The following is a 112,996-nucleotide window of genomic DNA, read 5'->3' on the forward strand; positions in this document are numbered from 1 at the left end:
GTCCGCGACAGTTCGTACGCCCTGTTTGAGGGCTTGAAGCGTGCTTTTAACCCTCTCCTTGGCTAGCGGGTCCTCAAAATAGTGCTTCATCTCAGTGATGAAGGCGTGGAAGTCAGAGAGGGTGGGGGAATTGGATTCGTACATTTGGACGTACCAGTCTGCCGCCCTGTCTTGTAACTTGATCGCCACGGCTGCGATCTTGTCCGCTTCGGAGTCAAAGGAGTGTCCGTGCCGCCCCATGAACTCTCTGGCGTTTGTGATGAAAAACGACAGCTTCGCGGGGTTCCCGTCGAAGAAAATGGGGAAGTCCTTTGGGGCCCTGGTGTTTGGTGGATCCCCTCTCCTCGCTTCCCATCCCATGGCTTCTTCCACCGGGGACGCTTGCTGGTTAGCATTTGGCCTATGGGGGTGCCAAGACCCGCTCGGGGTTTGAATAGGGGTGTGTACCTGCACGGGAATGTTCCTGTGAGGCATGGAGGACATCAGCGACTGCAGCATGGTCCCGAGGTCCTTTAGTTGGGCCTCCATGGCCGTGAGTCTGGCTTGCGTTTCTCGGTCCGAGGTCTGCGCCGCAGCTGTGATCGGACCGGTCGGCGTCTCCGCATAGTTGGGCCACCGGTGGGGTTCAGGCGTTTCCGTCCGCTGGTCAGCTCCCTCGACTTGGGAGCGAATCGGCTGGTCCGTCTCTCCGTCCTCCACCGCGTTTGTTGCAGTTGGGCTGAAGCTCCACGCCTGTGGCTGGGGTGCGATGTGGGGCGGGGAGGTCTCCGCGGGTCTCGGGAGGTATGTTGCTCCCTCCCGTGGTCGGGTCGCCTCCGCCTCCCTCCGGGGGTGGGGCTGAGGCTCAGGATGGGCCGGGAGGGTGTCCGTGGCTCCTGGGGTCCGCGTTGCCTCTGGCCTCTGTCGGTCCTCCTCCGCTTCTCGCCGTGCGGCTCGCCCATCCTGGCTGCGATGCATCGGCTCCATCACTCTCCGCTCGTGTTCTTCTCGCCGTCTGTTCCTCCCGCGGCTCGTTTTTGTCCGGTGGGGCTTGGCGAGGCTGAGTTTATGACTCTCAGCTTTATGTCATGCGCTGCCTACTACTGAGTAAAACACAGACACTGATTCAGGGAAGAGCAGGTTCAGGTTTATTTCAGCATAGTGCATAGCTAGAAAAAGCTGAGAGTGAAGGGAGCGCGCCGGTGCGGGGTTTAAATAGCCCGCGCCGGTCAGCGCCCCCCCCACCTTGGGTTGTGTCATCCCCCCAAGTCCTGTATGCTTCATTGCCGGTAGGTGAGGGGTCGCGGGGCCCCTGCTGGTGCCCCGGGCTTCGCTCATAATCGGTTTCTTCCTCCGGCCGGTGATTGCTGTCAGCTGGGCGATATCCGTTGCGTTCCTGCTGACAGCTTCAGGTGTGCCTCGTGATCTGCCCTGTCTTTGTCGTTCTTTCTTCCCCCTTTGTGTTCTAATGGCTGGTTCTTCCGGCCGGGGTCGTTCCCTTCTCCTCGGGGTCTGTGTCTGTTGTTGTGCGTGCTTTGCTTATCTTTAAATCCCTTCCTCTAGTTTCCGAGGTATTGTCATGTGTGCCGTTGTGCTGATGCATTCAGCTCAACGGTGCTCATGACATCAAGTCAGTGTCAATGAGCCAGGACAACCTAATTCACTAAGTATGTAAGACAAAAGGAGACTATAGCAAAAAGTTCCAAAACTTGCAGGGGAACCAAAGTCTGTATTTTCAAAAACTGTCAGGAATGCTAACAGCCACAGTGGAAAAAGCGTCAGTTGGGATTGCTATTCATGACAAGGAAAAGGTGTTATTAAGAGCATAGAAAGCCATCATTGCATCAAAACATTATTCATTTAGCTCAGATGGTTTAAAGTAAATCAGTAATACAGTATGATCAGTCCATTTTTTAAAAAAACCTTGCTTTTCCTGTTGGTCTTCTCATGCCAGTATTAAATCTAAGCTTTACATCGTGTTAACTATACCCACTGTTTTTCTTTTGTCCTTTATTTTTTGTTTGTTATGTGCTTGAATACATAGAAAACATTCTTTTGCCTAGCACAAAATGACCAACGTTTTAGTTGGCTTTCTGCTCCTGAGTTCCTCCTTTTTAATCTCCCCTTTGGTCAAACTCGATCGGTCCTGTGGCTCCCCATATTGACCTTCATATATAAATATGTGCTTTTAATTTTCTTAATGTTCCTGCTTCCCTGCAGTCTTCTAATGAAGCAAAAGAAATTTCTCTACAATTTCAAGAACTTGCGATGGGCTAAAGGCCGTCATGAAACTTACCTTTGTTATGTGGTAAAACAGCGGAATAGTGCCACATCCTGCTCCTTGGATTTTGGATATCTGCGCAATAAGGTAAAGGGACACACATTCAGCTCCCATTGGGTCCTCTCTAGTAGGGGCCTACAAACAGTGAAAGCAAGGGAAGAGGCTGCTTTGGACTCTACAGGGCCAGGTAGCTCTGGTTCTTGCACATTTTATTACAGTATATTGTTTTGCTTATTCAGACTAGCCTTCCTGTGAACCAATGAAAATCTCTATTAGGGCTGTGTAAAAAGAAAAGCAATGCTTCACAAAGCACACCAGGATGATCCCTCCTTTAAATGTTAAAGCAGCTGGTTTCAGGGCTGTCCCCAGCTATTTACGCATATCTATGCACATGCGCAGACCACATCTCTTGGACTACCAGCAAAGCATACCGACACAGATGGTTGAGGAAAGCTTTCAAAAGCCTTCTGGTGGTGCAACTGTTCTAACACCTTTTGAGGAGTATGCCAACACGCTTTATGAAGCCCTTATTTTAAATGCTTTAGACAGCACTTGTATTTATATCTACATTTATCTTATCATTAATCCATGATTTTGCCAATTCATGCCACTTCCAGATTAGATCAATTGCAACATAATACTGACAGTGTAGCTGTGATTTTTGCATAAACCCCCTACCCTCCTTCAGTTATTTTGGAACATTGGAGAGAATGATTACTTCCTGTGCCAACATTGCCCAGTCTTCAGCAAAGAGTGATGCTAGTTCTAGAACCATTCTGCTTTCTCCCCGAGTGTTTCCAGGTGGCACTTTTATTTGTGTAATTGGTTCCACTAATCAGTCAGAGTATTCCTTCCTCAATCCACTTTGGAATGACAGAGAACAGATTTCATACCGTCCTGTCATGAATTCCTTTATTTGAAGAGTGCTACCTCATGTTCCCTTATTTTTCAAAAATCTCAGATAGATTTCAATGATTTATTTCAATAGCAAAGCTTGCAAACAAGCCTAAAATCAAACCAAATTATCCATTCAGTCGTATCCAACCCTTGGCGATTCCGTAAGCCTAAAATAGAGGAAGGCAAAAATTTGAAGCAGTTCTGTTACATAGAACTTGTAATGATGGCAGAGACCTGAAGATGGCAGAAGCAGATAAGGTTGTGAAAGAAACAGAATTTGATTTCAGTAGTGTTGTCCTTCCAAAAATCTAAACATCTCTCAGTGGGTTTTGATATCTTTTCAGGTTCTGCTCATCCCATTCCTAATTGTCAAGGTGCTTAGGGTACAATGTCCATTATATTGATTCTGGCTTGTGATTGGCCAATCTTTTTGACCTCTTTGACCTCTAGGACCCTGGTTCCACTTCCTAGGTGCCTCCCCTTTTTTATCAGTCCAACTCATTATTGCCGGCCCCTCTGCTAGGATCTGAAAAACAGTTGTGTTCTACCCTAAGTCTCAAACTTGCATAATTGCAAGTCATTCATGCAAACCTAAATGAATGAACAAGTTATGTAACTAAGGCCTACAGAGTTTTATGCACTAGCAAGTGTCTGAACTTCAGTCTTATCAAAAATTTTCATCTTTGTTTTTTAATGGAATGCCATAATGAATACGAAGTGTTCAATAGCCCCACTAAGCAATGTGGAATAATTGCATAACAATATGGCTCTTGTTAACTACTGAGAGTCTGGGATAGCAGCAAACAAAGTAGTAATTGATGGCAAACTGAACAGTGGGCTCACTGTATTATGATACAGTTGCAAAAAGGGGGAATGCAGTTTTAGGCTCCGTCAACAGGAGTATACCTGTAATTTCTAAACCAGAGGAAGGAATCCTTCTCTATTCTGCTTGGGTCAGATTTCACCTCAAGTACTACATCGTTCTGGGTACTCCACTTTAAAGATTCAGAGAAATTAAAACATGCTTGGTGAAGAGCAACATGGATGATTTTCAAGTCATATGAAGAAAAATTGATGGAGTTGTGTAGGTTTAGCCTTGAGAAAACTAGACAGGTGGCAGGGGAGGGAGATATGACACATTCTTCAAATACCTTAAAGAATATCGTATAGGAAAAGGTCAAGGCCTGTTATCTCCCCTTGCAAAGTGCAGAGTAATGGATTTAAATTACAGGAAGCCAGATTTAGAGTGAATGTTAGAAAAAACATCCCCCAGTAAAAGCCATAGGGCCAATTATTCCAAGAATGGTGGTTCCTCTTCATAGGATATGTTCAAGCAGAGGCCATAGCCATTTCTCTGAGATGTTTTAATTTGGATTCAAATTAAAGTGAAAATAGATTTATTTATGAGATTAACAGGCCACTCCAATTGCAAATAACTCTGAGAAGCTTGAACTTGGTGCCCTAAATAGCACCTTCCAATTCTGGGATTCTACAATCCTATCTTGAGATGCTTTTTCCATTTTCTTTTCTTGTCATATAATCCTACTTAATGTTGCTTTGAATTATTAAAAATCCAAGATAGATCTTTGGCTACGCTCAGTTTTAGTTTTCCTTAAAATTACCTTGAATATCTGACCTCATTCATAGCATCTAAAGTAATTGTTTTTTTCCTGCTACCAGAAACCTGTTGAGCTAAAAAATGAAATTGTTGCCTTTTAATTGGTAGTACTAGGAACTGTATCTGGAAGCACCCTCAATGCCAGCATAACCAGTGTAATGGGACTTGATGCATGGTGTATAGAAGCAAAATACTGTAGATAACTTAAAGAAATTCTGGATCTTAAATCATAAGGCATGTAGAAATCTTATCTGAACCACCCTGCTGATTAACTTATCACCCAGTAGTGCACCTTCATCACCCATTATTTCATTTTCTCCACCAATTATCTACAGTAAATATCTTCCCAATATTGCCATCTAAGGATCAGCCAATACAATGTATAGTCTTAATGACAAAACATTACCTGGAGTGTGTTAAATTAGATCCTGTTGTTTTCACTCAGAAATTTTATACACTTAACTGTAACATATATACTGGTATTCTTTGTTTGGCTGTATTTCCATGTATGAAGGGGGGTGGATATAGGAAGGAGTCATTCAGACATGTAACTTTTCACTAACAACTTGACATGGTGTCATCTAAGAAAATTTGATACTCCTAATCATACAATTCTTAATACTTATAGACTGAGCAACTCAGTCCTGATGTGGGGAACTTCCAGATCTGTCTCACATACATACACTTGCTTCTTATAACTCACACTATAGGCTCTGACTTTCATCGTATGTTGGTCATATCCCAGTTTTTCTGTGCCATTGCTGTTTAGGCAGGTTGCCATGTTGAAGTTCTCTTCCTGCGTTACATTTCCACTTGGGATCTGGATCCAAGGCACTGCTATCGTATCACTTGGTTCACCTCCTGGAGCCCATGTTATGACTGTGCCCGGCATGTGGCTGACTTTTTGTGTGCATATCCTAATCTAACACTGCGCATTTTTGCTGCCCGCTTGTACTTCTGCGAGGAACGCAATGCTGAGCCTGAAGGGTTGCGACGTCTACACCGTGCAGGAGTTCAGATTGCCATCATGACCTTCAAAGGTGAGACATGGAAGAATGGTAGGTTTTAGAATAAGAAATAATTGGGATTGCAAAATATAGCCAACACTGTAAAGGAAGAGTCAGCGTTATGGCATCTCTGACAATCCCTTACAGAGTCTATGGAACTGTAAAATTAAGAACTAAAATAATTGAAAACTGTTGCAGTCTTGAAATATTCTGTCTTGTAAAAATTTTATCTTTTTGACTGAAATCTCATGAGATTTCAAAAGCAAGGATAAAATCGCAAGAGATTTCAGAAGTGAAACTGCTATAATACCACAAGATTTTGGCAAAGTTGTAAGCTGTCAATGTCATGATCGCCATTGCGATGTTTGTGACATCGCAACGGCTCGCATGACAATACAAGATTATGGGTCCCTGGCTGATAAGGCAAGGGTAATAGAGAAACACAAAAAGCAGTAATAGGTCTAAGGAAACAATGTAACGACCGAGGGCAGCAGCCCAGGAAGCAACAATAAAAGGAAACTGACATGAAATTAAATAACAACCGAACAGGCGAGGTTTGGAAGGGCGCGCCCGGGCTTTCAAGGAATTAGAAGCCTGATCGCCCGGCAATGGATCATCACCGCACAGGAAGGCGATCGAGGCGATGCCCGGGGCGCAGGGGGCTGGACGACCTCTCACCTGGACGAACTGTTGGGACTCGTGGGGCGCACCTGGGGTAAGGTGGGGTGGAGCGCTGACCGGCGCGGGCTATTTAAATCCCATTCCGGCGCGTTCCCCTCACTCTCAGCTTTCTAAGGGCATGCATTCTATTCCCAAATAAAACCAGAACCTAAAGTCTACTCTAGCGTCTGTGTTTTCATTGGGTCTCAGGCAGAGCCTGACAGTCAATCATTTTTACATTTATTTATTTTCCCATTTATTTTGTAGTGTCCATATCACTATTTAAACTTATATGATGTTTCTCAATATCTGCTAAAGCATCTGGGATCTCGTTTAATTTCTGATACACAGTTACACTACCCTCCCTGCCCCAAGGAGAACTGGTGCCCTATGAGTACCATTAATGCTGCCCCCCAAGGACATATTGAATATAACACCGTATCCATTTATAGCACAAACATGTTCCATACATCATTGTGTTGTAACTGCAGTAGAAATAGGTAGGGCTTGAAAGGTTAGGTGTATTTTATCATGTGTGTTAACAAAATGAGCACATGCTAGCCACATGCCACAGTACAGCATTGCTGGTACGCAGGAAGAAATGGGAAATCACACAGTCCGGATTCATTGCTTTAAAAAGTCTGATCATTGAATGCATTCTTGAAACAAAATTGGCTTTTAAAATAAGGGTTGGATGGTGCACTGGCCACAAGTCATAATAAATTGCGGTGCTTCTAAGGAGATATGGGAGTTATACATCTATTTTAGATTACAGTACATCTGGTAGTTGCATGAGAACCCAGGCAGCTGTGTGGGAAGGTAAATTTAAAAATATAGATGTTCACACCTGCAAAGTTGCATAAGTGAGCCTCTGTGAAGAAAAGAAAAAAGAACCACATATCTCCTGTGCAAAACAGCAGAGGTTCATTGAATGACATGTTGTGTCATTCCAAAAAGACGTGAAGGGGGTCCTGGAAAAAACCACAATGTCATTTTAAATTTTAAATTAAATGAAACCTAAATGGTTAGGTTTAATCATTAATCATTATATAATTAACAAGATTGGCCATAAACTTACCCCTCTGTCACATCAAAAATTACAGTTGAGTGGCAAATTGTGGTAGGACTTTGAAGGCTTTGCAGAATATGTTTGGTACCTCTGCTTTAGAGTTTCAAAATCACTTTCACCAGTGATGCCACTAGTTTACAACACACATAACTTCGTAGAGTATGGAAACCACAATTACTCCCACCCAAAGTAATAAAACTAGTCTAAGAAAAGAAAAGGATATTGAGGGGGAAATAGTATTGAGAATCATGTGCTGCATTAGTAACCCAGATATTACCATAATTAGATTAAAGGCTACTGGTTATTAGGCAAAGAAAGGTAATACCATATAATGAAAGTTAGGGGATGTTTGCGCCATGACCTTGAAGCAACATAAAACTGATTATATTGGTCAGATAGATATAAGGGCTGTCCAAATCCTTCAAACCATCAGCAGGTGCAGTAGTGGGAACAGCTTCTAAAGGAGTCGAGTGAGCCAGGGAAAAGACGGAGCTGCTTTATTTCAGAATAGATGTTTGTGATAGGCTCCCATGAATTCTCAAAGCACCTCTTTCAAAAGATTTGCATGGCCCTAGGAGATATTTCCTGCCAAATCAAACGGAATTTGAATCTTTCATGACTCTCTTTTATCAGACTATTTTTATTGCTGGAACACCTTTGTGGAAAACCGCAAAAAGACCTTCAAAGCCTGGGAAGGGCTTCATGAAAATTCTGTGCGTCTTGCCAGACACCTCCGTCGTATCCTTTTGGTGAGCATTTACTCTTCTCACTGAGCTTCCTTCTCCTTCTTTGCTGCTCTTCTCTCTTGCCATTCCCTGCTTCTTCTCAGCATAACCAGAATCACTGCCCTCTATTTGCTGTTATGTGCCTTAATTTCCCGTTCATACTCTTTCCCCCCATTCCCAGCTTTTCCTACATTTTCTTGCTGTTTTCTGCATTGCTGTTCTTCTCTGCCATCTTGTCTCATATCCTCCAAACAACTGCTATTATTTCTCTTTGGTTCACAGCCACTTTATGAAGTTGAAGACCTGCGAGATGCCTTCCGAATCCTTGGACTTTAAACTCCTGCTTGGAGAGAAATGGAGGTGGAAAGATGCCAGCATGATTTGGGATAGTCTTCAAAATTCAACTTTTTGTCCCAGTTCTTCTTTCTCTCCTATCATAAGTATCAAATTCTGAGAAAAGCGTGTCTAAGGAAAAAAGAGAAAGGTGTTTTGAGCTTTCTTCATCTGCATACTGGGACTGGGCCTTCTTGTACTCTGTTCTCCATGGGAAGAAGCCAGAGTTGGAGCTGTCCAAGGCATGTGGCCATATTTATTATTGCTATCAGAAAGGTCAGCCAGACAAATGGACAATTTAGGGAGATAGCCATTTGTACTAAAGAAAAGGATCTTACAAAATCTCCTAGAATTAGTAACAGACATGGAGTTCAAATATTAAACTTGATTTAAATTGCCAAGGTATTTAGCATCCACAGAAAACTCTGGGTTTATATGGAAGGTGACATTTGAAACCTGATGCCTTATACTAAGCAGTACACAGAAACACTGACACATCTCACTATATTTGTTTCTAGTAGAGGCCCACTGTAAATCTGGAGGGCACTGCTGATTTGGCAGTGCATTCTTCATTGTGCATTCTTCATTGTGTCATGATTTTAAGCCAGATCACTCTTGGAAGAAAGTATTTTCAAGTATTTTCAGAAATACTGTATATCACAAAGGTCTTATACCTTGGATAAGGTATATTAAATGTGTATGCTATTAAGGTATAGATTTTCTATGCCATTTTTTGACCATACTAAAAAATAGCAACATTTTCTTTCATGTCTTATAACCTGTTATAAAATTGATTAAACAAAGTAATTCAAAATCTCTTAACTAAATAAAGACTCACGACAACAAGGAAGTTATTAATCGGCTCGAGAAAATTACCCTTATTGATAAAGAATAATCATTTTTAGAATGTTGCCTTCAAGTATATGCAAATTTATTCAGTACAGAGACCACAGGGGCCTCTCCTTCCACAAGCAGAGAGAGAAAGGTTTATTCATGACATTTTCTTTTGATGGTGGCATAAAACTTCACTGTTATAACTGCTATCAGCTGTGCTCTGCAAATGCTAGGCAAGGGGGGAAGCATTTCAGTGTTATATTGGAGCAATTTGAGATGCTTCTGTAAAAATTGAGAATACTATGTACAAATATGTGTAATGTAAAAAAAAACATATTACAATAAGAATATTTAACAGTCAAGCTGTAGTAAATAAGGAATAAGAACATGAGTTTCCCCATATTCAAATAAAGGAAAAAAAATCAAACAAAATGATTTTCTTATATGAAATTCTCTTTAGAACATATACAATAATTTAATCACCATTGCTATATCCCAAATTTTAAAATACTCAGATAGGATTAAATCCAATAAAAAGCTAAACACGTACAAAGTTTATTGAATTTTTAGGAAATGAAGGAGTCACTATGGAGTTGACAGCTGATTATTAGTCAGTGTAAAATAAATATTCAGTATCTAACTGCCAATATCACTAAAATATGATAGATTTAATTGATCAACTATGTTGTGTTATATTAATGAATGGTTTTTAAATAATTTTATTATAAATTAATTTCTATTAGAACTACTTCTGTTCCAAACGTCATCCATTTTCTCCACAGATCTTTCTCCCATAATGCGAAATAAATTCTCTATTTGTATTCTATTCTGTAGTCTTCTATAATTTTGTAATCATTAAGTGAATTGCATGAATCAAATCTTTACTACGTGGATGCAAAATCTGTTTCCTTCAATTGAAGTAGTGCATAGGTTGGCTCATACTTTTTCAGCAATGCATTAATACCGTGCCCAGACTGAAAATCAGAAAACCCAGGTTTGCAGGAATACACTGATTTATCTTCTCAGAAGTTTCTTTTTAAAAAAACTTTATAAAATCTTTTTGTTCTCATTTAGTCAGAAGCCACAAAATCTTTGTTATCAATTTGTTCATTATAACAAGAGATCAGTGGAGATTCATCTGTATATTTTATCCAAAAATTCCTTTCATATATAAGGATTAATGTCTTTTCTCTATTATGACCACCTATAAGTTTATAAGGGACATTGCATTCATTTTTTTGAAAATGCAACTTTTCATATAATAAAAGGGATATATTTTAGGCTAATGACAGCCTGGATAATTTTGATAACCACACCAAATTTTGTGAAAACCAGATGAGTTTGGGCTAAAATATGGATAATACTTATATCCCAACCCCACACCTTGCACACCAGTCTCATTGGTGACCAATTATAGGAAAAGGAAAGATCAATTTTAACTTGAACCAAAAATTAAAAAATTGTCCCAGCCAGGTACAGTTCTAAAAATCAGAAAAAGGCTGAAAATAGTGAAATAGTGAAAATCTTTTATAGCTCAAACACATAATACGAAGTTCTGATTTTTTATATTGACTAAATTCAGCATAGAATGTTACAATAGTAGCTTAACTATGCCTTTACAGAAAAATGGTGGCTGAAAATCTTACCTTCAGTATTTATGCTCAAACACTTCTGCCTTCTCCTTCATTGGACTCAAGTTAGCTGTTGTAAATATCCAGGGCCTTCCTTGACCAAGCCTTCCTTGACCACTTTTTTTTTCTCAGCAACTTACCAATGATCTCTGCACCCAACACTGCTTACCTTTTCCAATACTTCCCAGTCAACCACAGCTGTATTTGCCTGTTAGTGGACTGAGGATTCTTTTGGCCATATTAAAAGATCCACTTCTGTATTCATTGCCATTGCACAATCTCAACCTATTGGCTACTATGGATGTAGTCAGTTAGTGTAGAGATTTCTTTTCTTGACTTCTTAACATTCACTCTTTGACACTATTTATCATGCCTCGAATTGGACAGACATTTTTCAGGCTGTCAGCATCTCCAGTTCCTGCTCCTTGCTTCTATAGTCCTTCTCTCTTTTGGTAATGGAGTAGGATACTATGCCAGGTTCCATGCAGTCTAGCGTGGATGCTTTTACTTAGATGCTTTCTATTCTTCTCTTCCTTTTCCTCCTTTCTTTTTATTTATTTAATAAAATAGAACAAAGAGGAAAAATAAAACAATAGCAAAAGAAAAGAGAGAAGGAAAAAGAAAGCAATAATACAATATAAAATTACATGTATAAAGTGTTTATACATATGTATATAAAATTTTACACAACTTTTAATAAAGGATGATCTTTATCTATTAAATACTGTATGTCATTATAATCATCCATAGATAATTTACATCTGTAAGCAACTTGCTCATAAATTGCCAATATCTTCATGTCTTCACTCTACTGAATAAATGGGGTTGTGCATTTTTCTTTCCAATGTTTAAGGCTTATCTAAATATAATTTCCTAATACAGATTAAAGATAAGCATCAGTCTCCAGAAAAATTCTTTGCCGATTCAATTCAAAATGGACTCATAACAAGGTCTGCATAGGGCCTCTTTACATTTCTTAACAATCTAGATCATTTTTCTGATATAAATATGACTTGTAAAGCTTCAATCCACCTTGTCAACGGTGATTGCATTCAGATGGAGGACAAAAGAGTAGTTTGTTTAAATTGTAGAAGCTATAAAACAAAACCAGTTGAGGTTTGCATTCCAGAAGCTTAGAAAATAATGTTATGAGCATGGCAATAGCTACAATGTATGGATGCAGCATCCTTTTAAAAAGAAATTGATTCATTTACAAAGACTGCTCATAAAGGTTTTATTAAAGGAAGTTATGGATACAATATATGACAGAACATACAGTACATTGTAAAAGACAATTTAGCAGTATGAATATTAAGTTTTGCCATTCTGTTAAAGCAAATGCAGCTACTGAAAACTACTTATCATCCACAGAAAACGAATGAAAGAAATGTCTAGAGTTAAACAATAGAGATCTTTGTGGGTCCTTTCCTGTAACAAAAATAAACACCAGTCTTCAGAAATTCTTTTCTGAACTGCTCTATTATTTTTCTCTCTCTGTACACATATGCTGCTACATAAAGCTAACTTACATATGTTATAAAATATCAGGGGTCTAACCTGAGTGCCCTTACTGTTTACTTCAAGATGTAGGGGTGACTGCAGTCAGGGACCAAACTCAAATGATTTGGGATTTTACAAACAGCTGATAACAGACCATAGGCACAAAATGTAAGAGAAATTGATTTACTTACAGAGTTTCAAGAATCAATTCCTATTTACTCTTCCATTCACTTGATCCCTCAACTATGGTTACATCTGTGGAGAAGACGCTACATGGAACAGGTCAGAAATCCTCCAGCAAGACTTGTAATTCTATCTTGCTTTTATAGCCTGCACAGACTCCCAAACTTTGCCCTGAGTAATTTCTCCCTTCATTGGAAGAATTTACTGTTAAACAATTTGTCTTTAAGTGCATAATTCCTTTTTCAATGGAACATGGTATTACTTCCACTTACTTCCATTTACTCTCCTTCCCATTTCTTACCATCTTAACATGATTGATCTTTTATTGATGTAAATTGGCATATGCCTCCCCACAATCATAAATGGTATCTCAGGTCATTTATAACACATACTTGGTGTGAGGTTGGATCAGGGTTGCATCTTGACATCTTTTAAAAACTGGGAAATGGCAGGTGCCTCACCAGTTTCAGCAAGATATCAAACTATAACAAAAGGGGGAAGATGTCAAAATCCCAAAATCAAATATGCAGTCAAGGACTGGGGTCAAGAAAACAGAAAGAAAGGGAAAAACAAGATGCCAGGATGGGGGACTCAAGAGTTTTGCAAGGTACTACAACAGAGATACCAGTAGGTGGTGCTCAAAAACTCAAAATGTTTCTACACATAGAGTATGAGAACTTAACAGAGAGATATAGAGATCCTAGTTCAGGAAGACAAATCTGATGTGATGGTCATCATTGAAATTTGTGAGACGATATTCATGATTAGCATAAAGCACTGGAAGTTTAAAATTTATTCAGAAGAAACAGACCCAAGAGCAAGGATGGGGATATTGCATTGTATGCCAAGAAAAAAATAAATGAACAAGGGGGAATACTGAGACATTCGACTGAATTTGAAAACCTTAGAACATTTGTTGGGCTGTGTTTATAGACTATTGGTGAAAAAGGACTCAGAATGTGAACAGGTCAAAGCTGTATGATTAAATGGATGCACAATTTGAATTCAGCAATAGAAATGCAACAGTGCAAATTTCAATGGAAGAACATTAAATCCACTCTGAACATTATACTCAGAGGTATAAAATGTTTTATTGTTGGTATAATCCTGTACTTTTTATTGCTACAAGAGAAAATTCATTTTCAAAAAATTGCTGGAAATGTAATGAACAGATCAAATCATTCTTTTATATTGGTGGCAATGCAGTAAGCCTCAACAATTCTGAAAAATGATTCACATTAAAAATAAACCAATCTTAAAAAGTTGAATTCGCATTTCAACCTATGGTATTCCTATTAAACATTACCAAACCATATAGCCCTTCAAAGTACTGAATTTGCTTTATGTATGATAACTGCTGCAAGGATACTATAATGCTTCTTATTGGAAATTTAGCAGAGGTAACAGATGTTAACAGCTAATTAATCTTCATTAGGGAACAAAAACTAAATGCACAAATACTTTAGCAGTTGAGAAAAAGATCTTGGAATAGTAACTGACTGCAAACAGAATATGAGCCAGCAATTATCTGACTGCAAAAAAGGCAAATGCATTTTTAAACTGCATCAATCCTAGTATTAATTTTCAAAACATAGAAAACAAGGGTTCACTTGGTTCTGTTTGATTGTATCCCATTTTGACTATTCTGTCCAATTCTGGACACCATACTTTAAGATCAAATTAGTACAGGCTTAGAGAAAGGTAACAAAGGGACTTGAAACTAAGCCCTAAGAAGACTGAAGGAGCTGTGAATGTTTAGCTTTGAGAAAAGGTGGGAATTACGATAGCATTCTTCAAATACACCTCATAGAAGAACAAGGCTTGTTCTCTCTTTAACTAGAATGCTGAGTATGGAATAATGTATTTAAGGTATAGAATACGTTTCTAACGTTAAGCGCTTGACAATGGAACCAATTAGCTAGAGAAATCGTGGTCTCTCCTTCATTAGATGTGTTCAGGTGTCTGGGTTATTTTAATTTTGATTAAGGTAAGGAGTTGGACTTTAATGGCCTAAACAGCCCCTTCCAACACTATGATACTATGATCAAATGATAAATAATATGCGTCTCAAATTATTTTATGTCCATTGTAATTCCTTAATCTTTACATCTATCAAAAACTGTTACTTACAGAAAGACATCTTTACAATGTTGCAAATTTCATGCAAATTTTCTACAAAATAGGAAAAAGAGCAAATTTCCTTTCAGTACCTCCAGTCATAAAAGTTGCACTTACACAATCTTCCTGGATCAGCTCTTAGAGCAGATTGTTGTACATTTGCAGGACTGTTTCAATAGACGTTTTACTGTACTGTGCACTCAGGCTTTTTGTATTCCAAAAATAAAAGAAGTCCACTTCATCAACATCATTCCTATACTCCAGGTTTATTGATGACTTGAGGATATCCAGTGGGTCTTGGTGGCACACATATTGCCTCCCTATTCTTATAATTCCTCAGCTGTGCTGTTGGCAACATGCTGGCTCTTGTGAGTGCAAGACTTTGATTTCCCATGTCCAATCATGCAGCATTCCTGGGAAAACTTGTATTCAGCAATGCTGCTGCTAAAGAAATACTGCTTGTGGAGCTATGTAAGCAGTGCACTCCCTATACTTCTCCTCTGTACTTTGCATTACAGGCAGTCCTTGGGTTACTACGGCAATTGGGACCAGGATTGCCATTGCTAAGTGATGTGGTCGTAAAGTGCAACATCATGTGACCACAGCACTTAGCGATGGCAATCCCAGCAGCTGTCATAACCCTAAGGTGCATGGGTCGGTCATTAAGTAGGAAGCAGCAGGAGTCCCAGGTAAGGAGTGTGGGGGCAGGGGAAGGCTTGGGAGGCCTGGTGCAGGCCGTGTGTGAGTCAAGGAAGGCCGGGAAGGCCAGTTGCAGGCCACATGTAAGCTGAAGGAGGCAGGGGAGGGCTTGGGAGGCCCAGCACAGGCCATGCGTGAATTGGGGAAGGCCAGGGAAGGCTTGGGGGTAGGGGAATAGACTTGGTTGAGGCAATAAATGTGGCAATGCCAAGGAAAATGAGAGAAACATCAGATAGAAGCAAAGAGATCAGAAGGAAAAAAAGAACTATGTGGGAGCTGAAGTCCTGAAAGTGGCAGAAAGAACAGCAATGAGAGCAAAGGAATCTCAGCAGTGGCAAGGATAGCAGGAGAGTGGCAACAGAGTGACAGCACAGAGAATGGGAAGATGTTAGCCTCAACACTAGCAGAGCACCCTAAAAGTTTTTTTCAAAGCTGTGTTCCATGGGATCCTAGTTCTGTCAGAGCCCAACAATTAAAACACACACACACACACACACACACACACAGGCACACACATAACCCTTCAGCGAAATTTTATCATTAAAATTATCATTTGCCTCTTGATCAGGGGTTCCAGAATATAGTTTTTTAACTAACTGGTTCTTCAGCCAGAAAAAGTTTGAAAACCCCTGCCCTAGAAGACATTCATTTGAGGGGTCCAGGGTTCTGGCTATCATTTAAAGGCCCAGAGTGCTCAAATGTTCAAGAAGTGGGCCAGGTGAGGCCTGAAATGGCAGCAGTACTGCAAAAAAGGACAGCTAGAAACCCTACTAGCAGAGCTAATCACCTGATTTTGGGTCAGAGTTGGCTGACTGGGGTAAATGAAAATTACAGGATCATAAAAAACTGTAGGCTACAGATATACAGTATAGGCAGTCCTCACTTAATGATGCTAATTGGGATCAGAAACGCCATTGTTAAGTGATGCAGTCATAAGTTGAAAAACCACGTGACTGCACCACTTGATGTCGGCAGTTCCAGCAGTCCCAGCTGCCATCAAGCGAGGACCAGTGGGTCATTAAGCAAGGACCTCATGGGACCACAACTTCCTGCTGGCTTCCCCATTGACTTTGCTTGTGGGAAGCTGGCAGGGAAGGTTGCAAATCACAATCACATAACCGTTGTTCCCCATGACATCATAATTGCGAGCTGGGTGTGGTCACGTGACCACAGGGAAGGTGCACTGGCTGTAAGTATGAGAACCAGTTGTAACTACCACTCATTCAGCACTGTTGTAAATTTGAACAGTTGCTGAATGAGTGGTCGTTAAACAAGGACCACCTGTAGTATAAAATTACTGACAACAGGAATAAGATAAAGACTAGTATAAGGCAGTAAGATAACAATACAGGTAGTCCTTGTTTAGCAATTGTTCAGTGATGAAAAAGTAACTTTTTGGCCAATCCTCACATTTACAGGTCTGTAAAGCAAAGGAAAGCTTAAGTAAAATCATAAGCACAGTCGCAGTTTCACTTAGCAACTGCTTCACTTAACAACTGAGTTGCTGTCCCAATTGTGGTCCCTAAACAAGGACTATCTGTAAGAATTAAGACATAGTGGAACAGGTCAAGTAATAAGGATGACAGAAATTGATCTAAAAACAAACATGGCAGGATCCTGAGTTTTTTTTAAACAAAATTTTAAAATTTTGTTGTATTCAGTAATAAAAATCTCTGGTTACTGCAATTCTATTACCTTCTCCCTGTGTCACCTCCCAAACAGAACTTATGACAACAGGTCACTGAAAAATATTAATGTGAGAAAATTTTGTATTTGTGTTCATTAGAGAAAGCATATACCAATAGAAGAGAAAGTATATAATAAAGTGAATAGGTCTAAATTACAGAATGTTTTGCATGAAGATGAAGGTTGGTTGCTGAGTATAGTAAGAGCAGTGTATGATGGAATTAAACATGTTTAAGAATATATATTTTTCTATTAATACAGGCAGTCCTTGCTTAATGACCATTCATTTAGTGATGGTTCGGACTTACAACGGTGCTGAAAAAAACAACTTACAACCGGTCTTCACACTTACAACCACTGCAGTGTCCCATGGTCATGTGATTGCCATTTTCAACCTTCCTGGCCAGCTTCTGGCAAGCAAAATCAATGGGGAACCGCATGATTCGCTTAATTACCATGTGGTTTGCTTAACACCTGTGATTTGCTTAACGACCACCACAAAAAGGTTGTAAAATCCAGTTGGATTCACTTAATGACCACTTCATTTAAAAACCGAAATTCTGGTCCCAATTGTGGCCGTTAAGCGATGACTACCTGTAGATGTTTGGCTTAATATTGAGCAGAGAATAAGAAAAGGATGTATGATGCCCCCTTAACTATTTAAATTAATTTATGAATAAGTGTGTCAGAAATACTTGTGGTGATGTTAGCAGGTGTCTTAGCTGAGAATGTAAATGTACATGTACTTTTGTATGCAGATGATCCCATGTTGTTCCTAAATGATTTTCAGTGATTGTTGAATATTTGTCAAAGGAAATGAAATGGCTGTGTATAAAAGATTGCTTCTGCCCACAGTTATATAAAAGGGAGTTAGATACATAAGGGGAATGTAAAAATTGAATGCTGTGGGAAGTTGTGTGGTAAAACACGAAGGGATAGGATTAAGAATTAATGGGTAAGGGATGAATATGAATAAAAAAGTGAGCAAACAGTACACATGATGTATGGTACCCTTAGGGCAGTTTGGTCACATAGAATGAAGCAGGATTGAATTTTAGTACCAATATTTGAAGGAAGAGATGGATTGAGATAAAAGACCAAGGAAGTTATGATTGGATGAGAGTTGAGACGTTTATATAACAAAAGGCAGTTATTCATATAATGTGGTCTGTGTCCATGTATGTACGCGTGTGTGTGTGTGTGTGTGTATGAAGGTGGCAGAAGCAAAGATGCTTTGCAGAGAAAGGTACAGAGAGATGTGGTAAACGAGGCTGCGAAAGTGTCTTCCCGGTTGACTTCAAATGTGTACGTAGATGATCTAACATCGCTTAGAAATTTTGATGCAGTTTTGCAGCAGTATTTTAAGCAAGCGGAAGCGTCTAAACGCTTTTCGAAAGCAAGTTCAAGGGAACGGTATTTCCCTCTAGTCGCCAGTAACCCGACAGCTTTTGTGACTACAGCCCAGTCTGTAGCAAGTGCTTCCCGCTCTTGCTTGAAGCGGCGGTCTAGGTAGGACCATTCCTGCCCCCCCACACTTTACTTTCCTTGAGGCTCAGGAATTCTTGAGCGCAGAAATTCAACAAGCCAAAACAAACGCGTCCCTCCAAGCTGAACGCCTCACCGCCGCGACAAGGGCGGCGGTAGCGCCCGGTTTTCTACACCGCCGGCAGTCGAAATCAAGACCCGCCCAATACGAACGAGGGCCAAGCCTCCAACTCCACATCACCGTGGCAACTGCAAACCTCCGCTAGTCAAGGCGAAGGCAGGTCATGTGTCCCGGAAGAGCCCCCTTCTGGCGCCCCCTCTGGCAGGAAGTGGGGAAAAGAGAGGACAAGGAGGGGGAAGTCAGGGCCAAGGAAATTAAACACTCGGCGGAGCCGGTTGGTTCATGTTGGGGAAGCGGCGCTGAGTCCCGGGAAGGAGATCTGCCGAGGGGGCGCGGTGGCTGCCCGTTGGGCCCCTCCCCTCCTCCCTGGCTTTCCCCGCGGCCGCCGCCAGGTCCCGGCTCCGCCCCCCCGTCGCTGTGAAGTCTGGTCTGGGTCGTTGGCGCGCCCCCTTCGGGGTAGAAGCTGGGCCTAGCTGGAACCAGAGGTAAGGAAGTGCTGCCCGCCGAGGACCACCGCCGCAGGTCACTCTTCCGTCCTGCAGCCGTTGTGGTTCCCGCTCCTCTTTGCCTCACAGGCAGTTTCGGACCATTTTTTGTTAGTGAGCTTCTTGTTCGTCGTCGTGTTTTTCTCCCCCTTCTCTTGAATGTTTCACACAATGAGTAGGGGTAACCCGGGTCAATTGTTTACTCTCGGTGGCTCCAGACAGTCCTGGTTCCTTTGATAGTTGCACTTGAAACACGTGTTTCCCGCGTTAATATATTACCTGTACAGTGTCTGTAGAGCATTCTTGTGAACAAAGCTTGCAGTACTTTCCGCAGAATGAAGGCTTCAGCATCCCTTTGCCTGCCTAATCCCACCACCTAATTAAAAACCCTTATTGGAACCTAGAGAAGAAGCTTGTGCTGTTGAAAAGCACCTGACCAATTGCTTCTCTATCTTTCTGCAGAATAAGGCTCATTTAGATTCTTATTAATTAAAAGCATCAAGAGACAAGGGAAATGACTCTGGAGCTGACAAACAAACTTACAAAAACCTACATTTATTCCATTCAGAAATTAAAGTTTTTATTGGAGATGGATGGATGGCAAATGAAAGATATGAAGAAATGCATCAGTCCAAAAATAAAAGTTTAAAGATTATCTATAACTCACTGCTAATATCTGCTCTTTCCTTAGGATTTGTCATACTAAAGGCCTAAAACTTATTTTTTTCTTGGAGAAAGAAAAATTAGCTCCTTGAAAACCTAAACTGCAAATTGTGTCAAAACCAGTTGACAAAGATATGATTCTTCCTTTCAAGGGGAATGGAAATGCAAGGAGTTGAGATTGTTTGGGGGGGGTGTGATGTTATTTTTCTCAAGATTTCTTTCCCCTGATTCTAGAAACATAATTTTTAATACTGATGAGGTTCAGGAAGATGTTTCTGTTTTTTGCCTTTGTCTTTATTATAAGTTTCAATAGAGAAACTACTATGAATACATTTGCCTTAAGGAAAAGTTCTTCAAAGTAATATTCGTTAGCACCATTTGCTTGCAGAAATGACTTTTAATGTCTGCCAGAGTACCTGTCTTAATTTTCAATACTTTTGAAATTATGTTAACTGTACACTGACTTGATTCAATGCATAGAGCATGACCCCTGTGGATGTTTAGGGTTGTCCTTGAAAGGGTGCTCTTTTTTCCAGGGGGGGAAAGACAAAAGGTAAAGTAGGATGCATACAGTTATAGTTTAGGAGATTTTTAAAACAAAACCATTAAAAGGTGGACTAGTATTGCATTGAGGATAAGATGCTAATGCTAGGAAAGGACGATGCTAAGATCACTTACTGCTGAGCTACACAGTCTGACACCCAGGGCAACAGGACGTCTCCAAAACCTAGTATGATTCCCAGAGATCTCCAAAAGTTGTTACTAAAGATAAAGGTTATTACATAGTTTAAATTTAGTTTAATTTAAATGAGTTAAATTTTTAGAAGCCTAGTTTTTGTTCTGGCTTACCTGTTGCTTTTTTTGAGCATAACATAGCGCTCAAACTCCAGATGTCTCCCTTCTTCCAGAAAAAAATGTGCAATAATGACTGTGCTTGGCAGAGGCAAGTCCCACCCGGTCATGCAGAGAGGGCATGTTATGGACCCTGTCTGTAAGAGAATGCCGACTGGCAGGGTCCGGGAAGTGGGCCTTCTCTGCAGTAGCGCCCGCCCTGTGGAACACTCTTTCCTCAGAGGTGAGGCAGACCCCCTCCTTCCTGGACTTCCAGAATAAATTAAAGACCTGGTTCTGCCACCTCTCTTGGGGTGAGAGGTGGGAGTAGTCATTCCTGGGGGTGGCTCGTGCCTTAAGGTGGTCTCATACATGCACGAATGGAATTAGAATCTTGAACTGTCATCTTGATCCTATTTTACAATTATATTTATATTGTATATTGTATATTTATATGTTATATATCATGTTGTTTTAGGGCATTTTAACTTTATTGTAAGCCGCCCAGAGTCCCTCTTCTGGGGGAGATGGGCGGCAATGAAATTTGAGGAATGAATGAATGAATGAATGAATGAATGAATAAATAAATAAATAAATAAATAAATAAATAAATAAATAAATGTTATACAAACTTTAAAATAATTTACTTTGGTTTACTATTTATAGATTTGAAAACCCACTGTGTTAGGATCATGTTAGCTAATCTCAGTAGCACTGTAGCTGTATTTTGAGCTCACTCAAGTTTCTGAATTATCTTTGAAGATAGTTCCATAGATAACATATTGTAACAAACAAGTTAAAAAGAAAAAATATGAGTGTTGCCTGTTTGTCTTTCTCTGAGAAAGAATTACAGTTGATATCTCAAAAATCAAAAGCAGTCTTTTAGTACCTTTTCAAACCAGTAAATTTTATTAAAAAGCATCTCAGAGGAGGCTAAGCTGATACTGTGCCTACTAACTGAGCTATGTTATTTTCTATGCCTTATTTTTCAAGAGAAATGCTGTCTTTTACAGAACAGGTTGAACACTGCTAACCTAGGCAGGTGGCTCTACTGTTACACTATTTCCCTCTTGTCAGGATTAGCTTTCAATTTATTGACTTTCATCTAGTCCATTACTTGCTTAATGACGGTAATGGGGACCAGCAACTCCATCGCTAAGCAGCATGGGTGTAAAGTGTGATGTCACGTGACTGTGCCAACTTGCAATGGCAGTTGCGGCAGTTCCTGTTGTGGTCGTTAAGCACATCCTGTGTGGTCGTTAAGCATGAGATCATGAGATCAGCATTTGTGACTTCCTACCAGCTTCCCCATTGACTTTGCTTGTCGGAAGTAGGCAGTGAAGGAAGGGGTGCTGCAACCATTGTAATTGCAAGCTGGTTGCCAAGTGCCTGAATCACAATCACGTGACTGGGGAGCTGCAATGGCTGCAACTATGAGGAATGGTCATATGTCTCCTTGTTCAGCGCCGTTGCAACTTTGAATGGTCACCCAACAAGTGGTCATTAGGTGAGGACTACCTGTACTGAGTCAAGCAGTGATTCAGAATGTCTACTCTCTGACCTGAATTAAATGAAAAGAGGAGAGAAAAAGCTGGATGTCAACTGCATATTGATAACAATTTGATTATGGCCTCACATGCTGTAGAGAGTAAGGAAGATGACCTTGATGGAAATATGCAGGAATTGTAACCTAGGCAAAGGGGGCTGAAACATTTTTTAAGTCCAGAACAAAAAGATAATATTCAGAAGTGGCTCAGGGAGCTGCTTCCTAATTCACTGAAGTATAAGAAGGAGAAGGTACAGTACAATCAGACTTGCAAGATTCTATTATTATAACCAGTCTCAATAAAAGTAGTTGTAGCTTTCCTATGGAGCTGATTTCCTGGACTGGTCTACCTACTGGGGCTGACAGATGCTTTCCACCAGCAGTTTCATGTATATGTTAAATAGCAGAAAGAATAAAATTGAACTCTGAAAAACCCAGTGGCACATCTGCATAAAGCAAAGCTATAAATTCCCACTCTTTGGAAGTGGTTGGTTGGTTGGTTGGTTGGTTGATTGATTGATGGATTGATTGATTGATTATGTGCCATCAAATTGTTTTCAACTCATAGTGACCACACAGATAGATTTTCTCCACGATGATCTATCGCCAACCTGCTCTTTCAGGTCTTCCAATAGTGCACTCATTGCCACTGTAACTGAGTCCATCCACCTTGCTGCTGGTCATCCTCTTCTCTTTCCTTCCATCTTTCCCAGCTTTTCCAGAGAGCGAAGTCTTCAGATAATGTATTCGAAGTAGGATAATTTAAGGCTGGTCATTTGTGCCTCAAGGGAGAATTCTGTGTTGATTTGTTCAATCATCCATTGGTTTGTTTTCTTGGCTTTCCACAGTATTCTCTGGAGTCTTCTCCAACACCAGTGTTCAAAAGTGTCAGTACTCTTCCTATCCTGCTTCTTCAAAGTCCAACTTTCACTTCCATCAAGTGTCACAGGGAATACCATGGCTTGCATGATTCTGTTCTTTGTAGGTATAGAGACATCATGCCATTTGTATATCTTTTCCAAAGTCTTCATGGCTGTGCTACCAAGTGCTAGTCTGTGGCATATTTCCTGACTGCTTGTTCCTTTACCGTTGATGGTTGAAGCTATTCACCACTTGTCTTCATTGTCTTGTCTTTATTTATCTTCATTGCCAATTCTAAGGCTGGTTGTTCTACCCGTTGTCCTTAGTTTGGTCTTCTTTATATTTAATTTTAGTCCCGTTTTTTCTTTGCTCCTTAACTTTTAGAGCTTGCAAATTCTTTGCATTTTTTGCTATCAGGGTAGTGTCATCAGCATATTTATTTAGTATACTGCCCATTCCCAAAAAGGCTCTAGTTGACTAGCAATTTCATAATAAAATAACTGAACAATAAAAAAGAAGGAAAAAATGAAAGTACATAAAATAACCTGTCAAAATCAAAAACTGAAACCAACAACTGAGTCCCTGTAAAATAGTTTCTCCCTCTTAGACAGTTTTTTAGAAGCAGCTGAGAAGTCCATGAGAATCTAGAGAACTGTACTCCTGTTCTCTTGGCAAAGTTCATCCCAAGGGTGTAGTTGTGTGTAGCGTAGTTTATTAAGGTCATAGACTGGAACAAGTTTAAAAATTCCAAACATATACACAACAGTATACAAATAGCTGGACCACGAATAGCTTCTAAGAGCCAACGCCAATAACAGACGTTTTGCCACTGTCTTAGAGATCGATTGCTAAGTAGTATGGCTATAATTTCCTGGTCCTGCAAATAAGTGAAGGATCTGTTAGCTCCTTATGTCTTTGGAGGAAATTGGTTGCATCAGTGATGGATCATTGGCTCTCAAGCTACATAGCATGATATTGTGGCAGCTTCACTCAAATAAAAGGCAATCATAATGGTGATCTAATTGATCCCATTTGTACAACCAAACGAGTTAAAGAGGAATGCATTTTAGCTTCACTTTGGTTTAATTTGGGTATAAACAATATTATTGATGTTTTCAATAAGCTGGAATGCCATGCCCTCTTTTTAGCTCATTTCCCAATTTTTGTGTTATATTTGGATGTTGCTGCCATTCTTTCTGTAACTCCAGTGGGTTTAGACAAGGTTTATCATCTAATTGCTCCAGAGAATTCCTCAAAATTAAAGTTTCTAGTATTCTCAAAAAAGTACTTCAAGACTCCTCCCAGATGGAACATAAATGGGAGAGAGATTGAACAGGTTAAAACCTTTAAATATCTGGGTATTCTTTTTCAGTCTTCTACCTGCTGGGCTAACCAAACACGTGAGCTTAATACAAAACCATAAAGAACATCCATTGCCATGATTAAGTATGCAAGTTCTCTTGCTCAAAACTATGCCCCAGTAGTGATTAAACTTTATAAAGCCAAAGTTGTTATATGGTGCCTAGCAGTGTTTTATATAAAGAGGTATCCCATATAGAGACTATTCAAACAAAATTTCTGAAATCTTTAGTAAGGATGCCACAATTGTCCTAACAAGCAGGAACCACGCCGAGACGAGGAATAGGTCTCTAGTGTTTTATTACTGCTACATTAGACAGAAAATCCTAACAAACTGAAGAAGCATGAGAAAACCCATACAGATAAACGCCAAAAGTTAAGGCGGGTCTGTTCTGTGTCTCTTTGAATGACAGCTCAAATTGTCGCTACTACGCATGCGTTTTCCCCCCTGGATAGGGGCCCCCTCCTGCTCACCATCAGTGCTCACGACAACAATCAACCCCTAACTCCCTGGTATGGTTAGAATTAAGCTGCATCTCCTTAAGGGCTTGTCTGAGGCCCATGTCAGATTTTGGCTGAAGCAAACCCTCTGAGGATCCTCTCTCCTTATTGGATGGGTACAACTCATCCTTGAGGAATCAAATCAGAGAAGATCTTGCATTGTGACCTTTCTATCCCAGAAATACTTACCCTTGGGCCATGATAACCCTTGACTGAACATAAGTTGAAGATCAGAGATAAAGACATTCAAACGAATGTAGCCAGTGGCTCACACCTTAGCTCAGGGTTTCTCAACCAGGGTTCCATGGAACCCCAGGGTTCTGCAAGAGGTCACTAGGAATTCCCTGGGAGATCACACTTTGTTTAAAAAATTGTTTCAAATTTCAGCAACTTCACATTAAAGAGGTAAGTATATATATAATAATTTTGTAACTTCTGGCCTATATTTGAGCCTGAATGTTCAGGGGTTCCCTGAGGCCTGAAAAATATTTCAAGGGTTCCTCCAGTGTCAAAAGGTTCAGAAAGGCTGCCTTAGCTACTGCACTTTTGTTTCTCTGCCTCATATAATCCCCTGATATTTTTATAGTATTTTGTATGCCCCACCCAGGAGACTTTTCAAACTGCTGCAAATTGATATGTTACCCATCAGGATGACCACAGGCAGATACTCTGATCTCCCTTATGAACACCATACCTGCTTATGTTCAGATTCCAAAACTGAATCTGTCTTATATGTGTCATGCTATAAATGAGCAAGTATACAGTTCCTGAATGTCTCTATAAAAGAGGCAGTGGAGTAATATATTCCAAGGGTGGTAAAGGAAGTTTCTGTTCAAAAGACAGATCTGAAACCAGGTTGAAATTATGTAGAAAACCAGCTTCTTCCAAAAATAACTGGATGTAATTAGCTTAAGCATCATGTCTAAGAAGGGATGTTGGCACCTGGGCTGGCTTATTATGAGATGGGGTGTGTGTGTGTGTGTGTGTACAGGTACCTATATAGAATGCGTGTCTCTATATTTGTGTGTATATATAATAATAATAATAATAATAATAATGAGAGAGAGAGACAATCTTATAACAATATAGCAATAAAAAAAGAAAAAAACATAAAGATGCATAAAATAATCAAAATTTTAAAAATGAAACTTGCAATTGAGTCCCTGTAAAATGCTGTTTCCCTCTTAGACATTTTTTCAGTATACTATGATTATATGTATTAAAAATCTATATTTTTCACAGTGAAACCTTGTTTTAGGTGACTATTTGGAGGAAGGAAGGATCTATTCACAACTGTTGTTAAATATGAAAGTACGTCATCACTAATTTACAACATTTGTATAATTATATTATTCAAATAGTATAATTCACATAGTCTACGTTATTTGCGTAATGTCATCCTTAAGTAAATTGACACAATGTTATTTTGCAAATGATGTAAATCTCCAAAGAAATTTGGTGTGTTATATATGCAAAGTCTGGTGAATCCTAATCCACTAAATTGAGGTTTCTCTGTATTCCTTTGTCTTTATAACTGTGGACCTTCCCTCTGGTTAGGGAAAAATCATTCAACAGAGTGGAGTAATACTCAAAAATAGAAATGTCAATAATTCTAAAAGAGGATTTCCATGCTATATCACTGAAAAGATAACTCATGTGCTTTGATAGAATGATGATAAGAATAATTTCAGTGGCTATTGATTTTGATGTTTTTAATTAATCAATCAATATCAATATTTCATATTGATCCTGAACTTGAGGTCCAGCATTATGTGTGGACTTTCTTCTTCTACTCTGCCACTCCAAAAATCAGCTCCAGAGGGTCTCTCATCTCTGAAGGAAATGTTGCGGCCATGCATGGGAATTGCAAGAAAATGGAATTACCTACCTCCTGGTTGTTGGTGGATGTGATAGAGTAAAGGATGTCACTTTTGGAACCTTACTTTCTCTGGGGAGAAAAGAATAATTTATACTAATGTAACTGATCCTGAATTACCTCAGAAGCCAGATAGACTCATTTTTCCTGTTATATACCATGTATTAATGTTTGCACTAAAATATTATTTAAATTTTAAATAATACATTTCACTTCAAAGATAATATATTTTTATTAAATTGTACTTTAAATTTAACTTTCATCAACAAATGCAAATCTATATGTTTAGTCATAATTACATTACATCCTATAAATAGGTAAATGAGTAGGAGTATGCATGAAATGGATAATATATTTTGTTTCATGTTTGGGAGAAAACAGCCTCATTCACTTTATGGGACAGAGTTGAAGTGTTTCAAATGCTCTGGCATAAAGAAATAATTGGAATGCAGAACAAGCCTCTTGCTTTCTTGTTTTCCACCTCAAGGCCACAGTTTTAGATGGTATGGTAGCCCATAATGGCTACTAGTTGCCACCAAGTCTAGAGAAAAATTGGCCAAGACAACTTTTTTTTTAAAACTTCCATGGGAAATAATGTGACTGAACAGCAATAGCCATTTTAATCTTCTCCAGCAAGACCTCAGAACCTAAAATTGTTCCTCAGACCCTCAACCAAGTGCTTAAATATCTGTTTTTTCTTCCCAACACTTCACCCTTTCCTTATTCCATTCAGTCTTTGCAGTGATTGCAGGGTGTAATCAGTCCCTGCTTCAAGCTGTAAAAAGCAAGTCATTCACAAGCTAGAAAACAGCAGGTAAATCACAGCTGTGAGAAAAGCCAGAACAGTCAAACAATGCTATTTGAAATGGCCAGTTTTTGTTCTTTTTTGTCTTTTGTCTTTTGAGCTTGAGATGAAACTCTTGAAAAATATATCCCTGTTAGTGAGCCTGTAATCCTATATATTTCTGAATGGAAGTCCAGCTTCATCATTACATGCATTAATGTTAGGTTGCAGCCTAAACTGAACATATATAAAATAGTTCTAAAGCAATTGACAACTAAGTGTGAGTATGTTACTGGGAAAGGTATGGTTAAATATGTTGTTGTTGTTGTTTATTCGTTTAGTCGCTTCCGACTCTTCGTGACTTCATGGACCAGCCCACACCAGAGCTTCCTGTCGGTCATCAACACCCCCAGCTCCCAGGGACGAGTCCGTCACCTCTAGAATATCATCCATCCACCTTGCCCTTGGTCGGCCTCTCTTCCTTTTGCCCTCCACTCTCCCTAGCATCAGCATCTTCTCCAGGGTGTCCTGTCTTCTCATTATGTGGCCAAAGTATTTCAGTTTTGCCTTTAATATCATTCCCTCAAGTGAGCAGTCTGGCTTTATTTCCTGGAGGATGGACTGGTTTGATCTTCTTGCAGTCCAAGGCACTCTCAGAATTTTCCTCCAGCACCACAGTTCCAAAGCATCGATCTTCCTTCTCTCAGCCTTCCTTATGGTCCAGCTCTGGCAGCCATATGTTACTACGGGGAACGCCATTGCTTTAACTATGCGGACCTTTGTTGTCAGTGTGATGTCTCTGCTCTTAACTATTTTATCGAGATTTGTCATTGCTCTTCTCCCAAGGATTAAGCGTCTTCTGATTTCCTGACTGCAGTCAGCATCTGCAGTAATCTTCGCACCTAGAAATACAAGTCTTTCGCTGCTTCTACATTTTCTCCCTCTATTTGCCAGTTATCAATCAAGCTGGTTGCCATAATCTTGGTTTTTTTGAGGTTTAGCTGCAAGCCAGCTTTTGCACTTTCTTCTTTCACCTTCATCATAAGGCTCCTCAGTTCCTCTTGGCTTTCAGCCATCAAAGTGGTATCATCTGCATATCTGAGATTGTTAATGTTTCTTCCAGTGATTTTAACTCCAGCCTTGGATTCCTCAAGCCCAGCATGTCGCACGATGTGTTCTGCGTACAAGTTGAATAGGTAGGGTGAGAGTATACAGCCCTGCCGTACTCCTTTCCCAATCTTAAACCAGTCCGTTGTTCCGTGGTCTGTTCTTACTGTTGCTACTTGGTCGTTATACAGATTCTTCAGGAGGCAGACAAGATGACTTGGTATAACATACCACTAAGAACTTGCCACAATTTGTTCTGGTCCACACAGTCAAAGGCTTTAGAATAGTCAATAAAACAGAAATAGATGTTTTTCTGAAACTCCCTGGCTCTTTCCATTATCCATTGGATATTGGCAATTTGGTCCCTAGTTCTTCTGCCTTTTCTAAACACAGCTTGTACATCTGGCAATTCTCGCTCCATGCTGAAGTCTACCTTGCAGGATCTTGAGCATTATCTTACTGGCATGTGAAATGAGTGCCACTGTTCGATAGTTTGAACATTCTTTAGTGTTTCCCTTTTTTGGTATGGGGATATAAGTTGATTTTTTCCAGTCTGATGGCCATTCTTGTGTTTTCCAAATTTGCTGGCATATAGCATGCATTACCTTGACAGCATCATCTCGCAAGATTTTGAACAGTTCAGCTGGGATGCCGTCGTCTCCTGCTGCCTTGTTATTAGCAATGCTTCTTACGGCCCATTCAACCTCACTCTTCAGGATGTCTGGCTCTAGCTCACTGACCACACCGTCAAAGCTATCCCCAATATTGTTATCCTTCCTATACAGGTCTTCTGTATATTCTTGCCGCCTTTTCTTGATCTCTTCTTCTTCTGTTAGGTCCTTGCCATCTTTGTTTTTGAACATACCCATTTTTGCCTGGAATTTACCTCCAATGTTTCTAATTTTCTGGAAGAGGTCTCTTGTCCTTCCTATTCTATTGTCTTCTTCCACTTCTGCGCATTGCTTGTTTAAAAATAATTCCTTATCTCTTCTGGCTAACCTCTGGAATTTTGCATTTAATTGGGCATATCTCCCCCTATCACTGTTGCCTTTTGCTTTCCTTCTTTCTTGGGCTGCTTCTAGTGTCTCTCGCAGACAGCCATTTTGCCTTCTTGGTTTTCTCTTTCTTTGGGATGTATTTTGTTGCCACCTCCTGAACAATGTTGCGAACTTCTGTCCATAGTTCTTCCGGGACCCTATCTACTAAGTCCAGTTCCTTAAATCTATTCTTCACCTCCACGGCATATTCCTTAGGAATACTAGTGAGCTCATATCTAGCTGATCTGTGGGTCTTCCCTAATCTCTTTAGTCTGATCCTAAATTGTGCAATAAGAAGTTCATGATCTGAACTACAGTCAGCTCCAGGTCTTGTTACTGACTGTATAGATGTCCGCCACCTTTGGCTGCAAAGGATGTAGTCAATCTGATTTCGGTGTTGTCCATCTGGTGAAGTCCATGAATAAAGCCGTCTCTTAGGTTGTTGGAAGAGAGTGTTTGTTATGCAGAACGAGTTGTCTTGGCAAAATTCTATCAGCCTATGTCCTGCTTCGTTTTGTTCTCCCAGGCCACGCTTACCTGTAATTCCAGGTGTCATCTGACTGCCCACCTTAGCATTCCAGTGTCCCGCGATGAAAATAACATCTCTTTTAGGTGTGTTGTCCAGTAGGTGCTGCAGATCCTCATAGAACTGCTCTACTTCAGCTTCTTCAGCATCTGTGGTTGGGGCGTATATTTGGATCACTGTGATGTTAGATGGCTTGCCCTGAATTCAAATTGAGATCATTCTGTCGTTTTTTGGATTGTATCCAAGCACTGCTTTAGCCACTTGACTATTAATTATGAAGGCTACTCCATTTCTTCTGTGGTCCTCTTGTCCACAGTAGTAGATCTGGTGGTCATTTGACATGCAGTGGCCCATTCCAGTCCATTTCAATTCACTGACGTCCAAAATGTCTATCTTTAATCTTGACATCTCACCAATAATCACATCCAATTTGCCCTGGCTCATAGATCTTACATTCCAGGTTCCAATGGTGTGTTGATCCTTAGAACATTGCGTTCGCCGTTCACCACCAGCACCGTCGGCCGCTAGCCGTCCTTTCAGCTTTGAGCTAGCTGCGTCATCATGTCTGGGGCTAGTTGAGCTCATCCTGTGTTCCTCCCCAGTAGCATTTTGACCATCTTCTGACCTGGGGGTCTCATCTTCCGATGGTATACTGACATATCTCTAGTTGTACTGATCCATTTAGTTTTTACGGCAAGAATACTGGGGTGGGTTGCCATTACCTTCCCCAGGGATCGCATTTAGTCTGACCTCTCTGTCATGATCTTCCCGTCTTGGGTGGCCCTTCACGGTTTAGCTCATGGCATCATTGAGGTGCTCAAGCTCCAGCACCACAACAAGGTAACGATCCTTTGCTGAAGAAATATCATATAATAGTTTATTAGGTTGCAGTTGTTGATTTAGCTACTATTGCTCTGTTGACCTCTGCCCATCTTGGTTTATTCAAGCTAGCTTGAAGATGAGGATGGATCCAAGGAATAGTAAATGTGTTTGTGTAGTGTATTAATGTATTATTTCTATACTTTGTATGTTGCCACATTCCATATGGACCCATGGCAATATACTGTACAGTAAAAACAAACAGAATGCTCATAGCAGAAAAACAGAATACTGTACAGAATACTGTTGCTTAACAACACTAATTGGGACCAGAATTTTCATCACTAAGTGAAGGAGTCATTAGGCAAAACATCATGTGACTGTACCGCTTAGCGACAGCAGTTCCAGTAGTCCTAGTTGCAGTCGTTAGGCAAGGATGTCACGCTTCTCCTACCCTGCTGCACTCACCTCTGCTTCACTCCCCCCACCTGCCTATCTCCCCCCTTCTCTACCCTTTTGGCTGCCCTGCACTTTGTTAGCTGCCCCCAGCTGACCTTCACCATCTTCCTCCTGCTGCTGCTGGTGCAGAATCGAAGCACTGGGTGAGGATGCAGCCCTGGGATGTGCGCAACAAGCATAGCAGGGGAACAGAGCGTTGTCTGCTAAAGAAAGCTTTCTGGGCCCAGCTGGGGAGGAGGCAGTGGGATGGGACAATGGAGGGTGGCTCAGTACACTGTTGTTGGGCAAGGCAGGAGAGACAGTAGTGGCTCCCCAGGCACCACTGGAGGAAGCAAAGGGATGAGGGGCTTCTTGGAGGCACAGCGCATGCTCTGCAGCTCACATTGGAAGTGCCCCTGGAGACCCAGCCTGCAGGCTTCAGTGTTGGGTGGAGGCGGGCCCAGCACCAGCAGAGCCTACGCACAGGCCCTCTGCTTACTCTCAGCCCAGCCTGCAAAACCTTGTTGAAGGACCAGCAGCTTCCAGTGTGAGCCACTGAGCGTGCACTGTGCCTCTGGGAAACCCTTGTCTCTCTGCTTCCTCCAGTTCTGCCACTACCCAGAGCAGCGTCTCCTACATAGGCTCCACCTTCCCCCAGGGAGCTGCCACCACCTCTCTTGCCTCACCCAGTGATGGAGAGTGCCATACCTTGCCATCCTGTCCTGCTGCTTCCTACCTGGCTGGGCCCAGCACGCTCCCTTCAGCAGATGAGGCTCCATTGCCCTGCCGTACTTGCCACATGTATCCCAGGGCTGCACGTTTGCCCAGCACCTGGATCCCAGGCCAGCAGCAGGAGGAAGAAGATGGCGAAGGTCAGCTGGGAGTGCTGGTTGCAGAGGGCAGCAGGGGTATGTGGCAGAGCGCAGGGTGGCCAAAAGGGGTGGGTGGGGGGAGTTGAAGCACCCCTGTGATTGTAAGTGTGGGTGGGCTGCCAAGTGCCTAAATTTTGATCACGTGACCATGGGGGTGCTGCAGTGGCCAGAACTTCAAGGACTACCATTTGTTCAGCACCACCATAACTTTGAACAGTCGCTGAACAAATGATCGTTAAGCAGGGGCCACCTGTAAGATAGAAATGATAATCATTAAAACTGTCAAACCATTCATAAAATGTTTTTACCAGAAATACTAATAATAGGCATACTAATGAGATACCTTGAATAAACACTATTCTGAATAGTACAGTTGTTTTAAGACTTCCGTTTTTTTCTGTTTGAATCGAATTATCCATTCAGTCGTATTCGACCCCTGGCAATTACATAAGCCAGCTCTCTCCATGATTTCCGATCTTGTACAGCTTCTTTCAGTTGCTTTATAATTTGGCCTGTGTCTGCTTTGATTACATCCAACCAGCGCGTTCTTTGGAGTCCTCGTCATCTTTTGCCACTGACTGTTCCAAGCATAACGTCTTTCTCCAATGACGTCTTTCTCCAATAACGTCTTTCTCATGACATGACCAAAGTAACTAAGTCTAAGTTTTCTTATTTTTCCTTCTAGTGTCATGACCGGTTTTATTCGCTTCAGCACTTCTTTATTTGTTATCTTTGCAGTCCAAGGGATGTGCAAGAGCCTCCTCCAACACCATAGTTCAAACGAATCAATTTTCCTTCTATCCAACTTTTTTATCATCCAACTTTCACAGCCATATGTAGTTATGGGGAACATGATAGTGCAGACTAGTTTACACTTAGTCGTCAAGCTGACATCTTTGTTTTTCCAAATTTGATTCATACTCATCATTGCTGTGAGACCCAGCATGATTCGGTGTTTAATTACTTGGCTGCATTCGCCATTTTGATTGACCAGTGATCCTAAAAAAGTGAATTCTTCCACACCTTCCACCTCCTCTCCATCAATTACTATTTTGATGTTTCCATTCCTTGCAGTTGTCATGAGTTTGGTCTTTTTGATATTCAGAAAGAGGCCAAACTTCTCACTTTCTTCTTTGAGTCTCATGATTAGGTGCTTTAGGCCTTCCTGGGTTTCTGAGAGGAGGGTTGTAACATCCGCATATCGAAGGTTATTGATGTTTCTTCCGCCAATTTTTACCCCAGTTTTTGATTCGTCTAGCTCCAGTTTCCTGAAGATCACTTTGGCGTACAAGTTGAATCAGCAAGGTGACAGAATGCAACCTTGTCGCACACCTTTCTCGATCTTGAACCAATCAATGTCTCCATATTGAGTTTGTACAGTGGCTTCCTGATTTACATACAGTGATTTCACCAACTTCACCAAATGCAGTGGCACCCCAAGGTCTGCTAGGGCTCTCCATAGTTTGTCATGGTCAACACAATCAAAAGCTTTCCTGTAGTTGATGAAGCACATATAAATGTTCTTTTGAAATTCGTGACATTTTTCCGTTATCCATTGTACGTTTGCAATGTGATCTTAGGTGCCATAACCCTGTCTGAAACCAGCTTGGACATCCGGCAGTTCCTTTTCGATGATTGGAGCCAGGCATTGTTGTATGATTTTCAGTATAATTTTGCTAGCATGAGATATGAGAGCAACAGTGCAGTAGTTGACAATGGAATAAACACTGATTGTTTCTAGTTAAGTGGCCATGTGTTGGTTTCCCAAATTTTCTGGCACAGAGCTCTGATAATTGCAGTTGGTACTGGTCTTAGCAATTATGCAAGGATGGTATCAACTCCTGGGGCCTTGTTGTTTGGCAGTTGATTCATTGCCCACTTGACTTCTTCATCAAGGATGGCTGGTCCTAATTCTGTTTCCTTATCCTCCTCTCTTTGATGTTGCTCCTCTATACTAGCAGCATACAGCTCTTCTGCATATTCTCACCATCTATTCTTGACACCTCGTTGGTCAGACAATTCTTTCCCTTGCTTATCCTTGATGATATCTTTGCGAGCCTTGAACAGTGCCCGAATCTTTTTGATTAGTGCAAAAGCATTCCTAGTGTGTCCTTTTGTATAATCTTCTAATTGTTTGCAATGCTTCTTCCAGTAGACTTCACTATCTTTCCTTGCTGCCCTTTGGAAATCAGCATTCAGTCCTCTTACTTCTTCATGATTGCCCACTGCTTTAGCTGCCTTTCTCCTCTTGGCTATTTGGATGGTATTCTCTGAGAGCCATCTACACCTTCTCTCTGCCTTCTTGCATGGTATGTAATCATCTGCTGTGCCAATGATAAGCGATTTAACTTCTTGCCATAGTTCATCAGGCATTTTCTCAGCAGTGTCTAGAACTACAAACCTATTTTTAACTTCAATTGCATATGTAGAAGGAATTTTGGTGACATCAGACTTTTTTGGTGGCGTCCTCTTGATGTTACAGAGTTTGACTTTGATCTTGGCCACCAGCAGTTCATGGTCTGAGCCACAGTCTGCACCTGGGTAAGTTTTGACTGCAAGAACTGAGCTGGTCCAACATTGATTGCATAGGACATAGTCTATTTGATTGCGATGTAGTCCATCAGGCGAGGTCCATGTGTATAAACGACACTTATGCTGTTCAAACCATGTATTCATGATTCGAAACTGGTTTTCCTGACAAAATTGTACCAATCGATTGCCTGCGTCATTTCTTTCTCCCAGCGCAAAACTTCCAGTAATTCCTGCCTCTGTTTGGTTGCCTATTTTTGCATTAAAATCGCCAAGCAAGTAAATAATGTCCTTTTTTGGAATTGTCCTCAGCGTAACTTCAATAGTGGCATAAAAATCCTCAATTTCTGGCTCATTTGCATTAGTTGTTGGAGCATAAACTTGGACAACAGTGATGTTGATGGGCTTAGCGCAAATTCCGATTGTCATTATGTGATCATTTACTGTGGAAAAGCTTTCTACTGCTTGGGCCATTTGTTTGCTTGCAATGAATGCCACTCCATTCCTCTGCGTGTTGTCATGTCCTGAGTAATAGATGGTAAATTCTTCGGACTGAAAATAGCCGTTGTCTGTCTAGTGCAATTCACTAATGCCAAGGAGGTCAATTTTTAACCTGACAATTTCTCGTTTTACAATATCTAATTTACCTTGGCTCATTCCTCTGACATTCCAAGTTGCTATTTGTTGTATTTTCGAGCAGTGCAGACCCTTGCTTTCACTATTGGTAGCATCAGCACCTGAGGTTTTTTCTGTTACTAGATTTTGGAAACATTACAATTAATATTTGTTTTAAAATAACTTAGTAGTTTGTCCTCTCATATATAAACCAAATAGCAATATAACTATATTATTTTGTTAAAAATTGTATAGTTTTAAAAAGAATCCTAACCTGTGTTTGCGTGTAGTGGCTGGATAGCATTGTGGTTAGAGGCCTTTGGAGTGAGAGACTGGGGTCCTTGGGCAAAGACCTCCTAACACCTCGCCTGCCTACCTCAAATATGAGAGTGACACGAACTAAGAGAGTCAACTGGAACAAACCATACATGGTCGAGACAAGAGAACCTAGCATTGATGGAATGCTAGTACAACAGTAGACCTAATGAGAGGGGATATATGAAACGCATGAGGGAACTATGGATGGACAGAAGACCTGCATCCACTCTGAGAAACAGCTAGTTACCCAATGCTTCAACATAGTGAAGAGGAAGTTGCTCTCACAACTTGAGATAGACCAGCTACACATTATATCCCAGACTCAACAAGACCCAGAAGAACAACTGGAGGTGCAGCCAACACCTGAAGCTGGAACTTCACTGCCACCCCCTCCATTACAAAGCACAGCAGCTGATATGAAGCAAAAGATCATGGATAAACTAGCTACAGACAACTCTCGAGACCAATTACCAAGGCTCAGTGGAGAAGTACCATCAGATAGTATGCTAGAAGAACCCTCATGACAACAGAACCCTCACGACAATCCCTACTACCACCATAACTCAAACCAATGAACTGGTATACGCTACAGCTGCTGTAATCCTGGAGATGCTTGGCTACACGATCAAGAAGAACAGCAGTACATCGTCGCCCTGGAAAATGAGGTTGGAGGCTAAGATCAAGGCAACTCGGAGAGAGGTTAGCCAGCCTGTGGAACTACAGAAGGGTGTGGAGATTAAGGATAAGACTCAGCTACTGAAAAGATACAAGGACCTTACTCCATCTGAAGCCCTAGAGCCTGCTAAACAAAGGCTCACAGCACTAAGGAGATACAGTAGAGAAGCAGAGGCCAAGAAGATAAACATTCTGTTCGCCAAAGAACCATCCAAGGTGTACTCCCAACTGCAGTATAACAACACAGTAACAGCAGAGCCACCAACAGCAGAAACTGAACAGTACTGGAGGAACATATGGGAGAAAGAGAAGACACATAACACCAGTGCAAAGTGGCTGCAGGACCTGAGGGCAGACCACAGCAATCTCCCAGAACAGGAACCAGTCACCATCACAGTAGCAGACATCCAACAGCGGGTCAAGAACATGAAGAGCTGGACAGCACCTGGCCTGGACATGATCCACACCTACTGGCTGAAGAAACTAACAGTAGTGCATGAACACCTAATAGTACAGATGAACCAGCTACTAGCAGCAGGCTGCCACCCAGACTGGCTAATACAAGGTAGGACAGTGCTGATCATGAAAGACCCCCACAAGGGAACAGCACTGTCCAACTACTGGCCAATAACCTGCCTCCCCACAACATGAAAGTCCTGTCAGGCATCATAGCCACCAAGCTGCAGGAACATATGGGCCAGTACATGAGCACAGCTCAGAAGGGCATTGGGAACAACACTAGAGGCTCTGAACACCAGCTGCTCATGGATAGAGCAGTCACCCGAGACTCATGGTCTAGACAGACCAATCTGAACATAGTCTGGATTAACTACAGGAAAGCCTACAACTCAGTGCCACACACGTGGATCTGTGAATGCCTGGCACTATACAGAGTCAACAGGACACTAAGGACCTTCCTCAAGAACTCAATGGAACTATGGAAGACAACACTGGAAGTCAATTCAAGACAGATCACACAAGTGGCCATCAAGTGCAGCATATACCAAGGTGATGTGTTATCCCTGCTGCTGCTCTGCATAGGCTTGAACCCCCTCAGCCAGATAATCACAAGCACTGGATACAAGTACAAGAGTGGAACCTCCATCAGCCACCTCCTCTACATGGATGACATCGAGCTGTATGCTAAGAGTGAATGAGACATTGACTCACTAATCTACCTGAAACGGATCTACAGTGAGGACATTGGGACGTTATTCAGACTAGAGAAGTGTGGCTGGATGGTAGTAAAGAGAGGGAAGGTAGTTAAGACTGATGGGGCCACATAGCAGACATACAGACCAGCTATAAGTACCTTGGTATCCCACAGTCACATGGGAACCACGATGAGGAGGCAAGGAAGACAGCAATATCCAAGTACCACCAAAGGATAAGACAGGTCCTGAAGAGCCAGCTCAACAGGAAAAACAAGATCCACACCATCAACATGTATGCCCTGCCAGACATCAGATACCGTGCTGGTATGGAGAGCTAGCCAAAGGAGGATATGGAGGCTGCCGATATGAAGACCCGGAAACTCCTCACAATGTATGGAGGCTTCCACCCCAAATCCAACACTCAGAGACTGTACATCAGCCAGAAAGAGGGCAGGCAGGGTCTGCTGAGTGTCCAAGGTACTGTGCTGGATGAGACCCAGAGCATCCAGGAGTACATCAGTAAAATGCACCTAAAGATGAGCTGCTGAGAGAATGCCTGAGGCAGCAACAGACACAGAGGGTGTCAGGCTCTGCCTGCTACCCAGTAAAAACACAGACGCTAGTGTAGGCTTAGGTTCTGGTTTTATTTGAGTAACAGTATGCGTGCCCTTTAAGAAAGCTGAGAGTGAGTGGAGCGCGCTGGAACGGGATTTAAATAGCCCGTGCCGGTCAGCACTCTACCCCTTCTTACTCTGGGTGCACCCCCAAGCCCCGTCGGTTCCGTCGTCGGTAGGTGAGGGGTCGTGGAGCCCCTCCTGTGCTCCAGGCGTTTCCTCGATTGCTTCCCTGGCTGGTGATGGTTCATTGCCGGGCGATCAGGTTCGTAATCTCTTTGACAGCTCGGGCGCGCCTCGTGGTCTGGTCTTGTCAATTGCTTTCTTTGCAACATTGTATCTTTCTGTGCCTCTGGCTAGAGTTGATACTTCGTTGCCAGCACCTGTTGCTCTCTTTTGTTACCTAGTTGCCTTTTCCCTTAATCCGCCCGGGACCCATTTCCCTGCATTGTCATGCAAGCCGTTGCGATGTCACAAGCATCACAACAGTGATCATGACAGAGGGAAGAATAAGCAGAGGAAGTGCCATGGCAAGACAAGACCCATTTGACAGATAGTTGAGGTGGCTGACCTTGGGAAATCCTACCAGTGGCTGGAAAGGGCTGGGCTAAAAGACAGCACTGAGGCACAGATCATAACAGTACAAGAGCAGGCACTAAGTGTCAGACTCAACCAAATGTCAATACAACATCTGATCAAACTCGCTTCCATTTTGAAAAAATCCAGAAACCTGTGTCAGCAGACTGCGAGTCGCCAGCAGGGAGGGGGAACGAGATTGGAGTGTGAATTATATTGTTTGGGTTAGATGCCCCTTGCCAAGGTCAACGGGCAGAAACCGTTCAAGCCATCTGCTGGTACTGGGGAAGGGTGCATGCCTAGGCCGGGAGTGTGGGGGGAGTCAGAGGTCTGTGATTTTAAACTGTAGAATGCACAGGAAATGGCCATTTGCAACTTTTCCCTTGTAAAAGAACGCTTTGCTTCATTAAACAGTTAATTGAGCCCAAGTCTCTAGACTGTCTTTGAGTGAATGCTCGAGTGTGCTGGTCATTACATAAAGTTGCGAATATGTCACCTCAAGATTCTACCTGGAGATTCAATACCCAATTGAGAGTTGAGGAAAATGTCTAAGAAACTGAGATCGAGGACCAAGGAGTCCACACCTTCAGAAGATACCGACAAAACCATCCTTTACGCAAAAGCAGTGGAAGAGATGGAGGGGCTAATAGAAGATGCTGAGAGTGATGGGGCCGAAGAGAATGAGGAGGCTGTGACAGACTACGTCACCAAGTTAGAGAGTGCACTCATCACCCTGGACCTGGTTCAAGAACCCCAGATGCCGGAGGCGAAGGGTCCATGCCCAGAGTCAGGACCGGATATGGCGGGCGTTGGAGGTTGAGCAACAGGGGCTCCCCAACCTATCAAAGCCCAGGTGAAGGTTCTGAGTCCCAGCTCCCAGGGGTCCGGAAGTGAAAAGGGGGCCACCCCCCAGAAGGTTTGCGCTTCGAAGCCAGAATGTCTGCTATGGAAGAGATGATGTAGCACATGTCGAAGGCAATCAACTACTTAGTGTTCTAACATGACGAGTCGGCCGCACCATCCAGGAAAACCGTGCCTGATCAAAGAGGGGGTCACCAAACCACAATGCCACCCCAGCTGCCCCCCTCACCACCCAGGAGCCACAGAAGTGTAGGCCAAACAATGACCTGGGACGATCCGGGAGCTGGACCTGGAGCTTCAGCCCCTGCGAGGAGCATGCCCCGAGATCTCCAAGTTAAATTTAACAGGAATCCTCAGCTACTGTCATTTTTTATGATGAATGTGTCGATCTACATGCAGGAGTGTGGAGGTTTCTTCCTGACTGAGTACACCAAGGTGAGCCAAGTGGGGGCTAAGCTGAGGAGTGCGGCGGTGGATTGGTTTATGCAACTCCATGATACCATGGCCCCTGAACTACATAATCTGAAGGAGTTTATGAGAATCCTAAGAGAGAGGTTTGAGGACCCGTTGGATAAGCTCAGGGCGAAGACAGCATTGCAGCAGCTGAGGCAGAGGGAGAAAAGCATAGCAGAATATGCCATGGAGTTTAAAGCTCTGGCGGGAAAAATACTGGAGTGGTCCGAAGCTACTAAAGTGGACTATTTTAAAGGGGGACTGCAACCCAAAATCCTAAGATGGGCCCTCTGCCGAGGAGATCCACCCACATGGAGAGAGGGGATTGGTTTGGCCGGAGAGGTGGAAAATACCCAGTATCAATTCTGCAGGCAGCTGTGAGCCCAAGCTGCCAGCAGAAACACTGGCTCCCAGCCAGATGTCTTTCGGCCTGAGAAAACCATTCCAACCCAGGGAGGAAGCTAAGGATAGGGGCTGGAGGAGAGGAAGCTGCTATAAGTGTGGGAAAGATTCCCACTGAGCTTTGGAGTGCCCATGCGGAGGAGTTGGAGCTGCGGAGAAATCAGGTGGGAAGCCAGCCAAGTCCCCTCCAATGAAGTGAAAAGGTGCAGCGGCTGCAGCCTTGGCATGCAAGGAGCCAGTGGGCGAAATCCCTGAGGACTTCAGGGGAGACTCTGAGGAGGAATTCCCACAGCCGGCGGGAAACAGGGCACACCTGTTCTGAATTGTGCCAGCAAACACGAGAATCCTGGGCACAGCACTCCTTCCTCTGAGGAAGAGGATGATGAAGACCCAATGGTGAGTGAGGACTGTTCCACCTTACTTATTTGGGTTGGGCCAAAAAACCCAAGGACCCAGCACAGAGCTAATTTAACAGCCATGCCAGACTCCGGGTGCACCAAATGTTTGATCCACCCAGCTCTCATTAATACTCTGAATCTTAAAGAAACTTAAGCAGCCTATAGTCTTTACCCAGATGGACGGCACTGTGGCTCATGGGCCCGTAGAGTTCCATACCGAAACTGTTGCCATGCGCATAGGGGGACACAAGGAGATGTTGCAATTCATAGTGGCCACTATTGCCAATTATTCAATTATTCTGGGTCTGCCCTGGTTGAAAAGCAGGAAACCACAAGTGCAAAGGGAGACAGGTGGCTTAAAATTCACCAATGAGGCTTATGCTAATGCAGGACAGGAGGTTAAGCACCCACCAAGCCAATATCCTGGAATTCTGATCAAGCAGTGCCAGACGCTAGCCGCCGAAGCTGATTCCGTGATCCCCAGCCAGTATCAGGATTTTTTAGATGTTTTCAATGAACGGGAGTCAGATCAGTTGCCTCCCCATTGAAAAACTGACTGTGCCATTGAAATTGACCCTAAAGCCAGATTGCCAAAGCCGAATATGTATGCCATGTTGGAAACGGAAAAGAAAGTGTTAAGGGAGTTCATAGACAAGAACCTGGCCAGGGGGTTCATTGAGCCATTGAGCCAATGGTTGCCCCTGTGTTGTTCAGAGCAAAAAAGGATGGCACCTTGAGGGGCCTCAACGCCATTTCTGTCACCGATCACTAACCACTTCCCCTGATGGACATGCTCTCGCATCTGTCAAAAGGAAGGATTTTCGCTAAATTAGACCTGCAAGAGGCTTATTTTAGAATTCGAATTAGGGAAGGGGATGAATGGAAGACCGCATTCAACTGCCCCTTGGGTTCTTATCAGTACAAAGTTCTGCCTTTTGGATTGGCTGGGGCTCCAGGCGTCTTCATGCTGTACATCAATGAGGTGTTACATGACCATCTGTACAAAGGGATCTTAGTCTATTTGGATGATATCCTAATCTGTACAGAAACAGAGTAGGAGCATGTCCACCTTGTAAAACAAGTGCTGCAGAAGCTAAGGGATGCCCAGCTATATGCCAAGCTGTCAAAATGTGAATTCCACAAAACCCAATTAAATTACCTTGGGTACCATATTTCCACCAAAGGAGTAGAAATGGATCCAAAAATCCAGGACATCCTGGAGTGGGAGCCCCCGCGAACCTGGTGCCAACTTCAAAGTTTCCAGGGGTTTGCCAATTTCTACCGGCAATTCATCCCTCAATTTGCGCAAATTGCGTTGCCATTAACTGATTTGTTGAAGACAAAGGGGAGGGGTGAAACATGCAAAGTAACAACCCCCGGTGCATGCTTAAATTGGACTCCAGAGTGCCAAGCCGCTTTTGAAAACCTAAAAGCCCTTTTTACCACCGAGCCCATTTTAGTGCACCCTGATCCAGAATGCCCGTTTATCAGACAAGCAGATGCATCTCACCAGGCCATAGGGGCTGTACTAATTCAGAAAGATTTGAACCATGTCCCTCAACCCTGTGCCTAATTGTCTTGCAAATTCACCGAGGCGGAAAGATGCTGACACGTTTGGGAGAAGGAGGTGTTCGCTGTAAAGACAGCACTCACAAATTGGTGACACCTTCTGGAAAGTGCCAAACATCCCTTTGAAGTATGGACTGATCATAAAAACTTACAGGTGCTACGCACCCCCAGAAAATTGAACAACAAACAATTGCGCTGGGCTCAATTCTTCAGCTGATTTAATTTTACCCTAAATTTCTTTCCGGGTAGGAAAAATTACTTGGCCGACGGTCTTCCACGCCTACCTCAACACAACAGTGAACAAGCTGAGGTAGTAGATGCTGTTTTCTCTGAAGCCCAGTTGGGCCTGGCTTGCATAACCCGCAGGCAAGTAGCAGCTCCGAAGGTGAAAGTCCCCTTGGACTTAAAGGAGGAACTGCTCCAGGCACTTACAAATGATCCCTGGCTACAATGTAACAAAGCCACCTTAACCCAACTAAACGGGCTCTGGTATTGCAATGGAAAACTCACGTTCCAGAAAATTTACACCCAAAAATCTTGTAGCGATCTCACGATAGCAAAACAGCTGGCCACTTTTCTTTTACCAAGACCCTGCATTTAGTACAGTGTCAATTTTGGTGGCCCACCTTAAGAATTGATGTAAAGGATTACACTTGTGCTTAAGCTAAACGCAAGGGGGACAAGCTGCAGGGGTTGCTCCAACTGGTGGCTTCCCCTGCAGCCCCATGGAAGGAAATTGCAATGGACTTTATAGCTGATTTGCCTGAAAGCAAAAATAAAACTGATTTGGACAGTAATTGACCTATTTTCTAAGCAGGCACACTTCATTCCTTGCACCAAAATCCCAACAACTCAACAACTATCCATACTATTTGTGCAGCATGTTTACTGGCTGCACGGATGCCCCAACCATATAATTTCGGACTGCATAGTACAATTTACCTCTAAATTTTGGCACTGTTTTTTGAAATTAATTGGAGTCCAGCAATCCCTCAGCTCATCGAATCATCTGCAGATGGACGGATCGACTGAGAGGGCTCAGGCTACTCTAGAGCAATTCTTATGCTGCTATGTAAACTTTCAACAGGACCATTGGGTTGACCTGCTTCCTTTCGCTGAAGTAGCTTATAATAACTCCACGCACCACAGCACGGGATTTACCCCTTTCCAAGTGGTTTCTGGGCAGGACTTCGCCCCTATTCCAGAACTTCCCCTAAAACCACCCTCTGACTGCTCCGTGGGTGACTGGTGCGCTAAGGTTGCTTCTACCTGGGCAGTCATCAAGCAAGCTTTGCAAGCTGCACAGCAGACTTATAAAAGTTTCGCAGATCGCAACAGATGGCCTCAGTGGGACATGAAAGTGGGGGACAAAGTTTACCTTTCTACCAATGTTTTTAAGTCTCACCAGCCCTCCAAGAAATTGGGGCCAAAATTTATTGGCCCTTTTCCAGTCATCAAACATATAAACCCAGTGACTGTGCAACTTCAACTCCCTCAAAATCTAAAAAGACTTCACCCTGTTTTCCATTGCAGCTTGCTGAAACCTGCCCAGGATTCCTCCAAATGGCATCCAACTTCTCCACCTCCAGCTCCCATCATGACTGATGGGCAACAACACTTTGAAGTCAAAGAAATCCTGGAGCTTTACAATACCTAATTAAGTGGAAACACTTCCCAGACAACAAATGGGTTTTCAGCCATGATGTCAATGCTCCTGCACTAACTCATAAGTTTTACTCCCGATATCCTGATAAACCTTCCCCTAATACCTCTTTTTCTCCCCGCCCTACCCATTCCTTGCCTTTATTACTTTATTGCTTATTGTTAATCTCTTTCAAGTTTCTCTTTCAGGGGGGGCAATACGTCAGACTCCTTAACCAAGTGTCGATACAACATCTGATCGAACTCACTTCCATTTTGAAGAAATCCAGAAACTCGTGTTAGCAGACTGCGAGTCGCCAGCAGGGAGGGGGAACGAGATTGGAGTGTGAATTATATAGTTTGGGTTAGATGCCCTTTGCCAAGGTCAACGGGCAGAAACCGTTCAAGCCATCTGCTCGTACTGGGGAGGGGTGCATGCCTAGGCAGGGAGTGTGGGGGGAGTCAGAGGTCTGTGATTTTAAACTGTAGAATGCGCAGGAAACAGCCATTCGCAACTTCTTCCTTGTATCAGAACTCTTTGCTTCATTAAACAGTTAATTGAGCCCAAGTCTCTAGACTGTCTTTGAGTGAATGCTTGAACGTGCTGGTCATTACACTACACACCAGATCCATAGAAGCAGGGGTCTGTCACACTAGACAGGACCCAAGGTGCAGACTGTGCAGAGCTGCCTCAGAGACAGTCCAACACATAGTGGCAGGATGTAAGATGCAGGCAGGAACAGCATACACTGAATGGCACAACCAAGTAGGTACAGGAACATCTGCACATTGTATGGGCTAGACCCTCCCAAGTCCACATGGGAGATTTCACAGAAGGTCATGGAGAATGACAAGGCTAAGATCCTGTGGAACTTCCAGATCCAGATGGACAGGCGGGTACTGGCCAATCAACCAGACATCATGGTGGTAGACAAGGAGGTGATAGAAGACAGCGGTGGTGATAGATGTAGCAGTGCCAAGTGATAGCAACATCAGGAAGAAGGAGTATGAGAAGCTGGAGAAATACCAGGGCCTGAAGGAGGAACTATAGAGGAAGTGGAAAGTGAAGGCCAAAGTGGTCCCAGTGGTGGTAGGAGCACTCAGGGCTGTGACTCCTAAGCTGGGAGAGTGGCTCCAACATATCCCAGGAACAACATCAGAGCTCTCTGTCCAGAATCGTGCAATGCTAGGAACAGCTAAGATACTGTGCAGAACCCTCAAACTCCCAGGCCTCTGGTAGAGGACCAAGGTTGAGGAAGACACATACCACCCATAGGGGTGAGAAAGGAATTTTTAAATATATAAATAAAAGACTATATGATGAAGAAAAGACTAATAATCTCTCACATACTTAACCACCTATAGAATTAAAAGAGAGGGAACCTAATAAAATTGGGGGGAAGGGAGAAACACTCTAAATAACTAAACAAGACTAGAAACTAAACAACAACAAAACTCCCAAACACCTAAATTGTATATAATTCTCACTTTCTCTTAAAATTATAGAACTTTATTCAGGGATGTTGAAGGGCTTCCTTGCATGAACTGCCTGCTTCATATCCTTCCGCAACTTTTCTATATGATTATCAGAACTTTGACTTGGCCATTTCAAAATATTTTCCTGTAGAATTTGCTGGTACAATTCAGAATTTATAGTTCCATCAATGACGGCAAGTGGCCCTGGTCCAGAGGCAGCCAAGTAGGCCCAAACCATGATACTGCCACCACAATGTTTCACAGATGGCATAAGGTTTTTATACTGGAATGCAATGTTTGCCTTTTACCAAACATAACACTTTTCATTCAAGCCAAAAAATTCTCTTTTGGTCTCATCCATCCATATAACATTCCTGAAATAGCCTTCTGGCTCATCCAGGTGATATTTTGCAAACTGTAGATGAGCAGCAGTGTTCTTTTTAAAGAGCACTTTCTCCTTGCAACCCTGCCATGAACATCAGTGTTCTCCTGATGGTGGTCTCATGAAACTGACATTTGCCAGTGAAGAGAGGCCTTTAGTTCCTTAGACTTCACCCTGGGCTTCTTTGAGACCTCCTGGAGTATTACGTGCCTTGCTCTTAGTTGGTCGACCACTCCTGGGGAGGGTAACAGTGGTGCTGAATTGCCTCCATTTGTACACAATCTACCTGACAGTGGAGTCCAAACTCTTTAGAAATAGTTTTGTGACCTTTTCCAGCCTGATGAGCATCAACAACTGTTTTACAGAGTTCCTAAGAAATGTCCTTTGTTCAAGCCATGACATACTTCCTGCTGTGAAGATCAGACTTTGATAGTGAATACCCAGAATTCTGTTCTTTAAATAAGGCAGGACCTCCCACACTCACACCTGATTATCATCCCATTAATTGAAACACCTGACTCTAATTCCCCCTTCAAATGAATTGATAATCCTGGAGGGTCACATAGTTTTCCCACATACAAATATGTAGCTTCGGATAATTTTCCTCAATAAATAAATGAACAAGTATAATGTTTTTGACTCATTTATTTAATCAGGTTATTTTATCTAGTTTTAAAACTTGTACGGAGAATAGATCATGTTTTAGGTCCTATTTATGCCGACATACCAAAAATTCAAAAGGGTTCATAAACTTTTAAGCACCACTGTATATTAAATTAACTAGCACCACCACCATCATCCTTACGAAGTACTATTGGCAATCTTGCATGAAAGTTTATGTCTTATTAAATAGTTGTAAACATCTTCATAATTGGTCCAATGAAATCCTTTTTCAAATATTTTCCTTTATCTTTTTCACATTTGGCCTTGTTATAGTTATGTGTTCTTTAAGTAATTGTGATAACTTCCTCCAGCACTAGCAGCTCTAGCAGTTTTTTAAGAGGAAAACATGTGACCAGTCCATTAAAATGGGTTCTGTTAAGTGCCTCTGCCTTTGCTGTGTAGCATCAGCAAAAAAGAGAATATAAGCTTTCTAAAGAGTTACAAAATAGAAGGCAGCTGGTCCTAAAGTTGTCCAAAGGTCTGGATTTTCTCTGCCTCACACTAATAACCACATGAAATCAGGGGACAGATTTCAGGGAGAGAATGTCCCATCTTCTTGAAGATCTTCCTTTGTGCCATAAGGGAAATTCAATACTTAGCAATCTTTAACATTAGCCTCATGGTTGTGATTAGTTTAGCAATATCCCCAACTTTACTTTGCATCGAACATAGAAGAGGGCAAACATGTATTTTCTCTTTATGGAGAAGTGGGGCTTTTATTTATGCAGAAGACAATAGGAAGTGATTGTTCCCCGCATCTCCTGCATGGGAAAAATGCTCCATGAAGGATTAAAGCAGGGAACAGTTGCTTCCCAAGGAGCTTGATGCCCTGTGATGCGGAAGCTGGGACTCTATAGTTCAGCAACATTTAGAAGTCCATAGGGCAGCAGATGTAAAACTTTTGCACTTCAGGTAATTGGCTCAGATTGACAAGAAATATTTTATAAAGTATTTTGAGAGCTTTGGTGCATAAGGAGGTCAATTTATTGGACATCTCAGATGAGTTAATATTGAAACATCTATAGCATTTTCCAAGCATAGCACTTAATTAGTTGAACTTGCAAAACAGATATTGGATAATAGGGATCTTGCCATGAAATTTCATGTGTGCATATGTAACTCCATGCCTTACCAAATCTGTACTGTGTAAGAATGTGATACCATAATTATGTACATGGCCTTCTGATTGAACAAATCTCTTTGTTCGTTAATTCCTAGAGTCAGAAATTATTTTCACAAATCTCATATCTGTTTCGCATATAAGCTTCGTATAGTGTGGACAGCATAGTTAAATAGCCCTATTCCTGCTTCTTATTGAAAAGTCCTAAATGTTTACTTTGAAAAATTATATTTGTCTCATCACTTCCTTGTTTTTAATTTTTTTTATTTTATTTTCTATCCCACCTTTATTATTTTTATAAATAACTCAAGGTGGCAAACATAATCTTCCCCCTCCTATTTTTCCCATAGCGATGACCCTGTGAGGTGAGTTGGGCTGAGAGAGAGGGACTGGCCCAAGGTCACCCAGCCGGCTTTCATGCCTGAGGTGGGACTAGAACTCTCAGTCTCCTGGTTTCTAGCCCGTTGCCTTAACCACTAGACAAAACTGGCTTATTTTGCCTTATTTTTTATTTTATTTTTTATTAAATTTTGCCTTATTGTTGAACACAGTTATTCATTGAAACAGATCTTGTGTAATTTTGGATGATTATTTAAATAGTGACCCATATGACTAATTGTACTCAAGTTTTTCTCTCCATCATAGCAAGATTTTGGTATTTGGCATAGATTTTATATTTCAGAAAGAAAATATTGAATTAATTTTGTAACGTAGGCTTGTTTTTCACATAAGGTAACCCTCTTTTCCTTCATCTAGGGCTTGAAACAAAGCTTCAGACAGGGATCCTTGGGACCTGACACCATGGAGACGGAAAGTGAGCAGAATTCAAATTCAGCCAGTGGCAGCTCAGGCTCTGGTGGAAGCACTCGCCCTCAGATATCGCAAATGACACTCTATGAGCGGCAGGCAGTGCAGGTCAGGGGTTATCTTTATTCTTTAGAAGTTTAAATGTGGCAGATATCAGGGTTGTTTTTAGACCTGAGATGGTTAGCCAATAAAGATACATGGCTCAAGAACTTGGAATTCATCAGATGATGGGCTTCAACTCCCTGCATGCTAGTATGACAGAACAAAAGCTCAGTTAATATTTTGTTTTAGATCAAGCAGTGGTTCCTTTTTCCAGAGCAGTTCCCCTTTTACCCCAGTAGTCTGTGGTCTGCCCAGCTTGTATCCTGTGCTTTGGGGATAACCTAAATTAATATTTGGTCCCTTTTTTGTATACTTTTGTTCTTCTTAGACAAGAAATGGTGAATGCATTTTGAGATGAGTGATTATTCTCAATGACCAGTGCTAGGTCAATGCTAGGGGCCTCCGGCTTTTAAATCACTTCCCCCTTCCATATGCCATTTGACCAGGACAGAGTATTACCTCCTGGCCTGGCTCAAAGATTGATGGAGAAGAGTACCTGCAAGAAAAGACCTGAATATGGGAGTTATATGTTACCACATCAGCTTCAGTTAAAAAGAGTTTGATCCAAAAGCCTCTGCAAAAACAGTTTTTTTCAAAAATAGTTCTGGTAGATCAGTATGGCATGTACTGAATGCAGCATAAGAATTGATTATTTCTTTGAAGCAAAAGACACATTTTCCTTCATAAAGGAAGGGGCAATCCCAAGGTGTAGGATGAAGAAATCTGGGGTAACCTCTCATTTTCCAAAAGATAGTGGTCCTGCTTCTTACCTTAAATGTGCATCTCCCAGGCAAAGGTTGTGTTTTGCTTTGCATTCTGGCCTACTATGGGGAATGTGACAAAAGAGCTAAAAAAAATTGGGATGAGGGCCAGATCCAGCCTGTGGATTGCTTATGGGCTGTTCCTGCTGGAAGTGTGATAAATCTACTCCAGTTGCATTCTCCTAACCATTGTAATTAAGCTCTTGAAAATGTTTATCCTCATAACCTCTGTTTCCTCAGTTTGGTGTAGTGATCCATATATGTTTATATGGCATTGGGATTTGATTTGCTTTCATTTAATTTGTAGACCAATGATTCTTGAACTGTTTGACCCAATTACCCCTTTTCCCAGTTTCAAATAATGTCATTATCCCCACAAAAAACCCAGACTCTCTTACACAAGTGTCTCATGTTTATACAAGTGTTTGTTTACACAACAAACAATTATAAATTGCTCATTACCCCCAGAATGTGCCCAAATTACCCTCTTGGTAATTACCCCCAGTTTAAGAGTACTGTTGTAAATTATAGCTGTTCCATGTTCTTGTTTTGGATTTCTTCTTTACTGCAGGCTCTTCAAGCACTGCAGCGACAACCCAATGCAGCCCAATATTTTCATCAGTTTATGCTTCAACAACAGCTCAACACTGCTCAACTGCACAGCCTGGCTGCAGTCCAGCAGGTGAGTCCATGTGCTAGCTGAAAAATTTTGTTTGGAAAGAGAGATACCCCGCCGACTGGAACTTATGAGTGCCACCAAGGCTCCATCTTTTTCATTATGCTTTTCAAGCCGGCTGGGTGACTTTGGGCCAGTCCCTCTCTCTCAGCCCAACTCCCCTCACAGGTTGTGGTTGTGGGGAAAATAGGAGGAGGAAGGAGTGTTTGGTATGTTCGCCACCTTGAGTTATTAATAAAAATAATAAAGGTGGGATAGATAATAGATAAACAAATAAATAATCAATCAATCAATCTACTTGAATATGGAGAGTTTGAGTTTGAGAATATTAATATGCAGATGATACTCAGTTCTATCTCTGCATTAATCTCACAAATGCTGTGAAACTTCTGAATCAGTATTTGGAGACAGTTTTTGCCAGTGTTACATTGGGAGAGTAAGAATTTCCCAGAGTAGGAATGCTAATTACGTCAACAATCGCTACCTAGTTCCAAACCCGAGGAATGAAAAGCAAGAGGTCCACTAAATTGTGAGAAAGATGGGAAAAAGAAGTACAAGATGTAAACTGCATGGCTTTTAGAAGGAACTGCACTTTAAAGTTGACAGAGGGCAATCAGCTGCTAAGTGGCTTCATTCTAGTAGACAATATTCTTATTTAAGTGTGTTGTCGGATAGCTTCTTTTGAGTTTGAGCCGTGTTGTCCACTGTCCACATGAGAGTGCAGCTTGTCTTATACCCATTGCAGTTTAAATCTTCTTTTTCCTGCCTTTCCCATAGCTTAATAGATCAGTAGTGTGGCACTTCTCTGACTTGGAATTAGGTGGCAATTGGTTCTTGACATAATGAGCACTGTTGAATGGTTGAGGGCAAACAAATGGATGCTGAGTTGAAAAAAAGGGAGATATTTTGATTAGGAAACTGCTTTCTTCTGGGCTGTGGCTTTTCTGAAGAATATGTATGCAGCTTGGCTTTCCATAGATTTACTGCTAACTAGCAGTGGTTAATAAAAGATAGTTGGGGGCCTATTTGGAAAATTTTGACATGCGTTTGGTTATTATGTGTTAATGGTGCACTGTCTGGGCTACTGTACTGTACTCGGGGCCACCTTTAAAATGATTATGAGCTGATACAAAATATAACCATTCACATAATGATATGAGGTAGGTAATTCATTCATATGGCAGTTGTAGGCTCCATTCAGATTGTACCACTAAATAGGATGTTGTGTCCATCCTCATTTCTGTCTGCTGAGCTTTGGGCCTTTTGGAGAGTAGTGGCGGGAACTTTTGATTGCTCTTACTGATTGCTGACATGCTATAAATTTATTCCAGTTATGTGACTCTGAAAAAATCTCAAAAATTGCTCAGATTAATTGAAAATAACATAATGGTCAAATGAACAAAGTCTGTTAAAACAATGAGGCTTCTATCATAGTTTGCCTGCTTGCAGAAAGAATATATACTAATGAAAAGTTTAATTTCTCTTTTTTTTTTGTCTTTTTATCAGGGAGTACTCAGTAATAATAAATCTTAATTCTAATTATTTAAAAATATTTCTTGTAGGCCACAATTGCAGCCAGCAGACAGGCAGGCTCTCCAAACACAAGCTCCCCTCAGCAGACAGCAACCACACAGGCTTCAGTAAGTAATTGTCCTTTGAGTGACTCATGATTCTTTGTTTGGATACATTCTTGATTATGAATGAATAATTTCATAGGTAAGTCTGGCATTTTGGAGTCTTTTGCTGTGTGGGTGGAGAAGAAGAAAAGGTAGTATTAGAATGAAAAATATCTGTTCTGGAGAGGTAATGCTTAGTATGTATGAGTGAAGACATTTTTAAATGGGGTACTTGTCTTTATGAGGAGAAGACTGAAGTTTATATCAGTATCCTCAGAAAAAAAGGTTTTCCTTTACAGCAGTTTTGGACTGATTTTTGTTTTGTATGATGGTATTGTCACTTAGAAGGCCATTGTGCATGTCTTCCAATTACTGAGGTTGTGAGGATATTGTGAGAGATTTCTTAGAGCAGTTGTTGGACTTCTTCCCCCATCTTTTTTTCCCCACAACCTACTGTTATCAGAAATAATGGACTGTGCACCACCTGTCTCTTTTCTCTGTGATTCTCAGCTTCAGGTCCCTGCTTTTTTGGGGGGATTACCAATAATTGCTCACAGTGTATTAGCTATTGTATCTCAAGATGGTAGGAATTATATCTAGCAATATCTGGAGATCAGAAGTAGGGAACTACTATTCCAGAACGTATCTGGACCCCTGAAAGCTGCAGAAAAGACATGAAATCAGAGTTTATGTGTGACTGGTGGGGTTGCGGAACAGATGGACCTGCTTTGGTCTTTCGAGCCATGAAGTTCAGGCACCATTTAGAAATTGCTTCCACTTTAGTTTCCACTGATGTGTGGTGCCCATCTTTTTGCTGATTTTTTTTCACTTTACAGATTAATCTGGCTACCACATCAGCTGCACAGTTAATCAGCCGCTCACAAAGTGTGAGTTCACCTAGTGCCACGACTCTGACACAATCAGTCCTTCTAGGGAACACCACCTCCCCACCTCTTAACCAGTCACAAGCTCAAATGTATCTTCGGGTAAGAGTGCATGCATTGTTTTCATTATCACAAACCCTCTCTTTGTTCTCTTGTTCTAATCGATCACATGTCTCTCAGCCTTACAGCAGTCCATGTTCCGCTGTGAGTTGGCAACCTCTATTCCCTTGAACACTTCAGTGTCCATGCACTGCAGGGACAGAGGATCATTTAGGATTTTATTTTCTATGACTCTTAAAGACCCTATGGCACTTACTGGGAGTTTGTACACTAGATTAGGACAAAAATGTCTTCTTGTGGTGAATCTTGGCTGCAGCTCTTACATTTCTCTTAAAGCTGCTCTTGAAAAAATGCTCCCACTCTGCTGTTTAGAAGAGCTGTGAAGACCTGGCCCTTTACCCAGGCCTTCACTGGGGAAGAGTGGGACCCTTCACTTCATTGCGCTTGCCATCTTTTTTTCTTTATTTTTTGTTTTTTATTGTAATTTCTTTATTTGATTGTTGTAAGCCACCCAGAGTGATTGAGAGTTGGGCAGTAAACAAGTTTAATGAATTATTATTATTATTATTATTATTATTATTATTATTATTATTATTATTTAGAATATGACTCCTCATATCAATATCCTGGTTTATAATACTGTCTTTCTTGTTTTTGAGGCTGTATGGAGGGAAAGCTATAATTTTAATAAGGTTACTTTTGAAAAAAGTTTACTGTCCCTCCCTCCCCATTTCTTCTTTGGGTTTTAGTTGCATATCTGTGAAAAGCTAACTCTTAACTTGCTTGGTTTCCAATTTTCATTTTAGATTTAGGGAATATGTTCTGTTTATTATAGCTCTGTAATATGAAAATGCTGTTCCTTAACCATCACAAGTGGGTTCAGGTTCCCCACTTCCGCTAGCCCATCCTTCACTAACACTTGTAAACTAATAGGTAAATTGCTAGGTAACTACTGTTGGCCCAGTAGTGGGGAAAGAAAGATAATTTGCCCTCTGTAAATAAGTTATGTCTGCTTTCTATCTGATGAAGAAAAGACTGCAAAGACAGGATGAGTTTCTGTTGGAGACCGTAGGACCCGTGGCAGATTATAACCTTTTTGCTTCTGGTTCGATGTCTTTTTTCCTTTCTCTCTTTTACTGTCCCATCTCCACACCATCTAATCCTTCCCAAACAGCCGCAGCTGGGGAACCTGTTGCAGGTGAACCGGACCTTGGGCCGCAATGTACCTCTTACCTCCCAGCTCATCCTGATGCCAAACGGGGCTGTGGCTGCTGTTCAGCAGGAAGCACCTCCCACTCATGCTCCTGGGGTCCACACAGACACAGACCAGGTCAGTGACACCCTTTTCCGGGGTTCCCATGACCAGCCTGGCCTGTCCCAATCTTGGGTGTGTACTTGATATTATTATTATTATTAATAATAATAATAATATACTTGATAATAATTATTTGATACTGTGCTCTTGTTTCATGGCAGCATTCATCATTTTCTGCACATATCAGCTGGAGGCCTCATTTCTGCAGTGGATTTATCCAGCTGAACAGCTGTAATGTTTATGTTTGTGTCTGTTGACTATCCTGTTGTATCCTCATTCTCAGGATGATATGTACTGTTTGTTGTTTCAGCATTAAATAAATGCTTCTGGTATAATAAATATAATAAATAATTATTAAATAATAATTTGGATAAACATCTCCTTTATGAAAGGAGATTATCTAAATAAGGGGTGAGTGGGAATTACTTTGCTACGGGGTAGAGAAAACTTAGGGGCTGTAATGATCTGACTATAAATCATGATATGTAGGGATTGTAAACTTACTGCCTCTGGCCTGCTTGATCACTTAACTCTGTCTTTCTCATCACTTCTTAGCACATTGGAAAGTTGGAGGTGGGGGCAAACTGTTCTGCATCTATTTTCTGTCCATATTTATTTTCCATCTTAAATAGTGTTTCTTTGCAAAAGTCAGCTTCTGCCGGTTGGAGTTGTAGAAATGTGGAGCAAGCAGTCATCAGGATACTGTAGCATCTTTCTGAAAGAGCTTGCCCAGAACTGTATTCATATGGGAGAAGGATGTTTTTAACTAGTTCTGCCCAGGAAGTGCCATGTGATCTTTAACTTTAAAGAGAAGAGATTAAAACTTTGTCAAAATAACCAATTCTTTAAAAAGTTACTTGATCCTCCCTCCCTGTGGTACTTAGTGATATTGGCTAATGCTCAATTTGGACCCAAGAAAAATTGGGCAGTTTTCCTGCTGGTTGAGCAGGAGTAGATTCCAGGACACTCTGCCCTTTGAAACCTACAGTAATGGCTCTTTCTTTTTCCTTATGTTTTCCAGGTGCAGAATTTGGCTGTCAGGAGTCAGCAGACCTCAGCAGCTAATGCCCAACTCCAAGCTTCTACTCCAAAGGCTACTTTGCCCGGGAATTCCCAGTCTTCAGTACTTCCTCAGGCTGCCCATGCTGGCCAGACCTTGACAGTAACACAAGCATCTACTGGCAGTGTAGGCCAGTCACTCAATCTCAGCCAAGGTGCAGCAGGAAGTAATGGCATTTCTGGAGGTGTTGCGTCATCAGTAGGGAGTCATGCTACCACTGCATTGAACCCAGCATCTTCATCTGGCCCAGGAGCCAACTGCCAAAGAAAAGGCACTGGTGTAGTTCAGCCTTTACCAGTACCTTCTGCTGCCCAGGCAGTGACTGTGAGCCAGGGAAGTCAGACCGAGGCAGACAGTGCAGCAGCAAAGAAGGCTGAGGGTGATGGTAATGGGCAACAGACTGTGGGCATGAACCTGACCAGGACAGCTACGCCAGCCCCAAGCCAAACTCTGATCAGCTCTGGTATGTGACATGTGATTCTTTTCTTTGTGGGAAGCCTGCCAATGTCTGCTTGGACCTTTTTGTATTCTTTGTCTAGGTTCACTGTTTTTATAGTTGATACATGTCACAGGAAAGACATGTAGGTGTAGCCCATTGGTACTTCTCATTGCTAGAAGTGTTGGTTTAGAGTGGAAAGGCTCCATGGTTCTTGTTGCTGAAAAAGAGAGCTGTGTTTTGTCACAGTCTTCATTCTCTGTGGTGAGATACTGAACAGGCAAAGTTGTTTTCTACAGGGATGAGAAATAAATCTAACACAAGGGCAACTTCTCCTTCTATACCAGTGATACCAAGGGTTGGACATATGCAGTCCCTTTCTCTGCGTAGAGGAAAAGAGAAATTGCTCCCAGCCTCTTTGCATACTTGGTGGAAAGGGCTAATATTTGGTTTGTGAATGTACTGCACCAACATTAAGAGGAGATCAGAAGGAGAAGGAAAAAGTGCAAGGCCTTGTGATGCTTTGTGGATGAATCAGAGACCTTTTGCAGTTTACATGAGTGGGCAGGATTGAGTGTTTTTTGGTTTTGTTTTTTTTAATTTGCTTGGGTCTCTTGGCTTCTTCTTTTTTTCATCTTCCGCAAATTGTTATCTTTTGGGGTGGGGGTATCTGACTTCATTTCCTTACATTACCTTAAAGTATATAGCAATAGCACTAAACCTTTTCTTTGCCGCTTACAGCCACGTACACCCAAATCCAGCCTCACTCGCTGATCCAGCAACAGCAGCAAATTCACCTCCAGAAGCAAGTGGTGATCCAGCAGCAAATTGCTATCCATCACCAGCAGCCGTTCCAGCATCGGCAGTCCCAACTCTTGCACACTGCCACACACCTCCAGCTGGCCCAGCAGCAGCAGCAGCAAGCTCCACCTATTACCCAGCAGCAGCAGGGGCCGCCACAGGTTCTGCAACAGACCCCATCTCTTCAGGGCCAACAGCAAGCCCAAACTCTTGTTGTCCAGCCCATGTTGCAGTCACAACCTCAGCCAGTGCAGCTCCAGCAGGACAGTCTTTGCCAGGCAGTCACTAAGACCCCTATCCCTATTCAGTCCAAGCCTCCCATAGCCCCTCTGAAACCCCCACAACTTGGTGCTGCCAAAATGTCAGCCTCCCAGCAGCCCCCACCTCATATACCAGTGCAGGTGGTAGGAAGTCGCCAGCAAGGTTCTGCTCAGGCTCAGGCACTAGGGCTTCCTCAGATGAATACAGCTGCACAGGCCCCCCGGGGTATGCCAGCTGTAGTGCAACCAGTATCCCAAGCCCATACAGCGTCCTCATTGGCACAGATCTCTTCCTCCTCCTCTTCCTCTTCCTCTTCGTCATCATCTTCGCCGCCACCGCCTCCTCTACAAGAAGCCCTTCCTTCACTCACTGCTGGAACCAATGTGGCACAAGTGCAGGGCACAGCCCAGGTGAAGAGCACTGCTTCATCTCCAGTCCTGGCTCAGGCAGCAGCAACAGCATATTATGTACAGCCAGTCCAGTTATCAGTAAGTGGCCCCTTGGGAATTTAGTGGGAAGCAGATATGATGGCCAGATTTGGAGGAATATGGAGGGAAGCAGATATGATGGCCAGATTTCCCTACACAGGCTCACCCAACTAGTCTGTTATTGAGAGAAGTCCCATTCTGCATCTGAGGTCTGCATAACTTCTGGTCAAATAGGGTGACCTGTAAACTGGCCTTCAATTTCCTTAGAGTTCCAGATAAGTGAGACAGCAATTGTTGGCTAACTAAAGATGCTTAAGAATAGTTTTCTTTTGAGGAAAGGTGCAGTTAAAAGAGATGGGCAATCTCTATTCTCTGTGGTTCCGCTGGTGTTTCTTTCCATCCAGCCTTGATCTGATGGCTGGAATCTTGCATCTCAATAACACTTGAAATGGATTCTGTAATATCTCCACTAAAATGTATGTGTCATTTCAAAATGTTGTTCCTCCTACACAGAGCAAGCCCCAGGCTTTGGCAGTCAAGCGCAAGGCAGAATCTGAAGAGGAGAGGGAAGATTCCAGTGCACCATCTTTCCAGGCTGCCAGATCATCTCCTGTGGCTGAGAGCCCCAAAACTACAGAAGATAAGGGTGGCCTTGGAGGTGAGGAGAGCAGAGGTACATTTTTCATAGTTGATTTTATGGTTTACACATATGGATTCTGTGCCTGTGCATCAGCCTATTTGAAATCTTCCAAAGTATAGGACTTTTGGTGAGAGTCCTCCCATCCTTAGTAGTATAATATACATAGAGACAGACTCCTACCTTTCTCAGTGTCAAGACTTCAACCTCAGGGAGACCTTTGCATTCAGTACACTTGACTTCTGGGTATGCCCAGAAGTGCAAGAAACCATTGGACCCAGATCACCATAAGAAAAGGCAAAGACAGGACCTCAAATCTGAATCAGGCATTGAGTTTGCCAGTCCTGTCCCTTCAGTTCTGATGGAAATGTTGTTCTTCCTGTCCTGCAGCTTCTGCCTCTGTTAGCCTTCCCATTATTGATTGCATAGAAACCCATCTGTTGCTGAGGTTCAGCTCACTGATTTTGTCTCAGGAAGGGAAATTTGTGAACATATGCTCCCTGAGTACAGATCTGGGTTTGGGCATGATGTCCTGCTAAGTGAGGCAGATTTTCTACAGGTTTAATTCTTTTTGTGATGTTCTTACTGGATTTGATGCACAAAGATGCTACAGTATAAGCATGTTCAGCATCAGTATTCCCTGTCACATCACTATTTCTCTCCTCATCCACTCACTTGGATTATGACTAGGTAATTCACCCTTATCCACTGCAGGCTTCTCACCCCTCAGTTTTACCAGAACAGCTCAATGTCATTATGGGATACTGTGATTTATTCTAGTGCTAGCCATTCCTATCAGTGAGGCAAGAATAAATATTTGGGCTGTGCATAAAATGGAAAATTTATTTTATTTCACCCCCCCCCCAAAAAAAAAACATACTACATTCTGTAATTTCTGCCAGGTCAGAACCTTCTGAAAAGTTACTGTCTGGCTTGAGAGATGGTTGAACTCATGGGCCTAGACATCTGCCAATACCATCTGACAAGTAACTTATTGATTTATTACTTCATTTATTCCATTTTAAGCATTCACAATATTTCAAAATTGGGGAACCTCTCAGGTATAGAAACAAATTCCAAAAAGCAGCATCTTTCATCCTCCCAGGTGATTGAGTTTATTGGCAAACATCAAGATATGGCCAAGGGAGCTACTGTCCTTACTGAAGACCATTTTGAGTCTGTTGGTGATCTGTTCTCAAGCATATCTTGTGATTTTCCTCTTTGAACCTACTTCATCTTGCACCTCCTGGGCCAAATGGTGTCAGCAACTGCCATCAGACATTTGCTCAGGGTACTTCAAACATTGTTTTTCAAGTTGGTTCCTGTTGCATCCTCTGCCTCGTCTTTACCTGGGAAGTCTTACTTCCCTGCTTTATTAGATGGACTTGAAAACCCTTAGAAGGGAACTTCTTTCACCAGCCCTGAACTGTCCATTGTGTTGATCATCTGCATCTCTTACCCTAAGGGGCACACTGTCATGCCCAGTAGACAGGTTGGAAGAGCTGTGCTAGCTGTGTGCAAAGGTTTGTAGGCATTCAAACAGCTTCTTTACAGGCCATGTGGTCGAGGTGATTATGAACAATTCTATGATGTTTAAACAAACAGGGTGCACTAATGTCATCTTTGCTTCAGTTTCAGTTATGAGAGAGGGGCGTGGCCAGGTATATAATGAATCAGCTTGGGAGAATATTCTTGAAGCCTTAGACATTGAATGTAAATGAGAAGGAACTATATTTTACCCTGCTTTCTGAAGCTTTCAATTGTTGGGAATACCCAAAGATATATCCGTCACTCACTTACCAGGAGAGGGGTGTCAGCAACAGGTCACTGCTCCTGAAATTTTCTTTACGTATATGTGACATTTCCTTTGGTTGTTCAGAAAATAGCCAGAGCTCTTCGGAGGGTGTGTGTGTGTGTGTGTGTGTGTGTGTCCTGATTGCATTCTAATGGAGCTCTTGTGGCCTTCCTCAGCATAGTTCACTCTTTTCCTTCACTTGCGTAGGAACAGTGTTTGCCTTCCTGTTCAGTCAGCCCTGATCTCCGTATGTGCTCTGTTATTGGCTATGACAAATTTTGCAGACTGAAAAATGAAATAAAATCTAGTTTCTCCTGTCTGTTCACAAAGTTATTCCTTAGTTTTGCCCGCTTCCTCACATTTTAGATTTTCTTTTGTGGCTCAAATCAAAGGGCTTTCATTTTATTCTTTAAAGGTGTATTTTGCTGTGATATCCACAGTTTTAAATTGCTGTATCCACTTGTGAGTTTTGGAAAATTTTGTCAAACTCTGCCCTGTTGCCTTTTTCTCTGACTTTCAGCTTGTCTTTGGTGTTACCCATTTTAGTGTTACAACTTTGAAGCTATAACTGCCTGCCCTCTGTTTGCTATTTTGAAAGACAGCTTATTGGAAGACTATTATATTAGTAAGGCATCTCAGTGAACTTTGGGCATTGTGCTTGGATGAACTTTTTGAGCCTCCCATATAAACAAAGCACTTCTTTTACCTCCAGTTTTTAGCTGCAAAAGGAATTAATTATCTTTGCATTTTTCTCAGATTCCCAAATCACCTTAGAAAGGCTCAAGCACATATAGTGTTTGTGGTGAAGTTCTAACTTTTTTATACTGTCTCCTTTTGGGAAAACCAGCATCTGTTTGTCTCCTACTCTGGACTTTGCAGTCTGATTTTTACCCAGTATCTTGCAAAGTGGGTGGTAGTTTTAATCATGCCATGTTATGATTTGGCCAAGTACTAGCATCCCATTTGCATCCAGGCCCATTCACAATAAGAGGCATGTTATCAGAGGGCTACTTTTACCTTCTGTCAAATTGTAGCAATTTGACAGAAGGTAAACTTTTACAAGAGCCTCATGTGGTGCAGAGTGGTAGGCGGCAGTACTGCAACTGAAACTCTCCCCACGACCCGAGTTCGATCCCAGCGGAAGCTGGATTGTCAGGTAGCCGGCTCAGGCTGACTCAGCCTTCCATCCTTCCAAGGTTGGTGAAATGAGTGCCCAGCTGGTGAAGGTGACGACTGGGAAGGCAATGGCAAACCACCCCGCTATAGTCTGCCAAGAAAATGTTGCGAAAGCAGCATCCCCACAAAGGGTCAGACATGACTTGGTGCTTGCACAGGGGACCTTTCACACAAACTTTTACAATTCTGTCAAATTGCTTTCCATGTACATCCCACAGTTGGATCTTTATCTCATCAGGATGTGGAGTTTGGCAGAGCTGTCCTAGCTATAGTATTGTCATTACTCCATGCCCAACTCCAGATGTGGTAGCTTGTTTTTTACTAGGGTTATGCATCAATCCAGACAGAGTGCAAAAAAGGTGATGCAGAGCATGCATGGTCACATACTTTTATAGTGTTGGCAACTCCTTAAAGAAGCCATCTCTTTTTCTGGGCTTGTGTGGCCAAGTCATTTGATCCCAGGGGGAAAAAACCAGGTTGACTTAAAGAAGAGCTGACAGGTGTGATGTGCATGTGCACGCATTTTCTAAATAATCTTTCCCCTTTGAATCCAGGTAGCTGAGATATTACTTACCAGTTTGTGTAAGTCATAGAACACAATAAAGAAGAACTGTTTATTTACCTATAACTGGTTCTTTGGCCATCTGAATTCACACTCCACCCGTCTGACACACTTGAGTTCACTTTTATTTCAGGATGTTGTTAAGCCCTTTAGAACATATAGAACAGTACAGAGAAAGAGAAAATATGTGGCAGCCATTAGTAAAGCATGAACATAACCCAGGAAAACAGGAAAGCTCGAGAAAGAAGCTTAGGGTTGCCCTACCTTGACTCTTTTTGGTATAAGAGGGAAGGAAGGGATAACACTGTTAGACTTTGAAGATTCTGTTATTATAGGCTAAGTAGGGTTCTAGTATTTCTTGTGGTGTCTGTTTCCTGATTTGGCCTATCTCAAAGGGCTGACAAAACTGAACAAAACAGTAAGAGCCTAATGCCTTTATATGCTCTGCACTGTTGAGGATGGTGGGTGCCTGTCTCTGTTGGAATAGATATTATGTAAGCACAAAACCATATGTGTGAATTCATACATAACATCAAATAACCAGAGTTAGAGGTATATCACAAATTCTTAGTAGTTGGGGTAGAGGGATGTATACATGGAAAACAATGACCATATATATATAGAATCTAAATGATGCTATCTAGACAAATATAGCAAAATTTCTGAATCTTGGGACGCAATTAGGATCAAGCTTGGTTTCCACATATAATTTTCTCCCCTCCATGGCTCATAGCTGTTCTGTTCTCTCTGGTCTTCATTCAGCATGTGATGTCCTGTGGGTAGACATTGACATGAGAAGTTGAGATCAACATGTGAGACCCCCTAGGAAGAAGCTGTCCTGCTGCTTCCTCCATCCCAACTGGTATTGAATCCCCAAATTCTGCAAGGGGATTAAATACTATTTAACAAATATGTGCAGGATTAACAGTGTATGCAATTCCCACCTGGGATTGTTTTTAACAATGAATATATGGATTTAATTTTTATAAAATTAATTCTTTTTGTTAAATATACAGTAGTTTTTTAATTTAGTTTGTTAATGGTGTTTCTGTTTTAGAGAAGTCTGACTCTTTCACCAGTGCTACCCCAAATGCACCCCCAAGTGACCCCAACTCTACAAATCCTACAGCTGCTTCTGTTCCTACGTTGGCTGTGTTGTCACGGCAGACAGGAGATTCCAAACCTCCACAAGCCATTGTCAAGCCTCAGATTCTTACACATATCATAGAGGGCTTTGTCATTCAAGAAGGGGCAGAGCCTTTCCCGGTAAGAAGGTTGTTGGCATTTTGATCCTTTTTGTCATGCTAAGTTGACTCTATGGGCTAATGCAAATCTCAGAATTATGGGAAAAATATATGAAAATTTTTGATGAAGCCAATGAGTAGATGAAAATGATGAATGTTTATAATTTTCTGCTTTAGAGGACAAATATTGTTTGCCTAGCACAGCTCAGTGGCTATATTTACAGTTACAACATCTATTGATGTTCCAGCTTGGACCTCTGGCTTTTTAGCCTTAGAAATATAATCTACTACAAGCAGTTATTAAATCCTATGACACAAAAACTCCTGTTATTGCCCCCTATAAAATTCTGTCGTGGTGAATTAATTTGATATAAAACTAATAGTTGAATGGAAAAAAGAATTAGACTCTTGTCTAGACCATGGGGGCAGTCTTAACATCAATACCAAAAACTTCAGTAGATCTTAAATTATGTCTTATTCAACACCAAAAACATTATTTAAGATTTATTGGACTCTTTTGCATTTATATAAAAAGGGTTTGAGTAAATTGTCATACTAGTGGTGATGCAGTGCGATTAATGCTTCATTGAAATGCATATTTCTACCCTGTCCTGTAATGGTTCCATTGGGGAGGTAGTTAGCACTTTTGCTATTAACTTTTAATATTAACCTTTAACACACTGTTAACTTTGATACAAGATTTGATATTTTCAGATTATTTTGAACTATATTCCTATTGCATAGAAGTTGACATCTCAGTACAGAAAGTAGATTCTCCGTGCCCTATTTATAGCTAAAAGACTTATTCTTCAGCACTGCAAAGAAATATGGCCCCCAGCTCCTCAGTGGTCTACAGTGTTAATGTTATTAACAGCTTATTGGCTTACTTTTTGACATAGATTAACTATGAATGATTATAATGAAATATGGCGACCATTCACTGAAATGGTTATATGGAACCTGAATATATGCCCTGTTTGCTTGTTTCTTAATTTTGTATATTATTTTCCTTTCTCTTTGTTTTTTGTACTCAAATCAATTAAAGCAAAAAACATCGTTTTTTTAAAAAAATGGGGACCTGATGTATCATGACCAAGCAATGTATTCTTCCTTGCCCTTCTTTACCTGCCAGGGTGAGCTCCGTGTGGACTTAGCTGATATTACCAAAGCCGGAGGAAAAATGCAGCAATCCTGTAGGCCCACCTAATGAGGCATGTAGAAGATGAATGCTGTGGGTGAGGCTGATGCCAGTTTTTTCTCCCTCTTCTCTTAAATACAGGTGGGCTGCTCTCAGCTCCTGAAAGACTTTGAAAAGCCCCTTCAAGGAGGCACTGCATCTAGGCAGACTGAAAACCAGCCTAGCAACTCTCCTGGAGCAGAAAGCTTAACAGCTGGTGAGTGTTGCTGGGAGCTAAGAGTAGATAGAAAGAAACTGGACAAGGTGATGATGAGGTTTTTTTTGCTACTAAGTCGTTTTCAAACATTTTGTCCATTTTTTTTTTTACTTTTTTTTTAAGCAAGAAGTGGCTGAGGCCAATTCATATTCCTAGGAATTAATGTGATCTTGCTTGAAGAGTTATCCAGAGTAAAGGAGTACAACAAGATTCATCATTAGCATTACACTCAAGGTTTAATGTTTACCAAGTATAAAAACTATGAGGCTTCCAGACTTTCTTTTGGGAGAGATTCTTTCATGCTTTAAATACGTTTTAGTGTACTCTTTCAGTGGAGCAGTACAATTTTTTTTTTCTCAAACAGATTTTAGGTTTACATCCTGCTTTTGCTAATTAACAAGATTATTTGTGTTTCTGCATATGTCATTTCCTCAGATCAAGACAAGAAAGGAAACTTGCTGAAATGTGAATTCTGTGGAAAATACGGCCCAGCCAGTCAGTTCCGTGGTTCCAAGAGGTTCTGCTCTGTGACGTGTGCAAAGAGGTAGTGATAATTGAATTTCCTTCTTGAAACTTATGACTCCGTATACAAGTAATTTAGAGTGTGAATACCGAAACACAAAACTAGTAGATTGGAAAAGAAGCTTTCTTTTATTTCTAAAGAATAGGAACTCTTATTTTTCTCTGATCATAATAGGTATAATGTGAGCTGCAGCCACCAACTACGGCTTCAAAGGAAAAAAATAAAAGAGCTCCAAGAAGCAAACTATGCTCGTCGTCGACGTGGGCCCCGGCGCAACAGTTCTGAGATTGCTCGAGCCAAAATCCAGGGCAAACGTCATCGGGTGAGGATATAAAATCATCCATTTTTCCTTCCATGCTTAGGAGAGGTGAAATTAACTTGAGTTTCTCCTGTTTTTCTGCACTGATGCTGGGAGGCATTTTCAGACAGGGACGTCAAGAACTGAATCAAGGTTGGGACCATGTGGTGTTGGAGCAGAGCTGGATGGAGCTTAAGGCACAGTTGAACTGGGCCGGCCTTCCTCTTTCTCCCAGTAATGTTGCTTTAGTTGCTGTGAGAATGGAGAAGCTGTCAGGTTTGCTTGCCACCTATTTCCCTGCAGGCAGTGTGCCCAGCTGCCTAAAGGATGGGAAAGATAGGGAGTCTCCTAGTCCTAGCTTGCCAAATAGGATGGTGGGTGTGGACTGGGGGGAACAAGAAAGGGTAGCATGGAATATAGCAGTTTGTATTGTACCTAGTGTACCGTTTGTGTTTCCATATCATAAGCATCTTGTGAATAGGCAAGCCATCTGAAGGCATGAGAGTGTTCACAACATGCTGTAAGTTTTTAAAACGTGCCATACAATCCTAAAAAATTGCTTACTTCTATTTTAAAGTACTGGAATTGGACTGTTTACAAAATATATCGAAATGGCTGAAAAATTAAATTTAGAAGCATTAAGGAAACAGTCCCAAAATATATGGATGAAGGCTTTGAGGATACTTTGAGAGGACAGTAATCTAATGGTGTATAATGCAATGTCATAGTGATCATGTTGGCCTCTTCTTTATTACAGTTTCTGTAACACAGCTTAAAAAGATTTTGCAAAGAATTCCTCAGGCAGCCTTAATCTCCATCAGGGCTAAGCAAGATTGACAAAAGGCCTGTTTTTATAGTTAACATAAACTGTGCAATTCGTTGTCAGTACTATAGAAAGAAGGAAGGTCCCCGAGTCATTTTCTGACTCCTTGGGGAATGCCACTTTCGCGACGTTTTCTTGGTAGACTATAGAGCAGGGTGGTTTGCCATTGCCTTCCCCAGTCGTAATTATCCTTCCCCCAGCAAGCTGGGTACTCATTTTACCAACCTCGGAAGGATGGAAGGCTGAGCCGACCTGAGCCGGCTACCCGAAAATCCAGCTTCCGCTGGGATCAAACTCGGGTCGTGGGGAGAGTTTCAGTTGCAATACTGCTGCCTACTGCTCTGCAGCACATGAGGCTCAATCTCTACTATAAATTCTAAAATAATCCCATGAAATCTTGATAAAAAAATCAAAATGTACTCTTAATCTGCCTATTTTTAAAATCCATACCCATTTATATTGATTGGAAAGGTTTTACAATAATTCACACTCCAGTCAAAGGTCCAAGAGTTTATATGATATGATTATGTTGCTTTTATAGGATCTTGGCACTTTTTGCTAGAGTTTTTTTACTTAAAAAAGTAAAAGAAAACTAGAAAAGAAAAAAAAAGATAGAAAGAAGTAGCTTCCAATCTTCTTTACAGCAGTTATAAGTACAATTATAAATTTACCTTTAGCAATTACATGTTCATCATTTGTATACAATTTTATTTCAAACTCATTCTTACAATGTTCAAAACCAAAAATTGTTTTGTCTACTTTAAATCTTTCTAATAATTGTAAATAACAGAAGCATTTACAACTATATCCCTCTGCCACCAGCTCTCTTGATTTTATTTACATTCCCTTTGACAAAATTCTAGTATCTTGCAATAAGTTAACCATTGTGTTTGCCTATTATTTCTCATCTGTAAATGCATCTCATGTTGAGATCCACAAAGGTGTTCTTGGGCAAAACCTGGGTTTGTATCTATTCCATATTCTCCATATGGCACATCTAACATAATGATTTTTAAAATCCATATTAACCTTGACTTTATCATGCCACAAATATCCATGCCACCCAAATCTCAGTTCATGTCCTTCTAACTCCAAAAACCTTCTATTTCTCAGCAACACCCACTCTTTCATCCAAACCAAACAGCAAGCTGCAAAATACAATTTCAAATCAGGTAAACCCAATCCTCCTCTTTCCTTTGCATTTTGTAACTCCTTATATTTAATTCATGGTTTTTTCCCCGGCACCCAACTTTAGTTATATATACTGTTTAAATGGTGCATCAGTTGTCAAAATGGGTGATGTCTGAAACAAAAACATCATTCTAGGCAAGACTGTCATGAGCACTGATGGTGAGCAGGAGGGGGCCCCTATCCATGGGGGAAAACGCATGCGTAGTACTGAGGAGTTAAGCAGCCATTCAAAGAGACACAGATCAGACCCGCCTTAACTTTTGGGGTTTATCTGTCTGGGTGTCATGTTCACATTCTAATGTCTGGTTAACATTGTAGCGTTTCACATGTCATTCTCTGTTCCGTATCCCTTCACCCGGGGTTTTTCCATTCTGTTACACTCCCTTGTTTTGAGGGCTTGGAATGCATGTTTGGGTTTGCGCTCCTGTTCAAGGTTGCGTTCCCAGGCGCGTCTAACGGCATTCAGCACCTGGGAGGGGGAGCGTCCTGACGGGCGACGGGGCGGGACCTGCCCACAAGCAAGGCTTTTAAGTTTGTATTTGGCGCGCTTTTGCTCATTCTCAGCTTTCTCTGTATTTGCATACTATTCCTTTAATAAATCAGTTATCTTTAAGCCCGAGCTTGTGAGACTGAGTATTTGGGTTTAGGCAATCATTACATAAAGCTGAGAATGATTTTTTCCATTTTCCGCTGGCCCCATCCAATCCTTGGATAAGAGGGAACGCCAGCGATGACCGAACCTCAACTTCGCGTAAGTGAGGGAGGCGAAGAGGAGCGGGAGGTGGCCAAAAGCCGGCCAGCGCTAACCTCGAGAGCGCAAAGAGCAGCACGTCGGGAGTTGCGAGATACCCAATTGGACGAGCTGCTGACATCCATACAGGAGAGTCTCAGGAGTGAACAGAGATCTGTTATGGAAAGAACCACGGGGAGGGGGTCTCCCCAATTGGCCTGGGAGCACGAAGTCCCCTTGTCACCGAAGGTGGTGATAACCAACCAACCCCCGGAGGAGCCGGTCACTCCGGCCCGTATGAGGGCATTGGAAGATAAAATGGATTTAATAGTGACGATCCTCAAGGATCTACCCAGAGAGGATCAGCCCAGAGTGGCAGAGCCCACCCCGGAGGATTGGGAGGAAGAGCCGTCACAGTACCCCAGGCACAGCACCCTGTCGACCCGGGGGAGAAGTAAGACTCGATCAGCCCATCAAAGGGGAGAGCGGGAGGCAAGACCCCCTAGGGATCGACCACTTGTGGGGGCTCGGCGTACGCTGTCATTCGCGGCACCGCCACAGCCAGCTGAGCCGGTAAGAACCTTCCCACCATTTGGAGTGAAGTTTGATGGGGATCCCGCAACGCTCTCCTTCTTTATTACGAATGCCAAGCATTATATAGAAGATTGGGGTCGGAACTTTCAGTCTGAACATGGCAAGGTCAATTTCATTGCCAACAAGCTGAGAGGAAGGGCAGCGGATTGGTATGTGCAACTATGCCAAGCTGAGGCAACTGAGTTAGAGGACTTCGATGAATTTTTGTGGGCACTCAAGGAGCATTTCGAAGACCCCCTAGCCCAAGAAACGGCCAAAAATGACCTGCGCAAACTCTACCAAGGGTCCCTCTCAGTTGCTAAATATGCGTTGGAGTTTAAAGCTTTAGCAGGAAAAGTGGAAGACTGGTCTGAGCCAACAATCATCGAATTGTTCAAGCAGGGGCTAGAACCCGAAATCCTTCGATGGGCGCTAGGCAGAGACGATCCCAAAACGTTATATGGGTGGATTCAGTTGGCGGGAAGCGCAGAAAATGCCCTACGAACCTACGCCCATACCAAAGAGCTTAGACAAACACGTCTTGCTAGAGGAGCGCGCACATCTGGACTTGCCAGCCGCCCCAAACCGAAAACCTGGGAAGAGGAGAGGGAGCAACGGTTCTCCAAGGGTCAGTGCCTCAGATGTGGGAAAGACGGGCATCGAGCCACGTCGTGCCCGAGACGCCGTCCTGAGGAACGACAGACGAAACCCACGGGAAAGATGCCTGCTCCTGCTCCACCGCGAAAACTGAAGGCGGCCCTCGCAGAACTGGATCCCCCCGACCTATCCTTCGGAGAAGAGGAGGAAGAGTTGCAATTCGAGCAGCCGGCGGGAAAAGCCTACCACCTGCCCTGAAGGGCGCCCTAGGGCAGGTGGAAGAAACCGGGCGTAACCATGATTCGGTGAGTGGAAACTTCCCCACACTGACTGTTAAAGTTAAACTGAGCTCAAAAACCAAAACTGTGGAAGTGTGGGCTATGCTAGACTCGGGTTGCTCCCGTTCCCTAATGCACCCTGACGTGGTAGCAGCTCTCGAACTGGCCACGTTCCCTTTGGCAAGACCCATGATTTTCACCCAATTGGATGGAACTATGGCGGGAGGGAAAGCAGTTAATCTTTCCACGGGACTGGTCGCTTTGCAGATGGGCTCCCATCAAGAAAAGCTGCCATTTGTGGTAGCTCCAGTGGGGGGCCCTCTGGTAATCCTGGGAATGCCTTGGTTTGTGCAACAAAACCCTTTTATCAACTGGCTCCATAGAACTGTAACGTTTGCAGATGGATTTTACAAAGTACCCGAAAAGGACTTACTGGAGGACATGGAGGGTGGGGGGGTAGCGTATACTACTGTGCAAACGCTTCACCCTCTTGAAGGACTACCCAATCAGTATCAGGATTTTGCTGAAGTATTTGGGGAAAAAGAAGCGGATCGCTTGCCACCCCACCGAAAAACGGACTGTGCCATTGAGTTTTTACCAAATGTAAAGTTGCCTCACCCAAAAATATACCCCATGTCTCCTAAAGAGCTTACCACGCTAAGGGAGTTCATTGACAAAAACCTGGCTAGGGGTTTCATTGAGCCGGCAAATTCCCCGGTAGGAGCTCCTGTCCTATTTCGGCCAAAAAAGGATGGGTCATTAAGACTCTGTACCGATTTCCGCGGGCTCAATGCGGTCTCAATATTAAATAAATATCCTTTGCCCCTGATCAAAGATATGTTATCACATCTGGCCAGAGGCAAAATCTTCTCAAAACTGGATTTGAGAGAAGCTTATTTTCGCATTCGCATAAGGAAAGGGGATGAGTGGAAAACAGCATTTAACTGTCCTCTTGGGGCTTTCCAATATAAAGTCTTACCTTTTGGTTTATCTGGGGCACCTGGGGTTTTTATGCAGTTAATCAATGAGGTCTTGCATGACCACCTATTTAAAGGGGTACTGGTATATTTGGATGATGTATTGATTTATACTGAAACCATGTCAGAACATATCCACTTGGTGCGTCAAGTATTGGCTAAATTGAAAAACGCAGAGTTGTACGCAAAACTGTCAAAATGTGCGTTTCATCAGTCGCAAATTGATTACCTAGGTTACCGAATTTCAGCTCAGGGCATTGAAATGGACCCTGCAAAAGTAGAAGCTATTGTGGCATGGGAGCCTCCTCGTACCAGGAGACAATTACAAAGTTTCCTTGGATTCTCTAATTTCTATCGGGCATTCGCCCAAAATTTTGCAGAAATCGCCCTCCCCCTTACGGAACTGTTAAAAACTAAAGGCCAGGGGGATACGCGACGTTCAAAGAACCCAGGCGCGCTCCTTAAATGGACTCCAGCCTGTCAGCAAGCGTTCGAAACGCTCAAACAACTTTTTACCACAGAACCAATTTTACAGCATCCAAACCCCTCTAAACCCTTCGTGGTACAAGTCGATGCTTCTGATTTTTCCATAGGCGCAATTTTGTTACAATCTGACCAATCTGGCGCTTTAAAACCCTGTGCCTACCTCTCTCGCAAATTCACTGAAACAGAGAGACGATGGCACGTTTGGGAAAAGGAGGCTTTTGCTGTAAAAACGGCTTTAGAGACATGGCGACACCTATTGGAAGGTACTTCCAACCCTTTTGAGGTCTGGACTGACCATAAAAACCTGGAAGCTCTAAGCACCAGCCGAAAACTCAGTCCCAAACAGCTGCGCTGGGCTGAGTTCTTCAGCCGCTTTGACTTCACTCTTAAATTTATACCAGGCAAGAAAAACTTTTTGGCTGATGCACTCTCGCGCAGACCCCAAGATGCTGGCCCAGGGCCAACGGTCCAAGGCACCGTCTGGACCGACAAACAATTAAGTCTGGCAGCGGTGACTCGCAGCCAGACCCGAGCACAATCGACTCCGCCTCCAGCCGCTCAGCCTTCCAGCGGCTCGCCTCCCTTGTCAATTCCCTCCGATTTGCAACAACAGTTGCTCTCCCACCTTAAAACAGATACTTGGTTACAAGCCAACAGACACATGTTAACTTTCACCGATGATCTTGCCTGGCGCAACGATCGTCTCTATGTACCCGAAGCAATGCGAAAAACCATACTCCAGCGCTGCCACGATGACAAACTAGCGGGGCATTTCGGCTACGTGAAAACTTTGCATCTCGTTCGCCGCCAATTCTGGTGGCCCACTTTACTCAAAGACTTAAAGGAATATGTCACTGCGTGCCCTGTATGTGCGGCGATAAAGCGCAAACCGGGCAAGCCCCAGGGTCTCCTTCAACCCGTGGCCACTCCGTCTGTCCCTTGGCAGGATATCTCCATGGATTTTATCGTTGATCTACCCCCTAGTCAACGAAAAACTGTCATTTGGGTCGTCAAAGACTTTTTCTCCAAACAAGCCCACTTTATTCCATGCGCTTCTATCCCCACCGCACAACAGCTGGCACGCCTCTTCCTCATCCACGTGTACCGCCTCCACGGTATCCCCGCCCGTTTGGTGAGTGACAGAGGCACACAATTTACGTCACAATTTTGGCGGGCATTTTTAAAACTCTTGGGTACGAAACAATCACTTTCTACTGCTTGGCATCCGGAAACGGACGGATCTACAGAGGCGGTTAATTCTACATTAGAACAATACCTCAGAGCTTTTGTTAACTACCAGCAAGACAACTGGGTCGATCTACTCCCATTTGCTGAGGTCGCTTACAACAATTCCATTCATCAAACCACTGGTCAAGTTCCCTTTAAAACCGTTTTTGGACGTGAATTTGTCCCTATTCCTGAACTTCCTCATCCTCAACCACTCCCAGCCACCCTCGCTGGCTGGGCAGACTCTCTCAAAGACTCATGGTCTAATATTCTACTCGCTCTCCACCATGCCCAAGCTACCTATAAACGCCATGCTGATGCAAAGCGTTCCCCAGAACCATCCTTTGCAGTCGGGGATAAAGTCTACTTATCAACTAAATTTATCAAGTCCCCACAACCCTCCAAAAAACTGGGTCCTAAATTTGTCGGTCCTTTTCCAATTGTTGCTCAGCTCAACCCTGTTACGTTTAAACTTGATTTACCTCACAACCTTAAACGTTTACATCCTGTTTTCCATTGTAGCTTACTCAAACCCTGCCTGTCCTCGGACCGTTGGCATCCGCAACCCACTCCTCCACCTCCCCTCATGATAGACAACCAGCAGCACTTCGAGGTGGCATCTATTCTCGATTCCAGACGCCAGCGCTCTACTCTACAATACCTCGTCCGCTGGAAACATTTCCCTCATCCTGAATGGGTTGCTGCTCCAGACGTACATTCTCCTCGTCTCGTAGCTCAATTTCACTCTGCCTATCCTGACAAACCGGCTCCCTGATTTCTTTTGGGGGGGCAATATGTCATGTTCACATTCTAATGTCTGGTTAACATTGTAGCGTTTCACATGTCATTCTCTGTTCCGTATCCCTTCACCCGGGGTTTTTCCATTCTGTTACACTCCCTTGTTTTGAGGGCTTGGAATGCATGTTTGGGTTTGCGCTCCTGTTCAAGGTTGCGTTCCCAGGCGCGTCTAACGGCATTCAGCACCTGGGAGGGGGAGCGTCCTGACGGGCGACGGGGCGGGACCTGCCCACAAGCAAGGCTTTTAAGTTTGTATTTGGCGCGCTTTTGCTCATTCTCAGCTTTCTCTGTATTTGCATACTATTCCTTTAATAAATCAGTTATCTTTAAGCCCGAGCTTGTGAGACTGAGTATTTGGGTTTAGGCAATCATTACACTGGGTTTTTCCCACGCTTCTTCAGTTTGTTAGGATTTTCTGTCTAATGTAGCAGTAATAAACACTAGAGACCTATTCCTTGTCTCAGCATGGTTCCTGGCTGTTAGGAAAAAGACATTCATTTTTATCACAGAAATTCTCCCCAGCAATGACAGTTGTAATTTCTCCCATCTTAACATATCTTTTAAAACTTTATTCAATGTCTTAACATAATTACTTTGAAATAACATACAATTCATATTTGCCATAGTGATACCCAGATATTTTACCTTCTTCCCAATCTTAAAACCTGTTTTATTCATCAATTCTGTATGATCTTCTATTTTCATATTTTTTGTTAATTTCTTCTTCTTCTGTTTATTAATCTTGAAACCTGCTAATGCACCAAATTATTTTTATTTGTCCATTAATATTTCAATTCCCTTTAAAGGATCTTCCCAAACCAATACCAGGTGTCCTGACCAACTCAACTAGACACTGAAGAGGTGCAATAAAGTTCTTTATGCAAATTCTTAAACACAATAACTAAAAGGAAATAAGGAATAAACTGGTGTCCAAGTCAGTAAGGTGGCCGGCAAGGTGAAGCAGGACTGGACTGGGAAGCTGGAATTCACACAGCAGCAGGGCAAGGCAAACCAGGTAGAACTGAAAGGCTGGAATCAGAGAGCCGCAAGGCAAGGTGAAGCAAGGTGGGACTAGAAGGCTGGAATCACAGAGTTAGCAAGGCACGGCTCTGAGGCAAGCGGCTGCATGGCAGCAGGGCAGGCAGCGGAGGCAGGAGGCTCAGGGTCGGCAGACAAGGTAAGGAGGTTGGCTGAGGTGGCACGTTCCAAGGGCAAGGCAGGGAGAAGAGAACGGTTGTCTCCGACAACAGGCTCTGGCTTCTGGCACTCTTTATATCTTCAGTTTTCCCACCTTTTTCGTGCAAGAGCCAATCGCTTCTCTCATTGCTCAGCCTGCCTTTCCAGCCTCCTTTCTCGCACAGCAATAGGTGGCGGTGAATCTGCCTCCTGTCTGTCTTCAGTCGGTGGCTCTGGACCTTGCTGCTCAAGGCGCTCTCTCGCTTTTTCTGCGATCGGCTGATCCGACTCAGACAGCCTTTATCCTGACACCAAGTCATCCACAGAAGCCCTTAACTTATATGTTTCTTTTTAATCTTTATTCCCACAATCATCTCATCTTGTCTTATATTTCTGTTCAGTATTTCAAGAACCAAAATAAACAAGAGAGGAGACAGTGGGCATCCCTGTCTTCTTCCTTTTTGTATCTCACAGGGTTTTGTTAGATCTCCTTTAACAATTATTTGTGCTTTCTGTGAAGTGTAAATCAATCTTACCCATTTTATAAAGTTCTCTCCAAAATTCATATCTTCCAAAATCTTGAACAAGAAAGCTCAATTCAAATTGTCAAAGGCCTTCTCTGCATCTAAGAAAATCGGTTTGGCTTGTTTTTCATTATATTGTTCCAAATATTTCAAAATATCCAACACATTTCTAACATTGTCCTTTAACTGTTTTTTAGGTAAAAACCCACATTGATCCTCATGAATAAATTTTTGCAAAATTATTTTCAGTATCAGCTAGAATTGTTGTGAACAACTTGTAGTCATTATTCAGTAATGACATTGGTCTAAGGTTTTTTGTTAAAGTCAGATCTTGTGCCTCTTTAGATATTAATGCTATATTGGCTTCTTTCCAACTCTCTGGCATCTTTCCTCTCTCCCTTTCATCTTGTTTTGTAAAGGTTGCAAAAGTTCATCCTCAAAACATTTATAAGAACCTGATAATCCATCTGGTCCAGGCACCTTTCCTAGTTTAATCTTTTCTGGAGCTTCAGAAGCTTCCCTTATCGTTATAGGTCTGTTCATAATCTCTTTCTGTTCTTCTGTAATCCTTGGTAAAATTTGTTTCTTTAGATATTCATCTGTTTTCTCTAGAAAGATGTTGCTTCCTTTATACAGATTGGAATAATATTGGTGAAATGCTTTTTGTATGGCCGCATTTCCATTAATATGGTATCTCCTTCTTGTAATTTCAGTATCTTTTCCTTTTTTTTTCCTTTTTGTAATTTGTATGCTAGCCACTTCTCTAGTTTATTTGGAAACTCAGTTTTTTTTTTGCTTTACATAATGCATTTTTATTTACATTTCTCTCACTGTTACCATAGATAATTGTCACTGTAAAAGCTTAATTTGTTGAGAAATTATCTTTGTTTAATTTTTCTTTTTATTTCATCCAAAATAGCTTGTTTTCTCTTGACTTTTTTTAAGTTCACAATTATGCTGTATAAAAACCTCTAATGAAAGCTTTGCTTGCATCCCAAACCTTTCTTAAATCAGTCCCTTTACCTAAATTTTTTTCAAAAAAATATTTTAATTTCTTTTTACAATCCTCCACTATTCTTTCTGTAGTAACATTTCATTTAGTCTCCATCTAAAAGAATTATATTTTCTTTTATAAACCAAACTCACAGGATTATGATCTAAAAAAGTCTTTGGTAATATCTCTACTTTAGAAACCTTAGTAGCCAAGTTCTTTGAAATCCAAATGTCTATTCATGAAAAGGATCTATGTCTTTCAGAAAAGTAGGTATACTCTCTTGAATTGCCATTTTTCTGTCTCCATATATCAACCAGCCCTAAATTGTCCATCTAAGTCAAAGAAAACTTTTGGTAATTTACCTTGGGTGATTTTAATATTTTTCTCAGAAGTTCTGTCCAGTTGTGAGGAGATCACTCCATTCCTATCCCCCATCAAACACCAATTTTCATAAGAGAAAGCTATTAATCTCTCCATAAGTTGCTAATAAGTCATTTGTCCTCATTTGGGGCATAAATTCCCAGTATCAAACTCTTAGTCCCATGCAAATTAACTTCTACCCCAACAAATCTACCATGTTCATCAGCCAATACAAGTTCTGGTTTTAGTTGGGGGTTTATATACAAAACAACTCCATTTCATTTCTTTGTTCCTGCTGAAATAAATTCTTCACCAAAATTTTTATAAATCAAATATTTTATGTCTTTTTTTCTAATAGGTGTCTCTTGTAGGCAAATTATATCTTGTTTTAATTTTTTCAAATAATGAATCTTTTTTCTCTTTTGAGGAGCATTTGCTCCATTGATATTCCATGTTAAGCATTTGTAATCCATAATCAAGCCAAAAATTTAGAAAAATCAATACCTGTAACGTCTGGTTCAGTATCGTCCCTTTCAATTTCCTGTTGCACCTGTTGGAGTTTTTGTGTAATCTCCTGTGACACCTCTATTTGAATCTCCTCCAATTCCTCTTTGAATTTTTCCAGAAATTCCCTCGCCTTCTGGACAGAATTCAATCAAAACCTCTGCTGTTTAAAAGTAAAAATCACACCTTCCAATTTGTCTCATTGAAATGGGATCTTTTTCTGCTTTAATCTCTCAGTCAAAAAAGAATACTCAAACTTCTAATAGGAATTTCTTTAAGAACAATTATATTTGTATTATCAATCTCCATTCTTGTATTAAAATGCTGCTGCAAAACTTGATCCCTTGTCTTCTTCCTGACAAAGTGCACCAGAACATCCCTTGGAACATTTCTCATTCTCGCAAATCTTGTATTTATTCTATATATGTTGTCAATTTCTGCCTCTGTATCCTCCTCATCCCAATCCAAAAAAATTGCTAAGACTCAAAATTCCTTCTCTCTCAATTCCAATAGAGCCGGATTATCTAGTTCTCTTTCCAACTCTCTGTCTATAACTTCTGTCTTGCTCTCCAAAATTTCCACTTTATCATTCATTTGTTTTACATCTCCAGACACTTGTTCTACAGAGCTTTCCATCATCTTAACTTCTTTCATCTCCTCTTTCTTCTTTGCAAGTCTTTCATCCATTCTTTTTTCAAAAGTTGTCAATTTAGTATCAAGTGATTCAGCTAACTTACTCCCCAGTTGTCAAACATTTTCTGAAGCAAATCTGGTGTAATTCCTCTCTCCGCAGGTTGCTCTAGTGATCCTCTCCTCCCCTTCATTCTTGCCACTTTTTTGGTGGTTGCCATTATGATATTATAATCTCAAAATAAAAGTGTTTCAAACAAGGGAAATAGAAAAGGCAAGCTTCCCATTTTTTTTCTTTTGTCTTCCTGTGTCCTTAATACTTTCATCTCAAGTGGCACTCAGACACAGAATCTGCTTGAGATAAGCCAATCCTTGGTTGAGGCCCAGTTGCCCACTACTGGTTCTTCAGCCCAACATAATGATTTTACATCATTGGCTTGTCAAAATCAAGTCACATGACAATTCTTGAGTGATGATGCAATCTCCCTTTTAACTTGGAACATTGCAGGCTGGTCAGCATCATCAAAAGACCAACCTTTTTTTGATTATCTGTCATGATTTGCTATTCTTTTTGTGCAAGAAACTTGGGCTATATCAGAGGTGGAATTAGATGGCTACTGGATTAATTCAATTCTGGCTACTCCAAGCAAGGCCGGAGGGAGACCTAAGGGTGGTATTGTGACTTTAGTTAGTACAGCTCTGCAATTCAAATGTGTTTCATTGCCTTCGCTGAAGCCATGGTTAGTGGCCTCTATGCTTTCATCCAGTCAAGCTGAAATTTTGCTTTTTAATGTTTACATTCCCCCTTTTAAAACTTGCTCAGATCAATATCACCTGGGAGTGTATAGAATTTTTATCCTTACCTGTTTAGATAAATACCCTGCAGCATCAATAATAATTGGTGGGGACTTGAATGCAAAGATGGGACAAAATGATCATGCATTATTTCACCATTCAAGATTTTTTACGAGGAAAATATCTTAGAAGAACCCTTGCATACAAGAGAATCTAAGGATTCAAAATCTAACTGGGCAGGTCTATGTGCTAGACAGATGACTGCTTGTTTAGAGCTGTATATACTTAATGGTTCTGTAGAAGGGGAACACCTGGCAGAATATACTTACTGGGGGCAGGAAGAAGATCCATAGTTGATTGTGTCATGTGATCTTCTAAAAGCCTACAGTGGCTCAAGGTTGACTCACGACTAGAAAGTGATCACCATCCCGTAACATTAACTGTGTCACATCTTTGGAAACATGTTAGAGCTGAAATAATGTATCATCCAATGCTTGAAAATGATAATACTGAGGTGCAAATTATGTAGAATGACAGTAATGCAATGGCAGTTGCTAATTGGATGGCAGATCCAGAAACTGTAGAAATTCACCTGTTAGACAATAAATCCCAAAGGCCGTATTTAGAAGGGTGTGAAATGTTAATGGCTAACTTCAAATCAGTTTTTAACAAAGGAACACAACAACGCCTCAGAAACGGGTATAAAAATAAAAATTGGTTTGATCAGGAGTGCACACAGATGAAAAGGGCATAAAACAGGGCATATAGGTAAAGGTAAAGGTTTCCCTTGACGTAAAGTCCAGTCGTGTCCGACTCTAGGGGGCGGTGCTCATCTCCGTTTCAAAGCCTTGGAGCCGGCGTTGTCCATAGGACACTTCCGGGTCATGTGGCCAGCATGACTCACGGAACGCCATTACCTTCCCGCCGAAGCGGTACCAATTAATCTACTCACATTTGCATGTTTTCGAACTGCTTGGTGTGCAGGAGCTGGGACGAGCAACGGGAGCTCACCCCGCCGCGCGGTTTCGAACCGCCGACCTTCCGATCGACAGCTCAGCGGTTTAACCCGCAGCGCCACCGCGTCCCAACCTTCCTTCAGAGGACCAAATATGTCTCTTAAAGAACTCAGTATAAGTCCCTCTTAAAAGAAAACAAAAATCAGCACTGAAGGAGTCATAGCAGAAACTTACCCAATCAGGATGAGAGACTCATCCCTTTTCTGGTATATTACCAGAGGGTTGGGAAAGTTGTTGACCCCCCCACCTAATCAGGTACCAACTCAAGCCTGGGAGGAATATTTTAGAGGGTTATATGTAGACCCAGTCAGCACTAAGAATGAGAGATCGATCTGGAGCAAGCTCATAATTGGCCACCAATTTCAGTCCAAGAGGTAGCCTGATTGATCGAATCTCTTAAGGTCAACAAGGCTCCAGGTGCTGATTGTGTTATGCCTGAAATGATTAAAAAGAACTCTAGTTGGTGGGCACACCAGAATTACGTAGTGCAATCAGCCCTTAGGTCAATGAACACTATTAAACGTTTTTTTTACACTGGTGGAGGACAATTAGTACCTGCGGCTTTAAAACTTTTGGAGGCCAAAACGTTGGCTCAAATTCTTTGTGGGGCACAAATAGGAATTTATGTGAAGAAGGAGCCGCAGGAAACAGTGCAAACAAAATTCCTGCGATCAATTTTAGCCACACCCAATTGGACATCAAATGCCCCGGTTAAGGCTTGAGACAGGAATGCTGTCAGTTCAGGTGAGGGCCTGGAAGCTGATGATAAATTATTGGCTAAAAATGCAGTTCTTCCCAGATGATTTAACCCCTCTAGTTCTAACAGATCTCTTCACCCTGGAAGCAGGCAGTAGAATATAAGCTGGATATTCTTAATATCATTAGGCTATGACCAAGCTAAGCATCTAATCATTCAAAGAATAAGGGACATGAAGTTAACAGGCTGCCCCAACACGACAGAATTTGGATAAACAGGGGCATATGGGAACCAGGAAGTTATTTGCTAAATCTGACTTTCCCTAAACTGAGAATTGCATTCTTCAAAGCTAGATTGAATATTCTTCCATCTGTGCTACTTCAAGGCAGGTATAATAAAATCCCTATAGCTGAGTGTACCTGGCCATGTGGTGAAGAGGAAGTTGAAGCCATCTCACATGTAGTGTTAACAGTGTAAATTTTATAGGGACATTAGGTCAATCTACATTTTGCCCCTAGTGATAAATTCCCTGGGAATCCAGATAATTTTTACATGAATCATCTTCTTCAGGGTCTAAAACCACACATTACATGTGTAGTAGCCAAATTCTGTGTTGCCGCAATGAAAATAAGACAAAACCAGCTAAAGAAGTAATTCCCTTGTTTTAAAAATTACTTTTAAATTGAAATATCTTAATTAATAAATTGTTAGGGGAATATATATTTTTACTTTTATTTTATACTTTATGTTTTAGGCTCCTACTACCTAGGTAACAAATGTATTAATATAATAGCAGAGTGAATGCTATATTATGTGATATATTTTATTAGTATATTATTGTATTATTGTATTTCTTTGTTTTACTTTGTTTTTCTCCTTTTAAATTTTGCTGGTCATTGACCAAATATGATTGATTGATTGCTCGCTCAGATAAATCTCCCCCTACTCCCAGCCTTTCTTCGCTCACACATATACCATGCCCTCCTTCCCCTCCTAGCTTGCATGCACCCATTCCCTCTTTCCCTGGCCTCCCTGTGCTCGTGCACACACACACACACTTCTGTCCAACCCTATTGGATTCAACTGGATGCCCAGCAATATCATCATGGGTGCCAATAACTTTATAAATTGGCCATATGTGAAGGTGGTAGATAAATCCCACAACAGCTTAAATAGACTCTCATGGAATCTTGTCAATGTGAGCTTCACTCAGGTGGTGCTCAGAACCTGGGGGTGAGCTGTAAGCTTTCTCATTCGGTGGAATCATTTTGAATAGCTTCCTCTGTGTCCCATGTGCAGATCAAATATCTGTAGCTTTGCTCCAAACCTCCATGTCCTAGATCACCTACCCAGCCTAATCTAATGGCATGACTAGCCCCTATTTTGTACTGGCCCAAGAAAGAAATTTCAAATGAGAATACTCCAGTTACAGGAGGTAGGATGTCAGTCCAGTTACATCCCACAGGACTTCAAAACATTAGTCAAAATGGGCAAATTTTATTTCATACTCAGCACTTTTTTTCCTAAATTTGAAAAAAATCTGTTTTGATCTCAGTGTTTTGTCTTCAGATTACTTTGCAATTCTTTACTTTTGAATTAAGTTTGGTATTTTCAAAAATTCACAATCTGCTCAGGATATGCATTAGCTTTATATTTTATATTTTATTTATTTTTTAAAGGTTTGTATGGCTGGCAATCTTAAAACACAACTTTGGGTGGCTCACAATAACAATAAAACCCCAGAAGCATAAAAACTATAAACACATAAAACTGTAAAACAAAACCTACAACCCAGCGCCTCAGTCAACCCCTTGGGATGCCCCAATAAGCAACCCAAGACACCCTCACTCTACCTCAGCACCTGGGTAGAAAGCCACACAGAAGGGGGGGTCTTCCATTAGGTAGGGGCTGCTATAGAAAAGGCATGCTTCCATGGTCCCTAGGTGATAACATTTCAGGGAAGGGACCTGGATTGTACCTACATTATCTAATCTGGTAGGACGGGCAGATACTCTCAGGGAGGCAGAGCCCCGCAAATAACCTGGTCCCGTGCAATGTTGGGCTTTAAAGGTGATAACCAGCACCTTGAATTGCATCCTGAAGGAAATGGGGGGCCAGTGCAGCTGGTGCAACAGAGGTGTAACATGGGTGAACCATGTTATATAATGCTCAGCACTATGCACGCCACTGCATTCTGGAGCACTTGTAGCTTCTGAATGGTTTTCAAAGGCAGCCCCATGTAAAGTGCTTGAGCAGCAGCCATGAGCCCAAGAGCAGCCCCAGATTGAGTACCAGCTAGGTCTGGGGAAGTGCAACCCTGTCCAGAGTCAAGGAGGACATATCACCAGACACAGGGGGGCCAAAAACCCAAAGCCACTCCATCTTGCTAGGGTTGAATCAAAGTCGGTTCCTCCCCAGCCAGACCCTCACAGCCTCCAGGTGCTGTCAGCACTGCAGCAGCATCACCTGCCCACTCAGGGGTCAAGATGTATTTCTGGATATCAGCGCACTGATGATACTGCACCTCGTGCCAACAAATGACCTTGCCCAGCCCTTTCATGTAGATGGTAAAGAGGAGAGGCAAGAGACCCGAGCCCTGAGGCACCCCAGAGTGCAGGGCCTAGGGCTCGACCTCTCCCCCAACAACACCAACTGGAACCAGCCATGGAGAAAGAAGGAGAACCACTGCAGAACAGTGCCTCCCACTCCCAACCCCCAAAGCCAGTCCCGAAGGATGCCATGGTCGATGGTATCAAAAGCCACCAAGAGATCCAGGAGAGCCAGGACGGTTGCATCACCCCTGTCCTGAGCTCTCCACAGGTCATCAGCAAGTGCAACCAAAGCCATCTCAGTACTGCACCCTGGCCTGAACTCAGACTGAAAAGGGTCCAGATAATCCACTTCATCCAAGGTCCGCTGAAGCTGACAGAGTGAAAGGAGCAACCTGTTTGGTACTTCAAACTACTGAAAAGAGCCAATGAAGAATAAGAAGTCTCTCAAGCTTTAAGATTGCAGTATTTTTTTTACTCTCTTTGTAATTATTGAGAATTCAAGAGTGCCATGGTGGTGATTGGAGGACAGAGCTATGGTATCATGATTTCCTGATTTCTTGTCAGATTGAATTTATTTAGTTATTTATCAAATTTGTCACCGTCCATCTCCTCCGAACGGAGGGATTCTGGGAGGTTTACAACGTAAAACAATAACTATATAATAAAATTCCAATATAAAATATAGACTAAAACCATTTTAAAAACTACCAAATATAATAAAATCCCGATGGCTATGGTCTCATTCAGTCATTGCATAGGAGGGGAACTGCGAGGTACTAGCCAACCCCAAGTATGACTATTCTCCTCCCTGCCCCAAGCCCAATGGCAGAGCACCTGATTTCTTTTTTCCTGCTGGAACTCAACAGGAAATCACATCTCCAATATTCAGTGATTTGCTGGTGAATCTCAGTGATCTAATCCCACTGTCTCTCTTAGACTAGAGGGTCAACTTGGAGATGGTTTGTGGGTTATCCATTCTTTCCTTAAAGCAAAAGTAAGCAACCTGGCATCTTCCAGATGTTTTGGACCATGGTTCTTACAGCATACAGAGTTAGAGGTTGTGGGGGTTGTAGCCGCAAATGTTTAACCAACTTAAAGCCAGAAGCCCCAATTTAACTCTGTAAATCACTACCAGACTCTAAACGTTAATATTTAGGTTGATGTCACTCTTGTTCATCATTATAAATGCATCTGATCTTATGAAAAAGAAAAAAAATAATAAAACCAGTATTAAGTTCTAGATTCTCTCCCATTGTACGTGACTGGTGATTACATCAAATTAAAAACATTAAACGTTATACACATTAAATTGCTTCTGGTTACTATCTTTACATCCAAGTATTTCCCATTTAAAAATGTACTCTTAAGTATCTGAGTTTGCCTTGTTATGTGACATGCAATATATAGGAAGTCATTGCTTAAATTTAGTCAGATTTTTGTTTTGTATGTATAGTGTTAATCTTTTTTCCAGTGTTGGGCCAAATTTGTCCTCGGAGCCATCAGCATATAACTTAATAAATTGTGATATGTTCTGGAAAGATTCCTAGTTGAAAAAACAGGTTTCAGTTCAAATGTTTTTAATATTTTTAAAATAATGCTATGTATTTCTTTCCATTACTTTTACAATTATGTTCCACTTGTAAAACATTTTATACCAATCTTCTCTTAAGTTATAGGTTGGGGTAAATTTAATTGAATTTTTCCATTAACTCCTCCTATTGTTGTAATATAATTGTTTATTTAAAATTTTATCCACTTTATCATGCAGTCTTTTACTTGTTCCGTTTCCATGCCACATTTTAATAGCAATTTATATATATATATATATATATATATATATGTAGGTAGGTAGGTAGGTAGGTATGTCTTAAAAGGGATGCGGTGGCACTGCGGGTTAAACCGCTGAGCTGCTGAGCTTGCTGATCAAAAGGTCGGCGGTTCGAATCCGCATGGCGGGGTGAGCTCCCGTTGCAAGTCCTGGCTCCTGCCAACCTAGCAGTTCGAAAACATGCAAATGTGAGTAGATTAATAGGTACCGCTTTGGCGGGCAGGTAACGGCGTTCCGTTTAGTCATGCTGGCCACATGACCACGGAAGTGTCTACGGACAAACCCCGGCTCTTCGGCTTTGAAACGGAAATGAGCACCGCTCCCTAGAGTCGGACACGACTGGACTTAACGTCAAGGGAAACCTTTACCTTTACTATATATGTCTTAATAGGTGTTTCAGATTCTGTCATTTTTTTTTTTAAAAAAACCTCCTTTCTTGAGGTCACTTTTATTCTTCCAGCAATCTGTAAATATATTTTTAAAATTATTCTTTAATCCCTTCAAGAAAAGTCCCAGAGGTAATTTGCTGGTCATCTGTGTATCCAGGCAAAAATCCTTCAGAACTTTAACAGATTTCTTTTGTATGCCCATTAGGTAACTTCTTTGTAGGTCCATTTTGTTTGTTACTTCTAAAAATGTCTTTCCAAACCTTAGCAGAGCTCTTTTGTATATCCAGAAGAAAAAAATTATCCAGATCAGTTTCCTGGTTTGGTATCTGTTCATCTTCTTTAGGGAATAAGTCATCCATCAGATCCATTTGTATTACATTTAAATCCCCCTACGAATTAATTTCAGAGCCGTCCATTGCAACTTGTTCTTGTTTTACAACTTAATCATAGAGCATGCTCTGTCCAGTTTCTCAAGTGATTGATCCATTATGTCCAGTAACTCAGCTAAGAGGTATTCAAAAGTTTGCGCTAAGGATTTCTGCTGCATTTGCTTTATCCTCTGGCTCCCTGCAATGTCCAATTTTCAAGGTATCCTTATCATAACCCCCCCCCCCAAAGCAATTGACATTTTCCTGTGAGAAGATATCTTCCAATTAATTCAAAACTATAATTCCAAATCCCTCTGGCCCCTTAATCTATTACTAACGTTCCAAAATCCTTATACTAAGCGCCCTTTTGCTGCACAGTCCAGAAAAATCATGTATTTTCAAAACATTTAAAATCAAATTTACGCCATTGTCTTTTAAGGAGGCAGAGACTCACCCAATGAACACAATAAAACCTTGCCGGTCTGAAGAGTCTTAATCTCTCCAGTATATAAGCAATTTAAAAAATTAATCCAAAAAAGTAATTAAGATATAAGGCTCGGTCAAGCTTAATGTCCGTAAGGGTATTTTGCAAGTGTGAGCTTGATGTAATCCTGACTCCCAGCCACTCAAAGGCTGACTGTAAAATGGCGGTTTCCGCAGTCGTGGCTGTCTAGAGTCACATGGATGATCTCAATAATCTCTCCTTTGCTCTGTAGAGATTACATTGGCCCGGATCCAGCATCCAGCCACAATCTCCCTTGCAAAAGCTGTCTTGCTCTTGAGCAAGCCAGCAAGATGTCAGCTCAACCATGGTGCTCACAGGAAGTACTCAGACAATTTCTAGAGTCTGGATGCCATATCCACATGTGCAATTACACTTTTCTTACAGTAATTGCCTCCAAAATAAAACACATTTGAGGATGAAGCTAAAGGCAAGATTGCTGGACTTACTGTTTTTCTGTTCTTATGAAACTCTGTCTTATAATATGTCCTTTTAAGTTTTTATCTTCTTTTGTATCCTTAATACCATAAATATCTGTGGAGTCCTTGGTGTTCTCTGAGCTTGACTGAAGTTGGGTAATGAATCGTCTGCAAGAAAACAATCAAGAAAGAACACCAGGGACTCCACAGTTAAACCCTGAGCTACATATATTCTCTTCTGTTGGTATCTGTGAAGTCTGAACCAGAACCTTCTAATATTGATGTCCTGCTATTTGGGGATTTGCATTCAACTACCTATGACAAATAGCTTGTATGGTAATATAATTTAAAATTTGGGAAACCAAGTCCACCTCTATCTTTTGAATTTTGTATCTTTTTTCCGTTCCAAGTAAATTTGTTAACTATTGTTTGCCAATCTCACAGGGTTTTTTTTTCTGGGATTAAGATTGGCACCATTTGAAATTTTAAAAAAATATCTTAGGTAATATATGTATTTTAACAGTCACAATTGATCCTAGGAGAGTTGAAATTTTTTCTATATTTCTAAAAAATTTTTAAATTTATTTCCATAATTTGGTGTAATTATTTTGAAATATATATTTGTTACTCCCTGCCAGTTGCAATCCCAAGTATTTCACTGAGTCTTTTGTTGACTGGCAACCTGGCTGATTCTGGACAAAACTTTCTTCTTCTTGGGTTAAGTATCTCTTACTGTCTTTGGATCTGGCACATTAATTTAATATCCTGAGAACTCACCAAACCTTTTAATTGTTTTCATCAGCTGTCTTTTTGCACTTTGAGGTTGCATAATATATTATATGGATGATGTAGTAGTTAATACTACATCATCCAGGTAGTATAAACTTTATAATCATTCAGTAGGGAGGTTGGTCTATATGACTGTAGATTCTCAGGATCACTCTTGCTTTATGAATCAAAGTTATATATGCTTCTTCCCCTGTTTACGGTACTGCCTTTGTGTGATTTCATTTTTTGTTCTTGTCAGTGGTTCTAGTAATTCATCCTCCAGTTCTTTATAATATTAAGCTATTTGCTTTATTTATTCTCTGGCTTCTTGAATAGTTATAAGTTTACTTAATATTTGTCTATGTTCTTTAAATTCTTTGAGGGCAGAGTCTTCAATATATTTATTCAAACCTGTTTCCTCAATACAAGCCTTGGCACATAATTTCCTGAAAAATTCTGCAAGTTCTTCTGTAATTTCCTATCTTGTGTATAGCAATTTATTTCCTGCCAATATTGTCTTTCTGTCTCTTTTCTAATCTGGTAAGGACAAAAATTCCCCTGGTTTATTGGTGTTCTCAAAATGGTTTTGTTTGGCAGATTTTATCATCTTTTGTAATTCTTCTGTTTTGAATAAATCTAGTTGTCATTTGGCTTTTTGCAATTCTTTTATCACTTGCCTTTTTGGGGTAGTCTTGTGAATTTGTTTTAATTCTCTTATTTTTCCTTTCCACTGTGCTTTCTGTATTGTATTGTTATATTTCTTCTGCTGTTTTGCTGCAAGTTTTATAGTAAATCCTCCCCTGTAGGCTTTGTCTCCCAAATGGTTGACTTTGAAATTCTTGGTGTTCTATTTGTTTTGGGAAAAAAATCCACTTTGCATTTCAGTAGCATGCTTTCTTGAAGTAACAACCTGTGATTCCTCTTCTATCTAAAGGGTAACTTTTCTCCAAGATACCATGCTTTTAAAATTAGATCGTGATCAGCATATGTCCTAGGAAGAATCTGTACTTCCTTAACAGATGATGTTAGGGCCTTAGAGACCCAACGTACAGTATATCAATTCTGGAATATGATTTGTGTCTTGCCAGAAAAAGTATAATCTCTCCCTTTTGGATTTTGTAGCCACCATGTGTCTATCAGTGCCAATTCATCTATATATTGTAAGATTTTTTGCAGAAGCTTCCTTTTCTTCCCATGGGACAGTTTATCGAAATTCAAATCTAATATTCCATTCATGTTGCTCATAACCAATATTTCTCCCTCCTCTGTTTCTATGAGTATTTGGAAAAATCTTTTGTAAAATTGCTCTTTGTTTTTGTTAGAAGCATAAATAGTGGCTAATGTTATCATTTTGCCTTCTTTTCTAAGTTTCAGGATCAAGATTCTTCCTGCTTTGTTTTTCAACCTGGTCCATTATTTCCAAGCTGCTGATTAAAAAAATGTGATTTTTCTTAAGTCTTTAGTCTTTTCTGCAGCTAAATATTCTTGTCCTAATAGGCATGACCTATATTTATATGTGGTTCCTCTAAACAATAGCAGCACTTTTTTAATTTACTGAAAATACTTTTCTATTTATTTGGTGAGTTTAATCCATTTATATTCATCAAAATGAATCTTGTCTCCATTTTTGTTTTAATGTAATGCTGCTCCTATATCTGACTTTTTTGTCTATCATGTCTTCTTTGATTGTGGAGCATTCCTTATCCAAAGGTTCCTGAGCAGTTAATCGTTTCAGCGAGGGGGCTTCTGAAATTGTCTTTATGTTGCCCTTTTTGTATCCCGGAAGACCTCCAAGGTGAATGGGATTTTCCATCTGTATCTTGTTTAGTTCTTAATATGGCTCCTAATTATGCCAATGATCCACAGTTTGGTTCATTCCAATAGAGATTTTGTCAATGTGGTGGAACTTCATATATAATGGTCCAATTTGGCTACCTTGTTTTACTTCTGAATTTTTACAATACTGTTTTCTTTCCTTCCTGTAGTTTTTTTTCCCCCCTCATGCTCTGTTTTGATGCTTGGGATTTGCAGGGCCAAGAAGATTCAAGCAGAGGATCTGATAACTCTAGTTATGATGAAGCACTATCCCCCACATCACCAGGACCTCTTTCAGTGAGATCTGGTCATGGAGAGCGAGACCTTGTCAATCCCAGCATGACTCAGCCTACCCCTGACTTGCATGGTATCAATCCAGTTTTCCTGTCCAGCAATCCCAGTCGCTGGAGTGTAGAGGAAGTATATGAGTTCATCGCATCCCTACAAGGCAAGTTTGGTATCTTCTCTCCCAGTACCTGAAGAGAAGGTCTAAATAGCTGTATATTGGACAGCTGAATATTGGCATGAATAAGGTGTTTGTAGATTTGAAATAGTAACTGTATTTGGCATAAGATTCTTCTGTGTTGTGAGAGAGACTGGAGCCTTATGCTTTGATCCTGCCTCCTTCCCAGGTTCAACACGACATACAGCAAACTCCTAAACCTCCCCCACCCTTCAAATGTTGGAGCTGGGCAAAGGGAGGTGATAGAAGAGGCATAGTCTGCAAAAGGAGCTTTGCTTCCTTCCACATAATTGTAGCTGTTGGAGAAATCTCATCCTCAGATAGGTCTAAAAGATACACTATTTGCTTATAATCCAGGAACTCGAAAGGTGGACTTTATGTCTTTATCCCATTAAAGTCTAGTTTGATCAGTGACTTTAAGGGAGCATTATCTATGCATCTCATATCCCTGTATAGAGATAATAAGGGAACTTTGCAGGGGGGTGTTAGAATTGGACACAGTGTAAGTTATTTGAGTCACAGCAAGTAGCAGCACCTAGCATGGTGCTGATGTCAGAAAAGCTAAACAGGATCAGACCTGGATGGGAGAATAACAAATCCCAGGGTGGTAGACTAGACTGGGAAGTAAAAAAACCAAACACATACCCATACCCAGAAGGCACCAGTGGGAAACCATTTTTCCATTATTGCCAAGAAAACTACTACTTTGAAGAAATGAAGCTTGACTTAAGTCCTGAAATAGTATTTGAACATAAAAGTATTGTATAACTGTGATCAGTGATTCTTATGCTGTAAATACCGAGTTACTCAAAATACTATTAAGGAGTAGGTGTGGGTGGACATTTTCTGCTTCTCAATTTTTTTTCTGCTACTTGGATCAATTAGGCTGCCAGGAGATTGCAGAGGAATTTCGCTCCCAGGAGATAGACGGCCAGGCCCTGCTCCTGCTAAAGGAAGAACATCTCATGAGTGCCATGAATATCAAGCTGGGTCCAGCTCTCAAAATCTGTGCCAAAATCAACATTCTCAAAGAGACCTAACACTGGAATGCAGAATTTTTTGCTTTCCTAGCTGGAATGAATACACTATAAATGGAAGAAAATTGCTCTCTCATAAGTCTGTATCTTGGTGCTACTTGGGGGAGAAGTAACTCCCTTGGAGGCCTTGAAACATCCAGGAGCATATAATATTGTCTGCTCTGTTATGAATTGTTCCTGAGGGAAAAATGCAAGAGAAAAGTTCTGTGCTGCAGCTGCTGTGGGTCCTTCCTGTTGAGTTGCTGGATTTTCACATTTTTCTCCTTGTAGAATCTTTCTTTCTACATGGTTTCAGTTTTCAGAGGACCAGTTGGTGCTGAATCTTTTCTCTTGCTAAAGGGTTCTGTTTGGAACAGTAAAGAACTTAGTTTTAAATGACATCTTTCCAAATCAAAGTGTTGATTGAAGGTAAGTAGTAAACTGACATCATACAGAATACTGGAGGGAAAGTTAATTGAACTTCAAAGACTGGAGCTGGCCCATGTCTAATGGGGCTCTCCAGAAGACACCACCTCTGATAATAGCATCAGAGGGTTCAGTGATTTTAATTCCACTTGTGTTTCTTGTGGGGTTTGGAGAAAAACTATTCAAGAGCCAAAGGAGAATCCAACTCTATTGAAGCTCTAGGTGTCCCATCCTGCTTTTAAAAATTTGTCGTCTTTGGTTTTGTATCTTGCCCTTCCCTTATAAGAGATCATATGGGACAAACTTTCTGCTATCAGGTTTGTATCTTCTGTCCAAAGCCTGTTTATTTTTGTTTATTAAGCAAATACCTTATTCAGTAAAAGGAATGCTTCAAAAACTACATTGCTACTTTCCTGTTGTCTGATTTTTCTTCTTACCAACGTCTGCACAATCAGATTTGCAGCTTGTTTTGAATTATCACAAGCTTTGTTATTGCTCCCTGAATTTAAGTTTTAGAAATGATTTTCTGATCTATTTATGAAAGCAGTGTATATCCACACAAAATCTTTAAAATGTCTTTCAATTTAGATGCCTGCTCTGAAATCTACATCTCTTCAAATTCTTACTCTAACAATTTAGAATATGTATTTTCAATGTTCTGCCAGTGTATTTGAAACAAGCTTGTAAAATCAGTGGCTGCATTCTAATTAGAATGAGCCTTTCAAAACATCTCTCTCTCAAGAATAGACTTAGGATAGCCAGGGCTTTTGGCAGATTTTTTCCCCACTCCTTCCTGCCCCTTCTATTTATATTTTAGCACATATTTTTTAAACCAGTGTAATTAACCAGAGAAGGACTTGCAGTAAACAAATAGGGAAATATTCTTTGCTTATTATTTTGTTCATATTTGTAGAGGTAATCTTTAATACAGAATGTTACTAGAATATGTAACTTTATTGTAATTTACAGTAACATACTAAACATACTGAAGGCTGCATAAGATGGCTTCAGCTTTCAGAAAATGGAAATGTTTCTATTGTGTAGTAGAAATGTTAGTATCCTATAAAAAGCAAAGCTCATCTGGGACTAGAAAGAGTTTAGAATGTCAGCATTGAAACATTTTCTTTGTTGAATGCAGTTCTATCAGTTATTTTTTTCTCTATTCATGTATAGTATGATCCATATTATTTCAGTTTTCTACAAATGAAAGAATGTATATGATACTTTTCAGCTTCACCTTCTGGGCTTAGCCTATATCTATCATCAGATACATTCCAGCCCTGTTTCATGAATTAAGCTGAAGTTTGCTCTACCATTGAACCTTGCTCTTTTCATTTGATTTAGGCCTGTAGCACGTGTAAATGTCTTCCAAAGAAAAGATAGCACAAAACTACATTTACGATCATGGCTTTGTTTTCAGCTAAAATGTGTGTTTAGCTCTGTCATTCACAAACTGTTTTGAAAAATTTAAGCGCACACACATTTTGAAATTTCAAGTCATTTTAATTTTAAAGTTGCACCTCTTTTATACAAAATCTTTTAAACTTTACTATGAAAAAAATGACAGATGTAATGGCCCATTCTTTTCTCTTATGAAAGAGCCTGACAAAGAGGGCGATACTGTGTCTCAGATCTCATCTCAGCTACCGTATCTATTCCTAAAAGGAAGCAGCCTATAGATGTGCCTGGAGATTTACCCCCAGTTAGATCCACCAGTTCCTCTAGGAAGGAAGATACCAAGAAAAGATGTAAGCATTTATTTCCCCTCACAAAGAGCCGGTATTCCCAGCAAGTTCAAGTGAATTCAGGAGTCCTAATTGCATTTTAAATGCAATTTTGAGAATCTTCATTAGGAAACAGTACAACATGCACCAAAGAAATGGAAGCAATTCCCTGAAGCAACAGACCTTCCATGTCCTATCCTTTTTTTAAAAAGTATACACAGGAACAGATCAGATTTGACATTTCCATTGAATTCATACTGTGTAAGCAGAACTGTAAGCATAAACATTCACCAGTTTTAAAAATATTTAGTCCAAAACACTAAAATAGGTTGAAAAGAACCAGAAAAACACTTTCCATACAGATTTTGGGGTTTCCTATCCTGCCTTTTTTGGTTAAAAATCCTATCTACCATTGGGTTCTGTATTTTAGATAATTTGCAGCTGCAGGCACTGTCATATTTGTAACAAAAGATGAAAGACCAAGCTTTTAAACAGAATGAAGTGTTAACTACTGCTCTAATCTGCTCTTTTAAGATTTTCTCAACTGTTCTAAAATCTCTACTGCCATCTAAATTTAGGCCATTTAAACATGTTGCTAGTAGCATCCTTTTTTTTTTGCTGACCAAAAAAAAAAGTAATTTGGTCAAGAAAATATGTATTTTTTCCATTTGGTCTACTGTGTCTCCAGAGGATTTAAAAATGCTAGGAAAGGCTTCTTTGAATTATAAAAAAATTGTATAGCTGCATAATTGAAAATCCAAATCCAGTGTTTTTGTAGAATAAAGCCAGTAGAAAATATGCAAGTACATTCAATCACTGTAGCTCAAACCTTATTAGTATTACTCCCCTGTGGACAAACCCTTTTGTCTTTCATGGACTATTTCTTTTCTGTGCATAGTCAAACTTGCCACACATTTCTTCCCTTTTGGAAAATGGTTCTGAGCAGTCACTAGTCCAAAGCTCCTTAGTACAGCTTTGTGTTCATAAGCCTTTCACAGAATTTATTTGCATCAGAAAGGATGAAAAATGGTGTGCAGAAGAATGGGGTAATTAAAGTGAAAGCAAGCTGCTTATAAGGACAATTGGAAGAGGGGGAAAGTTGTAACTCATGTAAGAACCGTACAGAAAGAAAAGTTGCAGATCACATGGGCAGCAAATGGTCATCCTGCTCTTCTGATTCCTCTCCAAGCTGGTCATCACCAACACCACGATATGCAGCTGGTACATTTTGTGGTTTAGATCGGCACATGAAATCACAGCCATCCTGCAAACAGATTAATGAACTCAAGTCAGATCAAACAACTGTACCATTAAACCTCTTCTCCCATTACACCAAGTTTTATTTCTCCAACTGCTTTTTAAAAATTTTATTTTATTATTTTTATCCCTTTATTATTTTTATAAATAACTCAAGGCGGCGAACATACCTCCTTCCTCCTCCTATTTTCCCCACAACAGCAACCCTGTGAGGTGAGCTGGGCTGAGAGAGAGTAGCCCAAGGTCACCCAGCCGGCTTTCATGCTTAAGATGGGACTAGAACACAAAGCCTCCTGGTTTCTAGCCCACCACCTTAACCACTAGACCAGACTGGCTCTAAAAAAAAGCTCTGCTTTTTGTTTTTTAATATGGAGCGAACAACTCAATCCTAATGAGAGAAATATGCCAGACTAGCTTACTAAATATTGGAAGTTAGTGATCTAAGTGTCAATGACTTATGGTAGAAACTTAATACGGTAAGATTTAGAAATTGATTCTAAGAAAACTTAACTGGCATATTTACTGCCCAAGACTCATTTTTACCACAGTCCACTTTCTCCAGTTGCCAGTTCCTGGGTTTGTACATCATGTTAAACCATAATGTAGTTCGTTTGGTTTTGGTACTTGTTAATGTTTGGGTAGGGGCACCAAGCACCCCAAAAGACTGATGACATATAATTTCATAATACTGTAAGGAACTAGGAATAATTATTTATTCAATTAGCCATGGAACCATATACATTCCAAATCTCGAAGTAGAGCCTGAGCAGAGAGATAATTTTCTAGCAACAACTGTAGAAGACTCATTCTACATGATAAAAGCAACATCTGCAGCCTTCCTTCATAGAATATTTCTACCAGAGTTATAGCAGGACTTTGCTCTGCTCTTAGATTGATGCAGCCTTTGGAAGAACAGCCCTTTCTTCATTTACCTTGTGACCAACAGGCCATCCTCTAATAAGCTAATATTTGAGTGAACCAGAGAGCACAATAAAATCGTTATTTACTTGCCAAAATTCTTCACACAACCCACCCTTCTATCCTGATTAGTATTGATGTTTTTTTCTTGGGTTGGCAACTGAGTTTTAATAACTGAGTATGTCCAGCAGGAGGCATGACTCTTGCATGGTATATGAGGACAACTTCTGCAATTATTTATTTAACTCTAGAGGACTCTAAAAGGTTTCCATGCAGACATATAATCTGTGAATGTATTCACAGATGATCTTTGTAAGAATGTTACTGTAAGAAAGATTTCATCACCATATGTGAATGTAACTTTCATTCCCATGGCACTTCCAAACACTCATAGCCACTATGTAAGATACTACATGAGAAAATTTTGAAAGTGTTACAGTATAGGCTACTGTACATTTTCACATTAGAGCCAGTTTATTTTAACCATATGTTGAACAAGTCACTCATTCCTCTAAATGAGCTGTGTAACTATGGCCTGCTGAGCCAATTACTGGTTTTTTTCAGACTATACTTGCCGTGTCTGAAGAGGATTTGGCACACAAAAATATAGCTATAAGAAGCATGGAAACTTAAACTTCCATCTCCATTCATATACACTATGCCACAATTGTGATCAGTAAGCCAGTTACTAATCATGCTTTCAAAGTATGGTTCACATCATAAAAGCAAACTGATTTATTGACAGACTCCTTAATGCTACTAAGAAACACATCATGTTATGACACGCAACAATTACAGGTAGTCCTCATTTAAGGACCACTCGTTCAGTGACCATTCAAACTTGCAACAGCACCGAACAAGTGGTAGTTAAAACTGACCCTTGAAGTTCTGACTGTCAAAGCATCCCACGGACACATGATCACAATTTGCAACCTTCCCTGCTGGCTTCCCACAACCAAAGTCAATGGGGAAGCCGGCAGGAAGTAGTGATCACGTGAGGTCCTTGCTTAACAATGGTAACTGGGGACTGCCGGTACTGCTGTCACTAAGCAATGCAGTCACGCTTTATGACCGTATCGTTTCCAGTCCCAATTACTGTCGTTAACTGAGGGCAACCTAAAATACACTCACAGCTACTAGATTGCCGAGATCTTGCCAGAAAGCAAAATGGGGAAACTGTTCCATGCCCTTTGCTCCTACTACCAGACGCTGGTAGAGGAATCCCCCAATGATGTATACTGCAATCAGTGAAGAAAACCTGGAAGAGAAAAGAAAGTCAAAGTACACTAGTAAAAGATTCACATGCGGAATATGACAATGTAGCATCCGTCCGTAAATTCTTAAAATAGCTGCTTCTAGATAGCTGTGCATTGAAAAAAAAAAAAAAGCATATTCAGGCTACATATCTCTTTTAAGTACAAGTACGATTTCCTGTAATAGGAGACAAAGAGAATCCTGTAAAGATCAGGCAATAACAGCAGTACAAAGAAACCAACATGAATAAAGTACACTGAAGAACTAGCCAAAATCCTAAAGCCCATATGTCATATGTGGGTAATATCTGTGACACACATATACATACTCTAGTACCCAGATGATAAAAGCCCAATTGGCAAATCAGTTTAACTTGCAGGGTTTTTTTTTACTCTTTCTTGCGTTCATATACCAATTCAGCATACCTAAGTGGCTGGTATGAATGTGTTTGCTGCTGCCAGGGGGTGGGGTGGGGTATCTCTTGTGTGTTTATGGTTTTTAATTCTGTAAGCCGCCTGGAGTCAGTGTGTGTGAGTTGGGCAGCCTTATAAATCTGTTACATACATACATACATACATACATAAAATACTTTATAAAGCTCCACTTTAGAAGTTCTCTATAAAAGTGTAACTGTTACAAAGGAATATACTTAAACCAGCAATAGGTTTCTGTCATCCTTCCACACCCAAATCAAGTAATTCAAAATTATAGTTCAAATGAGAATTTAATTGTCTTCCTGTTACTTACTAAATACACTTGGGTGTATAGCCTAGGATAACGTATAGTAGCCCTCCACTCCCCCTGCAGAGGGATGATGGCAGCACTATTACAGGAGGCTGGGCGTGGGCAGTGGTCAATGCATCCTTGGATGAAAGAGTGGCGCCTCTTTGCCTTGAAAGAGGCTTTGGTAGATCCTTCCTCAAGAAGCTATCATTCAACCCAGCGATTTTAGACAAATATCTTTTTCACTTTTTTATTAACTAAATACAAAAAATAAAGAAAAATAGGTAACATTATAAAAGAAACAAAAAGAAACAAAACACACAGGGCATAAAGTTGTACTGTAAACATTTCAATGAATGGAAGCCATAATTCATTAGTCATCCATAGCTAATTTATAAAGATCAATTCTGCAGACCACTTAATAGTTGGAGCCATAATCTGATAGAGATAGCCTTCAAAAGAATATAAACAACTGAATCTCAAAGTTGAGTTAATACATGTAATAACTTCTTTCTCAAATGGGACAATTGTTGGACACTGTAGAAACATATTTTAATAATTAATTCCACTACATCTCCAACAACTGAAGCCACTTACTCAGTCTTTTTCTATATAAATCCAAATGAGGTCATTTCTGAAATATTACTTCTTGAAAAAGATGTAATCTAGAATCTCTGTGAAGTTTTTTTTTTTTTTAACATTTTTTATGATTAAACATGCAAACAAAAAAAAAGATACATAAACATACATAAATGATAGTTATAAAGGATTTTTAAAAAGTGTTAAAAAGCAAAGTGAAAGGTGAAAGGTGACTGGCCCAAGCCAGCTTTCATGCCTAAGGCAGGACTAGAACTCACAGACTCCTGGTTTCTAGCCCAGCACCTTAACCACCAGACCAAACTTTTTTAAAGTCCATTTTTGAATCCACACAAAGGACAGCCTCAGTCTCTATTTTATCCAGTAACATCTGTTCTTATTCTATAGCCTCTGTTAGATCCATTTTTACAGTAGCAGATAATTTTTAAAGTAAGTCCTGAGTATATTGTTCCCAAACAGACTTAATCTGTTTTATAGTCAAGTAATATTGCTCCATTATATTAATAGGTATCTTCCCTTTTAATTACTATCTGGTTCCCTCTAGTTAACCTTCAAAATTCACTCTTATCATGTTTAATTTTCACTGCCAGAACTTTCCCACAAAGAGATTCTTACAATTAATTTCAGAGTCTTCGAATACATTTTTGTAACATTTTAAACAGTCCATAAGAACTATTCTTACAAGTCCATCTGACACTTCAACTATCCAAAATCATTCAAAACTCCCTTTTGTTGTTTTCCAAAAAAAAATTTTTTTTTTAATCTTTAAATTTACAAAAATCTTCTTTCACTGGAGATAGAAGGAAATGCTCCCAGTGTGCTGAAACTTGTTCTTCAGAATGTTCGTAATTTTCAAAGATACCTTTAATAAATAGTTTCCAATATTAATTAAGAGAGGAAGTGTGAGTGAATCTATTGTCCATTTGACAGCGGCGAACTGTGGCATAGGTAAGCTGTTCCCTGTGACTTCCATAGCACTCAACCCACTGGAGATCGCTATTTTGTAAGAAGTACTTGTGGGTGATCCAGTCCTCTCCTTGATCCGGAGAGGTTCCAAAGAGCCAACCCCTTCGATGACTCCTCTTATTCACCGCAGCTGTATGTGTAGCCTGAGCAAGCCCCTTAGCATATTTTGATCTAATACTGTCTTTTAGCCAAAATTATGTACTTTTCCTGATTACCCTAATGTTGTCAATTTGGTTCTGGATGTTTTGGATATTTGAATACTAATTTTCTTGTACTGGTTAATGACCACAATAAAGACTGTTGTTGTTCTTTTTTTTTTCCTGCACTTTTTATTCTTTCTTCCATTCTCTTCTCTAAGTTTAGTTTGCATTAGTTTTTAACCATTGTAATTAAATTCTTAATAAAAATTATATTTAAAAAAGAACACAAATCTTAAGCGAATTGGTAACAACTCAAGAGATTAAAGAAGCAACAAATAAAATTAAAATTAGTAAAGCGCCAGGCCCAGATGGGCTGACAGCTCTAAAAAGCTAGAAGAACTAGTAGAACCAGTTATATCAAAGACTTGGGAAGAGACATATATAATGTTAATACACAAAGAAAGGAATGATTGGAAAAAATCCCGTATTATAAAACCAATTTCTTTATTGAATGTCAATTACAAGATATTTTACTACTACAGTACTTTCTTTTACCATATTCAGATGAGGCAACAAATATGCTGAACTGTGCGCCTGAAGTCAGTCACAGATTAGAATAGGGTTGGGCGCTTCCGGTGAGGAGAAATGGCAGAAGGCTAGTCCTAGCGAAGCTCTGTAGCTAGGATTTACAAAGTGGCAATTATTGGGTGTCTCAGGAAGTAATTTGAGACACGAAGCATTCTCTGGGGAAGGAGAAGCTGGCGAATCACTCCCTGTGTCTTCCAGACAGCTGGAACTTGCTAAGGAATTGTGGAGTCACGATCAAATGGTGAGAGGCAGCTGTGAAGCGGGAAAGCCACCTTGTAGGAGCTGTGTATGAAGACTTTTCAAAAGGACATTGCTTCTGATCACCTCATTTCTAAAATCACTTTGTTGTACTTTAATCAGAGAATTTGAAGAGGCTATCTCTACTACAGAAAAACTTTTTCTCTTGGGCTTTTCATTATTTTCGAGGCTTTTTTCAGTGTGTTTCTATCGAATTTAAAGGACTAATAACTCGAGCAGGTAACTTGAACAACTTACTGTTTTACAGAAGCTTTTTTTTTCTTTTCTGCCCTTTTCTTATTCTAAATAAAGACATAAGCTGGTTTAAGTGGCCACTTAAGAAGATACATTATACTTTACTGTAATTTCCCCTCTTGTTACCACTAGAGGGAGCTATCAAATTTGAAATATAAGTAAATAAACTACATTATGAATATTAGAAAGCAAGCAAGACTTGGTGATTGGATAAAAGGCCTCTTTGAAGAGTACAAAACTTCGCAAACTGTTACTCAAAATGTTAACAAACCAATGGAATTAAAATTTGCTGATTTTGAAAAGAGGCTTGACCAAAAATTGGAGAAGTTGGAAAAGAAAATGGAAGAACTTTAAAATGTTAACAAAAGAGTTGATTTATTAGAGAGTGAAAGAGAGAATGAACTTGATAGAATTGCACTGTTGGGATTAAGAGACAAGGAATTTTGTTTTAAGATTTAGGGGAATACCTGAAGTTAAAGAAGAAGATCTCAAAGAAAAGATTATACAAGCTTTGGCATCCCTAATTGATTGGGATGAAAACAGGATGGTGGATGAAATAGAATTTTTTTTTCATATCAACTATAGATATGCAAATATACAAAATAAACTGAGAGATGTGCTGGTAGAGTTTTCTAGGAAAAAAAACCAAGAGATTTGGTTTTGCAAGCCCACTTGATGCTAAACTTAATATTGGAGAAGATATAATTGTGCTTAAAGAAATGCCAGTTAGGATCTTAAGAAAGAGGAAGGAGTATGTCTTTTTGATGGATGTGCTGAAAAAGAATAAAGTCCCCTTTCGTTGGGAAAGATTAAGAAGGGGTGAGTTTCATATTTCAACAAAAAAGATTTAAATTAACCTCGATTTCTAAAGCTAAAGACTTTTTAGCAAGACATAGAATGGATTTGGAACAAGACACAGGCAGAATTAAAAGAAAGGAAGGTGCAACATATAGAGAAGAAATGGCTGTTACTTCCAAAGACTCTGTTGAATTACATAAAAATGGATCTGAAGTTCCTCACATGAAATATAAATGGAGCAAACACTCCACAAAAAAGGAAAAAAGTTTGTCATTATTTAAGTGAATTGAAATGTGATTTGTTTACAGGAAACACATATAAAGAAAAAAGATACAAAATATTTAGTAAATAAGAATTTGGGGCAGAAGTTTGTTTCAGCTAATTCAAAGAAAATTAATGGAATTGTAATTTATGTTAAATCTTATCTGAAACCACGACTGTTACTTGCGGATGACTGTGGCAGGTATGTAATAATTGGAGATACATGGACTTAAAATGATTAGAGTGGGAATATATGCACCTAATCATGACACATATTTTAAGCTCTATATGCAACTTTTGGATGAACTGTCAGTCTCCTCATACCAAAGCTGGTGCTTGATGGGAGATTGGAATGGAGTTACTGTACCATTGATTGACAGAATATCTGAGAAGCAAATTAAAATTAAACAAGGAAAATTACCGAAGTCTTTCTTTGACTTAATGGAAAATTTGGCATTAGTAGATTCCTGGAGATATAAAAATGGAATGGCAAAATATTATACTTTTTATCCTGGGAGATATAAATCATTCTCAAGAATCAATATGATATGGATCTCAACAGATTTGGCAAATAAAATTTCTAAAGTGGATATTTTACCAAGGACCTTCTCTGATCACAATCCTGTAAGTATGGTTATAAAGAAAATGTCTAGAACTTTCAGATGGAGATTGAATGAAGCTATTTTGAAAAAAGAAGAGGTTGTTGAGGATTGTAAAAGGAAATTAACAGAATTTTTTGAAATTATGTAATTAAACAGATATAAAAACTGTGTGGGATACTAGTAAAGTGATTATGAGAGGGCGTTTTATGTATCACAATCGAATTATTAAGAAAAAATCTCAACAAAAATTACAAATGGTTTTAGATCAAATTAAATTAAAAGAGAAAGAGTTGCAGAAAAAGCCATCAGATAATAATATTGTTTATCAAATTAATTATACCAGCAAGTCTCAATGTTAACGTTAAAAGAAATTAAAATGAAATTAAAATATGCTAAGCAGAGATATTTTGATTTGTTAATAAACCAGGAAGATTAGCATATAAATTAAGGAAAGGAAGAAAGAAAATGATTACTAAAATTCTGGATGGTAATGCTGAATTAGTGGACAATAAAAAAATTAAAAAAGCATTTTATAATTTTTTTCTAATCTATATGAAAAGCAGGAAATTTCATTGGAAAAGATTGATGAATATACCTCAGGAAGCACTTGCTAGAAGAGAAAATGTGGGAGAAACAAAGTGGTTAAAATATAAAGATTTTTTCCATTTTGAAGAAGGCAAACCTATGTTTAAGACAAGAGAAAAATTAGAGATAGGTCTTTCATGTCACTGGTTTATTTATATGCAATTATTTGAACATTTTAAGTTGGAAAAAGAATTATAGATTTATAAATGAAATAACTTGCCTTGAGACTCAACTTTGTATATTATTACCAAATTGTATAAGATGTTATTACAAATGAATTTGGAGGATGAACAAGTCAAGGAGTGTATGGTTAAAGGGGCTAGAAATTTTGGCTATAATATTATGATGGAACAATGGGAAAATATGGACAAAAGATTTAAAATTTACGTTAAACTATAATTTAAAGAAAATTTTTTATAAAACGTATCGTTGGTACCTAACACCTGACAAGTTATCGAAAATGTTTAAGAATGTAGCGAATGTTTGCTGGAAATGTTCACAGGGAGAAGGAACTTTTTACCATCTCTGGTGGACGTGTGAAAAAGCAAAGATATTTTGGGACCAGATATGTACTGTTATTCAAAAAATTCTTAATGTAAATATATATATAAAAAAACCAGAACTGTTCTTATTGGGTTTGATGGAGGAAGAATTGGAGAAACAGCATGGAAATTTGCTTCTGTATATGACCACTGCTGCAAGAATACTTTATGCTCAACGGTGGAAGGAACCACAACAGAAGAATGGACAATTAAATTAATGGACTTGGCACAAATGGCAAAGCTAACTGCTCTAATAATAGATAATACTGTTTCCAGATTTTTAGATTCATGGCAACCATTTTTAGACTATCTGCTCGTGACGGGAAAAAAATGAAGTGATGATTATGGGTTTTACTGAATAGTGGATTTGTTTGGATAGAAATAATGTTAATATGGATAAATTAGTGGTAAGAGATTAATTTATTTCAGTTCTATGTATAGCTGTAATTGGGATAGCCAAAAGTCATTTCTTTGTTCTTATCTTCTTTCTATTTTCACATTTATAGTTTGCGTCTTTTTTCTTTTAATGCTATCTTCTATCTTTACTGTATTTACTGTTTTGTATTTTAACTATATTCTGATGAAAATAAATAAAGCTTTTAAAATCAGATTAGAATAGGGTTAGGTTGGTGATAACAAAAGCAATTTTTAGTGGTGGGTAAGAGTACTTAATCCATTTTAGACAGGGATGCACTCCCACTTTAAACTATAAGTAGGTAACTCTTTCAACCGAGATCTGAAATTCCTGCAAACACACAGACATACTCCAGTAAATTCCTTTCCATGCTTTAAAATTAAAGTTAACAGCTTTTTTAATTGCCTTATATTAGATGTCATCCTGCACAGCAGTACCTTGGCTATTGTTACCAGTGGAGTGGTAATATCCAGATTAGACTACCATGATGAATTATACGTGGCGATATTTTAAGAATCACAGTTAAATTACAAGTCCTTCTTGAATGGGAATAACATAATGGACCAGGATCATTTATGTAAAATCTAACATCTGCCTTTAGTAACCAGACATTACTAAAACATATGCTTAATTAGCTTTATCATACCAAGTTGCTATTTAAAAACAGTTTGATTCTGAGTGTCTTTTCCCTGCTTAAAATTATGATTGGAAGCTGCCCGAGAAGTTGTTTAACTTAGAAAGGAATTATTAAATATTTTAAATCAACTTACGTGATTAGCAGTATAGACCCAATACTGAGGTGAGGGCGTACATTTTGGTGCAACTCTTCCGGAGGGCAAGCCAAGCGGCTCTCTAACTCAAAAACATAGGAACACTGCTTTATCTTCTCCCTCTCTTCTGCCACCATGGTGAAACCAGTCTGTTTGGAGAAGACAGGAGTCTGGCACGCCAAGCAAAGTTCAGCTGCCTATTTCCCCTCCCCTCCCCGGGATGTACAGTAACAGAATGCCTCACAATTCTCATAATCCTATTGTGGCCTCAGTCACACACATGGCATGCTGACTGGGACTACAAAGAGCTGTACTTCAGCACTATCTGGAGGGCTGCAGATTCCATTTCTCTAGGCTAGAACAAAATGTTCTAACACAGTCTCCCCTATGATGTGCCTTTTTCTTTCTCAATGTCCCTAACATTACCACATACGTTGTAGTACACTTACACGTTTTGATATGTGACACTGTACATCCTCCCTTTTTCTAAACAATCTCAGCTCTGACACTACGTAGCACATAATCAATACTGCAAGTAGTATGGTAAGAGCTGAGTTTTAGTCATGTACTAATTTTTCTGAACATACTCATTTTTTTTTACTACCCCATTCTTATACTCACTGCTAACGTTGTCCGGTTGCAGATGATCATTATTAAAGCTTTCCTACCCTCCTGCATACAATGGTTACCATAGGGATCGCCGCCTTGATAGACCAGCATAATCCACCTAGCTGCCAAATTGGAAATATGAGAGATTCAGTGAGGCGTGAGTGTAATTATAGGAATACTCGATTATTCTGTTCAAAAATTATAATCTCTTACTTCCATTTGCGAGATGGGTCGCATTGATTCGTCCTATTACTTTTTGTCTGTTGTCTGCCTTATCGATCTGTACCAGGCCAGAATTGGTCATATTGCTGAAGACTTCTCGACATATCCTGAATTTGTAAATGTAGTGGCCATCGCCAGTCTTGCTTTCTGTTTCAAAACTATAAAGAATAGGGAATTTACACAAACATAGGAAAATAAAACAGTAGGAAAGTTAACAGTATTTTCCCGGAATATTTCTGATAATCCCAATCTGATCCTAGCCTCTCAAATGAAGGATCAGTTTATAGCCAGAACACAATTAACAGTGTGTTCCAAATTTAATTACAAATAGAGCATCATCTCTCATCCTAGATCAAATGAGAAATATTTGAAATCTTGAACTGTATTAAAATATGAAAAGTGCGGTACTTGCATAAACTTCCCTTAAACTTCCCTTTCAGATTTTATAACTGGGAAGTGTGGAAGTACTGAGAAAGGATTAAAAATTAGTTTGACATGTGAAGATATAATACGTAAGTAGGGTTAAAGACATGATAGCCTTTATTTCTAATAGCCTCACGAAGAATAAAATCTTGGTACGGAGATGTTACAGATTTCTAAAAGCAATGTTTCTCAAAGTCGGGTTTTAGTCAATGCAGTTATGAGCAAGTACTAATCTTATACTGATCTCCGTTCAAGTTACCTAGCTTTGACATTCAGCAAGTTTTCTTGTCTCATTACAGGTAATCCTGGCTTAACGACTGGTTGCTTACCAATCGTTCAAAGTTACAACAGCCTTGGAAAGGGTGCTTTATGGCCTGTAAAGCACTTCCAGCCATCGTGAAATGTTGCACCACCATCCCCGCAGTCACGTGACCACATTTCAGGCCCTTGGCAACCAGTTCACATTTACGACTGGTTGCCAAGCGCCCCGTAATCACGTGATCGCCATTTGCAGTCTTCTCTGCCGGCTTCCCCAGAAAGTCAGTGGGGAAGCCAGCAGGGAAAGTTGCAAGGGGAGGCGATGGAAGGGAGGAGAAACCCTTCAGCAGGCTGCAAGAATGAAACTCAAATCCTGAAGATTTCAGCATTGTTCCTGCAGCCCCATGAAGGAATTTCCCTCTGTGCACTGAAACCCTTCATGGGGCTGCAGGAATGGAGATCAAATCCTGAAGATTTCAGCTCTGGTCCTGCAGCTCCACAAAGGTTTTCCCCTCTGTGCACAGAGGGGAGCTGAAATCCTCCAGCAGGCATCTCTTTTGCTCCATCTGCTTAGCGACCCAGGAGATTGCTTAACAACTGCAACCAGTAGTGCTGCAATTGTGGTAATTGAGCAAAGCAGTCACATTGGTATCTTGCTTAACAACCAATTCACTCAACAATTGAGATTCTGGTCCCAATTGTGGCTGTTAATCAAGGACAACCTGTACAGTGCTTTCTACTTCTGGCATTCAGAGGAGTTCAACATTCCCTAGTCTTGGGCAGATGGAACCAACCATATTTACCTGTTTTATCTGAAACCTATTGGCACTGTACCTTTGATTAACAAGTGGCTCCAGTCTGTTCAGCAATGCTAGTTCTTTTGAGGATTCTTGTCCCTGTTCCCCAAGAAGATCACATGTCTTTTCTTCTGCCACCACAGTGATCATGATGGCTAATACCATAGCATGGAAGAAAGCATGAGCCAGGAACATTCTATAAACAGCAATTTACAGAAAGTGAGGAAAACAGATTTCAGAAATACTATCAATATGTCTGTTAATGCTTCTGACACATAAATCCTGAATTCAGCAAACTGTTTCAGGCCTCATAACTCCAAATTAAGAGAGGAACAAGCAAAAGAATGTGGGGCATTACTGGTCTCATAAAAACAACAATCTGGAATGAGATAGTTCTGAGAAAGATGGAAATTATGTGTATGAAATGGAGATTTCAACTATCACTATCCTTGTAACACATGTGTAAGCAATGTGGTGCCCATATATAGTCTTAATTTAATCAAAGTTATATTTTATCCACTGAAATTGAAGCTTATTACTGTACTTCATTGGGGCACAACTTCTGTAGGTCTCCTGTATGATGAAGCAGGGAATGCTAGTTTGTAGGTATATTTGGCATTCGAAAATTGGCCACAATCTGGGATCATAACCATAGTCACCATCTTATTCTTATGGTGGATGTCTTACAAAGCATTCTACTGGCATTTCTATGTTTTTTTTACCTGCCTTCCACTTTATTGATGGAATTTGTGACTACTATCTTTGGAAGTCCAGTAAATGTGCAATTATTCTGGGTAAGAAAAGCAATAAACTGGAACGACTGGAAGGCATAGAGAGAAGAAATGAAGTAATCTGATAGACCACTGCATTGTACAAAGCCTTTAAAACTTACATCCTACAATTTCTCTAAAGGCAGAGATTCAGAATCTCAAAAGGCCTTTGCAACAGATATGCTGATGATACATATAAAGAATTCTGAATAAATGATTCCTTTAATCCACAGATGTCTGGGATATATGACACTAAAACAAATACTTTGATGTCACACTCAAAACTAGAAATTCCTCTCTTTGCCAGAACTAAGGATTGGTTAGCTACATTCATCTTTCATATGATAATCATACAGAATGGAGACTTCAGACCATTAATTCCTTTTGTGTACTCACTCTGACGTCCAGGTATACCAATATGCCCACAGACCTATTCTCTGCACTTGGCAACTCCTTTTTTCCTAAAGCAATACTTTTATTTAAAAAATTAAATGAAAGCCGGCTTCCAAATAAAATGCCAGCTTCTATCCCTATTTATAAAAATACTTATAGTTCCATAGGCATTCTTAGAAAATAAAAATGCTGTTCATTGCCATTTACAAGTGACTGCACTTGTGCAGGAAAAAAAGGCAAAGTTGGGAGAGGGGTTAATGGTAGGAAAGAAATCTTAACAGCTTGCCTCTGGGAAATTGTGTTTTGCAATTGGATACACTAATCACAGTCATTATTTTGTGAACAGGCTTCACTGATGGCTCTCAGAGTTCCAAATGTACCCTCTTCACCCAAAACAGCTGAAAACCTGTTTTGGATTTTCAAATATGAGTGGAGTAATACAAATTCTGTCCACTTACAATGGTTGTGAATGTATTTGCAAGGCTGATAACCCCCAGACAGTTTGGTCACATGGCTGGGAATGGAGAGATAGTTATAAGCTTATAGGGAAGGAATCACAGAGGTCTAATTCCAACTGAAAAACTTTCCATTGTATTACTGCTTAAATCTCTCTCTGTAGGTACAGATTCCGCTTAAAGAGAAAAGTTTAATATACGCAACAGCTTCTTGTTGAAATCCATAACATTTGAAAGTGCTCAATGCAGACATGACTAAGAAGAGGCGTGTTCCTGGCTTTTTTGCTTACTAAATGTGACCAATAATGTGAAGGAAACACTTCAAGGTTAAAGGCTCTGCAATACCACCTCCAAATACTTGTTGCATTTCTTTTTAAGAACGAAAGGCATGCATTAATACACGAAACTGTATTCCACTATATGAGAAGATGAGTCTACTTAGTCTCTTCATGTAAAGAATACAGTAGGTATATCAGCTCTTTCCTCCTTGCCGGATGGGCACTGTAGGCACGTGACAGACATGTACCTGACTCCTTCCTCCTCCTCCAGCTGGACGAGCAACCTATGTATCCACCCGCCCAGTGGCCGACCTGATTTCCAAAGCACATTCATCATTAGTTCCTTCATGAATGTTTGCCACCTCGTCCGACTCATTTCAACGCAAAGACCCTGACAGAAATAATTCCTTAAGGTTCACAGCTATGCTAACAAGCAGAACGGAACGCCTGCAAAGGGAGCAGAAAACGAGCAACAACGCCCGCCCATTCTGCAAGGCAGAAAGTCAGGAGAGGGAACGACTCCTTTACCTGGGGCTGCAACCACCGGGGCTGTTTGGTACTTTGAGAGTCCCGCCTGTCGCCGATACCGGATCCGACGACTTCTTCGGGCAATAGCCCCGAATCTCTCACGGAACCCTGTGGCTGTTCGTGCTCCGAAACGGTACGTCCCACCTCGCCGTTCGTTACCGGTACCTGGAGAGAAAGTCAAGAAACAGCGAGGCCCCACCCACACTCATTCTCTGAGGCGCTCTGCATACCGGAAGCGGTGAAACAGAAAGCGGCGGAGGGAGGGGTTAGGCCTTGGTCCCTGCGAGACGATTGGCTCCTACCAGCCATTTTCTCTAATCAGAGAAAAAATGCTCCCGAATGGCTCCGCCTATCTCTCTCTCTGGCCCAATAAAAAGTGAAGATGACCGCCTCCGTAGGCGGTGTTCCGTCTGTAGTCACATGATTGCGCTGTGCTCCAATGAGAAAGAGGCAAAAGGATCTGTGTCATTACCCATCACGGGACCCTCACGTGTCTCTTTTTCTGCTCGTTTCCCGGGGGCGGGATCTAGGAGGATGGGCGCTGCTGATTAGTTTAAGGTCTCGTCCGTCTGGCATTCAGATTTTTGGAGCGCCTATGGGCGTCTGAGACTTCTTTCTTGCTCCGCCCATGAGATGGATGTTGGTGGGAAACTGAGCCTGGGAAAAGTGTGGGTGGCTTGCTTCTCCGGCGGGCCGGTTGCTCTCTTTTGCTGACATAGAGCAGTCATGGTTAGTAGCCCTTGACTTACCCATGAGTCTGTCGAGTTAAGTGCCATCAACTGGTGCCAAGATCCTGGTGACTGCATCGCCATCTCTTCAGTGTCTTCATTGTCTTCAGTGATAATCCGTAGGTCCTGCTAGTGATCTCGATAGCGCTTACTCAACGCTGTCTTCCCTTAACTACTTCTCTAAAACCCTAACAAGCATAGCAGTTTCTGTCATCCACATATGCTCTCATCACATTCCCGTGTGAGTTTCTGCTTTCTGCGGCCAGCCTTTACTTGGCGCAGGATTGATTTTCTTATAGTCCATGGTACTCTTTCTAACTATCTATCTCCAAATCCGTAATTCTCACTTCATTCACAGTATCCAACTTGCATAGCTATACATTATAACAGGGCAAAACGTCCAAGTATTCTGAATCTTTGTCATTGAAATGACTCCTTGACTTCCCTAAGTGCTTTCCCTCACTTGCCTCTTACTGTCAGCACTTTGACTTGCAGTATTCTTTCCCTTTTCAGTATTCTTCTATGGGCTAGAAGACTGGAAGAGATAATATCTGAACCCCCAGGATCTTGAGCTTTTTTTCCCTCATAGCTTTAAAGTGCTTTTTAAAGCATTTAAAGCTTTAAAGGTGACACAATTGCAACTGCAGTCTCATTTAGGAAGGGTTTATCATCGTTGGACTTGGAAATTGTGTCACATCCTTGTTCCTGGCAGACAGCACATTTCATGAGCTGATAGGGTGGACATCATACATTTGTTTCATAGTAGCCGGTCCCAAACACGATAACTCTTCTCTATCTTGCCACAGAACATAAGCTCTTCTCTTTAGGGATACACTATCTTGCCTCCCATTCTGTAGTGTCCCTTTGCCTGACCACTTGGAACCCATTTCCGGCATGTGCTTGAAAACTGTTTCTGCTGTCTAGTGGTACAGAATATCTTCTGTCTTGTTTCTGGTTGCTACTCTCATGCACTTGCTTCTCTATTTGTGTGACTGATTTAAGGAGGCATGCTTCTGCTGTTTTCTGCTGTTCATTTCTTAGAACTCATAATTCTCTTCCTTTCTGATTAACTGAAGTGTGGCCAGGCCAGCTCCAATCCTTTGAGTTTTTCTTCAAGGACTGGCAAATGTTTGGATCTGCTGCAACTGTATTTCAGATTCTTTTCCAGCAGGAAGACAGATGTGCTACAAATAATTACATGGTCATGTCTATCTTCACTTTTTCTCCATAGAGCACTATCAGTAGAAATCCCTTTGTTTCTTCAGTTCTTGTCCAAGACTCACATTGGCCAAGTATTTGATTTTTGATTTAGAGATAAATTTTGTTAGGGACACCACCCCCATTTTCCCAATCTTTTTTTTTTTTACCTAATGGATTAATCAATAACCCACAGTGGGTAATTAGCAGCTATTTTAGAGATGACTTTTTCACCCCTCAATAGATGTGCAGTTTCCAAATCACAGGAAGTAGTGATTTCACTTAGGGATGCCTAAAATTGAGGCTAGGTTATGGAGGCTGATGTTAAACTTCTAGATAATGCTCCAGTTTTTCCTCTCAGGTTTACACTACTAACGGCTGGTGATTTTCCATCAAGTTGAAATGCCATAGAAAAACTAATGAGAAATAGATTATCAGCAGCAATCATATAATCCTTGGGGTATGATCATGCCAAACATGCACTTTTGCAAAGTTTAAATGATCCTGAGTACCAGATGGAAGTAAACAGCTTTGGTAAACAGTATTTTCTGTTTCTGGCCATTGGCTGTAATAAACTATGTATGTATGTAATTTTTTTTATCTGTTCAATCATGTCCAGTTCTCGGAGACTGCCTGGACAAGTCTCTGCAGTTTTCTTGGCAAGGTTTTTCAGAAGTGGTTTGCCAATTGCCTCCTTCCCAGGGCTGAGAGAAAGTGACTGGCCCAAGATCACCCACCTGGCTTTGTGTGTAAGGCAGGACTAGAACTCCCGGTCTCCCAGTTTTTAGCCTGGTGCCTTAACCACTACACTAAACTGGCTCTCATGTATGTAATACTTCCATTGTATTCTGTTTTGGCTTATTGACTGCTGTTCAGGTATTGAATCCAGTTACAGGCCATACAGTTTACAAAGGACTCAAATAAAGTAGAACAGCTTCAAAGAAGGGTGAAAAGGAAATTAGATTCTATGAGAAGAGATTGAGGGAATGGGTATTACTTCAGTTGGGAAAGTGAGATGGGATATAACAATACTTTACGAATACTGTACCTGTATGGTTGAACCACAGAAGACCTTGACCTGTTCTCTGAAAAAAATGGGTAAGCCTGTAGAAAAATGAATTTTACTAGGAAGGATAAGCAGGCTTCTGCACATGGAAACATTAGCGGATGCAGTATACTTGGATTTCCAAAATGCTTTCAACACTGCTGCTCATCTATGGCTCCAAAGTAAATTGAGCAGTTACTTGAAAAAGATTTCCTATGGAACTGATCAAACAAAACAAAGAAGAAGAAGAAAAAAATGGGATGTTTGCAAAGTAAAGTTTGAAGTGTGATTCCCCCTAGATTTGTATTGAATTTGGTGCTGCTTGACCTGTTAATGAATGTTTTAGAGATAAGGGTGTGCAGCAAAATGAACAGTTGTACAACACTAGACTGCAGGGTTCTGAGAAGAATCTCTCCAACTTGAGTGAAAGGGCAGTAAAATGCTCACTGGTGGAATCTGAACTGGAAGTGATCAGCTAGAAAAATGTGTGGTTGGGATGAATAGCTCAATGAGTATGTTCATACTATAGTAGCTGTGAAAAAGTAATAGAAAACATGAATTCCATTGTAGGAGTTTGGGAAGAATTCAATAAATGAAGCTGACAAATGATACAATGTCCATAAACAAATCTGTGATAACAGATAGATTTTTAAGATTTGTGGTAGTAGTTCGGTAATCTTAAGGTAAAGGTAAAGGTTTCCCTTGACGTAAAGTCCAGTCGAATCCGACTCTAGGGGGCGGTGCTCATCTCCGTTTCTAAGCCATGGAGCCAGCGTTGTCATAGACACTTCCGGGTCATGTGGCCAGCATGACGGCTCAGAACGCCGTTACCTTCCCGCCGAAGCGGTACCTATTGATCTACTCACATTTGCATGTTTTCGAACTGCTAGGTGAGCAGGAGCTGGGACTAGCAACGGGAGCTCACCCCGCCGCGCAGTTTCGAACCGCCGACCTTCCAATCGGCAGCTCAGCGGTTTAACCCGCAGCGCCACCGCGTCCCTGTAATCTTACAAAGCATGTAATACGGCTAGCAAAGTGCAACCAAAATTATAAGGGAAAGTTTAATTTATATTCTGCCTTTCCTTCAGGATCTCAATACAGCATACATAGTGCTCCCTCCTCCATTCCCTCCCCCCCCCCCAGCAAACCTGTGAGAATTCAACTGAGAATGGGCTTCCGGGGGGAATGGTGGACTGAACGGCTATGCCCGCTGGTTCAGCGGGTGGAGCTGACAACGCAGTAACTTTTTCGGGCTCAGGCAGGTTTTCCTGAAGCCCAGAAATGTTCTCCAGATCAAGGAGTATACTTGGAATCACCCCATCTGTCTTCCGGATGGCTGCTTGCAGCCACAAGATCACAAACAGTATTTCGTGTTCAGCTGGAAAGAGCCAGCTGGGAGGTGGGGACTTCATCACTTTCCAAGCCGCACTGTAGCCTTAAAGGGACAATAAGACTGGCTACCCCATTTCTAAATCACCATTTTGTATTTTTTTTTAAGTATATGTACCCCAAGAGAGGCTTTCTACAGTGAGGAGAAGCTGGTTCTCTTGGTGCTTAACATTATATTTGGGATTACTTAAAAAAAAAAAGTTTTGGATTTTGTTGTCCTTCCAAAGGAAATTCCAAAGATTGAGAGTAAACAATTGTCTTCCTGTTACTATTTTTGTATAAAATTTGAAGATATTGGCATTTTCCTACATGTTGAATTGGCTGATTTGAACCTTCAGCTTTCTGTTCTCACTTTCCCTTGAGAACTGTCTGCTATATCACTCTCACTTTATGTAAAAACATTTTGGAACTCTTTCATATTTACTTATTTATTCATCATATTTCTTTACCGCCCATCTCGCATTATGATGACTCTGGGTGGTTTACAAGCAGTTAAAAATAAAAGATTAAAATATCATTAAAACAAATACAATATAAATATAAATACATAAATATAAAAATGCAAGATATAAAATATAAAATCCAAGATGGTGAGTAACAGTGTTATCATTGGCCCCATCAAGATGCCAACCACCCCCATGATTGACTATCCCCCCTCTCACCCCAAGTGAGGTGGCACAACCAAGTCTTAACCCCCTTTTGGAAGGCCAGGAGAGCGGGGGCCTGTCTCGCCTCTGGGGGTAACTTACATCTTTCACTTTTGCTGGTTAAGCTCCTAGGGGGCGCCATAATCTACTGCGTGAGATATGGAGAATTTCAAACAGATTCTTTCTGACTTTCACCAAGATTTTAAACAGATTTCTTCTGACTTCTATCAAGCTTTTATGCAAGATATCCGGGACATTGTGGAAAATATGAGATCTAAAATGTGCCATCAGGTTGGGGATGTGGTGGATGAAACTGAGGAATTTAAGAGCAATAGAAAGGATTTTTTTAAGACTGAGATTGGATTTTTATCGAGATGCTGGATGAAGACTGGATAATGGAGTTGGAGAAATCTAAGGGAGAGTGTGATCTGCAAGCCATAAGTAAAATCGATCTCCTGGTGGAATGCAATGAAAAGAACCTGGAATCTCTGAGGGGGCAGTTGGGCTGTGATTCTTTCAAGAGGAAAGCTCTGTGCACATTGTGGGGCTATGTAACTGCTTTGGTTTATTTTGAAGTGGGATAAGGGTTGAAGAATGTTCACCTGGTTTGCTTTAAGGATTTGACTGATGCTACTTGCCTTAAAAGATTTGGATTTACTGTTTTGCATTGGCTTTGTTTTTTGGGTTTATTAAGATTAAAATCGTTAAAACTATTGTATTAGGGTTAAAGAATGTTTATCTGGTTTGCTTTAAGGATGTGATTGATGTTATTCCCTTTTAAAGATATGGAATTACTGTTTTGAATTGTCTTTGTTTTTTTGGGTTAAGATTGGGATTATTAAAATTGTTGTACTATTAAGCATATTAGCAGACAACTTATGTGCTCTTTA

The 112,996-nt window shown here is 40.9% G+C and overlaps 3 protein-coding genes across 6 annotated transcripts; 2 read left to right on the forward strand and 1 right to left on the reverse strand.

Annotated features, from left to right (window-relative positions):
• Positions 1–2,179: 2,179 nt before the first annotated feature.
• Positions 2,180–9,162, forward strand: AICDA (activation induced cytidine deaminase). Its single transcript, XM_063293040.1, has 4 exons — positions 2,180–2,347; positions 5,545–5,815; positions 8,145–8,260; positions 8,519–9,162. Exons 1-4 carry the CDS (start codon positions 2,180–2,182, stop codon positions 8,570–8,572), a joined length of 609 nt encoding a protein of 202 aa, XP_063149110.1. The 3' UTR covers positions 8,573–9,162.
• A 9,870-nt stretch (positions 9,163–19,032) lies between these two features.
• Positions 19,033–90,135, forward strand: PHC1 (polyhomeotic homolog 1). 3 transcript variants are annotated; one of them, XM_063294534.1, is made up of 15 exons: positions 19,034–19,311; positions 48,734–48,892; positions 50,219–50,329; positions 51,886–51,963; positions 52,776–52,925; positions 54,058–54,213; positions 55,220–55,721; positions 56,436–57,244; positions 57,698–57,842; positions 62,412–62,620; positions 63,878–63,992; positions 64,428–64,536; positions 64,690–64,837; positions 88,047–88,278; positions 89,179–90,135. In XM_063294534.1, the coding sequence occupies exons 2-15, from the start codon at positions 48,779–48,781 to the stop codon at positions 89,331–89,333; spliced, it is 3,033 nt and encodes a 1,010-aa protein (XP_063150604.1). In that variant the 5' UTR covers positions 19,034–19,311; positions 48,734–48,778; the 3' UTR covers positions 89,334–90,135. The 3 variants fall into 3 exon arrangements, with proteins under 3 accessions (XP_063150602.1, XP_063150604.1, XP_063150603.1); XM_063294532.1 differs by lacking the exon at positions 89,179–90,135 and having other exon boundaries at positions 19,033–19,311; positions 57,698–57,857; positions 88,047–88,374; XM_063294533.1 differs by lacking the exons at positions 54,058–54,213; positions 89,179–90,135 and having other exon boundaries at positions 57,698–57,857; positions 88,047–88,373.
• A 1,082-nt stretch (positions 90,136–91,217) lies between these two features.
• On the reverse strand, positions 91,218–107,352 carry M6PR (mannose-6-phosphate receptor, cation dependent). Of its 2 annotated transcripts, none has more exons than XM_063294564.1 (7): positions 107,133–107,352; positions 104,714–104,872; positions 103,190–103,356; positions 102,989–103,098; positions 102,368–102,516; positions 94,766–94,892; positions 91,218–92,723 (listed from the first exon to the last, which is right to left on the reverse strand). In XM_063294564.1, the coding sequence occupies exons 2-7, from the start codon at positions 104,869–104,871 to the stop codon at positions 92,601–92,603; spliced, it is 834 nt and encodes a 277-aa protein (XP_063150634.1). In that variant the 5' UTR covers position 104,872; positions 107,133–107,352; the 3' UTR covers positions 91,218–92,600. The 2 variants fall into 2 exon arrangements, with proteins under 2 accessions (XP_063150634.1, XP_063150633.1); XM_063294563.1 differs by having other exon boundaries at positions 107,101–107,352.
• Between the last annotated feature and the right edge of the window lie 5,644 nt (positions 107,353–112,996).

This window comes from Candoia aspera, chromosome 2 (genome assembly GCF_035149785.1).
Source record: "Candoia aspera isolate rCanAsp1 chromosome 2, rCanAsp1.hap2, whole genome shotgun sequence".
In the NCBI taxonomy this organism is placed as follows: domain Eukaryota; kingdom Metazoa; phylum Chordata; class Lepidosauria; order Squamata; family Boidae; genus Candoia; species Candoia aspera.

Excerpts from the sequence above, each read along its gene's own strand:
- AICDA (XM_063293040.1), top strand. The coding sequence starts at position 2,180 with ATGTTCCTGCTTCCCTGCAGTCTTCTAATGAAGCAAAAGAAATTTCTC. Across the intron at positions 2,348-5,544 it reads TTGGATATCTGCGCAATAAG|GCAGGTTGCCATGTTGAAGT; the intron begins GTAAAGGGACAC and ends ATTGCTGTTTAG. Across the intron at positions 5,816-8,144 it reads TGCCATCATGACCTTCAAAG|ACTATTTTTATTGCTGGAAC; the intron begins GTGAGACATGGA and ends CTCTTTTATCAG.
- M6PR (XM_063294564.1), bottom strand. The coding sequence starts at position 104,871 with ATGTTCCTGGCTCATGCTTTCTTCCATGCTATGGTATTAGCCATCATG. Across the intron at positions 103,099-103,189 it reads GACCCATCTCGCAAATGGAA|CTAGGTGGATTATGCTGGTC; the intron begins GTAAGAGATTAT and ends CCAATTTGGCAG. Across the intron at positions 102,517-102,988 it reads GCAACCGGACAACGTTAGCA|ACTGGTTTCACCATGGTGGC; the intron begins GTGAGTATAAGA and ends TTCTCCAAACAG.
- PHC1 (XM_063294534.1), top strand. The coding sequence starts at position 48,779 with ATGGAGACGGAAAGTGAGCAGAATTCAAATTCAGCCAGTGGCAGCTCA. Across the intron at positions 51,964-52,775 it reads CAGCAACCACACAGGCTTCA|ATTAATCTGGCTACCACATC; the intron begins GTAAGTAATTGT and ends TTCACTTTACAG. Across the intron at positions 64,838-88,046 it reads TCCAGGGCAAACGTCATCGG|GGCCAAGAAGATTCAAGCAG; the intron begins GTGAGGATATAA and ends TGGGATTTGCAG.